This window comes from Lissotriton helveticus, chromosome 2_1, assembly GCF_964261635.1.
Source record: "Lissotriton helveticus chromosome 2_1, aLisHel1.1, whole genome shotgun sequence".
Taxonomy (NCBI): Eukaryota; Metazoa; Chordata; class Amphibia; order Caudata; family Salamandridae; genus Lissotriton; species Lissotriton helveticus.
The window spans coordinates 1,623,840,220-1,623,984,398 of NC_136059.1; positions in this window are offsets into that span (position 1 = coordinate 1,623,840,220).

A 144,179-nucleotide genomic window follows, 5' to 3' on the forward strand; every position below is an offset into this window, starting at 1 on the left:
ATAAGTAAGCGGCGCTGGTGTATTCGGCTGCCACTGTGTGGGGTGCCTTATGCTGATTGGCGCAGTAGACTGTTAGGCACTGTGGTTGTGCCCTTAAAGACCCGGGATTTCTTGAGGACTCACTGTACAGGCCATTGGAGGTACCCCCCGTGCGTTGGGGTGAAGGCAGATTCAGAACCAGTGAAACCGAAGGGAAGTGTTGTACCAGAGAGACACTATGGTTCCCTGCGTTATTGTTCTCTGGTAACTTTGGTGTCCAGCCGGCACAGGGGGAGACATCGGGCGGGTGGTAGAGGAACCCCTACGTGTGCCCTTAGTTGCCGTCCTTTTGCCCTGTGGAGGAGCCCCTCTGGGAGTGCCCCGGACTATAATCACTGGCTACTCGTGCTGCCCTGGGACAAGCAGGCCAGCAAGTGTGTGCGTTTGCCCGCCTGGACCTTCGCCTGTTCCTATTTGAACTCCTGAGTTGTGGGGGTGCCTCCCTAGAACAACTCTTTCCTCCACTACTGCTCGCTGCTCGTGCTAACCCAGGGCTAACTGGCCAGCTGGAATGTGACTCTTTCCTCAACAGTGTTCCTTTGTGATCAGTGATGGGTCGTGACAAGCACCCCATGTTGAAACCAGCCCAGACCAAAATGGACCAATACACCACTTCTGCGACAGATGTGGATGATGGCCATCTTTGAGAACTGGACGGAAGACATTGAAAACCAGTCCAAAAGAAACAATCTGCGCCTCGTTGGTTTCCCGGAGGGGGTGGAGGCCCTCAGGATGGACAGCTCTCTGGAGGACTAGTTCCCGACATGGGTCCGGCAGGGTAGGCTGTCCCATTCTTTTGTTGTGGAGAAGGTGCACCCTGTCATAGGCCGTATCCTCAACCATCGAGATGTTATTCTTCATGAGGCCTGGAGTGAGCAAGACTTGCAGTATCTCAGTTCTAAAATCTTCATCTTCTCATACTACACTTGGGCGGTCCAGCAGCGACGCCGCTCATTTGAGTAAGTTAAGCAAAAACTCTGAGCGCTTGGGGGGCGAAGATAGCTCACAACCAAGATGGCTGCCTGAGCCGAGAGCTCCCCCGTCTTGAACTCTATCCTGCAAATTATCCTTACCCAGTGTAGGAGAGTAGGGTCTGCTATCCTATGGTCACCCCAAATTTTTGCTTTTTGCTTCACTGGTTTATGACTTAATGTGGCTGTGGGCCTGCTAATCAGACCCACAGCCTGCTGTTCTCTCTCTAAATTGTTACCCATGTACTTTAGGTGCATAACGAAATTGGAACTGGTTCACCTTATTGGCCCCTGTAACAGTGTACCCAGGTACCCAGGGCATAGGTGCTTCCAAGGCCTACCAGGGGCTGCAGCATGTATTGTGCCACCCCTGGCCTGGCCTCCATATTTGACACAACTGGCTGATCACTCAGCTGGGGTAAGTCGGTGTAACCACCCCTTACTTAGGTGTAGTATGCCTATACCTAACATAAAATGGACACATATGTTCCTATCAGCCACTCCTATGGAAGGCCTCATCAATCCTGGAGGCAGAGTGCTTGGAAATATGTGAGATGGTTCTCTGGCATGAGCTGAGCCTGTCTGCAGCTTTCGGAACCATGTCCTTTAGCTGTTCCATGATATTGCCATACCATATACTCTTAAGTGCATTATAATCCTCGCGGTTAAATGCTATCTTAGGTTTGGCTTTATCAAAACATGTCGAGTAAGGTGTCATACGAATTGGAATACTACCCCCTCGCCAGTTCTGGCGACGGGGGTAGCATTCCACCCTTCTAGAGGGATACGACATGTACCTAGCCTGAACCCCGGTTAAAGTTAAACAGAGCCTTAGCATCACAAAATGGATGCTGCCACCACAGACACAAGTCTGACCTCCTGCTGCTGGGAGTCCTTCCAGCGAGGGCAGCTTGGACAAAGGGTTTCCTGCCTGGGGAGGTGCTAGCACCACCCCAGACAGGATTTTGTGTATTGGGTAGGACAGGGCTGAATAGAATCAGACATGCCTGGGGCACACAAGGTGTCCCTGTGCATAGGCCAGTTCAAACCGGTGCTGGGGCTTTCCAGCCCCAGTCCTGGCGCGAAACTGGACAAAGGAAAGGGGGTGTAACCACCCCCCTTCCTGGTCCCACCCAGAGGAGGGACCTAGTAGGTGATCCGGCCCCCCAGATTCGAATAAGAGTGGGAGCTGTGTCCTGAGACTTCAGATCATCCTGAATCAACTTGAAATACAGAAGAAGACTGGACTTCGACATTCTGCTGCTCAGAAGACGGAAGAGAATCTCCCTTGTGGCCAAGGAGTGACCACCCTGTTCACACAGGCACCATCCAGCAATTCGACGTCTGCTTTGCCGCCGCCTCCCGCCGGAGCCCGAGCCCAGAGCCTGACAAGACCCAGACTCCCAGACTTCTCACAGCCCGATCCACAGTCCCTGCAAAGAAGGGACCCGTGGAGTCACCAAGAGACGTGGGACCGGACCTCTTGGAAAACCCCTAAAACGCTGACTGCGCAGCATCAGAGGTACCCTCGATGCTGTGCTTTGGGGTTTGAGAAGCCCCAACCTCGAGCAGCCCTTGCACCGAAGATCAGCCCCCCAGCATCTCCACGATCTGCGTGGGGCCCTTTTGCATTGTGCCACTCGACGCGCCTTCCCGTCCACTTGCCACGCGGCCATCTTGGCGACGAAACCTACAACTTTCACTGCAGGTCTGGTTGCTCCAGACTTGCCCTTGCTCCTGTAAAAAGGAGCCCCTGCTCTGACCTTGCTGGTCCGAGTAACAAGCCTTTTTCGATTCCTGCATGGCTTGCATTAGCCAAGGCCTGTTTGCTTCAATCAAGTTGCCGACACCGCCAACAGCGAGAAGCCTGCGTGGGACAGCTCGTGATCGACTCCTGGACGTCTTCGACCCCTCGTGTCCACGTGGCTGCAGAGAGAAGCTACACCTCGATGCCTGTTTGCACCCGACATCGCCTGGTTCCAATCTGGTTCCACGGTAGTCACTGGCTAGTGACTTTGAACATTGTCCCCTCTGCTTTCAGGTCTTCACCTCTTCAGATCCACCCTTTGATCCACCGGAACTCTTCACATCGAGCCGCCTGCAGCATCTTCAGCTCCAAGCACCATCGACCTGCGTGACGAAACCCGACACTACTTCGACCCTATGCACCCGCTTCCTGTGGGTGAGGTAACTCAGCTCCGCCGGTGTTCCCACACTGGTACACACCTCTAGTGTCTGTGTCTGAAGTTTCATCCTTCTAGGTCACTCGGAAGGTTCCTTTCTAACTAACTTTGTACTTTTTACGCACCATAGACTTTGCATTGGTGAGTGCGTGCACTTTAAACACTGCACCCGAGTCCCGCTGGCCTTTCCTGACTTCTTCACTGTTAGTCCCGAACAGCTCCAGCGATTCCCCAGGCCCTAGGCCTATTTCCTGTCCAAGTGGTATCTCTTATACCACTTTCTTAGTATATGGTTTAGGTGGCCCCTAGGGCTCATCCATAATTGTGCAACTTTTGTGTATTTTAACTGTGTTTTGTTTTAACGCATTTGCTTCTGTGCTCATAAAGAGTATCAGGGATATTTGTAGTAATAAATCCATATATATTTTCAATATATATCTGTGTGGTGTCCTTTCATTTGGTATTCAAGGGATTGTGTATGGTAAAACAGCTTGCTTCACATGCCTTTACAGAGTTTAGCCTAAGACTGCTTAGTCCATGCTACCCCTAGGATAGCTTGTCTATAAGGTTGACTTTACAACCTGCACCATAAGGGTTGCTTGGCATGGTACAAGGTGATCACTAGAACTAGTGAGCATCATATACCAGGCCAACTTCTCACATTGGTGGCAGCGGTGGGATTTGAGCTTGCTGTTGTTTTACCATTACAATCTTTGAAAGTATCATTTGAAAGATCATACAGGTACCTGATAGGTACACTAAAACAAGACTAGATATACTTAAGTTCTACTGTACTTAGTTGTTGTAGAGGATAGGGAGTAGCACACCCTGACTACAACTACTAGATAGGTTCTGTAGGAAAACACCAGTGTAGGTAGATTGCAACACATCCACCACACTAGAGCAATGTCTGGAGCAGAGGGATCCACTGGACCCATCTCTGTTGAGAGTGACCCTCCAAGGGTACCATCCAAATTTGCTACCTTTCCATTTAAGGAACTGAGGCAACTGTGTTCCATGAGAGGAATCAAAACAGGTCCTTCTCCTACAGCAGGACACCTCAGAGAGCTGTTAGACCAGTCTGAAGCTCTAAGGAACTCCAAACCAGGCCCCTCAGGGATTGGAGATGGAGGATCTCCCACTGAAGATGATAACCCTGATGCCCCTGCCCCTGTCATCCAGTTAGATGAGGAAAACCAGACCACTGGGAATACTCAGCCTGAGGAAGAAGAAGAGGGGGAGGAGGTAGACGAAAGTGAGCCTGATGATGATAGAGATAGCCAGGTGTTAGTCAGCAGGCTTAACCAGGCTAACCTAAGCTTATTTGGGACTGAAGGTGGGTCCAACCCATTCAGACCCCCAAATGGACTTAACCAGGAGCATAGGAGGAAGAGGAATCACTCAGGTGAATCCAATACCTCCCATGTTTCTAAAGGTTCTCATGGCAACTCCAGAAGGGAGTTGACTAGCCCTCAGAGAAGGGAACATGAGGCCAAAATGAGAGAGGCTGAACTTAGGATCCAGAGACAAGAATTAGAAGTTGCCCTGGCCAAAGAGAAACTTGCTAGAGCAAGGCAGCCTAGAGAGAGTGGATCAGATTCCACTGGTGGCAGCACTATCCCTAAGGATAAAGACAGGTCCTATGACAATAGAAACCTGAGTAAGATTGTGCCCCCCTACAAAGTTGGGGATGATATCCACAAGTGGATGACTGCACTTGAGAGAGCTTGCAAAGTACAGCAGGTCCCTCAGGAGCAGTGGGCAGCAATCTTGTGGCTCTCCTTTGAAGGTAGAGGCCGAGACAGACTCCTCACAGTTATTGATGGGGATTCTAGAAACTACCTGGTCCTGAAGAGTGCTCTGATTGATGGGTTAGGCTTAACCACTGAACAGTACAGGTTAATGTTCAGAGATACCTAAAAGACACAGAGTCAGGACTGGTCTGAATTTGTTGAATGTGCCACTAAGGCTCTGGAGGGCTGGTTGCTGGGAAGTAAGGTTACAGACTATGAAGGATTGTACAATTTGCTTATGAGAGAACAGATTTTAAATAACTGTCAGAACCAGCAGTTGCATCAACATTTGGTTGACTCAGATCTAACCTCTCCCCAAGAATTGGGAAAGAGGGCAGACAAATGGGTTAGAACCAGAGTTAAGCAAAAGAACCAGAACCAGAACCAGGGTGGTGACCAAAAGAAAACAGACCAGAAGGGTGGGGAGCAGAAAGCTAAAGACCAGAAGTCTTCAACAGGGCCCCAAACTAATACTGAGGGTGGGTCCCAAACTTCCAAGAAGAAGAAGAAAGAAGGTCAAAGAAAACCCTGGTGTAGCTTTTGCAAAAACACCACTCACTGGACAAGTGATTGTAAAAAGGGTGGAGCCCCCAACACTGCAGCCCCTAAGGCACCTGCACCCACTAGTACAGTTAGCAGTGTTGGTCCACAGACTAAGGGGGTAGTGGGTATCACCTTGGGAACTGATGGAGATTCTGACCTAGTCAGAATCCCCACACAGGCTGTTCTGATTTGTGATGGGGAGATTGATTTTTCCCCTACTGTCAGTCCCAATAATTTGGGCAAGTACAGACAGACACCTTTAATTAATGAAAAAGTGGCTCAAGCATACAGGGACACATGTGCCAGTGTCACTATGGTGACGCCTAGCTTTGTGGACCCTGGACAATACATACCAGGTGATAATTACCTGGTGACCAATGCCAGCAATGTCACTACTACACATAGTGTGGCAATTGTTAACTTTTCCTGGGGAGGGGTAACTGGCCTAAAAAGAGTTGTGGTTAGTGCTGATCTCCCAGTAGAATGTTTGTTGGGCAATGACCTGCAGAGCTCTCTATGGTCAGAAGTTGAGTACAGGACTCATGCAGAGATGTTAGGGATATCATCACATGTCCTTGCTGTGACCAGGTCACAGGCCAAAAAGTGCCTCTCTGAACCTCAGGTCTTGGATCCTGGAACAATGGACCAAGTACCTTCCAAGACAAGGAACAGGAGGGTAAAGGCTGTGCCTTCCCAAATGCCTACAAGTGAGGATCAGCCTTCACAGGAAGATGATTCTGAGACCCCTGAAGGAACTGTCCCTATAGAGCTTGAACCTGATCAGGTTGAGTTTCTGGGGACAGGGGGACCTTCTAGGGCAGACTTGGGGCAGGCTCAGTTATCCTGTCCTTCTCTTGAACCCCTCAGACAGCAGGCTGCTGCTGAGGCTGCTGGGCATGCTCAAGGTACCCATAAGGTTTATTGGGATGATGGGCTCCTTTATTCAGAGGGTAGAGACCCCAAGCCTGGTACAACCAGGAGGTTGGTCATACCTCTGCAATTTAGGGGCTTCCTTCTTACCTTGGCACACGATATTCCCTTAGCAGGACACCTAGGCCAGAACAAAACATGGGACATACTTGTCTGTCACTTTCACTGGCCTCACATGTCAGAAGATACAAAGGAGTTTTGTCGCTCCTGTGTAACCTGCCAAGCAAGTGGCAAAGCAGGTGGTTCCACAAAGGCCACCCTTATACCATTACCTGTGGTGGGGGTGCCCTTTGAAAGAGTGGGGATTGACATTGTTGGACCAATGGATCCCCCTACAGCATCTGGGCACAGATTCATACTGGTGGTGGTGGACCATGCCACCAGGTACCCAGAGGCAATTCCACTTAGGACCACAACAGCTCCTGTTGTGGCCAGGGCCTTACTTGGAGTTTTCTCCAGAGTGGGGTTTCCTAAGGAGGTAGTATCCGATAGAGGTGCCAACTTCATGTCAGGATACTTGACAGCTATGTGGAAGGAATGTGGTGTTAACTATAAGTTCACCACTCCCTATCATCCACAATGCAATGGGCTTGTTGAGAGATTCAACAAGACCCTAAAGGGCATGATCAAAGGATTACCTGAGAAGCTCAGGCGAAGATGGGATATCCTTCTGCCCTGCCTTCTGTTTGCTTACAGAGAGGTCCCACAAAAAGGTGTTGGCTTCAGCCCCTTTGAATTGTTGTTTGGACATCCTGTAAGAGGACCCCTATGTCTGGTGAGGGAAGGATGGGAGTTACCTCTCAAAAAGCCCAAGCAAGACATAGTGGACTATGTACTTGGTCTCCACTCCAGGATGGCTGAGTATATGGAGAAGGCATCCAAAAACCTTGAGGCTAGCCAGGCATTACAGAAAGCCTGGCATGACCAAAAGGCTGTCCTGACTGAGTACCAGCCTGGACAGAATGTATGGGTGTTGGAGCCAGTGGCCCCAGCAGCACTCCAAGACAGATGGTCTGGACCCCATACAATCATTGAGAAAAAGGGAGAGGTTACCTACTTGGTGGACCTTGGAACTCCCAGGAGCCCCCACAGGGTGCTCCATGTTAACAGGCTGAAAGCATATGTTGACAGGAGAGACATGGGCTTGCTCATGGCTACAGATGAGGGGCAGGAGGAAGAGAGTGACCCTCTCCCAGACCTGCTGACTCAGAATCCTGAGGATGGCTCAGTTGATGGTGTGGCCTTAGATGGCAGCCTCACTGACCATCAGCAACATGACTGTAGACAGGTTTTACAGTCATATCGACATATGTTCTCCCTGACACCCAGTCAGACTAACTGGTGTACCCATGTGGTGGACACTGGTGATAGTCTTCCTGTAAAGAACAAAATTTACAGGCAGCCTGACCATGTCAGAGACTGTATCAAGGCTGAGGTGCAAAAGATGCTGGAGTTAGGTGTTATTGAGCCTTCAGAGAGCCCCTGGGCTAGCCCAGTGGTTCTGGTCCCCAAACCTCACACCAAAGATGGAAAGAGAGAGATGAGGTTCTGTGTGGATTACAGAGGACTCAATGCTGTCACCAGGACAGATGCACACCCAATTCCAAGGGCAGATGAGCTCATAGACAAATTGGCTTCTGCCAAGTATTTGAGCACATTTGACTTGACAACTGGCTACTGGCAAATCAGGTTAGCTGAGGAGTCTAAAGCCAAGACAGCATTGTCTACCCCCAGTGGGCATTACCAGTTTGTGGTGATGCCCTTTGGTTTGAAAAATGCACCTGCCACCTTCCAAAGGTTGGTGAATCAAGTCCTTACTGGGTTGGATGACTTTTGTGCAGCATATCTGGATGATATTGCTGTCTTTAGCTCCACCTGGGAGGATCACCTGGTCCACCTGAAGGAAGTGCTAGAGGCTCTGCAAAAGGCAGGCCTCACTATCAAGGCAACCAAGTGCCAGATAGGGCAGATAGGTTGTGTACTTGGGCCACCTTGTGGGTGGAGGCCAAGTTCAACCACTGGAGAGTAAGATTCAGACCATAAAGGACTGGACTCCTCCAACTACCCAGACTCAGGTCAGAGCTTTCTTGGGCCTGACTGGGTACTACAGGAAGTTTGTTAAGAACTATGGGTCCATTGTGACTCCTCTTAATGATCTGACATCCAAGAAGATGCCCAAAAAGGTTCAGTGGACAGAATACTGTCAAAAGGCATTTGATGACCTGAAGAAGGCCATGTGCTCTGCACCTATCCTGAAGAGTCCTGACTACTCAAGAGAGTTTATTGTCCAAACAGATGCTTCTGAGTTGGGAGTGGGAGCTGTGCTTTCACAACTTAATGTAGATGGTCAAGACCAGCCCATTGCTTTTATTAGCAGAAGGCTGACCCCAAGAGAGAAACGTTGGTCAGCCATTGAGAGGGAGGCCTTTGCTGTGGTGTGGGCCCTGAAGAAGTTGAGACCATACTTGTTTGGCACTCACTTCAAGATTCAGACCGACCATAAGCCCCTCTTATGGCTTAATCAGATGAGGGGTGAAAACCCCAAACTGCTCAGGTGGTCCATTTCCCTACAGGGGATGAACTTTACAGTGGAGCACCGCCCAGGGACTGACCATGGTAATGCAGATGGTCTCTCCAGGTACTTCCACTTAGAACATGAAGACACAACTGGTCAAGGTTAGTCTAATGTCCCTGCGTTTGGGGGGGGGGGGTTGTGTAGGAGAGTAGGGTCTGCTATCCTATGGTCACACCAACTTTTTGCTTTTTGCTTCACTAGTTTATGACTTAATGTGGCTGTGGGCCTGCTAATCAGACCCACAGCCTGCTGTTCTCTCTCTAAATTGTTACCCATGTACTTTAGGTGCATAACGAAATTGGAACTGGTTCACCTTATTGGCCCCTGTAACAGTGTACCCAGGTACCCAGGGCATAGGTGCTTCCAAGGCCTACCAGGGGCTGCAGCATGTATTGTGCCACCCCTGGCCTGGCCTCCATATTTGACACAACTGGCTGATCACTCAGCTGGGGTAAGTCGGTGTAACCACCCCTTACTTAGGTGTAGTATGCCTATACCTAACCTAAAATGGACACATATGTTCCTATCAGCCACTCCTATGGAAGGCCTCATCAATCCTGGAGGCAGAGTGCTTGGAAATATGTGAGATGGTGCTCTGGCATGAGCTGAGCCTGTCTGCAGCTTTCGGAACCATCCGCCTGATTCATCAAGCTAAATTGCACTCGCAAAGGGCAAGATTCTCAGAATCTTGCCTTTTGCGAGTGCAATTTTTGCATTTGGGATTCATCATCCCAAATGCAAAATTCGCTATTTAAGAATTCGCACATTTGCGAAGAATTGAATTTAAGGAATCTCTATTTGAGATTCCTTAAATGCAATTCATGAAGCATTTTAAAATTGCGAAATTGCAATTTTGGGCCGCTATTTACCGAGAGGTCAGACCTCTCGGTAAATAGCAAAAACTTAGAAAAATGCATTTAAATGCATTTTCCTAAGTTGCATGTTACACACACACATGTCCTTTGGACATGTGTGTGCGCAACACCAATGTTGATTACATTTCAGGGGTGCTACAGGGTGTCCTTTGGACACCCCTGCACCCTTGAAATCGCATCCTTATTTGCGATTAGCTAATTGCTAATCGCAAATAAGGAATAACTCCCCATGCATTCCTATGGGCCTGTAGGTCCATAGGAATGCATGGGGAGTTATTCCTTATTAGCGATTAGCAATTAGCTAATCGCAAATAAGGAACATGTAGGAATCGCAATATTTATTGCAATTCCTACATGAATCCCGTTTTGCAAGTCCTTAATAGCGATACCTTATGAATCGCTATTAGGGGCTCGCAAAACGGGAGAATGATGAATCAGGCTGCAAGTCCTTTAGCTGTTCCATGATATTGCCATACCATATACTCAAAGTCACTAGCCAGTGACTACCGTGGAACCAGATTGGAACCAGGCGATGTCGGGTGCAAACAGGCGTCGAGGTGTAGCTTCTCTCTGCAGCCACGTGGACACGAGGGGTCATCCATAATAGTGCAACTTTTGTGTATTTTAACTGTGTTTTGTTTTAACGCATTTGCTTCTGTGCTCATAAAGAGTATCAGGGATATTTGTAGTAATAAATCCATATATATTTTCAATATATATCTGTGTGGTGTCCTTTCATTTGGTATTCAAGAGATTGTGTATGGTAAAACAGCTTGCTTCACATGCCTTTACAGAGTTTAGCCTAAGACTGCTTAGTCCATGCTACCCCTAGGATAGCTTGTCTATAAGGTTGACTTTACAACCTGCACCATAAGGGTTGCTTGGCATGGTACAAGGTGATCACTAGAACTAGTGAGCATCATATACCAGGCCAACTTCTCACACCCAGTGTGGATCAAAAGCCTTCTATTTGGGCGGATGCTGGCATCGGAACCCGGGCGCAATGATCTGAAGCGGCCCTGACCCCACCGACTGGCTTGCGGGGCGAGGGAAAGTTGCGGAGGCCCGAGACATTGAGGCGTGCGCACAAGCCGCCCTCGTGAGTGAGGAGGACGTCCCGACTGAGACCCGCAGCTCGGTCAGCCCCACATGGCGCGAATTCCAACAGCCCTGGTGAGGGGATATCGCCCGCATTGACTGCGTGGGCCGAGGAGACCCTGCCGCGCCGCGAGGAGACGAGAGTGAAGAGGCCGGAGACAGCGGTGCTATGGGAGCGGCCCCCGCCCGGCGACATACATCGCGCACACCCGCAGCACCCCCAGGAGGGAAACGTGGCACATCCTGCGGGAGCAACGAGGCAAAAGTAAGAACTCCTGGACAGATATGGAGGGGCTCGCGGGGCGGGTCTGGGATCATTGTGGTGCTGGGGGCCTCATCCCTGCTTAGCCCCAGCGCGAGACTAGGAGGCTTCTGCCCCTGCCGATGGCTGCAAGACCCGGGACATAACTACACACGCCTCTACCAAGGCTGCCCCATAGCCCAAGGTGTGGGAAGGATTTAGAAGAGCGCTCCCCCCTTTGCACGGCCGGCACCCCAGCTTGCCCATGAGTACAGGAAGGAGGCGGAGGCCGCCATTTTGGGCATAGGACGAGAGGGCACGTACAGCGAGCCAGCCTGGAGAGGAAGATACCGCTGCTGGGATAGTTGGGGCGAAGGCTGGGCTGCTTCTAATCTCCGGTGACTGAGCACTTCGAGGGGCGTGAGTTGGCCTTGCCCCGCAACACCTTCCCCCCATATACACGAGTTGTCCTTTGCCTCTGGGAGAGGTTGCAGGAGACGGCTGGACACACGTGGATAGCGGAGGTGCGCTGGGCCTGCGGGGCTTGGCCTTCCCTATTGGCGTGGATTCAGCAGCTCTGTGGAGGGGACAGACAGGGTACCTACACAGGGCTTGGACCCACAGAGGGGAGGCGAGGCTACTCAACCGGAACATTCTTTGAAGAGGTGTACGAAGGACCGGCGCAGTGCGGGAAGCCCCCGAACGGTAGCCCATACACCAGGCGACACCTTGAGGATACATTGGATTGCGCTTGCCCTTCCCCTCAGCGTGGTAGCATCCAGGTCTGTTAATTTGGGATGCACGGACAGATCACAACCAAAGCTAACCTTTGATCCGAAAGGCTCCAAACCCAATGACGCTGCTGCGGGCAGGGATGCGGGGGAATGCACGCCGGTGGAGGACGCCATGCCGCAGGATATTAGGGGTCTGCTACTTGCCATGGAAAAGGGACTACAGGGTAGCATTGCTTTGTTGGGCACTAAGATCGATGCCCTTACTTATCGTATGGGTGGTATGGTCGGAGAGGATGGACAAGCAGGCGGAGCGTATGGACATGGCAGAACGCCGCCTTACAGAGGTGGAAGAGGTGCAGACCACACTGGATGCGGACAACAAACAGACGGCCAGAGCAATGCAGGCATTGATGGATAAAACGGAAGACCTGGAAGCCCGCTCCCGACGCTGCAACCTACGCGTCACAGGCCTTCCGGAGACTACGCAGACGGGCAACATGGAACTGTTCGCGGAAGGCCTGCTCAAGACCCTGCTGGGAGACTCTGCTTTCTTGGCCATGTTTGTCGTGGAAAGGGCACACCGCTCTCTGGACCCACGCCCCAAACCAGGGGCCCCACCGAGACCAATAATCGCCAAATTGCTCAATTATAGGGATCGGGATACAGCACTCCGGTTGGCACGGGAGAAGCAACCCTTGCAATACGAAGGCTCAACCATTTCATTATTCCCTGACTTTACTGCTCGAGTGCAGGAACCAAGACAGCAGTTTGTGCCGATGAAAAGGCAATTACGTGAAATGGGTGCTGACTATGCCATGCTGTACCCTGCGAAACCAAGGGTCAACCGGCAGGGGAAATCCTTGATTTTTTTCGGATCCCAAGGCCCTGCAACGAGCGATGAAGGAATGGAGGAAGGACACGAGACCCACCGTGAACGGAGGCTCAGAGGAGATGGGGAGCTCGCTCGAGGAACAGGAGTGACTCTCCACCATATAGATCGATATGAGGCGAGACACGACAGAGCAGCTACACCGATGTGATTCTCTTTAGAGATTTCTTCATTTTAGTGACCGCCCGACATCCTGTTGTCTGGTTATGCGGCTGTACCCATAGAGACCAGACAAGATTCCTGGAGTTGCCAAGATGCCTGGGGGACTGCCCACAGTACATGGTAGGATGTATATTGTTGTTTACAGGCTGCGATTACACACGAAATACTGATTATGGAGACGGGGGAGGCAGGGGGTGGCAATATGTCTACAAACTGTATAAAACTGGACTTCCACTTGCTACCTCGGCCCACGCGTGAACTCCACAAACTTCGATTGAGAAGGGTGTAACCCTTATGGGTTGGGGGGGGTTTGTTTGCATGTTGGGGTGACTGGGGGATGGGGGAGAGGGGAGCTCGCGGCCTAGTTGGGGATGGGCAGGCAAGGGAGGGACAGAGGGAGGGAGGAGTGGAGCCGAAGGGGATTGGGGGGACGGCCCATTGTCTGTTTTGGTTTTGTTGTGGTTGTTCATACATTTTTGCACAGGGCAGGCACAGATTATTTCAAATCACAACACATGCAGATTCCATTATTACAAGGCATCGCTCGCAGATGACACCTGAACCGACTCCGTCAGAGATGGTTTGAGACACACTGACTTTCACAACGTAGAATGTAAGAGGCCTTAATGACCACAGGAAGGTAAGGAAAGTCCTGCAGTACCTTGCCAGATACGAGGTGAATATAGCTCTCCTGCAGGAAGCACACCTACCTCTGGATAGCCGCATACTCCGATACAGGGTCCTCTCGGGCAATGTTCATGCTGCAGGTTTTACGTCACATGAAAGGGGGGTCCTCACATGGGTCAACCCGAAAACACGACTAACTATGATGCACTTGGTGACGGACGCTGACGGCAGGTACACTATCACTAGATGTTGCGGTAAGGGGTTAGAGATCTGTATAGTTAATATGTATGGACCCAATTATGACCACCCTGATTTTTACTCTGAAATAACAGTCAAGTTAGTGACATTCTCCGAGGGGGAGATTCTTTGGGGAGGGGACTTCAACATGACCAGGCACCCTCACATTGACAGATCAGATGGCCCTGATCGACGTCCCACAGCCTCAGCCAGAGCACTGGAGGCCCACATGGACCGATTGGGCATGAAAGATGTCTGGAGATACCGACATCCCACACAGGGAGGATATACGCATTACTCTGCACAATTTAATATATACACACTAATAGATTATTGGCTCGCTACACAGTACCGGACAGCCACAATGCAGAGATGTGAGGTGCTCCCACGCACGTATTCAGACCACTCACCGGTGCTGATATCGTTGTTCACGCCGGAGAGACGAATACCACCATTTGCTTGGCGATTCCCACCCTATTCCCTATTAGATCCCTTCTTCAAGGAGGAGCTGGCAACAGCCATTGAAACATACTTTGATATTTATGAGGGCTCAGTGCCGTCGCTGCAGAGTGTTTGGGACGCATTTAAACTATATGTTAGGGGTGTTACCATATCTAAGCACTCAGGAGTTCTCAAAGCAATTAGAGGCAGGCTACGGACTCTGGAATCCAAGCTCAGGGAGCTGGAGAGTAGTCAACTCACCAACCCTAGTGAAGCTCTCACCAGGGAATTGTCCGAAACACTGAACGAATACAATGGAGAGGCCGACTCTGAGGTTAAACACTTAGGGAAGTACGCGACTGCTAGGTCGTACGGGGAAAGCGAATGGCTGGGGGCGATGTTGGCGTGGCTAGCGAAACGGAATAGGAATAGGGATGGGGTGCCAGAGATGCGCAATAACTCGGAAGAGCTGCTCACAAATGTCCAAGTGGCTGAGAGATTCCGGGAGTATTATGCTGCTTTGTATGCCTCCAGAGGCCCCGCTCCTGATGAATGTATCCTAGATTACTTGACGCATATCAAGTTGCCGTGGCTCACGGATACTGACCAGAGATACCTGGTACGCCCCTTAGAACGGGAAGAGATTGTACTAGCGCTGTCGACCATGAAGTCTGGAAGAGCGCCTGGCAGCGATGGCCTTACGGTAGCTTTCTATAAAGCTTTCTTAGATCTACTGCTCCCTAAGCTACTTGCCCTGTTCGAGGACATGGCAGACTCGCTTGTGCTTCATATCGCCCGCTCTCGCTGCTGAACGTGGACGCGAACATTTTTGCCAAATTGATTGCTAACCGTCTTAGCCCCATGATCACCAAGTTAGTGGCCCCGGAACAAGCCGGTTTTGTCCCTGAGCGGAACCTCACCTACAATTTGCGTTCAGTTTTCGCAGCTTTTCAACACACACGTCCAGAGATACCGGCTGTGGCAGTCTTTCTTGATATGGAGAAGGCCTTTGACTCCGTCGAATGGCCTTTTCTACGACACGTGTTAGCTCGCATGGGAGTGGGATAGTTATTTCTACAACTGCTGCCTATACTATATACCTCCCCCAGTGCTCGGGTACGTATTGGGTCGCTAATTACAGGTACTATTCGGATAGAGAGGGGCACAAGGCAGGGATGCCCGCTGTCCCCTCTTCTATATGCCCTGGTGGCGGAGCCAATGGCTTGCGCCTTGCGTGAATACCATAGTCACAGGGGCATCAGATTCCCCACGTATAACCTGATAGTCTCTACATACGCAGACGATACGCTATTATATGTTAGGGAACCAGAAACCCATTTACCAGCGTTCCTACGTGAGGTGGTACTATTTGGATCGCTTTCGGAAATATGCGTCAATTGGAACAAGTCTCTTATGTTCCCACTGACCCCGCTACACAGCAGTTCGACCCAGAGTACCCCATCCAATGGACCACTGACTCAGTGAGATACTTGGGGATCAAGCTACACACAGATCTGGATGTGATCTTGAGGGAAAACTATGGGACTGTGGTCTCTAAATTGGAAGACGATATTGACAGATGGATAACGCTTCCGCTGTCACTATTAGGGAGGATTGCCCTCATGAAGATGGTGGTACTGCCACGCCATCTGTTCTTGTTTTGTAATATACCTATGGTACTCTCCATTAATTTTTTCACGCAGCTATGTGCTCTGATGGTACGACAAGCCTGGACCGGCAAGCAGCCGAGGGTCGCTTGGTCCATACTTACGAGGCCTTACGCTGAGGGGGGACTGAACGCTCCAGACTTGGAGCTATACTACAGAGCAGCACAGGCTGCGCCCGCCCATTACTGGATACATGGCCCGGCGGACATATCGCACGTACGCATGGAGGCGATAGTAGCGGACCCCACGCCGCTGCCGGCACTGCTGACTCTCCCTAGGGACCGACGAACTGGCATTCTCGACTCCCTGAATGCGGTTATACACGCCTGGCACCATATGATGCGGTACAAAAGGGGGTGGTGATGGACGGAGCATCCGAATCAATCAAGCACTCACACCCAGTCAAAAGATCTGGGTTTAATCCATCACCGTTCTTTAGCCCACTCTGCCACCCCAGTTCAGACATGGCTATATGCAAATCAGTCTGACCCTGTGCCTCATGGGAACAGTCCAGCCCGAACTGCCAAGCCATGTCTCCCCTGGACCGGAAACAAGCTTCCAAGGACCGGTTTCTGGCATTCCAGCTGTCTTCAGCCCGGCTTGCTTAAATCCAGTGGCAAAGTGAGCAAGGGACTCACGTCTGAGCATACCCTGCCACACTTATGGCGGCCAAAAGCGGTACAAAAGGGGGTGGTGATGGACGGAGCATCCAAATCAATCAAGCACTCACACCCAGTCAAAAGATCTGGGTTTAATCCATCACCGTTCTTTAGCCCACTCTGCCACCCCAGTTCAGACATGGCTATATGCAAATCAGTCTGACCCTGTGCCTCATGGGAACAGTCCAGCCCGAACTGCCAAGCCATGTCTCCCCTGGACCGGAAACAAGCTTCCAAGGACCGGTTGCTGGCATTCCAGCCGTCTTCAGCCCGGCTTGCTTAAATCCAGTGGCAAAGTGAGCAAGGGACTCACATCTGAGCATACCCTGCCACACTTATGGCGGCCAAAAGCGGTACAAAAGGGGGTGGTGATGGACGGAGCATCCGAATCAATCAAACACTCACACCCAGTCAAAAGATCTGAGTTTAATCCATCACCGTTCTTTAGCCCACTCTGCCACCCCAGTTCAGACATGGCTATATGCAAATCAGTCTGACCCTGTGCCTCATGAGAACAGTCCAGCCCGAACTGCCAAGCCATGTCTTCCCTGGACCGGAAACAAGCTTCGAGGACCGGTTTCTGGCATTCCAGCCGTCTTCAACCCGGCTTGCTTGAATCCAGTGGCAAAGTGAGCAAGGGACTCACGTCTGAGCGTAACCTGCCACGCTTATGGCGGCCAAAAGCAGTACAAAAGGGGGTGGTGATGGACGGAGCATCCGAATCAATCAAACACTCACACCCAGTCAAAAGATCTGGGTGTAATCCATCACAGTTCTTTAGCCCAATCTGCCACCCCAGTTCAGACATGGCTATATGCAAATCAGTCTGACCCTGTGCCTCATGAGAACAGTCCAGCCCGAACTGCCAAGCCATGTCTTCCCTGGACTGGAAACAAGCTTCGGAGGACCGGTTTCTGGCATTCCAGCCATCTTCAGCCCGGCTTGCTTGAATCCAGTGGCAAAGTGAGCAAGGGACTCACGTCTGAGCATACCCTGCCACACTTATGGCAGCCAAAAGCGGTACAAAAGGGGGTGGTGATGGACGGAGCATCCGAATCAATCAAACACTCACACCCAGTCAAAAGATCTGGGTTTAATCCATCACCGTTCTTTAGCCCACTCTGCCACCCCAGTTCAGACATGGCTATATGCAAATCAGTCTGACCCTGTGCCTCATGGGAAGAGTCCAGCCCGAACTGCCAAGCCATGTCTTCCCTGGACCAGAAACAAGCTTCCGAGGATCGGTTTCTGGCATTCCAGTCGTCTTCAGCCCGGCTTGCTTGAATCCAGTGGCAAAATGAGCAAGGGACTCACGTCTGAGCATACCCTGCCACACTTATGGCGGCCAAAAGCGGTACAAAAGGGAGTGGTGATGGACGGAGCATCCGAATCAATCAAACACTCACACCCAGTCAAAAGATCTGGGTTTAATCCATCACCGTTCTTTAGCCCACTCTGCCACCCCAGTTCAGACATGGCTATATGCAAATCAGTCTGGCCTGGACGCGCAGGCATGCAGCCTATTGTATGCTCCGACAGCTGCGATAGAATGGGCTTACTGGCTAACCCCATGTAGGGATGGGGTGGTGATACGGGCGTTAAAGGCCCTGAATATACATACGATGGGCGGCATGTTTGTGAATGGCGTGGCATGCTCTTGGGAACAGATTGAATTCGGTGACGAAGGGAGGCAGCTGCTGGGGCGATTCCAGTATCACCGGGTGAGACATGCACTAAAGGCACTACTTGGGGAGGAGATGGAAGAACCACAAACGGTCAAGGCTTTTGCCTCTGTGGTGACCGCTAAGTCCCCTGCTAGACTAATAGCAAGACAGTATTCTGTTGCCCTGGCAGAAAAGATGGCAGAAAATGCAAAGCCAAGACTGACGTGGCAGGCGGACCTGGGCAGGGATCTAAACGAGGAGGTCTGGCGGTATTGCTGCACCAGCACTAAGCGTAACTCTCTCAACGGCAGGCATTGGCTGGTATATTTTAAATACTTGAACAGAACATACTACATGCCGGAACGGCTCCACATGTACAGATTACGGGACAGCCCTTCCTGCGAGAGATGTGGGTCACTGGTTGCAGATTTCTTACACGTGGCCTGGCAATGTCCGGATGTCCAGGCTTTCTGGCAGGAAGTATATCGCGAGGTTAATGATACTGTGGGACTGACACTGACTCCAGACCCCCCACTTATGCTGCTGGACTACTCCAAGCCTCTACGCCCGTCACATAGAGGACTAGTGGACATGGCTTTCTTGCTAGCGAAAAGGTGTGTAGCGTTGAGATGGATAAAGGGTCCCCCCCTAGGCTTCCCAATGGTCCAGAGAAATGACGTACTGCTGCACCCAGACAGAACTTTACAGCAAACTGTTACCCCTAGAAACAGGCCCAAAAACTTTTGGTCTTGCTTTTTAGAACGTACACGGACGCGGGAGGACTCTGGGGACGACGAGGTGGACGCACAAACAGATGGAGAAGATGAGACTGCACAGGGTCATACGGCTGATACTGATACCCCTCCCCGAGCTCTGGACTGAAGACGTACACACACACACAGCCGCGCAGGAGCAGAACTATAGGGGATGCGGCAGAGCATGGAACTGATTGGAGGCTGACACACATCCATATCACTCCCGAGGGGTGGCTGGGAGGTCCACGTGGTAGACGTCACATTGCTGAAGCAGACGCTTAGACCAGAAGTAAGAAAGAAACTGTGCCTTATTGGGGAAATGTAGATCTGATGCTGCCTATGGCAATTGTTGTTTTGTTCTTGCTTTTTCCTTGCTTTGAAAAATATCAATAAAGAGATTAAAAAATAAATTTTTAAAAACTCTGAGCGCTTAAGCTCCAGTACATGCTTCTCTTCTCAGCTTGCCTCAAGGTGATCTTTAATTCATCTACTTATTTCTTTGACACTCCTGAGCAGGCTTGGGAATGGGTGACGGAACAGAGGCCGCTCTGGCTGAGAGAAACAATTATATGTTCTACTATGTTGGTTTCTTACATTTCTCAGATGTCACTTTTAGACATTAGCATCCTCTTTATGAGTGAGTGGGACCCTCGATCGAGTTTTCCACCCACTTTTTTTTGTTGAGTTTTACATAGCGCAAACTAGACCCAAGACATCGGTTATCAGAGTGCTTTACATGAGCACCATTTTCATTACAGATGGACACATTTAAAAAAATTAAAAAATTGGTAGGCATGGGGAGATTAAGTGATTTGCCCACAATCACAGGATGTGTGGGGCATCATTGCCGAGACTGGAACCTGTTCCCCCAGCTTTGAGGTCAATCGTTCTAGCCGTAAGGCTACACGGCTGCATCATCTCCACAGCTTAGTTGTGTTATGTTTACTTGTTGGGTGACAGATATTTCAGGGTTGGAAGTATGGGATGGGGGGTGGGGGAAGGATTGTTGTTTAGTTTTGGAATCTTGTTGTGGGTTTCTTTTTTAGGCACTCACCACAAGCGTCACTTACCAGAGATATTCACATGTACATGCTAGGCTCCACGGCATTGTTTACCATCCTAACCCAGCGACCTTGGGACACTGGACGATTCCACCATTTTCTAGCTCTGCCCCCTGATGATTAAGGTCATCTCCTGGAATGTAAACTGTCTTCTGGACCATATCAAGAGATCTGCTGTACTGCGATTTATCAAGCAGTATCCGCCAGACCTGGTCCCGCTCCAGGACATACACCTTCTGGGTTCCCATTGCCCTTTCCTCAGCTGGAGTGGGTACAGTAGAATTTTTTATGAAGGCTTCTCCAGAAGTTCAAAAGGGGTTGTGTTTCTTCTTCACAAATCATTGTCTTTGGCTGTGTCTGCTTCTCACATTGAACCTCTGTGGAAATATGTGGGATTGTGGGTCGAGAGGCCAAATATTATAATTTCATTTCATCCCACATCCCCCAGCAGCTGCTACACTCGACCTTGCAGGCGCTTCAATTTGTTGTTGTGGTCTTCCCCTGGGGACGACCCTAATAGGTGGGGATTTCATTGCAGTCCCTAAATTAGCACGAGACATCTCCGAAGCCCTCGACCGGGTCAAACAGCACGTTCTGCTCAATTAGCTTCCTGGGTGGACACCATGGGTCTCTGCGATGCATGGCATTCGTGGAAACCCTCACAACAGTCTTACTCACACGCATCTGTGGCTCACAAAACAGAATCTAGAAGTAATTTACTTTGGCTCCTGGCATGTGATCTACTAACCCTACAGTTCATACAGATTCTCCCACTTGGCATATCTGATCTGATCATGAGCCCCTCCTTTTGGACTGAGGACCCCAGCAGGGTTCCCTTCACTCGATGAACCACTGAGCACCAGCTGGCACAGGCGAAGTCTAAGCTTTGACACCTCTCTCTTGAACAGGAAAAGCAGTGCTGGAGAGCATCAACCCAACAGGTTTATGAAGATGGGGATAAGTCTAGTAAGCTACTCTATCAACTGGCGACCCGGGATGTCTCCTATAGGATAATGCCAGTCATTAGGGACTCCTTTGGGGCCCTCTGTTAGGGTTTCTGCCATACTATCAAAACCTCTTTATGGCACTCCCTGCACCTCCTCAAGAGGGTGCATCCCTTCTAATTCGGGATACACCTTTGTCTTCTGTTCCTTGTTCTTTGGCTCAGGAACTTGACCAACCATTCACGGCAGAAGAGATAGACCTGGCTCTCTATGATATCCAGTCGGGCAAGACCTCCGGCCCTGAGGGATCCCTCATGGAATTTGTTTAATGATATTGCACCCTTCTGATACCCCACCTGTTGGCCCTGTATACTGACATATCAGAACATGGGTCGTTACCCCCTGATCTAGATAGTGTCGCTATTATGTTTATACCTAAGGCGCTACGCCTCTTTCAGGCTGATTTCTCTCATCAATGTCAACATTAAGATATTTGCAAAGGTCCTTACGACAATATTGGTTAGGGCATTGAACTGTCTAATCCTTCCAGATCAATGTGGTTTCATGCCTGGCAGGAGCACCCGTCAAGGAAATCCTCTGTCTGTTATGATGAGACCACCGGTCTGAGGATTAACATGTGCAAGTCACTACTGGTACCAGTTGTGGGAGATGCTGCTGGGCCTGAGGTGCTGGCATGGTGTCTCTCTTTAAAATGTCTTCGGATATATGTCTCTCATCTCCCTGACCTGGCATGGACCTTTAATTTTCAGCCCCTCATGTTGGCCTTAAAATGGGATTCACGGAAATGGAATTGTTTGCCTTAACCCGATGGGGCGCATAGCCTTATTTAAAATGATGTGCCTACCCCACTGTCTCTATATTCTGGCAAACTTCCCTTACCCGATCCCCCAAAAACGGTTCCAATCAATTACCTTCAAGACGACAGCCTTTTTTTGGGTGGGGTGGCGACACTGAGTGGCCTTCACCTCTGTGAGAAAGTTCCCATATGATGGGGTCCCTTTATGACTGACAATTATGAGTGTTACCTTACAGCACACCTGGTACTAATTGAGTGGTTCACAAGAGGTTGGGCTGACCATGCTTACCGTGTTGAATTGCACCTCATGGGCCTTTACGGTCTACGTGGCCTACTCTATGAAAGCCCGATAACACATGGTCTTCCTTCCTGTACGCAAGTGGAATTGATTTGATGGAGAGGGTACCTGGCTTGTATTCATTGGGATCGTTGCCTTACAGTAATAACAATGCTATGGTAGGGTACATGGCTCCAGCAGGTGTTGGGTCTTCCGGGGTACACACCGTGGGACAGAATAAGGATTACTAGCTTGGAAGATGTTCGCCGAGGGGGACAATGATGTCAATTTAGGAGCTGCTGGAACTTTATCACCTTTCCCACACACTGCTCTTTTGTTACCTTCAATTACGCCATGCCCTGCTTGTGCACATTTTGGTAGATACCCACATCCTCGAATACAATCCTCTTGAAGTTAAACTACTGTTGGGAAGATTGGATTATTCCATGCTTTATCGTTCCCTAATTATCAATGTACCTGATCGCTTCCTACTCTTGAGACACAAGTTCAAATTGTATGATGATGACTGAAGGGAGGCTGCTTGGCCCAAAGAGAATTTGCAATTTCCTCACGCCTTCGGATGGTCCAAGTCACCTATCTCCATGCAACATATTTGACCCTTCAACGACTGCAGCTGATGAGCCTGTTGCCCAAGCCACATATGCGAGGTGCACCATCCCAGATTATGACCTCCTCCATATAGTTTGGTCTTGTCCAGCTTTCTCCAACTTCTGGGGAGGGGTGGAGCAAGAGATCTCTGGGGTACTGGGTCGCCATATTGATCTTGGTCCTCAGATGGCCCTATCAGGTCTTCTGGAGGTAGCTGAGTTACTGAGGTCAGTAAGGTAATTTAACGGAGTAACCACTTTGATGGGCGCATGTAGGCGGTCATAACCCCCTTCATTGGTGGTCTGGAGGAAGGAGGTGGACTTCTGTGCACGCTAGGAGAAGTCGAATTATTAAGCAAGGGTTGCCCCAAAAAACATAAGATATGGGGTGGGTGGTGGGCATATCATGGACTACTGATGTGATGCTGTTGTTACTTTCAGATGTTGGTACTCTGTTCCATGATCCTCTACAAGCTGTGATGATGTTTATTGATTGTTGGTGGATGCTGCTGATAAATGTTAAAACTAATAAAATGTGTTCATTAAAAAAAAAAGAATAGCCTTCTTCTATGGAGTGATGAATGAAATATGAATGAAAACGCATTTTACCAGTGGAAACCAGGCCTATGGTAGCCAGAAAGGAGGCATTTTCACCATTGAAAGGTGGTGTAAAAAAGAAGCAAGGCTTAGAATCAAGACAAGGCAGCATTGGTATCATGTAACCCTGGCATTTGACAGAGGGAAATGCCAGCCAAGAGCTTTGAACGTGGACCTTTTTATCAACCTCTTGGTATACACTTTTGAAGTTTTTATGCTGATTGAATATTACACCAGTTCTTTTCTACTATTCCTTTATGGTTTAGTTAGCTGTGTTATAGCATTATAGCTAAACCTTTCCTTTCTCCTCACCTTATTTAACTTCACTCCTGCCCAGTTTTCTGGGAAATTCCAAGTCTGTAAAAAAATAAAGATGTGTACTATATTGGTGTGCCTACTAAGGAAAATATGTGATTTAGAGGCTACTGATGTGGAAACCTGGGGATCTAGGGTCCAATTCCGGCATTGCCACTCGGCTCAATTTGTGATTCTAGACAAATTACTTACTCTACCCATGCCTAAAAATATGAAGTGCATCTGTGTATATCCCCACTTAATGTACACGATCTTGTTGATCATCATCGAACCTCTTATGTAATGTACAGTGCCACATTGCGTCGGAGCTAGATTTGTGCTATATGTATAGCAAAACATAATATGCTGACATTCCACTGAGTGTGAGGTTGCATTTAATAAATCAACTTTTATTACCTTAAATAGAAGACCATTTGTCTATAGTGCAGCTTGTTTGTGAGAATACAAAAGAACACTAGCACTGACAAGCAGGGAGTTTTCTCCCTTTGGATCAAGACTATTGTTGATATTTCCTGCCAGGTCCATTTTATAGTGGACATGGGCAGGGAAAATGTAAATTGTGTGGTCTGCCTTAAATAAGGCCGAATTCCGAATGCATGGAAGGTGATAGGACTGTGGTGGCTAGGCCACCGTCTTTGATTTACTGCTAGTAAAGTAACAAAGGCTCCATTGGCAATCAATCAGCAGTTTCTCCCGAGTTCCTTTTGACCTAAAGAACAGTGGGCCTGCTGGAACAGTAGATCCACCAAATTAGGGTGAGGCTCCTATTCCTCAAAATCATAAATGAGCCACATAGGAGGTAAAAACAAAACTCCAAACTACAGATTTTCAAAATCTGGGCCTTATGTCAATTTCTTCTTACAAAAATGTTGACCTGCATTTCATGCCAAAATCCAGTCAAACAAAATTTGCATATATTTTGTAGCTGGCTGAATTTACTATTCTAACTCCAGGCCTAGCATTTTTGGCAGTAAGTCTTTGATAATATGATTAGGTGTAGGTTAAAAGTTTTGTAGGGTAATATTTAGGTATGCTAGAGCGTTTGGTATTGTATGTATTTCAGTTTATGTTTTTGAGAAAGATGTTTCACATGCTGCCAACAAACCACCTCTTTGATATTGCCTGTATAAGTATGAGTTGATGTCTGTGGAAACTAGAAAAATGTATGAATACTAGCAGCGACTGTCAGGGCGGGGCGGGGCACTGTGGGGGGACGTCGACAGACAACAGAATAGGAGTTATTTATTTATTTAATTTGCCCTATTCTGTCGTCTGTCAACATCCCCTTCGCCCCACCCGACTGTGCTTACCTGCACCGGTCACTGCTGGACTCTACTTGATCCTGTCAGGGTGCCTGAAGAAGGAAATACAGGGGATGGGGATAAAAATGTGGTGCAGTACTTGAGTTGAATAGACAATCAAGCTTTTGTCAGGTGGTTTCAGCATGCACAAGTAGAGGGTAAATCCAGTGAGGGATGCCTTTGAAGTGTTCTATCATTTTTGGGAGGTAGAGTGTGCCAGTGAGAAAGGAGAATATCTGTTTGCTATGTGTGAAGAGTTGGAAGATGCATGTAGGAAAATGGCTCTTTATATAGAGGACCGAAAAGAGGTACACTGCGTAAAAAGTCGATACAAACCCCAAATGAATTACAGAGGCACAAATGACACCCCATATGCTCTCTGTTAGCCATGACATCTTTTGGAATAGTTTCCCCTGTCTTTTGTCCTTTGTACTCCTGTTTTCGACCCTGTGCTGAATTTTGTTTTTGCTAGTGTTAGGACTCTGGGCATTTTTCCACTGCTGACCACTGCTAAAGTGCAATTGCTCTATATCTAAAATGTAATGGTATTTGCTTTCTCCATGATTGGCTTATTTGATTTACTAGTAAGTCCCTAGTCTAGTGTACCAGATGTGCCCAGGGCCTGTAAGTCAAATGCTATTAGTGAGCCTGCACCACTGATTGTGCCACACACATGAGTAGCCCTGCAAGCATGTCTCAGGCCTGCCACTCCAGAGCCTGTGTGTGAAGTTTTAAACTGCCATTTCGACCTAGGCCCAAACCATCCCTTTTATTACATATAGGTCAGCCCTGAGGAAGGCCCAAGGAAACCCCATGGGCAGGTTGCAGTGTATGTAAAAGGTAGGACATGTACAGTTGTGTTTTACATGTCCTGGTAGAAGAAAAAACTGCAACATTTGTTTATTACTAGAGCAAGGCCAATCTCTCCCATATGTTAGCATTGGAGCTGCCTTATAACATCTTACTTAAAAGTGTATCTTCCATTTTGGAGCTGACAGAAAATTGGAGTTTGGTGTACATTTACTTACTTACTTTTCTGTGCCTCTGCCTGTCTCTGAATGCGCATATGGGTGACAGTTGGGCTCTTGTACATTCACTCTAGACGGTCACACAAAGGGAGCTGAGGTGTGCCCTGCATATCCTGATAGCACAACACCTGGATGATGGGCCTTCCTGATCTAGAGTGTTGGGAGGAGTTGACACTGATACCTGGATAGGGCTGTGCCTGTCCTCACACAAAGAAGTCTCCATCCCCTGTAGTGTGTCTGGAACCAGGGCAAGGAATGACAGGGTCTTGTGTACTGCAAATATTTTTCTCTGAAATTTACCTACTTCAAAGGCTGAAATGGGTATAAGTACTGGACCTGTGACATCGTATACGCAGGCCACTTCTGGATTGAGAGCATTCTGCCAGGAAGAAGAGCTGTGTTGCTGTGATGAGGGACTGCACTTTGCTGTTTGCTTTTCTGTGCTGGCCTTCCGCTTGCTGCTTGTCTCCTGTGAGTGAAATGACTGGACTTTGCTTTCTATATCCTGTTTTTAAGGTTTCTAAGAGCGTGAGTTGAGCTTGCCTCAGGGTCATAAAAGACTTCATCTGCCAGCACCTGGGCTCCTCTGCTGAGAGCCCTACTCAACAAGTGGTGCCAAATCCAGTTTCTGGACCCTTGGAAGTGAGTTTTGGTGCAACAAGAAGAAAAATCAATGCATCGACTCCAAGTGTCATTCGTAACCAGTGCATCAAACCAAAACTCTATGTATTGCCGCTGTCTGCACCGAGCAAAACAAAACTGGGTCTAAACTCATAACCAGCAAGGCTAAGTCAAATCAACTACCACAACAACACAATTGCCAATACTGAGCTAATTAACTTCTTGTTAACAAAAAAACTGTTTTGAACAAAACAAATCAGTCTGTTTATGAATAACATTCCTACTTTATTTTCATTATTTTTCCGTTAGTCAAAATATTTTTTTCATTTATGGAAAACATTACTTGTGCATATATACAATTTACAAAATATATACAAAATTAATACAACATTGAAATAACAAACAATTCTTATATGACTATACAACACATCCACCCAACAACTTTCTCACCACATTTATTCAACTTGCATTCTAGAAAAGAAAACAAACAACATATACCTCTGAGGTAAAGGCGTATGTCAACAAAAATAATTCATTCAACTGAGTAATCATATCCCCTGATTTTCTCAATTTATAAGATTGGAGACTTTTAAACCAGTTTCAGTTAGAATAGATCTTATGTCATCCTAATAACGTTTTTCTAATGTTGTTGACAATAGACAAAAATGGTCGACGCGTTTTGAACCCCCTATTCCAGGGTTCTCCTCAGGACCAAACCAAATTTCTACAAGAAAAAGAGGGAAACCTAATTAGACTTATTAATCTATCTGAAAGCGTATATGTTACATAAACACAGCCACCAGACGGCTTCATTCCGCCTACCTTAAACCTCCTGTTACGGATCTTGCGGGGGATTGGTGTGGGTTAGTAGAATTTATCTAAACAATAAAGACAGAGATACACATATAGCCTACTGGTCACAAGGAAGGACTGTACAAACAGTATTTACACCATAAGTGGTAGTGAGGACTCACCCATCGTCATTTGTCTTTAAATTCGGAGAGCCTGGTGGGGAAAACGGATAAAACATGAATTTGTTGGTGGCTGGGCCATGTGATCCGAGGTGGGTTCAAGGAACAGCCTAACTCAATGGGGCTTACTCGGACTTTGCGTTGAGCTCGCGAAGCCGGGCTGGTGGTTGTGTAACGGGCGTATATGCGTCCCTCGGCCGACAAGTTCCCGAATGTCGACTCTGCCCTGCCGTCACCTATAATATATAACGATGCATAGTTACGCTTCCATTATATGCCCGCAATGCTTAAACACCCGGCCGACCATATTTGTAACCAGCGCCTTACTTGCTTCCTGCAGCGTCTCCCGGTGAGAACAACTCCGTGGTTTCTCCGTCCTCCCAACAATCCAGCGGACTGCGTTGTTACGTGGTCATGTGATCCTGTTTATTTTTAAAGGGGAAGCACTGTAATGTTAGAAGCTTAGTCAATAATTACACAAAACCCTTCAGCTATAGATGGACCACGATGTCGGTTTGGTGAAATTAGCCTTATATTTACATTACTTAATGCATATTTTAAATGGGGTCAAAGATCCTTTTGCAAGCGTCCTTTCCCGCGTGATGCATTATGGTTGAATGAGTGCCAATTTTATTATAAGCTTAACAGGCGTAGTATGAAGCATAACGGGCCTATGAATGTCCAATTGTTGTATCCAACCACATATAGTCATGGTCATTTGAATATTGTAAAGTAGCCTAAGGACCTGCATTATTCTGTTAATCTCCAAGCTAAAAGCTCATGTACCATGTTTAGACCTGCCCCTAAAATCCGGAATCTGCTTCTCAACCATCCTATAAGACAGCACTCTTATAGATCTATGAAATCTCGTTAAGTCCTGTCATTGCAGTGTTGTATTTCATTTTTAGGAGGGCTTCCCGCTGTGCCAGTTTGAACTCGATATCTCCTCCTCGTGGGTCATGGTCAATCTTTGAAAAGATTGTCCACCGTAGGTCTTCTTCCTTATGTTTCTGCGAAATCCAATGTTGGACCAATGGTGCATTTGGTACCTCTCTTCGTATTCTCTATTTATGCTGGGTGATCCTCTGCCTTGCCTCTTGCGTTTTTTTGCCAATATACAGTTTTGGACATGTACACCAAATTCCATAAATTGTATTCCTTGTTTAGCAATTTGTGAAGGACGAATGTCTCCAGTGTATTCTGTTAAAGGTAAAGATAGATCCTTCCTCCGTTGATTCGCAACAAGTGCAATTGCCGCATTTATGGTGTCCCACCACTGGCGGTAGTCCCAACATGCTCCCTAATGTTGATTGTGGATCTCGGGGTAACGCTGCTCTTACGATGTGATTTGCCACACTTTTCTCCTTTTTGTATGCAAAGAGGGGCGGTTCCACTAAGTCGCTGTGTAGATTTTGTAACAGGTGCCAATTTTGCATGGTCATTTTACGCAGTTGGTGTGTGTTGGGGCCAAAGGTGGTAACAAAAACTATTCTTTTTTGTTCCTGTCGTGTTTGCTTTTGTAGTAATGTTTCCCTTGGCACCCACCATGCTCTTTTTAGCAAGTGTTTTAAGAGTTTCTTGGGGTAGCCCCTTTCAAGTAATCGTTCCTTCAGGCTGTTTGCATGTTTAAGATATTCCTCTTTGCTGGAACAATTTCTCCGTACTCTTAAAAACTGCCCAAAAGGAAAGTTCTGTTTAAGGCTCCTGGGATGGTGACTAGTGTAATGTAATGCTTTGTTTCTGTCTGTTGGTTTGCGGAAAAAAGTTGTACCTAAAGTGCCATCCGTTGCATAAACTTGAACATCCAAAAAGGTGATGCTCTGATTTGATACAGTATGGCTGAATTTGATGTCCTCTGTTCTCATATTGGGCCACGTCACAAATTCAGTTAGTTTGTCCTGTGGTCCCGACCAGATGAAGAACACGTCGTCGATATATCGCATGTATTTTGTGATATACCCAACGAAGGGGTTATTGTTGTATATGAACCTATTTTCATATAGGCCCATAAACAGGACGGCTAACTCTGGGGCAAAGGGGCAGCCCATTGCTACCCCCTTGGTTTGACAGAAAAACTCAGTATCAAATTCGAAATAATTTTTCTGAAGGGCAAATTTGGAGAGCCTCATGATAAAATCCGTGGGAACTCTCACCGGTTGCTCCCTTTGTTCAAGAAAGAACATCAAAGTCTCTAAAGCCTGCTCCTGTGGTATTTGCGTATACAAGGACACGACTTCCATTGTTACCATTAGTTGATTCAAGGCATCAAACTCAATAGATGTTATCCGGTTAATGAATGCCGTCGTGTCCTTTAGATGCGCTGGAACTTTATCAACGAATGGTTTTAAGAAAAAGTCGATATATTTAGATACCGGTTCTATCAGAGACTACAACCTGAAATAATTGGGCGTCCAGGGGGATCATTTGGGTCTTTATGCATTTTTGGTAAAACATAAAATACTGGTGTTCTAGGGTTTTTATTCTGAAGGAAAGCCAATTCTTTGGATCCAAGAATTCCTAAGTCATAACCCTCTTGAAGGATGTTGAAGAGTTCATTTTGTAGCTCCCTCACTGGGTTGCGGTTGATTTTTCTATAACAGGTTGGATCGTCAAGCTGTCGTTTGACCTCTTTCTTATATCTGTTAATGTCCCAGAGGACCACCGCGCCCCCCTTGCCCGCTTGTTTTACTATAAGCGACTTGTCGTTTTTTAAGGAAAAGATAGCATCTTTCTCATTTTTTGTTAAATTGTACTTCACAAACTGTTTCTTCTTTTCAAGTGCAGTTATTCCTGACAATATTGCCCTTTCAAAGGCTAACACCTCCTTAGGGGTCTTGCAAGCTGGTGGACAAAATGACGATTTCAACCGGAACCCTGTTACTTCAGAGCTTGTTTGCTCAGGCGAATCCTTAAAGAATGTTTTTAGGCGTACTTTCCTACAGAATTCTGTGGCTTCCAGTTTCATTTTGACATAGTCAGTTGGTCTGACAGGTACGAAGGAGAGACCTTTTTCAAGAACAGCTACTTCCGCCGAGGATAGAACCCTATCCGATAAATTGAACAGAGGTGATATCGTTAGCTCCTGTAATAATGGCGCCTGGTCCTCATTTCCCATGGTTGGTTCCCGGGCCGTGACCGTCCTCTTCCCCGCTGTTGGCCTCTGCCTAAAAAAGGTTGGGGATTTTGTTGTTGATTTTGTTGATTGTTCCTGGTAGCTGAATTACTTCTTGAGTCGCTATTATCCGTCTCTCCTCCAGATGAAGAGGAGGTGTCTGAGAAGGTTAGAAACTTATTCCTTGAGCGTCCCTGGTTGTCCTGAAAGAACCTTCTCTGTGTAGACCGAGTATAAAAATCTTGCTGTAAATATGGATAAACTGCCTCTAATGTAAAGTTCTTTTTATCCAGTTCGAATTTATTTCCTTTCTGGGTCACAGTATAGTCTTTAAACTCTTGGATCTCCTTTTCAATTTTTTCAAGGAGTCTTTTTGAATCCGTAATTAATTGGTTGTTTTGTATTTCAATCTCTAGATCAGCAATTTCCTGGAGTTGTTTAATTGAGATCCTATGTGCCGTCTCGACCGTTAGGACCATCAGATCTCTACTACACTTTGTCTCTATCCCGCTAAATCCCTTCTTGTAGTCTGGATCATCTATGAAGACCATAGGGGTATTCCGAATTTGTAGGCCCGATGGAATAGTACCTGCCTGTAAATGTAAGACTAGAAAATGACCGTGTAAATCGGTTCTGATCTGTTTCTTCCGTAGTCTAATTAATTTATCCGACTCATTTTGAGTTTTGGCGGTAGAGCTTAAGGTAGCCGAAGCGAAGACCGGCGGCGCTCTAATAAGATTTTGGATGTGTTCTTCACTGTACGCAAAGGTGTCTTTTTCAGACATACTATACAGGAAACACGCAAAACGATGAAATACGTACTTAGTGATAATTGACAAAGACAACACTTAAATAATATGCACTACGAACCAAAACAAAACAACGTGACAGTGTTTCACTAAATGTGAAAGGTACGTTTCAACCTTTAACGACCTCGTGAGCCAGCGCCCGCTCTAGAACAAGCAAAACAAAACTGGGTCTAGACTCATAACCAGCAAGGCTAAGTCAAATCAACTACCACAACAACACAATTGCCAATACTGAGCTAATTAACTTCTTGTTAACAAAAAAACTGTTTTGAACAAAACAAATCAGTCTGTTTATGAATAACATTCCTACTTTATTTTCATTATTTTTCCGTTAGTCAAAATATTTTTTTCATTTATGGAAAACATTACTTGTGCATATATACAATTTACAAAATATATACAAATTTAATACAACATTGAAATAACAAACAATTCTTATATGACTATACAACACATCCACCCTACAACTTTCTCACCACATTTATTCAACTTGCATTCTAGAAAAGTAAACAAACAACATACACCTCTGAGGTAAAGGCCTATGTCAACAAACATAATTCATTCAACTGAGTAATCATATCCCCCTATTTTCTCAATTTATAAGATTGGAGACTTTTAAACCAGTTTCAGTTAGAATAGATCTTATGTCATCCTAATAACGTTTTTCTAATGTTGTTGACAATAGACAAAAATGGTCGACGCGTTTCGAACCCCCTATTCCAGGGTTCTCCTCAGGACCAAGCCAAATTTCTACAAGAAAAAGAGGGAAACCTAATTAGACTTACTAATCTATCTGAAAGCGTATATGTTACATAAACACAGCCACCAGACGGCTTCATTCCGCCTACCTTAAACCTCCTGTTACGGATCTCGCGGGGGACTGGTGTGGGTTAGTAGAATTTATCTAAACAATAAAGACAGAGATACACATATAGCCTACTGGTCACAAGGAAGGGCTGTACAAACAGTATTTACACCATAAGTGGTAGTGAGGACTCACCCATCGTCATTTGTCTTTAAATTCGGAGAGCCTGGTGGGGAAAACGGATAAAACATGAATTTGTTGGTGGCTGGGCCATGTGATCCGAGGTGAGTTCAAGGAATAGCCTAACTCAATGGGGCTTACCCGGACTTTGCGTTGAGCTCGCAAAGCCGGGCTGGTGGTTGTGTAACGGGCGTATATGCGTCCCTCGGCCGAAAAGTTCCCGAATGTCGATTCTGCCCTGCCATCACCTATAATATATAACGAAGCATAGTTACGCTTCCATTATATGCCCGCAATGCTTAAACACCCGGCCGACCATATTTGTAACCAGCTCCTTACTTGCTTCCTGCAGCGTCTCCCGGTGAGAACAACTCCGTGGTTTCTCCATCCTCCCAACAATCCAGCGGACTGCGTTGTTACGTGGTCATGTGATCCCGTTTATTTTCAAAAAGGGGAAGCACTGTAATGTTAGAAGCTTAGTCAATAATTACACAAAACCCTTCAGCTATAAATGGACCACGATGTCAGTTTGGTGAAATTAGCCTTATATTTACATTACTTAATCCATATTTTAAACGGGGTCAAAGATCCTTTTGCAAGCGTCCTTTCCCGCGTGATGCATTATGGTTGAATGAGTGCCAATTTTATTATAAGCTTAACAGGCGTAGTATGAAGCATAACGGGCCTATGAATGTCCAATTGTTGTATCCAACCACATATAGTCATGGTCATTTGAATAATGTAAAGTAGCTTTAGGACCTGCATTATTCTGTTAATCTCCAAGCTAAAAGCTCATGTACCATGTTTAGACCTGCCCCTAAAATCCGGTATCTGCTTCTCAACCATCCTATAAGACAGCACTCTTATAGATCTCTGAAATCTCGTTAAGTCCTGTCATTGCAGTGTTGTATTTCATTATTAGGAGGGCTTCCCGCTGTGCCAGTTTGAACTCGATATCTCCTCCTCGTGGGCCATGGTCAATCTTTGAAATGATTGTCCACCGTAGGTCTTCTTACTTATGTTTATGCGAAATCCAATGTTGGACCAATGCTGCATTTGGTACCTCTCTTCGTATTCTGGATTTATGCTGGGTGATCCGCTGCCTTGCCTCTTGCGTTGTTTTGCCAATATACAGTTTTGGACATGTACACCAAATTCCATAAATTGTATTCCTTGTTTGGCAATTTGTGAAGGACGAATGTCTCCAGTGTATTCTGTTAAAGGTAAAGATAGATCCTTCCTCCGTTGATTCGCAACAAGTGCAATTCCCGCATTTGTGGTGTCCCACCACTGGCGGTAGTCCCAACATGCTCCTTAATGTTGATTGTGGTTCTCTGGGTAACGCTGCTCTTACGATGTGATTTGCCACACTTTTCTCCTTTTTGTATGCAAAGAGGGGCGGTTCCACTAAGTCGCTGTGTAGATTTTGTAACAGGTGCCAATTTTGCATGGTCATTTTACGCAGTTGGTGTGTGTTGGGGCCAAAGGTGGTAACAAAAACTATTCTTTTTTGTTCCTGTCGTGTTTGCTTTTGTAGTAATGTTTCCCTTGGCACCCACCATGCTCTTTTTAGCGAGTGTTTTAAGAGTTTCTTGGGGTAGCCCCTTTCGAATCATCGTTCCTTCAGGCTGTTTGCATGTTTAAGATATTCCTCTTTGCTGGAACAAATTCTCCGTACTCTTAAAAACTGCCCAAAAGGCAAGTTCTGTTTAAGGCTCCTGGGATGGTGACTAGTGTAATGTAATGCTTTGTTTCTGTCTGTTGGTTTGCGGAACAAAGTTGTACCTAAAGTGCCATCCGTTGCATAAACTTGAACATCCAAAAAGGTGATGCTCTGATTTGGTACAGTATGGCTGAATTTGATGTCCTCTGTTCTCATATTGAGCCACGTCACAAATTCAGTTAGTTTGTCCTGTGGTCCCGACCAGATGAAGAACACGTCGTCGATATATCGCATGTATTTTGTGATATACCCAACAAAGGGGTTATTGTTGTATATGAACCTATTTTCATATAGGCCCATAAACAGGACGGCTAACTCTGGGGCAAAGGGGCAGCCCATTGCTACCCCCTTGGTTTGATAGAAAAACTCAGTATCAAATTCGAAATAATTTTTCTGAAGGGCAAATTTGGAGAGCCTCATGATAAAATCCGTGGGAACTCTCACCGGTTGCTCCCTTTGTTCAAGAAAGAACATCAAAGTCTCTAAAGCCTGCTCCTGTGGTATTTGCGTATACAAGGACACGACGTCCATTGTTACCATTAGTTGATTCAAGGCATCAAACTCAATAGATGTTATCTGGTTAATGAATGCCGTCGTGTCCTTTAGATGCGCTGGAACTTTATCAACGAATGGTTTTAAATGACCATGACTATATGTGCTTGGATACAACAATTGGACATTCATAGCCCCGTTATGCTTCATACTACGCCTGTTAAGCTTATAATAAAATTGGCACTCATTCAACCATAATGCATCACGCGGGAAAGGACGCTTGCAAAAGGATCTTTGACCCCGTTTAAAATAAGGATTAGGTAATGTAAATATAAGGCTAATTTCACCAAACCGACATCGTGGTCCATTTATAGCTGAAGGGTTTTGTGTAATTATTGACTAAGCTTCTAACATTACAGTGCTTCCCCTTTAAAAATAAACGGGATCACATGACCACGTAACAACGCAGTCCGCTGGATTGTTGGGAGGACGGAGAAACCACGGAGTTGTTCTCACCGGGAAACGCTGCAGGAAGCAAGTAAGGAGCTGGTTACAAATATGGTCGGCCGGGTGTTTAAGCATTGCGGGCATATAATGGAAGCGTAACTATGCTTCGTTATATATTATAGGTGACGGCAGGGCAGAGTCGACATTCGGGAACTTGTCGGCCGAGGGACGCATATACGCCCGTTACACAACCACCAGCCCGGCTTCGCGAGCTCAACGCAAAGTCCGGGTAAGCCCCATTGAGTTAGGCTGTTCCTTGAACCCACCTCGGATCACATGGCCCAGCCACCAACAAATTCATGTTTTATCCGTTTTCCCCACCAGGCTCTCCGAATTTAAAGACAAATGACGATGGGTGAGTCCTCACTACCACTTATGGTGTAAATACTGTTTGTACAGCCCTTCCTTGTGACCAGTAGGCTATATGTGTATCTCTGTCTTTATTGTTTAGATAAATTCTACTAACCCACACCAGTCCCCCTCGAGATCCGTAACAGGAGGTTTAAGGTAGGCGGAATGAAGCCGTCTGGTGGCTGTGTTTATGTAACATCAATCAATCAATCAATCATGCCATTTGTATAGCGCAGTACTCACCCGGGAGGGTCTCAAGGCGCTTGGGGGGAGGGGTAGGCTACTGCTCGAACAGCCAGGTCTTGAGTTGTTTCCTGAAGGCGAGATGGTCCTGGGTCAGCCGAAGGTGGATGGGGAGGGAGTTCCAAGTCTTGGCAGCCAGGTAAGAGAAGGATCTTCCGCCGGCGGTGGCTCTTCGGATGCGTGGTACGGCTGCGAGGGCGAGGCTGGTGGACCGTAGCTGGCGGGTGGGCGTGTAGAAGGTCAGGCGGTCGTTGAGGTACTTGGGGCCCAGGTCGTGGAGAGACTTGTGTGCATGGGTGAGGAGCCAGAACGTGATCCTCTTGTCGACGGGGAGCCAGTGCAGGTTCCTCAGGTGGCTGGAGATGTGGCTGCGTCGGGGGACATCCAGGATGAGTCGGGCGGAGGATTTCTGGATGCGCTGGAGTCTTTTCTGTAGCTTGGCTGTGGTTCCGGCGTAGAGGGCGTTTCCGTAGTCCAGTCGGCTGGTGACGAGTGCCTGGGTGACAGTCTTCCTGGTCTCGGTCGGGATCCAGCGGAAGATCTTGCAAAGCATACGCAGGGTGTTGAAGCACGATGAGGAGACGGCGTTGACTTGTCTGGTCATCGAGAGGGAGGGGTCCAGGATGAAGCCCAGGTTGCGTGCGTGGTCGGTTGACTCACGCTTTCAGATAGATTAGTAAGTCTAATTAGGTTTCCCTCTTTTTCTTGTAGAAATTTGGTTTGGTCCTGAGGAGAACCCTGGAATAGAGGGTTCGAAACGCGTCGACCATTTTTGTCTATTGTCAACAACATTAGAAAAACGTTATTAGGATGACATAAGATCTATTCTAACTGAAACTGGTTTAAAAGTCTCCAATCTTATAAATTGAGAAAATCAGGGGATATGATTACTCAGTTGAATGAATTATTTTTGTTGACATAGGCCTTTACCTCAGAGGTATATGTTGTTTGTTTTCTTTTCTAGAATGCAAGTTGAATAAATGTGGTGAGAAAGTTGTTGGGTGGATGTGTTGAATAGTCATGTCAGAATTGTTTGTTATTTCAATGTTGTATTAATTTTGTATATATTTTGTAAATTGTATATATGCACAAGTAATGTTTTCCATAAATGAAAAAAATATTTTGACTAACGGAAAAATAATGAAAATAAAGTAGGAATGTTATTCATAAACAGACTGATATGTTTTGTTCAAAACAGTTTTTTTTGTTAACAAGAAGTTAATTAGCTCAGTATTGGCAATTGTGTTGTTGTGGTAGTTGATTTGACTTAGCCTTGCTGGTTATGAGTCTAGACCCAGTTTTGCTTTGCTTGTTCTAGAGCGGGCGCTGGCTCGCGAGGTCGTTAAAAGTTGAAACGTACCTTTCACATTTAGTGGAACACTGTCACGTTGTTTTGGTTTGGTTCGTAGTGCATATTATTTAAGTGTTGTCTTTGTCAATTGTCACTGTGTACGTATTTCATCGTTTTGCGTGTTTCCTGTATAGTATGTCTGAAAAAGACACCTTTGCGTACAGTGAAGAACACATCCAAAATCTTATTAGAGCGCCGCCGGTCTTCGCTTCGGCTACCTTAAGCTCTACAGCCAAAACTTAAAATGAGTCGGATAAATTAATTAGACTACGGAAGAAACAGATCACAACCGATTTACACGGTCATTTTCTAGTCTTACATTTACAGGCAGGTACTATTCCATCGGGCCTACAAATTCGGAATACCCCTATGGTCTTCATAGATGATCCAGACTACAAGAAGGGATTTAGCGGGATAGAGACAAAGTGTAGTAGAGATCTGATGGTCCTAACGGTCGAGACGGCACATAGGATCTCAATTAAACAACTCCAGGAAATTGCTGATCTAGATATTGAAATACAAAACAACCAATTAATTACGGATTCAAAAAGCTCCTTGAAAAAATTGAAAAGGAGATCCAAGAGTTTAAAGACTATACTGTGACCCAGAAAGGAAATAAATTCGAACTGGATAAAAAGAACTTTACATTAGAGGCAGTTTATCCATATTTACAGCAAGATTTTTATACTCGGCCTACACAGAGAAGGTTCTTTCAGGACAACCAGGGACGCTCAAGGAATACGTTTCTAACCTTCTCAGACACCTCCTCTTCATCTGGAGGAGAGACGGATAATAGCGACTCAAGAAGTAATTCAGCTACCAGGAACAATCAACAAAATCAACAACAAAATCCCCAACCTTTTTTAGGCAGAGGCCAACAGCGGGGAAGAGGACGGTCACGGCCCGGGAACCAACCATGGGAAATGAGGACCAGGCGCCAATATTACAGGAGCTAACGATATCACCTCTGTTCAATTTATCGGATAGGGTGCTATCCTCGGCGGAAGTAGCTGTTCTTGAAAAAGGTCTCTCCTTCATACCTGTCAGACCAACTGACTATGTCAAAATGAAACTGGAAGCCACAGAATTCTGTAGGAAAGTACGCCTAAAAACATTCTTTAAGGATTCGCCTGAGCAAACAAGCTCTGAAGTAACAGGGTTCCGGTTGAAATCGGCATTTTGTCCACCAGCTTGCAAAACCCCTAAGGAGGTGTTAGCCTTTGAAAGGGCAATATTGTCAGGAATAACTGCGCTTGAAAAGAAGAAACAGTTAGTGAAGTACAATTTAACAAAAAATGAGAAAGATGCTATCTTTTCCTTTAAAAACGACAAGTCGCTTATAGTAAAACAAGCGGACAAGGGGGGCGCGGTGGTCCTCTGGGACATTAACAGATATAAGAAAGAGGTCAAACGACAGCTTGACGATCCAACCTGTTATAGAAAAATCAACCGCAACCCAGTGAGGGAGCTACAAAATTAACTCTTCAACATCCTTCAAGCGGGTTATGACTTAGGAATTCTTGGATCCAAAGAATTGGCTTTCCTTCAGAATAAAAACCCTAGAACATCGGTATTTTATGTTTTACCAAAAATGCATAAAGACCCAAATGATCCCCCTGGACGCCCAATTATTTCAGGTTGTGGGTCTCTGATAGAACCGGTATCTAAATATATCGACTTTTTCTTAAAACCATTCGTTGATAAAGTTCCAGCGCATCTAAAGGACACGACGGCATTCATTAACCGGATAACATCTATTGAGTTTGATGCCTTGAATCAACTAATGGTAACAATGGACGTCGTGTCCTTGTATACGCAAATACCACAGGAGCAGGCTTTAGAGACTTTGATGTTCTTTCTTGAACAAAGGGAGCAACCGGTGAGAGTTCCCACGGATTTTATCATGAGGCTCTCCATATTTGCCCTTCAGAAAAATTATTTCGAATTTGATACTGAGTTTTTCTATCAAACCAAGGGGGTAGCAATGGGCTGCCCCTTTGCCCCAGAGTTAGCCGTCCTGTTTATGGGCCTATATGAAAATAGGTTCATATACAACAATAACCCCTTTGTTGGGTATATCACAAAATACATGCGATATATCGACGACGTGTTCTTCATCTGGTCGGGACCACAGGACAAACTAACTGAATTTGTGACGTGGCTCAATATGAGAACAGAGGACATCAAATTCAGCCATACTGTATCAAATCAGAGCATCACCTTTTTGGATGTTCAAGTTTAAGCAACGGATGGCACTTTAGGTACAACTTTGTTCCGCAAACCAACAGACAGAAACAAAGCATTACATTACACTAGTCACCATCCCAGGAGCCTTAAACAGAACTTGCCTTTTGGGCAGTTTTTAAGATTACGGAGAAATTGTTCCAGCAAAGAGGAATATCTTAAACATGCAAACAGCCTGAAGGAACGATTACTTGAAAGGGGCTACCCCAAGAAACTCTTAAAACGCTCGCTAAAAAGAGCATGGTGGGTGCCGAGGGAAACATTACTACAAAAGCAAACATGACAGGAACAAAAAAGAATAGTTTTTGTTACCACCTTTGGCCCCAACACACACCAACTGCGTAAAATGACCATGCAAAATTGGCACCTGACACAAAATCTACACAGCGACTTAGTGGAACCGCCCCTCTTTGCATACAAAAAGGAGAAAAGTGTGGCAAATCACATCGTAAGAGCAGCGTTATCCCGAGAACCACAATCAACATTAAGGAGCATGTTGGGACTACCGCCAGTGGTGGGACACCACAAATGCGGGAATTGCACTTGTTGCGAATCAACGGAGGAAGGCTCTATCTTTACCTTTAACAGAATACACTGGAGACATTCGTCCTTCACAAATTGCCAAACAAGGAATACAATTTATGGAATTTGGTGTACATGTCCAAAAATGTATATTGGCAAAACAACGCAAGAGGCAAGGCAGAGGATCACCCAGCATAAATCGAGAATACGAAGAGAGGTACCAAATGCACCATTGGTCCAACATTGGATTTCGCATAAACATAAGGAAGAAGACCTACGGTGGACAATCATTTCAAAGATTGACCATTACCCACGAGGAGGAGATATCGAGTTCAAACTGGCATAGCGGGAAGCCTTCCTAATAATGAAATACAACACTGTAATGAAAAGACTTAACGAGATTTCAGAGATCTATAAGAGTGCTGTCTTATAGGATGGTTGAGAAGCAGATACCGGATTTTAGGGGCAGGTCTAAACATGGTACATGAGCTTTTAGCTTGGAGATTAACAGAATAATGCAGGTCCTTAGGCTACTTTACATTATTCAAATTACCATGACTATATGTGGTTGGATACAACAATTGGACATTCATAGGCCCGTTATGCTTCATACTACGCCTGTTAAGCTTATAATAAAATTGGCACTCATTCAACCATAATGCATCACGCGGGAAAGGACGCTTGCAAAAGGATCTTTGACCCCGTTTAAAATATGGATTAAGTAATGTAAATATAAGGCTAATTTCACCAAACCGACATCGTGGTCCATTTATAGCTGAAGGGTTTTGTGTAATTATTGACTAAGCTTCTAACATTACAGTGCTTCCCCTTTAAAAATAAACGGGATCACATGACCACGTAACAACGCAGTCCGCTGGATTGTTGGGAGGATGGAGAAACCACAGAGTTGTTCTCACCGGGAGACGCTGCAGGAAGCAAGTAAGGAGCTCGTTACAAATATGGTCGGCCGGGTGTTTAAGCATTGCGGGCATATAATGGAAGCGTAACTATGCATCGTTATATATTATAGGTGACGGCAGGGCAGAGTCGACATTCGGGAACTTGTCGGCCGAGGGACGCATATACGCCCATTACACAACCACCAGCCCGGCTTCGCGAGCTCAACGCAAAGTCCGAGTAAGCCCCATTGAGTTAGGCTGTTCCTTGAACCCACCTCGGATCACATAGCCCAGCCACCAACAAATTCATGTTTTATCCGTTTTCCCCACCAGGCTCTCCGAATTTAAAGACAAATGACGATGGGTGAGTCCTCACTACCACTTATGGTGTAAATCCTGTTTGTACAGCCCTTCCTTGTGACCAGTAGGCTATATGTGTATCTCTGTCTTTATTGTTTAGATAAATTCTACTAACCCACACCAGTCCCCCGCGAGATCCGTAACAGGAGGTTTAAGGTAGGCGGAATGAAGCCGTCTGGTGGCTGTGTTTATGTAACATATACGCTTTCAGATAGATTAGTAAGTCTAATTAGGTTTCCCTCTTTTTCTTGCAGAAATTTGGTTTGGTCCTGAGGAGAACCCTGGAATAGGGGGTTCGAAACGCGTCGACCATTTTTGTCTATTTTCAACAACATAAGAAAAACGTTATTAGGATGACATAAGATCTATTCTAACTGAAACTGGTTTAAAAGTCTCCAATCTTATAAATTGAGAAAATCAGGGGATATGATTACTCAGTTGAATGAATTATTTTTGTTGACATAGGCCTTTACCTCAGAGGTATATGTTGTTTGTTTTCTTTTCTAGAATGCAAGTTGAATAAATGTGGTGAGAAAGTTGTTGTGTGGATGTGTTGCATAGTCATATAAGAATTGTTTGTTATTTCAATGTTGTAATAATTTTGTATATATTTTGTAAATTGTATATATGCACAAGTAATGTTTTCCATAAATGAAAAAAATATTTTGACTAACGGAAAAATAATGAAAATAAAGTAGGAATGTTATTCATAAACAGACTGATTTGTTTTGTTCAAAACTGTTTTTTTGTTAACAAGAAGTTAATTAGCTCAGTATTGGCAATTGTGTTGTTGTGGTAGCTGTCTGCACCAAAGCATGCTCCCCGCTCAACGCAATGACCATGACTTACAACCTAGGCCCTGACTTTTCACTGCAGCGCCTCCGAAGAATTGCAGCTGTGGGAGTCTCAACCACTGCATCACCAAAATCCGTGACGCACCGCTCTGATTCTGATGCGGGGCCTGACTGTGGAATCGATGCAGTGCAACCTGACTTTCGACACAGCACTGACACATCACCGCCGGATACTAATTTCATTATCAACACCGCAATAAGGAATCACGGTATTGTGCCTGCAAATGATGCATCACCTCCCCTGTACCACGCATCATCCCCAAACGTGTACAGCTCAACCAATCTGCACCGACATAGGGATCAGACGCCTTCCTTGCTAGATTGCTGAATTATGAGATGATCTTGCCAAAAAATGTGGCACAGAGGTAGACGAAAAAGAAATGTAAAGGGAAATTTGAGAGTCTCCGACAAGTGAATGTTGAACTATAAGTGTAACAGTGGCGTAGCATTGTGGTAGGTAGAAACAGACATGTTATAGCAGAGTCATTTATCCCCAAAGAAGAGAGCCTGCTAAGAAGTGTATTATGATAGACTGTGTTAAAGGCAAAAGACAACTGAAAGAGATTAACAGACAGATGGAAACATTCATTTGGAGGCCTTCCATTGACTGAAGACAGTGTGAATCAAATTGAGCGGGGGTTAAGAAAGTTGTGGTGGAGGGCTCGTGTATGAGCTATTTAAGTATCAGAGTTGCCTGAGTTCTGCTTTAGTAGGGTTAGGTTGACATAGGACAAGAGCTGGATGAAGTGAATGAGTATGTTGTGGGCTTCTTGAGTGGAGGGAAGACTGCAGCTGTTTTGAAAAATTGGGGTGCATACCTGATTAGTTGAAGGACCGAGTGAAGTGTGAAAGAATTCTATGGGACAGAGTGAAAGCTTTGATGAAATGTGGGGTATAGATGTAGCATAGGGCAAATGTGTTGTTGGAAACAATCAGGATACAAATGAGCTCAATTGTGCATGTGGTGGTGAGGGTGGACCGTCTGTGGTTAAGAAGGGGTGTGACTGGTATGTGAGAGTGGAAGATGATTGATTAGAAGGGTCTTGATGGTGGTGCAGCTCTGTGTGTCCATTGGTAAGAAAAAAGAAACAAAATCACTGGCATTTAAAGAAGGAAGGGAAAGAGTAGGGCCCTTGGGGCAAGGAGCAATGGGCCCTTTATATATTTTGGTCTTATGTATTTAGGAATATGATAATAGCTTGATGTTAAGTTGTTTTACTTTAGTATGTACTGCACTGAGGGTGGTAATTATGTGTAAGGAAATGGAAATGTGATGGTGCCCAACAATTTATCAATGTTTGAAAAACTATCTCTTGTAACTTCCAGCCTTTCTGGTTTTTGGCAACAAAAGCACATGTATATTTTCGGTTTATTTATAGCCTTTGATTTGACATAACTTTAAGAATGTTAATATACACCATCTCTGGAGCTTGGTTCCCATGTAGGACCAGATGTATGACCATTTGCTTTTGTGAGTCGGAAATTACGAAAAATTGTGAGTCACAATTTGCGAGTCGCAAATGTATAACACTGTCAGAGACACTGTTAGCGATTCCCAATGGAGTCCCAAAATGCGAGGCTCATGAATATTAATGAGCCATTCGCAATTTGCGACTACATTGTTAATGGCTGGCCCTCCCAGGGATGGCAGCCTGTTTTCCATAAAGGAAAACTGGATGCATTAAAAAAAAAGAGAAATGAAACGTTTTCATTTCATTTTTTAAGAGCAGGTAGTGGTCCCTGGGACCACTGCCTGCCCTTAAAAAAATATTTTTGGAGCCAGTCACAAAGGGGGAGGTGTCCCCTGGGAACCCCTTCCCATTTGCGAATCCATTACCAGCCTCTTGAAGAGGGTGGTAATTTGCGAGTATTTTGCGACCGCAAAACCTTCTTACATAGGGTAGAGACTCCCTACTAGGAAGGGCCCCCCTTGGCACGCCCCTTCCTAATAGCGACTCGCAATTCCTAATTAGCGACTCGCAAATAAATTGCCACTCGCTAATTAGGAATTGTACATGGCCCTGTAACGTTTTGCAAGCACAAGCGGGTCACAAACCTATTTGCGCATGCAATTTGGGGTCGTACATCTGGCCCGTAATGTTTTGCTTTGCAACATGCAAGGATGAGGGGACCAAAGGGGTACATCATAGAATATTGCAATGGTGTTCTACGGGTGTTGTAAGAATGGATGAGGGTGAGCTCGACCGTATTTGATATATATAGAAAGAGGTGATGGGGCCGAGTCCCCTCCTACCAATCTACTGTGGAACTCTTGGCCGATGGACCTTTGTTACCTGCTGAGAAGTGAAGAGGGGAGAAATAACTCACTTAAATAGACTATAATTTATACGAACCATGACTCTGAAGAATCACAGACTCAGAATTCCGAGTTAGTGGGTTTATTACAAAGCCAAAAATAACTGGATGTACAAGCACCTCATTACAAGGTTGTAGAAACTCATGGGAACTAATACAAATCCAAACCTACGGGCTAATTTTATGGGATGGATCATAAACAGAGTAACAATTTCCAGAAGCAGACCGCAGGCAATAATTGCCCCCACATCAAGATCCGATTTAATCTGTGGTGAATTATTAAAGCGCATTAGTCTATCCCTACATTACCATTACTGTGACATCTCTACTTAGCATTCCCCAGACAAGTTCAGGAAAAGGTGTCAGCACGTGAAGACTTCCTAAGAAGTACACTCACATTGTATCGGTCAAGTAGCCAAAGCTACAGAGCTCGTTCTAAGATGCTCCTTTTCTCTCCTTTGATCTCCTCACCTCCTCTCCTAACTCCACCCCAGGGCACTGTCCCTAATACAAAAACTCAAAACGTAGAACACGCCCACAAATCACCTCATCCCGCTACACACTTCTCATAGGCGATTTGCCATTTTGTTTCAGTGCTCCTAGCTCCTGGCTCGATGACCTTGATTCCCAGGCCTCCCTCAGTGAGAAAGAACACCGTCTCCCAGTTATCAGTGCTCCTTACACATTTATACTGCATCCTCCCAAGCCTTACTCTCCTAAACAAAAGCTGTTATTCTAACTAACAAAGACGACTTTCTCCACCTGCAACTGAAACGTGAGAACACAACAATTCAACATGCACATGAATTTCACTAGCAGGCCATATTCGAGAGTTTCAGGGAAAATAAATTTCAGGCCTACAAAAATCGGCTAATATAAGAGTGTAACACATAGGCCTTTCAAAAACACACATGTGAACATTTCCTGTAGGCCTTTCTACATCATTGCATTACAAAAGCACATTAAATCATATTTAATTGCAAGCAACTTATGAAATCCTACACGTTAAACATAATTAATGACATCTATGTGCAACCTTAACATGGTGCACGTGTAACTCAAATGCAGTACATCACAGGTGAACAACTTCATTAAGCAAATAACATCAAATACTATGAATTATGATACTAGAATACAAATGCCACGTTGTTTCCTTGCATGGAACGATACTTTTCTGCCATTACACTTTCACACGTTATTGCTAAATACAACCTAATGACCAGTTGTTATCACAACAAATGAATATATATGTGGATGCGGACTTTCCATGATTATAATGTTCTTCAACAAACGAAAGAGCACCATCACGCTCCATCAGTCCCCCCCCTCTGATGATAAGTGTCATCAAAACAAATCACAACTCCCTCGAGATAGAACCGACAGAAACAGAAGTTGTAGCCAGTCTTCCCTGGCGGAACTTCTCTAGGCTTTTGAAATTCTCACAGTGAATATCCTGCAGTCTTTCCATTCTCCTCTCATGCTCCCTAAGAGATCTCTCAGCCTGACCTGCCTTAAGCCATTTTTAGGCTTTCACCAATCCCAACAAGATGCTCACACAAATCACAACTATGATGATGGGCTTCAAGATGTAACCAAGTATTCCATTTCCAAAGTTGGCAAACCAATTTCTAACTTTTCTAAAGCCCTTTCCAACCTTGTCCCAAACACCCTCTGTGGCCAAATCATGCACTTCATGATGAATCTCAGTGATGTCGCTTATATACTTCTTCAGATCTTTGCTGTCGTCAGGTATGTAAGTACAGCACTGTTGAACCCTCAACATTTTACAGACTCTGCCCCCTTTTGCTAGCAAGACATCTAAAGCAAGACGGTTCTGCATCACCATAGCTCTTATCAACACTATCTATTCATCTACGATCAACAAAGACTGAGCTGTATTCACTGACAACTTATCTACGACAGTTGACAACATTCTAATCTTAATGTCATTCAGAATTACTCCCAGACTTGGTATCATCGCTCCAAATACATCTCCAACTATCTCACCTGCACTTGTAGCTCGTTTCTTTCTATGATGTACTCCACCTTCCAAGGGTCATAAATCCTCAACATGATAGATTTTGAGAAACACAACAGCCACATAACATGCACCATACAAATTCAGAGGCAATCGCACATAAGCATTTTTCCCTCACACAAAGTACACATTTGGTACAACTTGCTCCGTATCCTGCAAGACCTTCTTCGCAGTTGCTTCGATCATAAAAATGTGATCACACACACTCTCTCCTACAAAAATATTATCATAATATGTCTCTACCGGTCTAATGCAAAGCTTCCCTTTCTGTTCAAAATCTAAAGCTATTGGACCAGAGCTTTGTGTGTCAGTTCCTCATTGGTCCAAGCAATTTTCCCCTCTCTCCTATTAAGTTTTACTGACAACTGTCTTTGTCTATCTTCTACTTGTTCGACAAATTTCTTTTCTATGTCAGTTAACATACTTGTCGAATTGTGACTATGTGCATAAGCTGTATCTAAGGTGACGAAATTGGTATGAAATACTTTCCCACTATATCTTCCTGCTTGTAGTAATCATACTTATTCAGGTGCTTATAAGCTGGAATCTCTGAAAGCACCACATAATAGTTCGAGACAACACGTAATACCATATGTCAAAGGAAGATGATGATAACGAATACATTCCTCCACAGACGCAGGCAATTGCAAACACATAGCAATCTCTCACATCCATCGTGTTCACATATTCAAATAGCAGCTTGGCATAAGAGATTAGCGTGTAATCACCTTTAGACAAATCTACGTGTAACATATGACTAGTCTGATCTAGCATAGCCTTTTCAGCTCGTACGATACCCTCTTTAGTGTTAAAAGTAACAGGTGTGGTTGTCCCCTTCACTTCCACCCCTTCACTTCCACTCCCTCCACTTCTGCATCGTGTGAAATTTTTCAAACACAAAAATGACTACCGCTATTACTATTAGCTCTCCTACTATGAGCGTACCTATTACACGCTTAGACCTACGATTCGAATTTCCAGACTCCCTTTTCAATTGCCAGTTTGGCACAGCAAGAGGATTAGCACAACGTCTCTTTCCCTGCCTTTGATTGCTGTTATCCAATTCAAATACAGTTCATTGAAGTTCTGGAGATAAATTCACAGTTTGTTCCTCTTTTTATTTACACAGTTCAAATTGACTTACTTCCTTAGCCATCTTTCTTCTTCTACGGAAAGATCCCTAAATGTATTTTTCTTCCATTCAGGCCTAGGTTATCTTCTTTAAAGCAAGCTTATTTACAGTTCACAGTTCAATCAACAGTCCCTTATAAGCTCAGAACCAATTTCAATTATGACACGTTGCAAAATCTCAAGACGAATGGCTGCAACTTCCTGAGCTGGTGGCTTATATCTAAAAGTTGGAAAAGACAAATCTCGCAGCATCAAAACTCGCACTTTGCTCAAAATTGGAGGCCTTGGTATTGTCACCATCAGCACCCCCTCTATTTCCAAACCAGGAACTATCAGCTCAATATCAATCTTCAGTTCTGGGATCCTGCTGACCACTTGTGAAGACCTCAGCATCCCGGTCCCCACTGCTCCCAGCATTGGTAGCCAGATAAGCCTACTCTGGGGCAGCGTATCTCTGACAAGGCACCCTTGCCCTTCTAGACCTTCTCAGACCCTCTTGTCCTTGTTCTGTGTCACTTAACTCCGATTCAGACGTTTCAGACACAGGAGCAAGATCTCTTTCAGATGCCTATCTCAGATTTAACCTCCTTTGTCTCCCAGGCCATGATTCCTCTGCAAGCTGTGCCCTTCTTCTTTGCACCCGACCACCTTGCGTGCCAGTTCTTTTAGCTGAGTCTGACTCTATATCACTTGCAACATTACCGTCTCCCTCAGAGTCAACACCTGGGCCTTGTGTAGCTTGACCCCCTTCAGCTTGCCCTGGTGGGCAACCAGCCTCTTGAGTAACCCTCACAGCTTGGCTTATCCCCTCCTGTTGCCTCACAACTACAGCTGGATTTTCTTCTTGAAGAGGAGTTGTTTCTTCCGAGCGTCCCAAAACTCTGCGGGTGTGGGAGGCGTGTATCCAGTTTGTCAAGGCCCCGCACTTCACAGCTGTATTTGGCATCAGATCACTTGATATGGACCTTTCCAGCTGGCGTCAAGGCAACCTTTCCTCACATGCATGCGGCTGAGCAAGCAGTCACCCGGACACAAATCATGGCACAGGTCCTTCGAGGTCGGGGCAGTCTCAGCTTAAACCTGGTGAGACACAGAACCGACTATGTCAGCCAGTCATTTGGAATAATGAAATCATCTGTGATGTTTATCAAGGCTGTAGATGGCACTGCAGGCAAACGCATCACCCTCGCCATCAAGTTCTCATGAGGCGAGAGACCTGTCCTCCTATCAGAAATACTACGGATACTCATAAACACCAAAGGCAATGCATCAGGCCATTTCAGAGATGTAGATGAACACACTTTTGCCATTCTTATCTCGAGAGTTCCATTGATTTGCTCCACAATTCCAGATGCCTCGGGCCTGTAGCTATAATGCAGTCTCTGATCAACTTGTAAGGCAGCACAAAGCATCCTCATGATCTCACTATGGAAATGTGTTCCTCTATCCAACTCCAATGAGGTTGGAAATCTGAAACCTGGTATGAGCTCCCTAAGCAAGAACTTTGCTACTGTGAGACTATCACGCCTCCTTGTCGGATAAGCTTCCACCCACAGTGAAAAGACACACACACCACAACCAAGATGGACCTCAATCCATTGCATCCAGGCATTTCAATGAAATAAAGCAGAATACTATTAAAGGGTCCCCCTGATCTTCCAATGTGACTCAATGCAACCACAGTCTTTTTCCCAGAATTAATTTGCTGACACATAACACAGCTATGACACACTGCTTCAGCAAACCCACGAAACCGTGGATTAAACCACGTCTGCCTTAACACTCACACCATGGCATCCCTTCCAAAGTTAACCGCTCCATGAATCTGCTTTGCCATAGGGCTCAGTAAATCATCGGGCAACACCGCTCGCCCATCAGTTGAGGTCAAATAGCATCATCTCTTTTCTCAGAACCTGCTCCCTGCAGGCACTTGAGCTCGTACCAAGTGTCTGCTCTGGCTAACATCATGCTTAGTTCCGTTCTCTCTGTGCTCTCTCCATTATATTCTCCTGTGAAAATGCAACCTTTTTCGCCACAGAAATGTGCAACATCATCTGCTTACTTTTGGACGTTGCAAGGCTTCCAACAATGCCTTACGTACTCCCCATTTCTGATCGGAGATCGTGATGATGTTAAGAATCCCCTCTGTGACCATAGCTGTTCGAAGTCATGTACTACACCGAATCCGTACTGACTATCAGTGCAGATGGTGGCTCGGATTTGATAAGCAACCAAGCAGGCACGTGTCAAAGCAATGATTTCAGCCGGATGTATGACGTTACAACGCATACTTTTACAACGCCTACCTTTACAACGCGGTTTTTACCACGCATACCATTACAACGCATAGCGCTTTGGGGTGCTGGATAGTGAATAGTTTAATTTACTATTCCAACTCCAGTCCCCGTGGATAGTAGGGAAGGTTATTGGATAGTAAATTAACCTATTCCCTATCCTAGAGCGCCCCCCAGAGCAATGCGTTGTAATAGTTTGCGTTGTAAAAGTTGCGTTGTAATGGTAGGTCGTTGTAAAAGTTTCGTTGTAAACGTTGTTCACCATTTCAGCCACTTGTGCTGAGTTTACTCCCTGTAAACAAGCAGCTTCCACAACTCCAGAAATGGTGCACACAGCAAACGCTGCTCTCAGATTGCCCACATTGTCCCTTAAGCATGAACCATTTACAAAGAAGATCTTATCAGACTGGGGAAGAGGTTCATCGACAATGTCAGGTCTCGGTTTGATGAAAAGTTCAGTCACACCAAGACAGCCTTGGTCCTCACAATCTTCCTCATCAACATTTGGTAAAGGCATCAAAGTAGCAGCATTCAATACGGAAAATATTTTCAGAGTCAGATTCTCTGAGGCAAGTATGACCTGCTCATAGCATGAGAGTCGTTTTTTTGTCAAATGCTGCGTCTTAGTTTTCGTCATCAGAAGCTCAACTGTGTGTGGATCATAAACAGTAAGTGGGTGACACCTCCTCAGTTCCTTCATTCAGTACCTTGGCCCTTATAGCAGCCTTAATTGTTCCCTGACTCGATGTACAGTTTAGCTCTCCATTTTCACTGCTCTGGTCTTCTCAGTGACTCCCTTAAACTATAGAACATGGGACATTTTGACTCTCCGAAATTCCTTGATCCATTCCTTCTCCTGCTACTCTCCTCATGGTAACTCTAACTGGGTGTTCCCACATTCAAATAGGAACGTGAGTCTGCTAACAACACTGATTTTACCACCCTAGACTCAGTGTGCCCTCTAGAAGAGTCTGCAGTGTCTGGTGACGGAGTACTAGCCTCTATAGGTCGCAAAAGAGGGCCAATTCCGCTCACTGTACCATTTCCTCCACAACTGATACTTTCTCCTGCTGCTAGTAACTGTTTTTGACTGTTGTACTCTGCTTGACCAGGATTGTACACTGACACTATGAGGCCAATGGTAACCGGCACCGTACGAGCATCTGGTAACCATGTAACAGTATTAGCTCCACTCGTCTCCGCACTCCTCGATAATTGTATTCCTATTCCCTCCATTCCTGTTGACATCTTTCCCATCATTCTCACACTAGAACACATCTGCGATTCTCCTGGCCCTTCCGTAAGCACTTGTCTTCCCTCCTCCCATGTTGGATTATACGGAGGCAGGCGCTCTGCTAACAACCTATCCAGCAAACTATTATCTGTGTCACTATCATCTTCTTCTTCCTTCCTCTTCTGGGCATCTAACACACACATCCCTATTCATACTCAGTCCACTGTGAACTGCTGTTCCTGCCGCACTGTCACTCTCCGTCGGTCTCAGCCAAAGTTCGTCTTCCTCCGCCTTCAATCCTCTGAGTTTTCATCCTGTGGGCTGTTTGGGGCTCTAGGACTAAACTTTCCCTAATATTCCTAGCGTCTCCCCTCACAGCAGAGGTAACTGTCCTTCTGCTACCAACTGATGGGGCAGAGTGCCCTCCTACCAATTTAATGTGGAACTCTTGGCCGATGGACCTTTGTTACCTGCTGAGAAATGTAGAGGGGAAAAATAACTTAATTCAATTCAAATATTTATTAAGATTTGAAACTCATATGAGGTCCACATAAAATACATACAGAATAATACATGAAAATGTAAATATAGCCACATTTGTTCCACAGACAGAACACAGAATAAAATGGCAAGATGTATCCTGAAAAGTACAAAAAATGTACGAGGGACAATAACTGTCAACATGGTAAAATACAAAATAAAATGTAGAATTCCTCTTCAGCAGAGTATTTGTTTTTAGCAGCAAACGGAATTTTATAAAACATATCCTATCCTAACCAGAAAGCAATACAATAGAACCAGTGCATGTGCAAAAAAAAAACGCAATCCAGTATCTCACTTTAACTGAGACTTTAAGCTAGCAGCAGAGCGGAAGATGGAAAAAGAACACAGCAACTCCCTCTTGTGAAAACAGCAGCAAAAACAGGATTAAAATATACACAAGAACTCCTTAAAATAATTAGAAAGTTTTAAACACACTGCTTCATTTTTTGGGCAGAATAGAAAGTCGCGTGCAGAAGTAAAATTTTTGACATAATTTTGTAAGAACATTGGCCGTAGCCAACGTTGGCAGCTCGAAGTCAATGCGGGACATGCAAACAAGACATGATCCAAGGTCTGAACACTCAAATTGCAAAAATTACAGATTTTTCCATTACTCAGATTTGGGGACCAGTGTACAGTTAACTTGTTTAAGGGTAGAAGATCCATGCAACATAGTGTGAGAAGCCTTCGGGTTCCATGCTGTAAATTCCAGTATACATATTTTTTAGATGTTTTTGGTGTATGTGTCCTTGCAATTAACTCTAGTCTCTTTTTAGAATTGCAGAATTCATTGTCTCTAATAAAACTAATATTACCAATAGAGGTTTTTAAGAAATATTTAAATTCTTAAGGAAGAAGAGTATTCACTAAATATTCTTGTACAGAGAAGTTTTTTTGTGCAAATAAAAAATCACGATAAAAGGAATAATTACTTGCCCGAACACCAAAAACTTCTTCACACATGATCCCTCTTAATGAGTCTTGCTCGCTATTTTTCAACTGTTATCCGCAACGCAAAACCCTAGTGAAACCTTGAGAAATAACTCATTTAAACACACTACAATTTATACGAACCATGACTCTGAAGAATCACAGACTCCGAATTCAGAGTTAGTGGGTTTATTACAAAGCCAAAAACAACTGGATGCACAAGCAACTCATTACGAGGTTGTAGAAATACATGGGAACTAATACAAATCCAAACCTACGGGCTAATTTCTTGCAATGGATCATAAATGAATAACAATTTCCAGAAGCAGAAGGCAGGCAAAACTTGCACCCAGGTCAAGATCCGATTTCATCTGTGGTGAATGAATAAAGAGCATTAGTCTATTACTACACTACCACTACTGTGACATCCCTACTTTGCATTCCCCCAGCAAGATCAGGAAAAGGTGTCAGCACGTAAAGACTTCCTAAGAAGTACATGTTGTATGGGTCAAGCAGCCAAAGCTACTGAGCTCGTTCTAAGATGCTCCTGCTCTCTCCTTCGATCTCCCCTTCGATCTCCTCACCTCCTCTTCTAATTCCACCCCGGGGCACTGTCCCTAATACAAAAACAAACCCTAGAACATGCCCACAAATCACCTCATCTTGCTGGACACTTCTCATAGGTGATTTTCGATTTCGTTTCAGTGCTCCCCGTTCCTGGCTTTATGACCTTGATTCCCAGGCCTCCCTCAGTGAGAAAGAACACCGTCTCCCAATTATCAGCGCTCCTTACACATTTGTATTGCATCCTCCCAAGCCTAGCTCTCCTAAACAAAAGACGTTATTCTAACTAACAGAGATGACTTTCTCCACCTCCAACAGAAATGTGAGAACACAACAAATTCAACATGCACATGAATTTCACTAGCAGGCCATTATCTAGAGCTTCCAGGGAAAATACATTTCAGGCCTATAAAAATCGTCTAACATAAGAGTGTAACACATAGGCCTTTCAAAAACACACGTGTGAACCATTCATATAGGCCTTTCTACATCATTACATTACAAAAGCACATTAAATCATATTTCATTGCGAGCAACTTATGAAATCCTACACGGTAAATAAACATAATTAATGACATTTACGGGGAACTTTAATAATATGGTGCACGTGTAATTCCAATGCAGTACATCACATGTGAAGAACTTCATTAAGCAAATAACATCAAATACAATGAATTACAATACTAGAACACAAATGCCACAGTGTTTCCTTGCATGGCACAATACTTTTCTACCATTACACTTTCACACTTTTTAGCTAAATACAACGTAATGACCAATTGTTATCACGACAAATGAATATATATGTGGATGCGGACTATCCATGATTATAATGCACCCCTACAAACGAAAGAGCACCATTGCGATCCATCAGAGGATAGCAGGTCGAGTGAGAATTTGTGATCAGTCAATCAGGTAACAGAAGTACTGAAAAGCACAGAGAAGGGTTGTTGTGGGTACTGCAATCAGTTGGTCATCATAGGGCCGAACAGTAAAAGAAAGTTCTAAACATATATTCAGAATAAAGTGAAAGAGCCACTACGACATGCGCCTGCTGCAGTAAGAAAAGAGGAAATGCATAAGGTGCAAAGAAATAATATTGCACTAATTATAACTGCTTTAGTGCAACCCAGGCGAATTTATGGAACACAGAATTCCAACAATAGGTGTCTCACTCTACAAAATATTGTTGGCATATGGTCTTGCTGTTACATCACAATCCTTAATTAATTATTTAGAAGGCAGGTTCTTGGAACAGCATAATGAAATGCATTGTGAAACGAAAAAACTAATTCTGCAATGAGAGTTCAATATTTTAGAATGTGAGACCTGTGCCCGTCTCAAGGTTCGAGTAGATCACAATAAAGGATGCACTGTACCCTGTGTGATAAGTTTCTGGTACCATATTGTAACTTTTGGATAATAAATATTTTCATTCCATGGTATGCATTCTATAAGTTATATTATTGTTTAAAATTATACTTGGCTTCTTGCAACTTGTGTGAAGCGGGATCCTTTGGACCTGGCGAACAGATAAAGAGTTCATATTTCCTTGAATCCTGATATGTTTAAATGTAGGAGGCAGATTATATGGTTCAATCACAGTTAAAAAAGAAGGGATATGGAGCTGCCTGTGCCTTTAAAAATGTGACAGGAAGTACCTTGCGGAAGCGACAAGCAAAGGTGATGCAATTGTGAGCTTCTTGGTACTGCCATAATTTATGACAATTATCAGGATTTCCACAGAAATGCAAATATGTAGTTTGGCAGCCCCTGCTGCTGGAGGCATGCATGATATGCTAAAACCACATTAAATAACCCGGCGGTCATCAAGTCACTGTCCAAGTCCCTTACCAAAAAAAAGACTTAAAAGCCTTAAGCAAAGCCGAGGGAAAAAATGGCAGACCCAGTACGAACAATACATTAATACCACCTGGGTGTGTGCAAATAAAAATCAACCTCGAAGAAAGAGTTCTTCGCAACACTGTAAAATTAGAGTCATTTTTTACACAAGAGCCTTTAAACTGAAGAATCGAACCTGCTTGCTATAAACTGCACTATCAAATAAAATTGATATATACTTACAAACAAACTCAGCATAAAAGAAGTTGGGAGACCTTAGCGTATAATGTGCGTTTTTGACTACGGTGCAACATTACCGGACTCCAGACTCGTATAATGGTGGCTCTCCTTAGTTTTTTCACACAGAACTTATTACGTCTGTGCTTTTGTTTGTTGTTCTAACATAACACGATTTCTGCTGCCGGATCTCAGTAAAGACATTTGACTGTTTTGAAGGAAGCCTCCGTCGTGTGATAACTGATGCTGGCTACACAAACTTTAAGCCAGCCAGTCTCAACTCCTAGGAATCCCATATGTCTAGCATCTCACAGGTTGTAGAATTCTGGGGCATACTACTTCTGGATTGGCCAGTAGCTTTCATTGTTCTACAATTGCAATTATGATGTCACTAGTTATAGTTCAATGTTGTTAGAGGTTGTTTGCACATTCTTGGAAGCAGCCACTTTGTATAGGGGAAAACATCTGCCGACATTTAACATGGCTTACGAGATTCATAACAAGGTAAGCATGTATGTTGAACCCCTCTGTTGACTATGTTAGTTGCTTGAAAATTGATTACTTTCTTAACTGATCGTGAACATAATTCCTTAACCCATCCCTGGCCACATAATTCCAAATGCAAGCACAACAATAGAAAATAGAAAGTTTCAGTAAGAAGGACAGTTCCAATCAGTGGAGAAAGTACTGTAGTAACCAGCACTTACACTTACTTGATCCCTCCCCAATAAACCATACCTTTTCACTAGTCTCTGCTAACTATCATTTATAGACCAGCAGATGGAATTTGATGAAAGGTATAATAGATTCAGGTGTTGACCTGTCTAGGTGTCTTTGAAAATTGATGGCTCTATATTATACAAACACAGATATGGTGAAATATGGTAAGAAAGGGCCACGTGACAGATTATTTTGGCTTTCATAGAATGGCTCATTGGCATATTGTCCTAATCCTTCCTTATTCATATGAGATGAGGAGGTAATTTTCATGAGCGTACCAAAATAAATGCTGCATCTGGAAAGGCTTAAGAACTGTGTGGATCCCAAATTTGATTTGTGTGGCCAATGCCTCCTTGATAGTAAAGGATGATAATTTATTCCAGCAGCGTGTGACCTTAAATTGACTTTCTGTAATCAGCCATTAATGTTGGCATGACTATATCTACAATATTGTTGTTAGTCAAATTAACGTCTGAAAAAGTGGTCCTTATCTATTGATAACGTATTATTATTCCCTTAGAGTTAAATTTTGTCAGCTAACTTGGTGCTATCACATAATTAGAATGCATAAAGTGGTGCATTGCCCTTTTTTAATTAAGGATATGGACGGCTCTTCCATGCCCCGCCCTCCCCTCCCCCCCGCCCCCCCTCCCCCGCTTGCATTCAGAGACAATGTAATGTGAAGAATTTAACAAATATACTGCAGGCCTTCTGGTGGGGCTATTAATTTAGAACTATGCTGTTTCGCAAAATAGCAAAATACATGAGCAAGATCTTGGCAGTTTTGCGGGCCACCATGGTTGAGACAGTGCACTAGAAGTTAGGAACCAATTACATTAATGAGGTACTGTGTGTAACACCTGTTGACCAGTATGTGATACTCAGGTATGGGTAGTGGAGTCGACACCAAAGTACTTTCCTCTGCTGATGATTTATTTATTAAGAACAACGCATCTACTGGCCCTCAAAGACAGGATGATTGCTTACCTGGTTTTTGCATAGGTATTAATATGTCTATTAATATACGCAAAACAGAGGTGTCAAATATAGAAGGTTTGCCCGACTCCTAAAGATGATACCTCTAAAAATTGCATAACAGTATAGGTATTGGGTACACAGTTTAATCACATCTTTTCCTGGAAACCTTATGTGCAAGTGGTACAAGCATTTAGCACTCACCTCTAAGGGTGCTACTAAAAGTGTAACCAAGCTTACAGAAATTGTTCTGATGTTCCATGATGAAATGTGGCTACCAATGTATTATACAGATGTATCCTGTCCCTTATTGACTGTGTGTGGGACTGAAACAACTTAGAGGGCAAATACCAGAAGACTGCACATAGTGTAATAAGTGCCTTATGTGCTCATAAAATATTGAGGATGACGTGTGAAATGTAAAGCTAAGAAGAATTTCACACTTATCAATTGCAGGACTATGTCTGCATTAATTACTGGGTGATAAACCATAATGGACATGTACTACTGGTTTGAAAAGTAAGGTTCATTTAGGGTTAGTCACTATAAATCGATAGTTCTCCCGCCCTCCCAAATTTGTGGTTCCTCTGCTGTATTTAGAATATGGGGAATCACTGGGTCTTCACCAACAGAGTCCCAGATAACTTTGCCAGTGTAAGCCCTTGACCTGTGAACATGCTCTCCACAGGCTTGCCAGGTCACAGTGGTACTCACCCCGCTCTGTTTAGGGTGAGAGCGTCCGTCACTTGTTTCCCCTACCCGGCCACCAGTAGAGAAAGAGTACAGAAGTCACAATACACAAGGAGAAATCTCCATGAGAGCCAGGACCATTGTTTATTTTTCCTAAAAACAAACCCTCCATAACAGCCACTGGATTCAAGCAAGCCGGGCTGAAGACGGCTGGAATGCCAGAAACCGGTCCTCGGAAGCTTGTTTCCGATCCAGGGAAGGCATGGCTTGGCAGTTCGGGCTGGCCTGTTCCCATGAGGCACAGGGTCAGACTGATTTGCATATAGCCATGTCTGAACTTGGGTGGCAGAGTGGGCTAAAGAATGGTGATGGATCAAACCCAGATCTTTTGACTGGGTGTGAGTGTTTGATTGGTTCAGATGCTCCGTCCATCACCACCCCCTTTTGTACCGCTTTGGCCGCCATAAGTGTGGCAGGGTATGCTCAGACGTGAGTCCCTTGCTCACTTTGCCACTGGATTCAAGCAAGCCGGGCTGAAGACGGCTGGAATGCCAGAAACTGGTCCTCGGAAGCTTGTTTCCGGTCCAGGGAAGGCATGGCTTGGCCGTTCGGGCTGGACTGTTCGCATGAGACAGAGTCAGACTGATTTGCATATAGCCATGTCTGAACTGGGGTGGCAGAGTGGGCTAAAGAACGGTGATGGATCAAACCCAAATCTTATGACTGGGTGTGAGTGTTTGATTGGTTCAGATGCTCCGTCCATCACCACCCCCTTTTGTACCGCTTTGGCCGCCATAAGTGTGGCAGGGTATGCTCAGATGTGAGTCCCTTGCTCACTTTGCCACTGGATTCAAGCAAGCCGGGCTGAAGACGGCTGTAATGCCAGAAACCGGTCCTCGGAAGCTTGTTTCTGGTCCAGGGACGGCATGGCTTGGAAGTTCGGGCTTGACTGTTCCCATGAGGCACAGGGTCAGACTGATTTGCATATAGCCATGTCTGACCTCGGGTGGCAGAGTGGGCTAAAGAACGGTGATGGATCAAACCCAGATCTTTTGACTGGGTGTGAGTGTTTGATTGGTTCAGATGCTCCGTCCATCACCACCCCCTTTTGTACCGCTTTGGCCGCCATAAGTGTGGCAGGGTATGCTCAGACGTGAGTCCCTTGCTCACTTTGCCACTGGATTCAAGCAAGCCAGGCTGAAGACGGCTGGAATGCCAGAAACCGGTCCTCGGAAGATTGTTTCCGGTCCAAGGAAGGTATGGCCTGGCAGTTCGGGCTGGACTGTTCCCATGAGGCACAGGGTCAGACTGATTTGCATATAGCCATGTCTGAACTGGGGTGGCAGAGTGGGCAAAAGAACGGTGATGGATCAAACCCAGATCTTTTGACTGGGTGTGAGTGTTTGATTGGTTCAGATGCTCCGTCCATCTCCACCCCCTTTTGTACTGCTTTGGCCGCCATAAGTGTGTCAGGGTATGCTCAGACGTGAGTCCCTTGCTCATTTGGCCACTGGATTCAAGCAAGCCGGGCTGATTTGGCCACCATAAGTGTGTCAGGGTATGCTCAGACGTGTGTCCCTTGCTCACTTTGCCACTGGATTCAAGCAAGCCGGGCTGAAGACGGCTGGAATGCCAGAAACCAGTCCTCGGAAGCTTGTTTCCGGTCCAGGGAAGGCATGGCTTGGCAGTTCGGGCTGGACTGTTCCCATGAGGCACAGGGTCAGACTGATTTGCATATAGCCATGTCTGAACTGGGGTGGCAGAGTGGGCTAAAGAATGGTGATGGATCAAACCCAGATCTTTTGACTGGGTGTGAGTGTTTGATTGGTTCAGATGCTCCGTCCATCACCACCCCCTTTTGTACCGCTTTGGCCGCTATAAGTGTGGCAGGGTATGCTCAGACGTGAGTCCCTTGCTCACTTTGCCACTGGATTCAAGCAAGCCGGGCTGAAGACGGCTGGAATGCCAGAAAACAGTCCTCGGAAGCTTGTTTCCGGTCCAGGGAAGGCATGGCTTGGCAGTTCGGGCTGGACTGTTCCCATGAGGCACAGGGTCAGAATTATTTGCATATAGCCATGTCGGGACTGGGGTGGCAGAGTGGGCTAAAGAACGGTGATGGTTCAAACCCAGATATTTTGACTGGGTGTGAGTGTTTGATTGGTTCAGATGCTCCGTCCATCACCACCCCCTTTTGTACAGTTTCGAGATAGCAGCCTTTGTCAGTGGACACTGTCAGGAGTCAGGGATTACCACTATTTATGAGCTGAGGCAATGTGCAAAGTATTTATGCAGCACTCAAACAGTAATAAAGTCAAAACAGAACATCAGAAAAATCCCAAACCATTTTAAATAACTAGAGTAAATTATAATAAATAAAATAACACAAAAATCCCAAAATAGTAGAACTGGAGTTATGAATATTTTAAGTTCAAATGTGAAAATAGCACCAAAACGTGTTAAGTGCTAGCCTCAGTCATCTGGTTGCGTCTAACCAGATCCTAGGTGCAAGTTAAGGCGGATTGCGATGGAAGTTGGGTCAGATAAAGAATCCATGTTCAACCTGGTCAGAGGTTTTACCTTCTGACTTATTCCTCAGTGGGGCAAGGTAATAGACTGTGGCTGAAGAGGGCTCCACGTCAACCGATAGCCTCTGGGCGAGGTCTTATTAATGCCATTTACTTTTGAAGAGACATTTGTATTGAGCACCCAGAGACATCTTTCATCAGCTGAATACTTTTCACGTCTTTGTGCGTTGAAGATTTCTACCTTAGAAGTAATTCACTTTGGAACGAGAGCATAGTCAGGAGCAAGATGGAATCTGCGTGAGTCACCGTCTCCTAGCCGCTCACGCCGGAAGCGTTACGCTCTGCTAGCTGCCCTGCGCAGACCCGACTGATGACCGAACGGGAGAGATGCAGAGGCTGATTCCGGCGCGGTGAGGTCAGAAACCAAACGGGACACCGAAGCTTTCCCCTCCTCAAAAGTCACTCGGCGAAATAAAGACCTGGCTTGTAGCGCATGAGGCAATCTTTCCAGGATTACAGGCTTCGATCCTGTTCTGCACAGCGGCACTAAGCACCTTTCAAGCTGCTTTTATTTTCATTGTTTCACCGGCTGAAGGCGGACCGCACCACGGATCATACCGCGGATTGTACCACGGCCCGAGCTCATTAAAACGGAACAGGACCATTATGAGTTCCAGAGGCACAAGGAGAGGCCCAATACCAAAGACTCCGGCTGCCATGAATGACTCCAAGTGTTCCAAGGACTCTGCCATAGCAACGGTTGCTGCTATTACCTCGGGAGGAGCCTCAAGCGGTATTGCCAACCACAGATCAGAGGTTAGTGCTGGAGCGAGACAGCAAGGGAAGCCGGTGGCCAGAACAGGGGGGGGTGGGTGGTTCCTAGAGACCCTAAAGATGCCAAAAATACAGACGGGGCTCACCCACCCCCCGCAAAAATCTTCTTAGGAGCCAAAAAATCCCACCTTAACCCCTTAAATGCAAAACTCCGAGCGGTCTCTCAGACAGAGGACAATGTCATGAATAAAAGCCCTCAGACAGAATCTGCACCTGATCAGGCAGGAGCTGCTGATAGCACTGACACTGTTTCTCTAAACCCAATGTCAGCTCAATCCTGCAGCGACCACTCTACACTTCAGGCACTTGATACAGGTAGTAAACACCCGCAGACACCAACTCTTGCTCTTAACCCACAGGAGATTAATGAGTCTCAACTAGAAGGGATTGACAAGGTTATCCAAAATCTGGTGGTGCCCTCTAGCTCCCAAAACCCCTGGACGCCCGAGGCGTTCATGGAACACTTTTACTCAGTTTCAGATGGCACTCCATCTTCCTCTAATGATGATCTAACTGATGGCGCCAGTGAAGGAGATAGCGAGGTATCACTCAAGGACACTGACACTGTTCAAAGACCTAAAAGGCATGGCAACAAGAGCAAGCGGCGTAGTCAGCTAAAATGGGACTACTCTGACTCCCAAATGTCTTATCCTGCAGAGGAAGACGACCACAAGTCAACCCAGTGGGGAAGCTCCAAAAATTTGCTGGCGGATGCTAATGAACCCTCTCTTGCGTCCATACTGGCTTCAATCAAGGAATTCCATGAAGAGGTGCGGACGGATAATCGGGCAGCCAAAAATGCGGCCAAGAAACTGCAAGGTGGACTAAGGCGCCTGAATAAAACCTGCTCTGATATCAGTGAACGTGTGGCCATGGTCGAGGCACGTACTGAACATTTGGAAACAGAAAGCCCGGTAACTAAACAACGCGGGGAGTCCAACACAGCCTGCATGATCGACCTAATGACAAAGATGGAGGACCAGGAAAACCGCCAGCGTCGAAATTACCTACGCTTACTTGGTATTCCTGAAGGGAAGGAGGGGGAAGAAGATCCTAGACGCTTCATCGTCAAGCTGCTTCAAGATTCCTTCCCTGAGGAAACAGGCTGGGACTGGGATCGCGAGGTACAGAGGGCACACCGCTTCCCCTTCCACACAAAACGACAACACAATCCAGCTGGAGCACACATGAGAGTTTTTTTGGTATACTTTGGTAACTTTCTTCTTAGAGAAATGATTTACGATAAAGCCCGCTTCAATTCTAAAAAAGGCGCCAACGGAATAACTTTTTTTGCTAAACCGGACTTCTGTCATCAAACAGTTGAGCGCAGATGGCGCCTAAGACAATGGATTCTTCCTTTTCAGCAACAAGGAGCAGACGTATACCTCTTGAACCCCGCCAGACTCAAAGTTATACACAATAGAACAACCAACATTTTCCTTTCTGAAATAAAAGCTGGGGAGTATTTGGATGAGCTGAAGTCCAAGAAGAACAACAGATGAATACAAATTCTATATCTAGTTTCAGCCTTAGCCTACGCTGCCCACCCGGCAGGATGCACGCGATGCTCCAATATGTGAACCACTACTGACTACTTATTGTTGACTAACTCTGGCCTTTATGCCACACATAATGATGCCTTTATACCGCATGCCTCTACACAGTTACTTTCTCTTTTTCTTTTCTTTTCTAGCACTCTATCCTAGTTTTAGTCAATCTACACCTCGTAACTAAAATAAGGATATCTTAGAGTGGCCTATTTAACGGATGGAATCAATCCGGGTCTGGCTCTCTTTTCTCATTCTGGCGTGGTTGGCGGCCGGAGCTCATGTAGATTGCCATCATTCAGGGTTTACCTGATTGCTCAGAAAAGGGGGGGGTCACGGGGGAGGGGGGAGGCACTCGCATTTCTACTGGAAAAAGGGGCACCACATTTTGTTTTATTTCACCACTTAGGTATTTTTGCATATACAAGCAGATTGCATATTTCATGGCACTAAATGTCAAGCACAATTGTTTTTATTTCTTTTTTCTAAATGGCTAATCCTGATACTTTAAGAATTGTTTGTGTAAACATATGTGGGCTAAATGATCGTTCCAAAAGACAAAGTGTCTCACAGGGCCTCAGAACCTTGAGAGGAGACATCTATTGTCTTCAGGAGACACATGTTGAAGGTTCACAGAGATACCTACTCAGCTCTTTAGGAGTTAAAATTCTGGGGGCTACTTCCCAAGGGACTAAAACTAGGGGGGTGGGTATCCTGGCGGAAAAAGGATCCTTCTTACTACTCTTTGGACCAAAACAGACCCTCCTGGCAGATGGATCATAACGGAATGTCTTTCTCCTGGCACCCCCTTATTCACACTCTGCTCAATATATGGCAGCAATACTGATGATCCTGGGGTCCTCAACTTTATATCAGGGGAATTGGCACACTGGCCCACCCCCATAATTCTCTGTGGCGACCTCAATCTACACTTGCCTAGTAATTGGACCACTGAGAGCAATTGGAAATATAAGGGCAGAAAGCCACTGGTTTTTCAGGCCCTGACTAACCTGGTTGAGATGCATGGTCTGAAAGATGTTTGGGCTAGTGTGAAACCTTCCATCCCCTGCTACACTTTTTACTCTGCCCCTCACCACATTCTAGTTAGGCTAGACTACTTTTTCACATTATCCTCTCTTATTAACAACTGCACTATTGAGATAGTCCCGCGTTTTATGTCCGACCACAACCCCTTATTCTTAACATCAAGGGGTTGACAAAATCTAGAATTCCTTCCGCTTGGAGCTTTGAGAAAGCTCTACTTCAGGATTTAACATACCAGACGCATATGCAGGGCTGGATACAGGACTTTCTTGAAATAAATATAGGGTCTGCTCCCCTGGATGTGGTCTGGGATACCCTCAAAGCAGGTATCGGGGCGAGACTCTTGGTTTCTCAGTGGGGAAAAACAAAAAGGAGAGACTTGTGATCACTGATCTCCAGGAGAAGCTTAAGGATGCTGAAACCAAACTAACACAAGCTATCCAAACCGGGTTAAACACTGAGGCTACCCAAGACGAGGTTGTCCTAGCTAGAGCTAAAATCGGAGCAGTTTTTTCTGAGAAAATAGCTGCAAAGTGGGCTGCTACACGACAGGAAAATGATGAATGTAGCGATAGTATAGGGCACCACTTGGCAGTTAAGACCCGACAGCAGGTTTCGAGCAATGAAATAGACATAATCAGACTACAATCAGGAGAGGAGACCAAAGATTTTGATTTAATACGCAAGGGCTTTCAAGACTTTTATGCTAAACTGTATACCGAGGAGAATAAAGACCCGACCGACCTAATTGAGAATGACATATCCAGATATTTGAACGAGATCAATGTCCAAACACTTTCCACTAACTCTACTGACTTATTAGAATTAACCCCAACCTGGGAAGAGATACAGGAATCTCTTAAGTCCCTTCCTGACGGTAAAGCCGCAGGTCTGGATGGGATCCCGGTGGAATTTTATAAGGTTATTGCACCTCAAATTCAGAAAATACTGACGGAACTGATAACATCCATTTTCAACGGGGGTCCACCTCCAGCCTCACGGTCTAAAGCTAGGATAGCTATTTTCCCCAAAAAAGACAAGTCCCCGCCCGAAATGAGCTCATATAGGCCAATAACCCTCATTAACTGCGACTCTAAGATCTTTTCCAAAGTGTTGGCAAGTCGAATCTCTTCTGTTGTAGAATCCTTAGTATCAGAGTGGCAGCATGGGTTTATCCCGAAAAAGGGCACAACAGAGCATGTTAGACGAGCCATCACTTTGTTTGACGCCGCACAGGCAGCAGGAGACCCGATGTCATTAATACTACTTGACGCCGAAAAGGCCTTTGATCGGGTCTCCTGGAGATACTTGTGGGCAGTCATGAAGAGGATGGGATTTGGGCCAAAGCTAATACAGGCTGTACAAGCACTCTATCATAAACCCTTGGCCTGCGTCTCTATTAATGGTCAACTAACTGGACAATTGGAGATATCCCGATGCACCAGACAGGGCTACCCCTGCTCCCCTCTGTTGTTTGCCCTGTACCTGGACCCCTTTATTAAACAGATTGAAGGCAACCTCAACATTCCACCGATAAGGTTCCAAGGCTGCAGTACAAAAATCTTGGCATATGCAGACGACCTGGCCATTACATCACCAGACCCCCTAAAAGCCATAACAGGATTTGAACTTGAGGCAAAAAAGTTTGGAAAGATTTCTGGTTATATACTTAATAAAAACAAGACACAGATAATTACAAATAGCAAAATCTCTTGGGCTGACTACAGGGTTGTACCGAAAGCTAAATATTTAGGAGTGTTTATTTCTTCGAATCTGGACGAAGTTGTCTCTATTAATCTACTTCCGCTCGCTACACAAACTAGGAAAGCACTGAAGCAAATAAATAATCTTCACCTCACCCTAGTCGGCAGATGTAATGCCATAAAAATGACCTACTTTCCCAAACTTCTATACTATTTCCGGACAATACCTTTAGAATTTAGTAAAGCAAATCTTATGAAATTCCAGCAAATATACACACAATTTATTTGGGCATACTCGCAACCCAGGAGGGCACTCAAACAACTATGCTTGCCTAAAGATCGAGGAGGCTGGGCCTTTCCCAACATTACTTTATATTATTGGGCCGCAGTCATGCAATACAGCACCGAGCTTACTAAAGAACGTCCTGATAGGTACTAAACAGCGCTTCCCTCTCCCTTTCAACTATTGGTGGGAGAACACCACTGGGGGTGTTTGTTACGAGAAACAACCTTTGGATACTTTAAACGGGTTAGATTTAAGACTCTGCTCAACTCGTTTAAGGTCTTTCGAAGCATCCGTAGACAACTGGGTATAGGCAGATATAACCATTATTCTCCCATTTTAAATAACAGCAACCTCCCCGAAATCTTTGGAAGGGCTTACTTCTCTGACTGGCATAGGGCTGGTATTAAAAAGTTAGGCGATCTAATTAACAGCGAGGGAGTTATCCCCTTCCCTGATCTCGCAGTTAAATTCAGTCTCAAGAAAGAGGATGCTTTTAAATATATGTCTATTCACGACTTTCTCTCCAGGAAGGTTGGGGGTACCTCTGGATTTACAGAAGTGGAACTCCTCAACGTCCTACGAAAACCTTTAACCCCCCGAATTGGTCTTTTATACAGTATCCTAAATAGACAGACTCCTGATGATTTACAAACCATTGCAGGCAAATGGAATATCAAACTTGACTCCACTAGGAATGTTTTTTTCAATTCACTTACCCTCTCACAAAATATTTTACTGTCTGCTAAACTACAAGCTCAGCATTTTAAAACAATTTTTTTCTTATATATCACCCCTAGTAAAATAGCAAAATGGGGGACCGGTCAGGCACTCTTTGTCCTAGATGTGCTGAATTCGGGGCTAATTCCATACACATATTTGCCTCTTGCACGAAGCTATCACCCACTTTGAACAGAATACAGGGTTTTTTAAGAGAAGTCACCGCTCAGCCAATAACTCTGAACAACACTACCATTTTGCTTGGAACACAAGCAGAAACCCCACATTTGAAAAGGGAGGGCTTAACAGTTGTAGCAATGGCTGTTTGGAGGATTTGTGTTGCTACAGCCTGGCTAGATCCAGAGCCCCCTTCATATTCTCAATGGCTTGCCAGATTTATGGCTACTTATCACTTGGAAATAGCCGTATACGCAAAAAAGTGACGCAGGGGCCGAAGGAAAGGTAATTGAGGTTTGGGACAATCTCACAAATTGGCTGACTCTGTACAAATAGCTTGGGTAATAATTGATGCCCGCTTGTTGGGGTAGTTTTTTCTGCTACTTCTTTTGCTTGCATTGTCATTCATTGCTTCCTTCGACCTTTATTCCCCTTTCGGAGCTTTCCCTTAGTGCATGGGGTGCCCTTTTTTTTCTCTCAAAATCCCGATGTATTTTTCTTTTCTCTCTCTCTGTTATAAGATGGGTGGGGGGTGGGGGGGGGCGGGGGGCGAGGGGGTCTGACAGACCTTCGAAGCTAATCTGAATCTGTATTTACTATGCATTTTGAAAAAAAAAAAAAAGAAGTGATTCTCTTTTATGGAGATCAGATTCTTCCAGTGGGGCAAGGCTGTAGGAGAAGAGGACTACACAAGGCCACATACCATCTCCGTGGGGAAGCTCTGAATTGGATTTGCTGCTGCAGAGTAGAACATAGCAGGAGCTACCAGGGTCTTTATCCCAGGAAAAATGCACCTTTGCCTGATCAGCTTGGCAGTTTGTTCCCGGTCCCTTATTGGTTCTCAGAGCTAAAGTTTGGCAAAATGTTTCTAAATTCCAGGTTTCATGATGTATTAGGAGGTGTATACTTTGACACTAGCCAATGGTCCAGGACGTTGGAGACAGCACTTGAGTGTCAAGACTCACTTCAGCAGAGTTCATTGTCTCTTGAAACATGTTGTGTCCCTAGAGCCCAAACAGGAGGTCATCCTTTTGATCCTCGGAGTCAATTGTTGTGTGCTCAGTACAAGACGAAGGGCAGTTACATTCTTCTTAGCTGTTCTCAGGTCACAAACAGCAAGAACCTCCCTTTTTTGTTCTGCCAAGGGTCCAGAAAGTGTTCTGAGGAGGGTACTGTGGGTGCCACATTTATGCCTTGAACCAGCCTGTGGGTGGAGCTGGCTCCTGCCCCCTCCCTAACCAATGGGATAAAAGTTACCAGGGGCGACCATACCTACTTTTGCAGCACTTCCTGTTTGTTTTACTGTACAATGTGAGGATTAGGGGAACTGGTACCGCAACCCCACTAAACTGTCAACATGTTTCTGCCTAGTGGCTCTAAGTCCTTTGCATTCGTCAAGACAGACTTGGGATCCTCAGTAGGCAAATACACAATGTACAAGGCACTATGTTGGTGATCTAATCCTTGTTGTCACCATACATTCCCATGTCCCTAGGTACCTGAAAGACTAATAACAAATATGTGTTACCAACAGACATTTTATAGACTGATAATTCAGGACCAGGTGTCCTTCAATTGCATTGTGGGCATCAACTGCATGCAGTGTAGGTGTGACACTGCACTCCTGTATCACGTACATGTCAAAATTGTCATGCGGTGAGACCAGCCCACACACTCTTACCCTAATTAAGGGTCATGTGGGCCCCATGGAGTCTTGAAACTTATTGTGTCTCTGTAGCCCAAACAGTAGGTCAGCATTATGACCCTCATCGTCCATTTCTTTGTGCTGGGTACAAGAGGAAGAGCAGTTCCAGGCTTCTTGTCTATTCTCAGGTCACAAACAGCAGGACAAATGGTTTTCTGTTGTTCCATGGGACTAGGAAGTGTTTTGAGGAAGGTACTGTGGGTGCCACATTTATACCTAGCACCAGCATATGAGAGGAAGTGACTCCTGCCCCCTTACTAACCAGTGGGGTTAAAGTTCCAAGGGGTGACCTAACCTACTTTTACAACACTTCCTGTGTGTTTTACTGTAAGCTATCCCACAGTGCCCCTCCTTTCATAAATCCAACATAGCAGAACCTTTCATCCCTTGGTCAGAGCTTCCTGTGGCCACCCAGTGTTGTGGCTATGGATATGGAAACCCCTCCCTTTGAGTCATTCTAAACCACTTCGGGGACAGATCCCTCTCCCACTGAGATTGGTACCAGTCCAACTGGGAGGAAAACAAAGGGGGCAGTCCCAGGTGTAAGCTACATCTGTCTGAGACAGGGGCAGTCCCATTGAAGTTAATCATGGGGCTGGGCACAAGCCCCAGGTCACCGTGAATAGGAGAAACCACACCCAAAGACCATTGTCTCTGTCCAGAACACAGTTCATACCTCACCTTAGGGGAGGCATCAGCTTCCAGGTGATAGTTAGAAGGCACCGAAAGGCAGTAGAAGCTTTAGGAAGGTTATCAGGTAACTGTCTAAAACTACCTCCTCCAAAATATGTCTTACACATTCAACTTTAGCAATGACTTGAGTTAGTAATAGATATTTGACAAAGTCCAAGAATGAACTCTGTAGCTGTTTCTTAAGTGGAGATAGAAATATTAAATGTAATATTGTATCCCAATGCTTTCCTATGAAACAACTAAACCAGCAACAGTGGAAATAGCCTTTTGGTCCTTTTCACTGTAAAGACATGTTGAAAATAAACTTTTACATGTCCTAATTTTAAATATTATGTACCCTGCCTTTCTGGACTCTTAGACCCACTTAGGGGTAAGCTAATATTATTTAAAAGGAAGCTTTAGGCCTGTCAAAAGGCGTTATTTTGACAGGTGGAATTTGCAGTTTAAAACCTCCACCACTATGCTACACATAGGCTTGCAGTCATGTTTCTCCTCTCACGGCATTGGTTGGTACATTGTGTGCTGCAGCTAACTTGTGACATTTAACTTACAGTCCCTGGGTGCACTTTAAGTACTATACATACTAGGGACTTGTAGGTAAGTTAAATACACCAATTAGAGGTATGCTAATTTCTTCATGTTCAAAGGGGGAGCCCAGGCACTCTAAAACTGGTTAGCAGGAGTAAAGTGTAAAGCGTTCTACCGCCAGCAAAAACAGTCAAGGCAAAATCTGGGGGTAAACCAAGCAAAAAAAATGGTTGTTTTCTAAAAGAGGCATACTCTAACACGTTCATGGTCAGCTCATCGACCTACCAAACCACACTAGCCTACAGAAACTTGACATTTCCTTAGTGTTAAGTCTATGGGGAACACCATGGTATAGACATCTCTTATCCAGTGCTTCAGCATTGACTATCAGGTGAAGATTTCAGGAGATGGTCATTGATTATAAATGTTTACATGGTTTACCTATAATATCTACATCTGCACAAAAGACTTGATGTAAAGTTCTGATTGCATGGCATAGCCTGTGAACCTAAAATGGAAGAAGACTTGACCAGTCACTACATACATTTTCTTTAATTCAGGTGTAATGGCTTATCTTAATGAGGATATAAACATGTAGTGAGATTGCCAACTTAAATATAGACTTGGGCCTACGCGGACGATGCTGTCCTTATTTCAAGGACAGCAATCGGCCTCCAGAACAAAGCGATACAAAAGGGGATGATGGATGGAGCATTTGAACAAATCAAAGACTCACCCCCAGTCAACTGATCTGGGTTTAATCCATCACCATTCTTTAGTTCACTCAGCCACCCCAGTTCAGACAAAGCTATATGCAAATCAGTCTGACCCTGTGCCTTGTGGGAACAGTCCAGCCGAACTGCCAAGCCATGTCTTCCCTGGACCGGAAACAAGCATCCTGGGACCGGTTTCGGATTCATAATCCTCATCAGCCAGGCTATCTTGAATCCAGTGGCCAAGTGAACAAGGGACTCACGTCTGAGCATACCCTGCCACACTTAGGGCGAACAAAGCGATACAAAAGGGGATGATGCATGGAGCATTTGAACAAATCAAAGACTCACCCCCAGTCAACTGATCTGGGTTTAATCCATCACCATTCTTTAGTTCACTCAGCCACCCCAGTTCAGACAAAGCTATATGCAAATCAGTCTGACCCTGTGCCTTGTGGGAACAGTCCAGCCGAACTGCCAAGCCATGTCTTCCCTGGACCGGAAACAAGCATCCTGGGACCGGTTTTGGATTCATAATCCTCATCAGCCAGGCTATCTTGAATCCAGTGGCCAAGTGAACAAGGGACTCACGTCTGAGCATACCCTGCCACACTTAGGGCGAACAAAGCGATACAAAAGGGGATGATGGATGGAGCATTTGAACAAATCAAAGACTCACCCCCAGTCAACTGATCTGGGTTTAATCCATCACCATTCTTTAGTTCACTCAGCCACCCCAGTTCAGACAAAGCTATATGCAAATCAGTCTGACCCTGTGCCTTGTGGGAACAGTCCAGCCGAACTGCCAAGCCATGTCTTCCCTGGACCGGAAACAAGCATCCTGGGACCGGTTTCGGATTCATAATCCTCATCAGCCAGGCTATCTTGAATCCAGTGGCCAAGTGAACAAGGGACTCACGTCTGAGCATACCCTGCCACACTTAGGGCGAACAAAGCGATACAAAAGGGGATGATGCATGGAGCATTTGAACAAATCAAAGACTCACCCCCAGTCAACTGATCTGGGTTTAATCCATCACCATTCTTTAGTTCACTCAGCCACCCCAGTTCAGACAAAGCTATATGCAAATCAGTCTGACCCTGTGCCTTGTGGGAACAGTCCAGCCGAACTGCCAAGCCATGTCTTCCCTGGACCGGAAACAAGCATCCTGGGACCGGTTTTGGATTCATAATCCTCATCAGCCAGGCTATCTTGAATCCAGTGGCCAAGTGAACAAGGGACTCACGTCTGAGCATACCCTGCCACACTTAGGGCGAACAAAGCGATACAAAAGGGGATGATGGATGGAGCATTTGAACAAATCAAAGACTCACCCCCAGTCAACTGATCTGGGTTTAATCCATCACCATTCTTTAGTTCACTCAGCCACCCCAGTTCAGACAAAGCTATATGCAAATCAGTCTGACCCTGTGCCTTGTGGGAACAGTCCAGCCGAACTGCCAAGCCATGTCTTCCCTGGACCGGAAACAAGCATCCTGGGACCGGTTTCGGATTCATAATCCTCATCAGCCAGGCTATCTTGAATCCAGTGGCCAAGTGAACAAGGGACTCACGTCTGAGCATACCCTGCCACACTTAGGGCGAACAAAGCGATACAAAAGGGGATGATGGATGGAGCATTTGAACAAATCAAAGACTCACCCCCAGTCAACTGATCTGGGTTTAATCCATCACCATTCTTTAGTTCACTCAGCCACCCCAGTTCAGACAAAGCTATATGCAAATCAGTCTGACCCTGTGCCTTGTGGGAACAGTCCAGCCGAACTGCCAAGCCATGTCTTCCCTGGACCGGAAACAAGCATCCTGGGACCGGTTTCGGATTCATAATCCTCATCAGCCAGGCTATCTTGAATCCAGTGGCCAAGTGAACAAGGGACTCACGTCTGAGCATACCCTGCCACACTTAGGGCGAACAAAGCGATACAAAAGGGGATGATGGATGGAGCATTTGAACAAATCAAAGACTCACCCCCAGTCAACTGATCTGGGTTTAATCCATCACCATTCTTTAGTTCACTCAGCCACCCCAGTTCAGACAAAGCTATATGCAAATCAGTCTGACCCTGTGCCTTGTGGGAACAGTCCAGCCGAACTGCCAAGCCATGTCTTCCCTGGACCGGAAACAAGCATCCTGGGACCGGTTTCGGATTCATAATCCTCATCAGCCAGGCTATCTTGAATCCAGTGGCCAAGTGAACAAGGGACTCACGTCTGAGCATTCCCTGCCACACTTAGGGCGAACAAAGCGATACAAAAGGGGATGATGGATGGAGCATTTGAACAAATCAAAGACTCACCCCCAGTCAACTGATCTGGGTTTAATCCATCACCATTCTTTAGTTCACTCAGCCACCCCAGTTCAGACAAAGCTATATGCAAATCAGTCTGACCCTGTGCCTTGTGGGAACAGTCCAGCCGAACTGCCAAGCCATGTCTTCCCTGGACCGGAAACAAGCATCCTGGGACCGGTTTCGGATTCATAATCCTCATCAGCCAGGCTATCTTGAATCCAGTGGCCAAGTGAACAAGGGACTCACGTCTGAGCATACCCTGCCACACTTAGGGCGAACAAAGCGATCCCAGGATGCTTGTTTCCGGTCCATGGAAGACATGGCTTGGCAGTTCGGGCTGGACTGTTCCCATGAGGCACAGGGTCAGACTGATTTGCATACAGCCATGTCTGAAATGGGGTGGCTGAGTGGGCTAAAGAATGGTGATGGATTAAACCCAGATCAGTTGACTGGGGGTGAGTGTTTGATTTGCTCAAACGCTCCGTCCATCATCCCCTTTTGTATCGCTTTGTTCGCCCTAAGTGTGGCAGGGTATGCTCAGACGTGAGTCCCTTGCTCACTTGGCCACTGGATTCAAGATAGCCTGGCTGATGAGGATTATGATACTGAAACCGGTCCCAGGATGCTTGTTTCCGGTCCATGGAAGACATGGCTTGGCAGTTCGGGCTGGACTGTTCCCATGAGGCACAGGGTCAGACTGATTTGCATACAGCCATGTCTGAAATGGGGTGGCTGAGTGGGCTAAAGAATGGTGATGGATTAAACCCAGATCAGTTGACTGGGGGTGAGTGTTTGATTTGCTCAAACGCTCCGTCCATCATCCCCTTTTGTATCGCTTTGTTCGCCCTAAGTGTGGCAGGGTATGCTCAGACGTAAGTCCCTTGCTCACTTGGCCACTGGATTCAAGATAGCCTGGCTGATGAGGATTATGAATCTGAAACCGGTCCCAGGATGCTTGTTTCCGGTCCATGGAAGACATGGCTTGGCAGTTCGGGCTGGACTGTTCCCATGAGGCACAGGGTCAGACTGATTTGCATACAGCCATGTCTGAAATGGGGTGGCTGAGTGGGCTAAAGAATGGTGATGGATTAAACCCAGATCAGTTGACTGGGGGTGAGTGTTTGATTTGCTCAAACGCTCCGTCCATCATCCCCTTTTGTATCGCTTTGTTCGCCCTAAGTGTGGCAGGGTATGCTCAGACGTGAGTCCCTTGCTCACTTGGCCACTGGATTCAAGATAGCCTGGCTGATGAGGATTATGAATCTGAAACCGGTCCCAGGATGCTTGTTTCCGGTCCATGGACGACATGGCTTGGCAGTTCGGGCTGGACTGTTCCCATGAGGCACAGGGTCAGACTGATTTGCATACAGCCATGTCTGAAATGGGGTGGCTGAGTGGGCTAAAGAATGGTGATGGATTAAACCCAGATCAGTTGACTGGGGGTGAGTGTTTGATTTGCTCAAACGCTCCGTCCATCATCCCCTTTTGTATCGCTTTGTTCGCCCTAAGTGTGGCAGGGTATGCTCAGACGTGAGTCCCTTGCTCACTTGGCCACTGGATTCAAGATAGCCTGGCTGATGAGGATTATGAATCTGAAACCGGTCCCAGGATGCTTGTTTCCGGTCCATGGAAGACATGGCTTGGCAGTTCGGGCTGGACTGTTCCCATGAGGCACAGGGTCAGACTGATTTGCATACAGCCATGTCTGAAATGGGGTGGCTGAGTGGGCTAAAGAATGGTGATGGATTAAACCCAGATCAGTTGACTGGGGGTGAGTGTTTGATTTGCTCAAACGCTCCGTCCATCATCCCCTTTTGTATCGCTTTGTTCGCCCTAAGTGTGGCAGGGTATGCTCAGACGTGAGTCCCTTGCTCACTTGGCCACTGGATTCAAGATAGCCTGGCTGATGAGGATTATGAATCTGAAACCGGTCCCAGGATGCTTGTTTCCGGTCCATGGAAGACATGGCTTGGCAGTTCGGGCTGGACTGTTCCCATGAGGCACAGGGTCAGACTGATTTGCATACAGCCATGTCTGAAATGGGGTGGCTGAGTGGGCTAAAGAATGGTGATGGATTAAACCCAGATCAGTTGACTGGGGGTGAGTGTTTGATTTGCTCAAACGCTCCGTCCATCATCCCCTTTTGTATCGCTTTGTTCGCCCTAAGTGTGGCAGGGTATGCTCAGACGTGAGTCCCTTGCTCACTTGGCCACTGGATTCAAGATAGCCTGGCTGATGAGGATTATGAATCTGAAACCGGTCCCAGGATGCTTGTTTCCGGTCCATGGAAGACATGGCTTGGCAGTTCGGGCTGGACTGTTCCCATGAGGCACAGGGTCAGACTGATTTGCATACAGCCATGTCTGAAATGGGGTGGCTGAGTGGGCTAAAGAATGGTGATGGATTAAACCCAGATCAGTTGACTGGGGGTGAGTGTTTGATTTGCTCAAACGCTCCGTCCATCATCCCCTTTTGTATCGGAGTTGCAGTCGGAGCTGGGTTGCTACAGGGAGCAGCGGAGCCCACAAAGGAGGGCATGTTGAAGGCCGAGGCCAGGAGGACACCATAACCTCTGTAACCACTCCCCGCACGGCCCTGGTAACCCCAGTAAAGATCCAGCAATTTCAAACAGTCATAGAGAGGTGAAGGTTGAAGCAAGGTCCTTGGAGGAAGCCAAGGGGCTCGTGCCCTGATTGGTTATCACTTGATCACCTGTGCTTCACATCCTTCTCCCTAATTACCGGATTTCCCCACACTGGTGAGGTCCCTCAAAGGCATTCTCATCGGGTTGCGTTTGGCATCCAACAGTAGAGGACAGTGGTAAGCCCTGCAGCCGAGGGAAGAGGATGAGGAGCATCTGTGGGGTCACAAAATATGGGGGACAGGTGCATTCTGCTTAAACCCCTGAGGGAGTGTAAGTCTGATTGTCTGGCATCCCAGGAGTGCTTTGCAACTAAACACTTCAAGCCCAAGGTGTGAAGATTGACCTAAGACTTCAATTAAGACAACTAAACCCCTGCTGCTTTGCAAGGAACCACTTATAAAGTACAAAGTGTTCTAATGTAGGATCACTTTGCTCCCTTACATTACTCCAGTATTACCTTGCCCTCCATGCACTTCCTAAGGCCATAGCATCCACCTTCAGCTTTCTACTGAAGATTATAAAAAATATCCTTACATTTTTCCTTATCTTATTTTTTGCTTATAATAATCAACAAGGAGGGTAGCATAGTACTGTGAGGGATAATAAGTAGGTCAATAATGCAGACGTGTAGCTCCTTCCTACAGACCCAATGCACACTCAAACAAAAAAGTGCACACTTACACAGCAAGAAAAAGGAAAGCTGGAAAGTGACACCTAATTCCAGAGGAACCTCCCCCAAAGGTACGGTGCACATATGGTATTAACAAATTCTACAATACCACCGTAGTGCCAGCACAAGGAGCTGAGACAACTATTCCTGGGGTAGGAAGATGAAGAAGAGAGCCCAACTGAGCAAAGCACCAGTCCTGTTCTCCTCCCGGCCCACTGAGTTTGTCAGTGTTAATAGTGAAGCGCATCCTGGGTCCAGGGCCAAAGGAGTCACATTGGGCGATAATCCAGAGTCAAATGGCCAACAGGACTCATCTTCAGAGAACCAAAGCATGTCTGAAAGTGCATTTAGGTACCGAGGAAACTATAAAGGATCCCATTATTTCCAAAGAAAATAATCCAAAAAGGCCTTGTTAAACCCAATTGATTACCAACAACTTCCCAATGGCGTCCTCCTTGTACATGAAAGCCTTCACGTCAACAATCAACTACACATTAAGCCAGCACTCCCCACCACACATTGCAAATGGAACAAGAGAGCAAAGGTCTTTTTCGCCACCCATAGGAGATCTAGGAGATCAATGAAGCAATAAACTACAATGAAGTCAAGGCTACCAATATCATGATGCAACACAGCAGTGAGCTGCAGCATGATGATACTGGGAGCACACTTTCATTGGATCTGGACCCAGAAGAAGAGTGGTCCACCATTAAAACAGCTCTGAGAAACCCATTGACAGGAACCACATAATCAATGACAGCAGGCACAACAAGAACACCATCTCCATCTCCCCTTCCTTCAGCCTCAGTACGTTTCAGTGGCTCGCATCCACAGAAGAAAGAAGAAATGCAAGGCCATGGGTAACATGCAATGGAGAATGCAGTAACAGCTCTGGACTAAGACCTCTTATTACACACAGACAAATTAGACATTCATCTTAGTTCTGGAATCCATAGTGAATTACATGATTGCCATTGACTCGAAATTGGAAAAGCTTAATCAGCTAATCATCAAGGGCCAAAATTCCTTTAAATACTCAGATGAGAAATGTTTCTGCATTTCTCTAATGCAGAAGCTCTCATGCCTTCTGGAAATAATGTCAATGCTGATTCAAGACCCGAAGGGGAAATTCGCTAAGAATAACAACCCCCATTGATTCATGGGTCCACTTAGTGAAAACCTCTCCACTAGTAAGGCCATTCTTAATTCTGCTGGTTGCCAAGTTGACGTTATACTACCCTGTAAAAAAGGAACAAATAAAAAAATTAAGGCCCACACATGTAGAAGAGATGCACAATAAAGTTAACTCCAAAAAAGACCACAGGTAGTAAGTGATACGATACAGACTGCAATAGACACAGGAGAAATCAGACACCCTTATATGGCCCGACACTATCTGAGAAAAATAAGAAACAGCAAAAAGAATTACAAAAAAGAGGAATGCTGATCTATGTCCAACAAACAGGACACTCTTTCCCATTTTCGAGAACTGCTAACATACCCTGGTCCTGCTTGTCGACATAGATTCCAGTGTGTGGACGGCCATCATCTCTCAGGAGGCTACCTTATCAGATCTTAGCCAAGCCAACAAGCATCCCTTTCTCCTAGTGGTGATGAAGGATGATCAATTAAAAGTACCAGCTGGCCAACATTAGTAGTGAAGAGGACGAGCAGATAAGGTTTTGAAACCAGAGAGAAACACATGAACATTGAGGTATTTCATAAAGTTTAATAGCGCCTGATTTCAAACATATATTAAAAGTGTCCAAAGCAAAACAATTCGAAAGAATCTCGTATGAACATAAAGGATTGGAACCATAATTCCTGGGACCCCATAAATAAAATTCCCCTATGGGAGTTTAATAGGCACCATCCAATGGCAGTGCATAAATCAACATAAATAATATCGTCAATATCACAGTGCACTACTCTATGATCCTCAAGCATAGTCTATCAAGTGGTTTGGTGTTAAACCAAACCAAAAGCTGTCGGCCATAGCTTAGGTGCCAATGGGGAGCTGGTTCAAGAGGCGAATAGTACACAAGATGTAACCCAGGCCACTGCATTGGATTCAGTAATGATAAGTGTTAGGGACAAGACCATAGAACAACTGCAGATACCCATCCACAGATAAGCCATTAAAAGGAAACTTCAGCAAATATGCTGAAGTACGAGATATCCCATGCCCGCACAGTACTGAAAATAGAATATTATTATTCTATCCAGGATACAAAACCCATGGCAATGCAGATATTCTGAACCAACATAATATCACCAAGCTGTGCAATGCACTGCTAGATGCAAGGAAAATATCCTCCAAGGACTTTGTATCAATATTATTCAAGCCGAAAGTAGAGGGCGAACTAAATGAGGAGACAGAAGTCACCTTCACTAATATAATCAGCTATGTAGAATGATTGAAATGCATAAAGAAGAATGATCTAGGTGTGGCCTCAATAGAAATAAACACATACCCTTCCATTTTTGAACGGGAAGGCATATGCCAGCATTCTTTTAACTGCACTCACTAAGTGGGCGGAAACCAATAACTTAGTCCCGTTCACCCAAACCGGCTTTCAAAAAGGGTGCCACATTGAAGACAACCTGATCTGTATTGCCCAACTGATGGAAACCACCTTAGCTGCAAAAGGGAAATCGTTACACCTTGGATTCATCGACTTTCGCAAAGCTTTTGATAGCGTAAGTCGGACAAAACTTTGCGAAAAACTTGCAAGATGGGGTATCCCGCAGTCGTTACTGAAAGCATTAATTGCCTTACACACCGACACCTGGGTTAAAGTGAGAGTTACATCAAGATGGTCCACCTCTAATAAAATCTATACCACCAGAGGTTTAAAACAAGGGTGCACTCTTGCACCAATGCTTTTCAATCTGTATCTTGCCGACCTCCTCGAATGGCTGTCAAGTTCCCGCGCTTTCCCTCCAGGTATAGAATCAAGAAAGATTCAAACTCTGCAATACGCGGACGACACCATTCTGCTAGATCAAACCCAGGTGGGCCTCCAAAGACTGTTTAATTCCCTCGCCCAGTACTGCAACATGAACATGCTTGAAATAAATGTCACCAAAACTAAAGCAATGACAATATCCACTGGTAAAACCAAAAAGGTTTATTGAAGGGAGGAAATTGGAAACTGTCACTGCTTACAAGTACTTGGGCATGTGGATTGACTGCAAAGGTAGATCCTCCGTGCACATAACCGAAATGCAGGCTGTTGCACGAAGCCTAGAAGGGGCTTTCATAAGAACGAATAGTACTTTGCACTCCCAGGATTTAGTACCATTAACAAAACTGATAACTGCAAAACTACTCCCCACAATTTCCTTTGGCGCAATAATCTTTAAGGATAAAATGAACATTTGGTTGGACAGAGCGCAGTCGTCTCGTTATCGCAGGGTTTTCTGACTCCCTAATTCAACTGCTCATGCCCAAATTAGAAAAGAATTCTTGCTATCCTCCCAGCCATGGATCATGAGTGCACGTTTCATCAGCTACTGCTTAAAAACTAAACAGGCCAGCGCTCATATCTTAAAGAGCTGTTTATGGACAGCCTTCAGCAACCCAAAAACATTGTGGAATAAATACTTGATGTCACGCCTCGAATCCCTCCAAGCAAAAGACATATGGCTTTCTTCGCTGCCCATTGAGGCGAAAACAAAACTCTTAACCAGGCAAGCAAAAATTCTTTCAAATGACCTTGATGAGCAACGGGTCAACCAGCTTTTCCATGGCTCCTGGGCCTCCAAATTATACACCTCAAACATCCTTCCGCCATACCTTGCATCCTCTGTGAAAGTCCACATAAAACTTCAATTGATGAGATTCCGCTTCGGTTTAATACCACTGATGGCATACAAGTTCGGCCAAGGTTACAGGAAAGAAGCATCCTCACAATGAAGCTTCTGCAAACAGGATGAAGAAAACCTTATCCATATCCTGTGCATCTGCCGAGAACTCCGAGCCCAAAGAAACTTTTGGTTGCGCCCACTCTGTCTCCTACTAAATATTAGGACCTGCCAGGAAGCACTAGATGCATGTATGAGGGGAGACTCACCGCAGTTGGCAGCGCGTTTTGTTAAGTTTATTGCTGAAATTAATTCCCTGAAACTTCCTTCTGTCAAAACTTAAATTTCCCCCTGTGACATTCTTCCGCCCTTTTAATTTAATTAGCAACTTCTCTGTTTTTTAATTGATTTTATATTGCTTTCTCTTCTTAAACTTTCTAAACGTGTAATCCTTAAAGGTTACTCTCTGTTTGTACATCGTGCAACCATTTTAATTAATTGTACAAATAAAATTTACTTACTCCATTTTTGAACAATCCAACTTTGCTATCCAATCAAAAGGCCCCACGAGATGTACTAAGAATCAGGTCTTAATTCTAAAAAATCTGAAAGGAGCAGAGGAAGCTGTGAAAATGGATCAATGTCTTTTAACGGTAACAGAGATGATCGAAGATGCCATAGAATTACCTGACTTAATACTTTCTGTTTGGTCATTGCTTTCAAGTACACTTCATCACTGTTCCTCACAACATCTCACTTCAGATTATCATCCAGTCACCATCTTCTCCTGGAATATAAGGGGCTTCAACACACTCAACTCCAACACTGATCTGATAAAAGATTTAAAGAAATTACAACATAGAATTTTTCCAAGAGGCTTGGTTATTTACGTCCAATAGTTGACATGATTTTCACCGTCAGAGGGGTCTCCTCTCGGGAAGTTTAAGGCTCAGATCGGCCGAGATGATCCCATAAGACTTCTCTTTTATCGTAGGTTTTTGTGGAAGGGAGCGGAGCTCACGGGTGAGTCAGCCAACACGGACCCTCACTCCGCCATCTTGGATCCGCCGACGACGGTTCTTGCATCTCGACAAGCCGATGCTGATGCTCTCGCTCCCGGTCACCGCCTGGTTGCTGCAGCGGCTGCTACGAGGGCGGATCAGCAGTTCTGGGATCGGCTGGTTGGGTCCTGCGGTCAGCCGGCGAGTGAGTGCCGGCGTACTTTGGATGCGGAGGATGTCTCCGAAAAACCCAACTCCACTGCCGCCACGACAAACCCGAAATAGCAAACAGGCGGTGGTTACGGCAGCAGCTGCGATGACAGCGGTGGCGGTGTCGGCCCCCCCGGTAACTTTCTCCTCTGCTACCGCCCCTGCTGCCACTGCTATTGTATCTCAAGCCGCAGCATCGACGGCAGCGACGGCAGTGGCTACTTCTTCACAGACCTTGGAGGCACCCATCATTGATGCTCTGCCGGAGAATAATGAGGCTGTTGTGCCGCCTCCGCTCCTGTTCCAACGGGGGAAAGGAAAACTACCGGTGCAGCTAAACAGGTACTGAGACCATCTATTTTCCCAGCTGGGCTACAGACTAAGGCAGACAGAACGGGGGCCAAATCATTAGCAAATTCGGGGACGACCTGACCTGGCAGTTCGGGCTGGACTGTTCCCATTGGGCACAGGGTCAAGACTGATTTGCATATGGCTGGGTCCAAAGTGGAATGGCATGGTGAGCATAAAACAATGGATTTAGGCCCAGATCTCTGTACTTGGGTGAATGTATGACATTGTTCTGCATTCTGTCCATCAATTGTTCTTTTTGCATTTGTCACACTGAGTGGGACGGGTATGCCCACACATGGGTCCCGTGCTCTCCATGCCACTGGAGTCAAGCTATCCTGCTTATGAGGGAAGCCCAAAACCAGTCCTAGGATGCTTGTTTCCAGTCTAGGGAGGACCTGACCTGGTAGTTCAGGCTGGACTGTTCCCATTGGGTGCAGGGTCAAGACTGATTTGCATATGGCTGGGTCCAAACTGGAATGGCATGGTGAGCATCAAATCGATGGATTTAGGCCCAGATCTCAGTCCTGGGGTGAATGTTTGACATTGTTCTGCATTCTGTCCCTCAATTGTTCTTTTTGCATTTGTCACACCGAGTCGGATGGGTATGCCCAGACATGGTCCCATGCTCTCCATGCCACTGGAGTCGAGCTATCCTGGCTGATGAGGGCTGAAAGCCTAAAACCAGTCCTAGGATGCTTGTTTCCAGTCCAGGGCTGACCTGACATGGCAGTTCGAGCTGGACTGTACCCATTGGGTGCAGGGTCAAGACTGATTTGCATATGGCTGGGTCCAAACTGGAATGGTATGGTGAGCAAAAAAACAATGGGTTTAGGCCCAGATCTCTGTACTGGGGTGAATGTATGACATTGTTTGTCATTCTGTCCATCAGTTATTCTTTTTCCGTTTGTCACACCGAGTGGGACGGGTATGCCCAAACATGGGTCACGTGCTCTCCATGCCACTGGAGTCAAGCTATCCTGGCTGATGAGGGCTCAAAGCCCGAAACTGGTCCTAGGATGCTTTTTTCCAATCCAGGGCTGACCTGACCTGGCAGTTCAAGCTGGACTGTTCCCATTGTGCGCAGGGTCAAGACTGATTTGCATAAGGCTGGGTCCAAACTATAATTGCATGGTGAGTGGGACGGGTATGCCCAAACATGGGTCCCGTGCTCTCCATGCCACTGGAGTCAAGGTATCCTGGCTGATGAGGGCTGAAAGCCTAAAACCAGTCCTAGGATGCTTGTTTCCAGTCCAGGGAGGACCACCTGGTAGTTTGGGCTGGGCTGTTCCCACTGGGTGTAGGGTCAGACTGATTTGCATATGGCTGGGTCCAAACTGGAATGGCGTGGTGAGCAAAAAATCATTGGATTCAGGCCCAGATCTCTGTACTGGGGTGCATATATGACATTGTTCTGCATTCTCTCCATCAATTGTTCTTTTTGTAATATCAAAAAAGGTTGAAAAAGAGGAGTTTACAGTAGGCTATGCTTCGCGGTGTCTTTGGAAGACAGAGATACTCTATTCAGTTACAGGATGAGCTTTTGGGTTGTTTGTGGGCTATGGAAACATTTTGAGCTTACCTGAGGGGAAGGAAATTCACACTACTGACTGATCACAAGCCTATTGTTTGGCTTTACTTGTTGGTGGCCAGTCATGGATAAAGCTGTGAAGAAGTTGGTGAAGGATTGTGTGGTGTGCTGGATGTGAAAAAAATGTGGTGTATGCTTCTCTCCCCTTAACCCTGGGCGATGAACTCCGCTCCGCTTGCGGAGTTTTCTTCACTGCGTGTTACGCAGAGCTCACAGAGTTTTTTTCCTCGCTTCCATTCGTCAACGTCAAGTTTACAACCATGTAAAAGCCACTTCACACCAGTGATATAATCAGCCTTCACTGATTTTGAGTAAAGACTGATTATATCACTGGTGTGAAGTGGCTTTTACAGATGGCACTTTCTTTCTTTTATTCCATACCATCATAGGTTTGATGTGAACCTCCCATGAAGCATTAATTTGGAACCCCACTAGCCCTGAAGAAGTTGCTCGAATTGTTTTTTGGCAACGAAACATGTTGGCTTACAATGATTGATAATGGCTTTATGGTAACCATTTTTAATTTTGGATAGCTTACAGCACTGAATAAAGTTACTTTGAGCCAGTAAGTGTTACTAATTTTTAGCGGTGAGGATTATTTGTTCATATTCTCACAGGGTCCAAGGGGCATGCACCACAATAGCAAGCATAGATAGTACATTCCCATTTAGGTTTTTCTATCTTGTTTTGATTTCATTGGGTTGAGATTTCGTTATAATAGCACACACATTTCTTTTCTTCAGAGAGAAAGTAACCAATGATGATAAGTGGGCCTGCTGGTGAGTACCAGCCAGCGGGCCCCTTGGAGTTGCGACCATGAGGTGCTTTCTCTCTGTTCCACACCTTTTTTCTTGTGCATGGGTGGGTCTATGATGGTAGGTTATTTTAATTAATATACACCACAACAACCTGACTAAAATGTCTGCGAGGGAGTTATAGAAATTCATGAGACCCCTCCAGTGTTGGAATTACAGATTTGGGTGTAATCCTGGTGGGACAGGCCTTGTGTTGATTTACAGTGCGTTGAGTGGGGGGCGGCCTGTCCTCTTTATCCCCCTATATCTCCTAGTGTGTTGATCACATAGGGACACCCCTGGTCCACTTCTCCTCTGGCTGTGGGGCTCAGCTGCAGTGGTGTCAGATTCCATTGCAGGAGTCTCTCACGGTTGGAGGGGGCCTGCAGAAAGAGCCTGCAGGCGGCAACTGGAAGTCCAGTCTGGGCAAACCCAAGGATGGGCTTAGCTCTTGTAGATCTGGGGACACCATTGGCACCCTCACCTCCCTTCAGCTCGCGCTCTGGAGTGCAGGTGCATAGGTGCTTTGAGGTGTAGGGTGGCAGCAGTCGCAGACTCACTGTTTGTCTTGGTTTCTCCTGCAGAGGAGTAAATAGGACAGCTGGGCTATGCTCAATGTGGGTCTCACTGTCCCCGAGGTCCCTTGATGTGCAGGTCGATCTTCCTTGGTGTCTGGATGGGTAACAACAAGCCTTGGCTGCTGCAAGGGGTCCATTACCCCAGGGATTGGTACTGTGCAGCTCCAGTCGGTCATGGCGTCCCCACACTTGGAGGGAGGATGGATCTGAACTGTAGGAGCACTGCTACCTCTTTCTGGATGACTTCTCCTTTGGTAGTCCCCTGTAGGTGGCTTGTGGGTGTACCCGGTCTTGCTTCTTTGGTGACTACAGCTGCAGGGGAGTAACTCCTCTACTCCAAGGGAATTCCTTTGGAAATTTGTGAAGCTCTGGCAGTCCTCTGTGTTTCCTGAGATCTGCACTGCAGCAGGAGGAATCAGTTGCTCCACAGAGATGCAAACAACCCATTCCCCAGAATTCTTGATTTTGCCATCACTAATATAGCTACCTTTGAAAAGTTGTGTCCACTATAGGTTGCCCACCTTCGGGGTGGCACTAGCCTCTAGCCTGTGGGTGACCTCACCTATCTGACTAGATAATTTCCCCATCTGTCCAGGTGCCAAAGGGCTCTGGACATTGGGGGGTTGCCTTCTTCTTCTGTGAGAGAAATCAGATTCACATACCAAAGGCGATAGGCGCATTGAGGCTCCCCTGTCTTGGAATGTGTTTTTTGCAGGTCAGACCCTCGTCTCTGGTGTCCTTCAAAATACAGTCAGCCAGCACCACAGGGTGGTAGGTTTTCAGGGTGCACTTCCAAGGTGTCCTCTGTGTACAGGTTACACTAAATGTGCCACTGGCATCAGTGGGGGTTAATTAATATGAGATGTTTGATACCAAACATCCCTATTTTCAGTGAAGCCACAATAGAGCTGGGGAACCTTGTTTTTACAAGTGTCCAGCACGTGTTTTATAATGGCTTCCCTGTTCACTGGTATGGGTAGCAATGGAACTGACCAGCACTGGGGCATATCTGCTTATAACATAAAACACCCTGCCTTAGTGCTGTAAAATCTGCTGTAGGGGTGGCTTACAAATATTACATCCAGTGTTAGGTGTATGACACACAGGAATGTGTATCAGGTTGTGTTTTTACTTTTGTCTGCAGCATGACATGCAGCCTGTAGTGGTAGTCTGCATGAGGAGGGGTCCCTTAGGGTGGCTCAATTCATGCTGCAGCCCTTAAGGACCCTCTTTAGTGCCTTAGGTCCTAGTTACAAGGGGTTCCATTGACTAAGGACTTACACAGTGTGCTAAAGGTATTACCAATTGGAGTACCATTGCACACTTTTTGGGAAAGAGACCTGGCACTGGGCATCTGGTTAGCAGGAACCCAGTGCACTTTCAGTTGAAATCACATCAAATACTGGGCATAAAGTGGGGGTGACCATGTCCAAAAGGGCACTATCCCACAAGGCCCTTATGGAAAATGTCGGGATTGATTTGCTGGAGTCTCTTAATTTATTATGCTTACACCGTGATTATGCTCTTATTTTAATCCATTTCTAATTAAAGTTGCAGAGGTTACGGTTCTGTCAAAACCCAACAGCATAGAGATAGGCAATTTTCCTAAATATCTCTTTTTCTGTTCTCCAGAGAGGGTTTCCGAGAATACATAATATCTGATAATAGAGTACAGTTTTTTAGTGATGAGATAGAGGGGCATTTAAGGCAGAAGGAATCAAACATTTGAAAAGTTTGCTTTATCACCTTCAAGCCAATAGGTTAGTTGAGCAGATAAACTGTGTGGTAGGGGAGTGCATACTATGGGCCCTTTTAAACTGGTGTTGTGTACTGAGAGCAGTCAGGACCAGGCTGTTATATTGATGGTGTTTGAGTTAAGTCATTCAAGGTACGGGGAGAAACTTAATGAGCTGCTCTTCCAATATGACTTAGGTTTTACGAACGAACTTGGAGGCTGCCCGGTTGCAGTACCCTGTACGTTTGATGGCAGCAGGGGTAAGAGTGTCATTGATTTCCTTTTATTTCCCAAACGTTACTCGGCACTTGTTCTTAACTGTTCATTACACTATGTCGGAATGAGCGATCACTTTCCTCAGAGCTTTGAACTGGACATTAGTCTTCAGAGCAAGTCTGGTCAAGGGCATTCCACGCTTGCCGCGGAGAATATAGTACTGCCCCATTCAAGCGGCTTTACCCTGCGTTGGTCCATGGTTGACCCATCTCGATTTTTACAGCAAGTCATTATTAAACAGAGTAGGGCTTTTGAGGTCTGTTTGGATGAGACTGCTGACGCTAGTAGGGTCGTGGAGGCTTTTGGACACAGTAGTGAGGAGATTAGTGGTGGGTTGATTACCAAACAGATTAAAGGAGCAACGAAAAAGCTAGGATGGTTTGACAACGCTTGCACTTCTGCACACAATAAGTTAAAGAAGGTCGTGAAGGAGTCGCCTAGGAATAACACAGAAGTACAAAACTGTAGGCGGGCCTACAAGCTAGCAATAAAACATTGCAAGAAAGTTCTTAAAGAGGAGGCTTGGGACCGTCTGCTGGAAGCAAGCCAGAATAAAGATTCTAAGTCATTCTGCCGTATTGTAAACTCTCCCTTCTGCTGTGACGATGATAAACCCAGAGTAGAGGCAGCAATTACAGAACAAAAATGGGTGGGCCATTTTGCGAAATTATACATGGGTTCAGCTGGAAAGGACCAAGAAAACTCTGTGGCCTGCATGAGAGATATCTCCCCTGGGCCCACTCCAGGGTGGAAGTATTTTGATTTTAGCTTCACACTGGAGGAGGTGATCCGGGCAATTGGAGCAAGCAAGGGAGGGAAGGCTCCTGGCCTCGACGGGATCCAGATTGACATTTTTAAAGACAACATTGATCTCTGGGGGCCTCTTTTGACACTGGTCCTGAAGTCTTTTCGGGAAGTTGGTTTTCCAGCATCCTGGTCGAAATCACATATCATGCCTATATTTAAAAGGGGAGACCGCAACTGTCCCGCACACTATAGACCCATCTCCTTGCTGGACTCGTTGGTCAAGGTGGTGGGTCGTATTGTGCTGGACAGATTGCAGGAGTGGGCAGGTTGTAACAATATTCTGTCCGACTTCCAATATGGCTTTCGTTAGGGTGTTGGGACCACAGAGCAGGCCATCAACTTGAACTTGCTAGTGAGCAAGTACACACAAATAAAAGCGGGACACTTGTTCCTGGCATTTGTGGATTTATCCTCCACATTTGACTGTGTCTGCCATGATAAACTTTGGTCTATTATGGCCTCGATGGGCGTTGACTGTGCTATTGTCAACTTCCTCAGATACTTGTATTCGATTAGCTCTGCCAAGATCTGATATGGTATGAATGGTGGATGCACAAGCCCGGTTGACATTAAGAAGGGGGTCTGTCAGGGGTGTGTGCTCGCGCAGTTCTTATTTAACTTATATCTCAATGGTTTGGGCAGCACCCTTGTGGACTCCTGTATCGATCTGCCCCAAATTGGCAATAGGCCAGTACCAATATTATTATATGCGGATTACGCTGTACTTATGGCCCGCACCCCCAATACCCTTCAGCATCTTTTAGATAAATTTGTAAATTTTATGGAGAACCTAGGTCTTTTAATCAAAATAGGTAAAACATACGTTATGAAAGCTGGTCGAAAGCTAGCCAAGGGACACAAAATGTTAATAGGAAATTAGATTTTACCCCAATCATCAACTTTTTCGTATTTGGGAATCCAGTTCGATAGTAATGGTAACTAGAAAAGTGCAGAGAAATCGAGAAGAATGCAGGTCCTCAGATCAATTGAGGGTCTGAAGAATTTTTCCAGGAAAATGGGACGTAAATCTCCAAGGGCTATGATGAGCATTTATAAAGCCAAATGCCGATCAGTAGCAATGTACAGCTCTGAGTTGTGGGGACACGTAGATGTCGAATCCTTACAGCTGGTAGAAAATGGGTTTCTTAAAAATCTTTTGGGGCTCCCAACCAGTTGCTAAAACTTCATGTGTCATGCAGAATTGGGCGTAACTTATCTAGAAGATTTAATAAGGGTGCAGCCAGTGCTCCTATGGCACAAGCTTTGGACATCGGACCACACAGGCTTTAACAGAACCATCGTACAGGACTGTTGTGGTGCTGACCATGCATTGAAAATTCCATGGCTGAAGTACATAAAGAATTTTATGCAGGATATTCGCCATTCTGAATACTACGATAATCCTGAATCTTTGTTGCACTTATCAAGAGCATCCTTAAAGAAAATATGCCTGAACAACTTAGAGGAAAAGAGATTAACAACGGAACTTGTGAAGCCCACCGTACAATATAACCAAATGATACTGACCTGTTATACAATGCAACCATATTTAATTGGTGTTGTAAATGCTCAACATAGATTTGTATTGACACATTTTAGGTTAGATATTTTTCATCGTTTGACAACCTTTCCTACTACCAACAATTAGTCACGTCAATTAACATGCTGTCCTTGCGATCAGATCTCTAAACAATCAACTATTCATGTACTGTTTTTCTGCAAATTTTATACAGACCTAAGGACTATTTTCATAAAGCCTCTAATGAAATCGTTAAATTTTAGACAATGCAGACCAGCCTACTTATACCTACAATTGCTTCCGGACTTGTTTACATCTGTGGTAGTGACAAGATTCTTGAGGTCTGTCATCACTAAAAGGAAGTTTTTAACTGCTGTATTTTAAATTGGCAAGCATTTTTACTGTACCTGGTTTTTAATGAATTGATTAACTCTTCTCATTTTTAAACCTGTACTGAACTGTAAGCTTTTATTATTCTTTGTTTGAATCGAATAAAGTTGGTTTGAATGGAGTTAAGTCAGTTGAGGCTGATCCTTGCTAGCTGGCGGTCACAGGGTGGCCCATTTGATCTGCTTTATTTCTAATAAACTACTCACCTGCTCCTTTGGCTGTTGTTATTCCAGTGACCACCACAGACTCCTACAGTGGCCTGGTGCATGCCCCTACTCATGTGATACACTGTATGCAGCTTCAGAGTCACCTTAAGGATTTTGAAGGCCCGAGGCAAGAAATATTATGGGGTCACTGGTTGCAACAACTTAGAGTTTTATTAACCATTTTTGGCTAATCCAAGCCCTATCTTGGCCAACAATGTTAATTATATGTTAAATGTTAAAATAAAGAACATACACAGAAGTGAGCTAGAATAAAGGTCACTCTCCCAGGAGGGGTCCCTTTCAAAGGTGGGGGCCCTGGGCAATTGTCCACTTTGCCCATGCCATAAGATGTTTCTGGTCAGCTTTCGACCCATGTCATTATTGGAAACCCTTTTTGTGAACTCTAGGTGTAGGAAGGTGGAATCTGACTACATGGTTGCCCCCACTTTTTTCTGGTGTTTTGATGGTTTTTGACTTAGTTTGGCTGGGATCCTGCTATTCCAGGCCCCAGCCTATCTGTGTTCCTCTCTAAATTGATTGCATGTACATTAGGTACACTCCAGATTGGTTACTGCGTTATCCTTCTGAGTCGCTAGTATATGGTACCTTAGGTACTAAGGGCATAGGTACCCCTGAGGCCTACCAGGGGCTGAAGCATGTATTATGCCACCCCTGGGAAGCCTTCCAAAATGGCACCACAGGTCTGCTACTGCAGCCTGGGTAAGGTGGTGCATGCACCCCTTACTGAGATATAGGTTACCTATATCTACCTTTAATCACTGACACATATAAACCTATAAGTCACTCCTATGGTCGGCCTTATCAATCCTGAAGCCAGAGTGCTTGGTTTTGTGTGAGAGGGTGCCCATGCATGAGCAGGACCCCTCTGCAGCTTTAGGAATCAATTCACTGTAGATGTTCTGTGATGCAGCCTGACCATATACTCTTAGGTGCATTATAACCTCGTGATTAATGCTAACTTTGGAATGGCTGCATGGAAACATGCTGTGTTTGGTGTCAAACACTTTGGAATTCTACCCCCCACCCCGCCAGTCCTGGTGGCGGGGGTAGAATTCCACCCTTTTAGAGGGAGAGACAAGTACACACTGACTAACGGGTAATAGTTTAAAAGAGCCCCAGCATCACAAAATGGATGCTGCAGCCACAGACACAAGTTTGAACCCCTGCTTCTGGATGAAACTCCGGCAGGGGAGGCCTGGACAATAGGTTTCCTGTCCCAGTAAGGTGTAACCATCTCCCAGACAGGCGTTAGTGTATTGGGGCTGGGTGGGTGCATTCATACAATGCTTTTCAGACAGTGCTGGGGGCACACTTGGTGTCCCTGTGCATATGCCAGTTCAAACCGGTTGCAGGGGCACTCAGCCCCTGATCTGGTGTGAAACTGGACAACGTGAATGGGTGTAACCACCCCTCTTCCCAGACCCTCCCATAGGTGGGTCCCCAGAGTATGTCCAACCTCCTTTATTAGTATAAGTATGGGACCTCAGTCCTTAGGACTTCAGATTACACCTGGACGAAACTCTGCAACATATATCCTGGAACTTCGACATTCTACACGACTAGAAGATGGAAGAATCTCCCTTGGGGTCAAGGAGTGACTCCCCTGTTCAAACAGACAAAAAAGAAGCATCTTGTCGGTCTGCATTTGCAAGGCTTTAGCCGGACCCCAAAGTATTTGTGACTCAGGACATGGACTTCCAGACTTCTCAGAGGCCGACACGAGATCTCTGCAAAGCTGAGACCCGCAGCCCTCACGAGTGACGTGGGACCGGAACTCCTGAACAACATGCACATTTGCTAGTGCATCCACTTCCTGAGCTTTCCCGAAGTAGTGCATTGGGCTACTTGTAGTCCACGCCTGAGCACTGTCTGCACTGAAGATTGTGGACTAACACTCCACGAGTGTTCCGTGAGCCTGCTTCTAGCATTGCTCCAGAAGTGCCCTGACTCCCCACCAAGGGAGGAGTCCATCAGACCTTGCTGGTCTGCACCGAAGTAAATCTCTTCTTTCTGCATGAGTCGCTGTTGCCAAGGCTTGTTGGGTCTAATCCGGAAACCGACACCGCAGCACTCGACTTCCTTTATGGCACAGCTCAAATCCAGAACCTGGTTGTCGTCGACACCTCCTGGTCCTCGTGGTTGAAGAGTCAAGCTTCACCTTCTTCACCTGAAATCACCCGACATCGGTGGGCATCTGCTCATTGCCTTCCTGGTCACTGTCAAGAAACCCAGACTCTGTCCCCTCTGCTTTCAGCTTCTTCACATCTTCGATCCACCCTTGGATCCACCGGACACTTTCCACTTGGTTACCAGCAGCACTTTTGCAGCAACTCGCTATTGGAATCAACAACGATACCTGACATCAAAAGACACCTATGCACCCGGCTTCCCTGGGTGATGTAACTCGAATACTCCGGTGTTCCCGTGGGTGTTGACTCTAGAGCCTCCTAGTTCTAAAGGGGTTTGCTCCAAGTCCTCTTCTAAGTGTCCTTTTTCTTTAAAATTCCAAACGCGAATTTCCCCATGGAAGTTAATGGTTATTCGAGGCTGTGTTTAGACACTACATGCGTCCCCAGTGGGTCCCCTGTGTCACTACCTTGGGTGGTTCCTGTTGGCCCCAGCGGTTCTAAAGGCTCTAGGCCTTGTACCTATGTCAGTCGTGGAGCTTATACCACTTTCTTAATATATGGTTTGGTACGCCCCTAGGACTCAACGTATATTGTGCTAATTTACTGTGTGCTAAATAAGTTTACTGAATGTACTTTTGCCTCTATCCTCATAAAGATTCTAGAGGGATGTGTTTAGAATAAATACATATATTTTATCTATATATATATACCTGGTGTGGTTTTCCTTTCATTTGGTCATTCATGAGATAATAGACTGGTAAAACAAGCTGCTTTACATTCCTCTAAGACTTAGCCTGAAGGCTGCTCTCCACAGCTACCTCATTGGATAGCTTTCTATATAGGTTATCTTTAAACCTACCATCAATAAGGGTCGTTTAGACTGGTGCAAGGTGCCCACTAAAATAGTGGACAGCATATACCAGGCCAACTTCTCACACTAGGCTGCTGTAAGCACATGGTCATATGACTGCCTAGGTTGCCACCAGCAAAGCGGTAGCAGAATGCATCTAGACGTTATGGACCACTTGGCATGTGACACTAAAACTGTACCCCTTCACCTGCAATGCCAAATATTCGCGCACTAGCCCTATTTCCACTATTTTCCCAAAAAGAACATGCTGTTCATCTGTGCAGGAAACAGAGATAGCTTACTCTATGAACTCATTCATCACTGCTAGGGATAGGGATAGGTTGAGAGTAGAAGGGATGGTTGATGCTTTTTGATAGCAGGCAGCTGGCAGGTCACAAAGCTGAAAGTTACTTCAGGAACCCATTAGGTCGCAATCATTCGATTACCAGTTCTTATTTATTTATTAATTGATGGGCTTATTTGAAGCTGCGCACCACACACATAAGCCCCTTTAAACCTCTTTAAAAGGCAACACCAATGAGGAAGGGCAATCGAGAGTGGCAGACGTGCCTAGCAGAGCCAAGGGATACGCTATAGCCAGGAACAATTAGGCAATGCAAGGCAGAAGGAAGACGAAGAACAGAAAAACTATGTATGATATAAATAAAGATTGAAAAGTAGAGAAAGTGGGTGAATACAGAGTTAAATAGCATGCCTGGAAATCTGAGTTTCAAATTGTTCCTGACAGTGGCCTGGCTGCATATCAGTCTCTTAGCTGCCAGGATTGTTCATTGAGATGAAGGTTTGCTGCTGAAACATGCCACAATCAGACTTCCCTCCTACCAAAGTGGTTAAAACGAGTGCTATTAAATAGGTTATAGTAACATTTGTTATGTACAGCGTTTATGAAAAGAAGATTATGTGTTGGAAGCATTACAATAATAAAACTGACTCTCCACAATATATGTATTTCCCTAATGTTAGTAGGACTGGATAGAAGAGTAAATCTCAACCACACACCACATATACATACATTACCAATTTTGTTGGGCTGGTTAGAATAGTAATTCTAAATGCCCACATCCCACACCCTCCATATTTTTCCAAAATATCTGTAGGATTGTGTATATTATTTTTGTTTACAATTTTACGTCTTTGTGCTTTTTTTGTTGTAGTTTGAATTTGTAAATAATTACATTTATATTGTTCCTTAATTAATTGTTAAAAAAAACGAAAAATGGCTGCATACTTATGAACATGTGTAGATATATTTTTATATTTTATTTGATTATATTAATTTACAATAATGCATTTTCAATTTGGTGCATTTTTTATCGAGTAAAGGTTAATGTAATTTATATTTTAAATACGTAATCAAGTTTATTGTGTAAGATTAAAATAATTGGTATAAAAAAACTGATGCTTACTTTAAGTGGAGAAGTGTGGCTCACTGGTTAGAGGAGGCAGACCTGGAAGCAGAGGTCAGCCCGGGACCAGGGTTCAATTCTGGGCTCGGCGGGGTCTTGAGTCCTAAAATGTCCATGGACTCGACAATTCTCGCTCCGGTGCCTACTCGATTCACGGGTTCACACTCTGCGACTCTGGGCAATAACTTGCTTAATCTCCACAACGGCCCCTCGCGGCGGGATGCCTGGCTTTCACCTTGCAGATACCCTGCCGGGGTTATCTCACAGGGGAATACCAGGACGGGTTCCCTAAGCAAGCGGGTTCCCTAAGCAAGCGCTTAGAAACCGCTCGGTGATTTGTGCTATATAAATTCCTGTACATTTACATTTTTCCACGTCCTTGTCAAAGCATTTTTTTAAAGTATACATTTTTTTTAAATATTTCAGACGGAAGTATTTCTAATAAATATATTTTAGATATATTACTTTTGAAAAGTTTATTTAGTATTAAGATAAAAATATGTTTTTATTAATTATTCAATACATACATACAAAAAGGATGACTGTGTTTTTAAAGTCCATATTTTGGGTAAGTTGAATTGATCTCTAAATAATGTATTTTGTAGTCGCTATATTTTAGCAGATATTTTGCAACTTACTGTACTTTTAACACTCAATATTGTGTACTTCCTATTTTGATATGTCCCATAAGTATCTAAAGTCAATATTATGGTAGTCGATATTCTGATTTTTTAACTTCATAATATTTTTGTATTCGATGTTGTGACATACTACCCATACGGTATGAGTCAGTAGCCAATGAAATAAAGAATGATGCAACATTCAAGAAACCTTCAAGCAAATTGCGTAAATAAACTTTATTTTTGTTTTAGTTATTAAGCTGGTAAAGGAGAGGGTTTCGCTGCATAGTGAATTACCTGTATAATGTTCTCCCTCTATGAAATGCTTCCTCATCTGCTACAGAGTGTGTATTAGCTTAGAGTTTAGAGCCTTCAGTCAAATTTTCACTGTCTGAGTTTTGCCTGGTAGTTACACAGGGTCGGACTGGGACAGAAAGTAGGTCCAGGCACTAAAATAAAAGTGGTCCACACATAGCGACTTAGAATGCTAAAATAAATGACCCACAATTGAGTATAAGGTCATTTTGAAACTGTAAAAACACTTTGGGCCTCATTTATGAAAAGTGAAGCATCGCTGCCTGAAAACAGCGATGCTTCACTTTTCACTGCGCTCTCCCTGCGACACTAACGATGCGTCATATTTACAGTATGACGCATCATGTCGCAAGGAGTTACAGATACGTCAGTATTTCTGACTTATCTGTAGGCGCAAAAGTGACGCATTGCTGGAGTGTGTCACAAAAGTGATGCAACTCCAGCAATGTGTACTTTCACATGGGCGAGTCCCATGTTGTTAGTGCTTGTGTAAGCCTTACGCCTGCCATGAGGCAGGCGTAAGATTTTGACGCATTAGCGGCCAAGACATGGCGCAGTGGAATCTTATAGATTTCACTGTGTCACTTCTATGACTCTTTCTTGCATCAAAACGCCCCCCTAGCATACATTACACCTGGCGCAGGAATAATGTGGAGCAGGGATTTACAAAGTGACGCATCTACCTTGATGCGTCACTTTGTAAATATGGTGCAACAAGGCACATTTTTTACGCCACTGGTGCGTCACAAAAAGTGACGCACCGGTAGCGTAAAAGTGACGCACAGCCTCATAAATGAGGCCCACTGTATAGGTGAATTACAAGATATGGAAACTGCATGCAGGGTGCTTGCAACAGGCAGTGTTTGTGGTATTATCAGGGAAATCAACAGAAAAACCGGCCCTCCAAACCATAAAACAGGCCGCTAAACTTCCAAAAATGCTTACACACAGACCTGTCAGACCAGCCCTTCGGCCACTACATGACTGCCCCATAGGTCCAACTGACCTTGGAGTTACAGGTATGGCTGGAAGCTGCTAACACAAATTATCCTGTGACAAACCGGCCATATCTTTACCTGGCTCGAATATCGTTCTTTGAAACACCACAGTAGTTGTGGCTGAGCAGCCAAGTGACTGATGATTGGCAAATTCCCTTCTGTTCACATATGTTTTCCATAATCTCCAACAAGCAACCTTTTCTAAAGAGATCTTTGTGTTTCAGGGGGATATGCGTGCAGTCTTATCTTCTGCTGGTTCCCAACTCGTAGTTGTGCAATTCTACGCGAAATGGTGTGGGTCATGTAAAGCTATTTTTCCTGCTTTTCAGGTAAGACCAAAATGTAATTTTCAATGGCTAGAAACATTTACTCTGCATAGTGATTTTCTTGTAAATTATAAAAATTCCTTTACTTTGGTAAGAGCTTAGATTCCGTTTGAGTTTGTTTTTGGGTATTGATTGAACAGCATATTGTGTCAATTTCTGTTTTTATCTAAGCAACCACAATCAGGACAAATATTGGCCAAATTAAAGAATCCAAGACAAAGGAACTATTCCCTAGAAAGATGCAGTCAACCTACGTGAACTCTGTGCACTGTACCCTTAGGGGCAGGGCTTTAAGTGGGCCGGGTCTCACCGGTGCTCAGTACCAGCAGTTTTTTTAAAGAGGTCCTCAAAATGGGTCTCTATCGGGCTCTGTTTTGTGCCCAGGCACAGGCTGTCTGTTTTTTTCCAGACTGCAGTGACAGCAGGCACATGGTTGTGCGCGTTCTCACACTGCTCACTTCTTACTAGTGGAGAAGTTACGGCTTGACGTCATGCAAGGTGAGGGTTGTAGGGAAAGGGAAATACTTTAAAGAGAGTAATTTTCTCTCTGGTTTTCCCTTTTCTATTTGAAACTCAGGAGCAGCAACATTGTTGTGGTGTCACCACAGCTTTAGGTGGATGCTTTTTTAGGTCTCGGGCCTAGCGTCACACTGCGTAAGCAGTGTGGGCGGAGCCCGAGATTTAATGACTTCAATGTGGGGCTTTATTCCGCCTCTCTCTTCCATTGGCTAGTTTCGTAAATGGAGGCTAGCCATTGGAAGAGATGTGTGTCAATTACTATTTTCCCCGCCTTGATGCGATCCGTGGGTGTTTCTGTCTCTTTTTTTAAGTCCCGCCCCCCACACCCTCCCTCTCGCCGAGGTCCCAGTCTATTCCTCCTGTAATGCACCTTTTGCTACCTCTTGTATTTTGTTTGCTCACAATTATCACTTTTGCCTCATGTAACTTAACGTCTGCTTTTGTAACGTGTTCACTCATATCGTAATCTTCTCATAGATCATTTCAGTAACCTGAAGGGGCCGCCGCGCTGCCCGCGGCGACCCGGAAGTGCTTATGTGCTCTTTTTAGGACTTGTGCCCTGAGAGTAAGAGATGTCGGTGCACTGAGCGAGCAGCCACTTTAGGAGCGGTGGGACGAGGTTGTGTAAAGTATTCCTCTAGGATCTAATAACCTCTTGTTGCAGCTGAAGAACAGTTATGTGTCACTCCTGAGTCTCATCAAGGTAAAGGCCACAATGGCCGCGCATGCACAGAAGAGCGTGAGCCCCGCCATCGATCCGCCTCGCAGGCAGACTCAGAAGTGCTGGGTTGTGTTTTTCAAATGCTGCTCGCGACGACAACCCCGTTAATGGGTCCCTTTTGAGTGCTGACGTCACTGCAGTATGCGCGGCTCCTTCAGACCACCCGGTGTTTTAATGAGCCCGCAGCGCTCGAGCCGCGGCAGTAATTGGCTAGAGGCATGTTGACGATGCCGCAGTGGCACTTACAGCATTTAAAAGATTACAGGGTTATTTTAGCATTTTCGCAATTGTGCATTTCATCAAAGTACAAAACATCCCCGCTTCAAAGGGCATCGGGTACAGGACGAGCCCCCGCCGCCTGCAAAACCCCACGGAGGAAGGAAGCAGGTCTGCGGGAGGAGCTGGATTCACTACCGAGGCTTCCAAGCGCTAGCGCTTGGAGGAGATGTATTCATTTATAGCTCAAAGATGGAATCACCAGGGAATTGGATCAAAAATTACTGACTTCAACTCTGAGCAAAATGAGGAATGACCAGAGGCTATGACTGTATCGCAGCTTTATTCAGTAATATTTCATTTCTCTGGGTTCGAGCTGGAACCCTCAGGGAATGCAGAATTAACACCCAGCGTCCGCGCAGCGGTAACGAGGCTCCATGAAAGCGGAATGATGAAAAGCGCAAAGAGAGTGTAACAGCCAAATAGAGTGAGAATGGGAAAGCAGAGAGGAAAAAGAATGGAAAGAAGGAAATACAAAACAGGAGGGAAAGTAGGTTGGAGGGAACTAAAGAAAAACGGAAAAGGGAAGGACAGGAGCTTTTCTTTAAGTGAACATTCTCCGGGGAGCTTACTAAAAATACGGGAATCGATCGCCTCCCTCACTCAGTGGTAGATTTATAGATGAAAGTGGGGGTTAGAGGGTATTTTATTTTCTTGGTGCTCCCCTGCGGTCTGGGCACCGGAGCAAGCAAGGCTTTTAGATGCAAGTCTGCAAGTTGAGTGGGCGGTTCTGTCATATTGATTTATGCAATGTTAAATGGCGTGGCAACGCGTACCTCATTGTTAGTATGAGACCCCTGTGTTCGTGTTTTTGTTTGTACTAAATGTGAGCTAAAATATTTTCACAAACTTGTGATCTGGATATTGTTTTGGCGGGAGGGGGGCATTACCGCATTATTGTTAATCCCACCGCCTGCACGAAACGTTTCTTCTGCTGACAACATCAGCAGCTGATGGCGCCCGTCTTCGGATGTGTGTCCAAAAAAAGGGAAAGTGTAAAAAAGTAGGAGAAAGCTGCTCTCTTTAAGTCCAAGGGTGCCCTGGGAGGTGATAAACTCTGCTACAGCCTGACGGGTTCAGTGAAAACATCTGCTGGGATCACTTTGGAGACGACAGATGTTGCCTGGAAATGACACACGATCTCTTTAATTGCTTTCCCACGCATAGGGAAGAAGGAAGTGCGACTCGATTTCGGATTGAGGAAGAAGTTGTATTAGTGTATTTTTGGTCAACAGTTTCCCTGGTTTATTATAATAGTATATTCCCTTTCCCCTATCCCTCTGCTTTTTGGAACATTCCGAAGCTAGCAATGCATCTGCTATAGAATGTTGGTGGAGGATTCTCTGAACAGATGGGATCTGGGCTCCGCCATCTTTTAACAGGACTGTGGTTGGCTAATGTTTGAGGACGTGTTGGACCTTAAAGCGCCCATCCTTGAGGTCAGGTGACAGCACAGGCAGGGCTGCTCGGGCGGTTGCATGCTTCTGTTTTCCTCCCGGACTCATTTGCTCTGTACTGTACTTTCTACTGTTGCTCCTGCAGTGTTTGCTGTGTAACAACAACATGGGGCTAGACTTCTACTCTGCCGCCGCGATTCCACGCACCAAGAAGACGCGCTGCGGAGCCTAAACCATCTTTTATGGCGTAGACCCCCTCCTCCGGTGCGAACCTGGGCCAGAGCTACTAATTCCTTCTCCCTTCACCCCTCTGACGCCAAGAGCGGCCTCCGGTGTTGTCTCGGAGATAACTGGGTCCTGGAAACAAACAGGACGGCCAGAGAGCAGAGCAGTCTCTTCCGAGCTCTCTGCAAGACAAGGCGGCAACATGTGTGTAGTATTTGCCCCTGCGCAGACTGCTTGACAGGAGACATAATCCTCTATGCCATGGAGTGTGGAGGCATGACGCCCGAATGACAGTCTCGCCTTCACCTCTGTCGAAACACTCCAGTCAGACACACACGGGCTAACAGGCAGCCAAACACATTATGTCTTAGAGTCACGCATACCAACAACACACAGACTGGCCACCGCCAATGAGACACTCAGACTATCGTGCATACACACACAGGCAGACACACATAAAAAGAGTCACTGACAAGCAGACCGTAAACAAACACACACGAAGATGATACACAGATATGATTAGTACTCGCACACAGACACAAACAAGCAGCCTCAGCCAGTGAAACCCACAAAGAATGGCACACACACACTCAAGCACACAGGGATATAACCACAGACACACTAACACACCTTAGACAGTTATGGAGATATGCGCATGCATACAGGAACGCAAACCAAGCATACTTACAGACACACCAACACTCACAGGCACACATATACACACTGTCAGTCAGTCACTTCACAGACACACATATAAACACTGTCAGATACTAAGAGGAAACCACAGACACATGGTAGTCAAAGAGTAGCGCATACATGCGTGCACAACAGCAAGCAAACATACACACATCCAGCAGGATCTCCACAGTCACACTTAACCTCTCACCCCGCTCACACACCCACGTGCGCGCACACAATGTGGACCTCAAAGTGGTGGGAACAATAATCTTTGTTGGGCACAAAATATGAACTGCACCTCTTGCAATTTGATGGCACGTTTTAAAACAAAAAACGCAGTTGCCACTAGCATCTGCCAGGGTGCCATAAACATCTCTGCACTGCTTTCATTTCTGCCACAAACACGTAACTGCGAACGTTTGTTACAGGCTGCAGCCGAACTCCATACACACCATCGCACAGTTAAAGGCAACGAATCAGAGCGGAGTCAACGCCTCATCTCAGGTCACAGGGGCACAGGTATTGTAATAGAGGCGAGGTTGTACTTAACTTTAGAAATGGGTAGATAGACGGGTAAATGGCTCAGTGAGTAAACAGACAAATGGACAAGACAGACAAACCCCAAAGGAGGGACAGAAAGATGGTGTAAGTCAGACTAGAAGGCTGGGTAGACAGGTTGACTGACGAATGGGACACACCGGTATAGAGACAGTGTAAACAGAGAAACTGTTCTGTGAATGGCAGCCATTAAAACGTTTACCCCACTCACTTGTATCACTCCAGTAATATATTGCATTTGGAATATGAATGAATGGATACCTTGTTTGTGTATTGCCAATACTTGAAAGAGTCCGAATTCTCTGGGCAGCAATTTGCACACCATAGCGTGGGACATATTTGTTGCTAAGATTGGATGATATGTTATTATTTCTGTTTTTTTCTAAAGTACAAACATCTTGCAGGACGTCACAGTGCTTTACATAGTCTGAGAGACTGACATTTGATTCAAGATGTACATATTTTTACCTGTCGCCTGCCCAAGATCAGGAAGCAGGCACACCGAACCGGCACCTCCTCACCACTTCTTGTCAGCCAATCGCAACCCCCATGTCCAGCATACACAGAGAACTACACTGCTATGGCACAGCACTACCAACTGCCTGCCTTCCTGCCCCTACACTGTCACCCCGCGGTGCAGCCACAGGACAGTGGCTACATTGCCTGTGTCTGCCCCGCGACACGTCGTTCCTGCCATGGAGGTTTCCCACAGCCGGGTGCTGTTAATAGGTACAGGGACCCAAAGATATGTGGCATCGCAGAATAAGAATGGACGTGGTAAAGGTAGGCTTTTTAAAATTTATTTATTAGTTTTCACTTTTATATAGCGCAAACTTTACCCGCAGGTATCAGAGCGCTTTAAAGCAGCATGCTTATAACAAGCAAGACTAGCACTCTATATTACTTCCAACTTTGCTTAGCATAAGCAACAACTAACCATTCACAAACAATGCTTATATACCAATTGAAAATTAAAAAAAAAATTATGCAAAGCATTGCCATTTACAATGCCAGTAACTCAAACTTTAATGCTGCGAGACCTATTGCATTGTAAATGCTTGTTCAATATTATATACAACAAGCCAAAGTTGCTGCTTACTTATTTTATGAAACTAACAACCACTGACAAAGCCAAAAGTCCTGACTTGTTGTAGGTATGATGTTACTTGTTGTATCATATATCTGGATGCTATGACAAAAACAGCAAAATACAAGTCGGGCGGCACACTTGGCTAAGCACAGATTTTTAGCTCACCTGTTTATAAGCCATGCCCTTAATTACATTGGCCACGTCCCTTTGAGAGCCCCCAGGTTTTTTTTATCCCACTTAAAGCCCTGCTTAGGGGTCTGTTCGTGAACTACATTTGTAGCACTGGTAAGTTGTACTACTCATGTACTATATGCTATTCACAAGCCTACATGAGGAGACTCCCGTCTCTCATAGATTTTCTGTGCAAAGGTCTCTGTCTCGATTGCAGAGATCGAGACAGAGACCTTTGCACATTAAAGATTTTGATTTAGTAGTAAAAGTGGGAGGGATGGGGAGATTGGCCGGAAAATGGGACATACTAACTACTAAAAGAGAGTAGTCAAGGGAGGGATAAGGAGGGGTTTAGGGAACAACATGCACCAATCCACAAAATTGTAAGTCAATTCCTGGTCAGGAACTGGACTTTTAAAATTACTAAAGCCAAAAAAGTCCCAAAACAGTTGTAAATGTACTCTAGCTCAGACCTGGATAAGAACCACACATGACCAAGCACTGGTACGGCAATATCCTCCTACAGAAAAGAATTGAGACAGGAACTTAAAATTGAACCCCAAAGGCAATAATATAAAAATATATAGATTTATTTGTTTGAACATTTTAAAGATGTATATATATATATATATATATATATATATATATATATATATATATATATATATATATATATATATATATTCACTGAAAAAACCATAGGTTATAGACCATATATAGTTAGGAATTAGCATTTACAAAACCTTGAAAATTCACTGAAAAAACCATAGGTTATAGACCATATATAGTTAGGAATTAGCATTTAAAAAACCTTATTTTACTCACACAAAACCATTGAAATTCCATATATAGTTAGTTGCACTAACTATATATCGCGCACCTGCAATCCACTGCTGATGATGTCACATATTACATCATTCATGACATGGTCAGTGACATCACTGATGACATCACTGATGACATCTCAAATGACATCACTGATGACATCACTGATGACATCTCATTTGACATCATTCTTGTGCTAATACGATAAACCTCTTCAGACTCTAATATAACCTTAGATGCACTCAGTGTATACAGACACTCACACACTGTCACTCATCCATGGAGTTACTCACACACCTAGTCAGTCATGCAAAGAAACAATCTCACCTCCATTTCTTCAACTATACAGTTATACACACCTTACTTATTCAAACATATACTAACACATATTTACTCTCTTATACAATCCCTGATACAAGTTCACAATGATCCATACAACCACTCACACATTCAGTGGCTCTCATGCACAGTTATTTATATATGCCAACTCTCACATGTACTGTGTTTTACATATGTACTTACTATGACATGTAGCATTGAGATATCCATTCACTCATCAATACACTCATGCACACAGTCAACTGCCCATGTAGCTGTTTCCACATGCACTCTTGAACTCATACACCTAGTGAATCAACTGCTCACACATCTATGCACAGAGTCACACACCTCCCAGCCACCCCCACACAAACTCAATCTCCCATACAAATACTTGGGCAACCAATCAATAACACATATAGCCTCTCGTATAGCTAATGATCAACACATGCAGCAGTTTACATCACAACAGACATAATGATGCACAAATTAAGACAGTTTAGTCACTAACCCATGCATTCAGTGAGACACATTTAATCACTCACTCATACAGTCAGTCACGCACCTACTAAATCCTTCATCCAGACACTTATACATCCACTCATTCTTCAATATGTAAGACATATTTTAACTTTACAGAAACATACAGTCACTGGATGTTGTCATCAGTGATGTCATCAGTGATGTCATTTGAGATGTCATCAGTGATGTCATCAGTGATGTCACTGACCATGTCATGAATGATGTAATATGTGACATCATCAGCAGTGGATTGCAGGTGCGCGATATATAGTTAGTGCAACTAACTATATATGGAATTTCAATGGTTTTGTGTGAGTAAAATAAGGTTTTTTAAATGCTAATTCCTAACTATATATGGTCTATAACCTATGGTTTTTTCAGTGAATTTTCAAGGTTTTGTAAATGCTAATTCCTAACTATATATGGTCTATAACCTATGGTTTTTTCAGTGAATTTCAATGGTTTTTTAATAGCAAATATCATAAGCTGTCGAATGTCAAGTACGTGGTAAGTGAAAACATTTTCGTGTTTATGCACACTGATCTGCTTTGAATGGTGCCCCCCCCCCTCATTTCTATTAGGAGTACTCTCTCTTTGCAGATAGTGAAAGGTAGTTAACGCAGGTCTTTGCCCCCATTGTAATCCGTCGTGCCTGCTTCTCTCTCCATTTGATTCATTGTTATCCAAGTATTTACTGTTTTAGAATTAGTTCTCTTTGGTTCATTCTCTATTTACAAACAAACACAGAGTCGCAATACTCTGTTTAGTCTTTGCAGATAACGAAAAATCGTGTAAAAAAAAAGAAAAAGAATCGAGCAAAATCAGTAGGCCACTAATGGGATCTCTTTTTGACCTCGCAAAAATAGAAACATTAGGAACAACCCCTCATGACAAATACAAAACTAGTGAGATGAACTGAACTCCACACAATGATGGCTGCAAAACAGCTCGGCTCCGCCACCCACCCCGCCCAAAATAACGATAAAGAACGGCTGCCATGATTGGTTGCGGAATGACCACGACGGAGCTACGAAATGGTGCTGCTCTCATGCTAACCCCAGCTTCAGTCTGAAACATCCAGAAACACTGTAGACTACCAATTCGATCAGTTCCGGTAGCGCCCCAATGTAACCCGGTAGAGAAGAACTAGCCCTCCCCTCTTTGACTGATGGTTCTTGTTGCCTGTCCCTTCTGTTGTCATTTAACAGAACTATTTAGCCTGCTGAAAGGGGTTGTGTTCCGACCGCTGGTTGGTGGAGACATTTTGACTATATTCTGTACCTGCGTTGTCGCGTAATGCGTCATATGACGCGCCGCGTTAGCGCATCCGGAAGTCATCCGGGGCGCGCAGCGCGTAACGTAAGCATAACAAGTCATGTGACTTGTTAATAAAACTTTTCATTGGTTCATTTTACTTTTCTTATTGTAATGATGAAAGGCTTGATCATATGACCTAAAAATTACGCTTTTCATTACTTCCGAACATTATTTTTTCTTAAATATATGTTATAATGTTCCAGGCTAATGTACTTTCCCGGAAATTTTACAACTGTCCTGCAAGTAAAATATATTCTTTTTTCGAGAAAAAGAGCGTTTCTTCGTCCCATGACGGAGCCGTTGAGCAAAAGAGGGTCGACCTGCTGTCTTAGTCGCCGATACGCCTGAATATGAGATTCTTATCGATCACTTTATATTGCAGGAATAGAAAACACAACAGCCCTTGACCATTTATCTTTACTGCGTTCCTTCGTATTATACCTTTTACCCTTCATGTAATTGGTCTGCTTTATTTCACTTGCCTTTTAATGATTCTAAAACAGTGACTATTATTAAAAACTTTACCAATGTATATACTACTACCATGTTTTCTTTTAAAAACCTTTATTGTGAAAATTTCATTATACAAATACGAGCCTATAACCACGTGGGCCGGCCACGGAGCAAACTGTAATCGTATATGATGAATAGACATTTACACTGTAGAGGAACGTAACGGGCGGGCCATTAGGTTGCAAGAACTAAGGTGTCTAACAGTTACGGAATCGGTGGACGTACATTTTATAATTAAAATACGACAGGGCCAGTTACAATAAAATTATCTAGATATACATTTGCGGGCAAGTACCATGGGTGACGTTAATTCGAACTTTCAACAGTACAGTAATCAATAACACATCAGAACTTAATATCAATAGGGATGTCGAAATATTCAATCAATTCTCGTCCCCGCCCGCCATGTGCTTCAAAACTGCATACGTATCTCGTGATTTCAAGGTTCTGCAACCAGTACACAACAAGGAGTTACGAGTCCCATTTATTCTGGCGCCATTTTGGGCGAGGACGGGCAGGTCCAGGATATAGTCAAAATGTCTCTACCAACCATCGACTATGATGATGTTCATATGCTGTATTTATTAGAGTAACACTCAGATGTCCACATGAAATAAATTTGCCACAATCTAAACATGTCATTTTAATCTTTCCAAAGTTCTTCTAAATATTTGGGACCGTTTCCCTTGCCTCTGAAGCTCTCAGTGCCACTTCTTTGATGAATGTACTAGCAGGTCAGGGGTTCTCCTCCAAATCTCTCTTTTATGCAGCACTATAATTAATTGTTGCCACCTCTCCATATGACGATGCATGGTATAGTTACCACAACTATATTTTTTTTCGGTTCCTCTAGAGAGTTCATCGTGGCAGATGAAGCGTGTAACGTACCGGGCATTTACCTTTTTTTGCATGTACAGGAAAGGAAAAAAAAATCGAGCGTCCGAGTTCTAAGGTGTCCCAGGGCCATTTTAGTGGACCAGGCCCAAATCCAAAGAACAGGCCGCCATTTTGAGAGTCCTGTTGCAGCCGCCTGTCGCTGTAGCATCAAGAGCAGCCGAAACTCAGCTGAATGGCAACTGAAACGGTAAAGGGGCGCCCCACTACAGCAGACGAGCCAGGCCCAAATCCAAAGAACTGCTATCTCACAGGCTAATGGGGCGACCCACGCCGAGTTTCAGCATTGTAGGATGACCACACAAGTACAGCAACTTGCTAGACATCACCTCGGTGCCATCCGGATCTCGGCGCCCCACTGCAGATGAAGTGCCTCTCAACTATGAAACCACCACGGTGACATCCGGATCTTGGCGCGTTGTGCTGCCTTCGGCCTATTCGCACATCGGTCCGCTACTGACGCCATCTCACAGGCTAATGGGGTGACCCACGCCGAGTTTCAGCATTGTAGGATGACCACAGCAACTTGCTAGACATCACCTCAGTACCATCCGAATCTTGGCATCTCAACGCCTAGTGGTATCTTCCATACAAAAAATATTGTTACGCTGCCTTTGGCCCCATTCGCACACCAGTCCGCAACTTAGACATCACCTCGGTGCCATCCGGATCTTGGCATCTCAGCGCCTTGTGGTGTCAGTCAGAAAATATTGTTGTGCTGCCTTCGGCCTATTCGCAAATCCAAAGAACTGCTATCTCACAGGCTAATGGGGCGACCCACGCCGAGTTTCAGCATTGTAGGATGACCACACAAGTACAGCAACTTGCTAGACATCACCTCGGTGCCATCCGGATCTCGGCGCCCCACTGCAGATGAAGTGCCTCTCAACTATGAAACCACCACGGTGACATCCGGATCTTGGCGCGTTGTGCTGCCTTCGGCCTATTCGCACATCGGTCCGCTACTGACGCCATCTCACAGGCTAATGGGGTGACCCACGCCGAGTTTCAGCATTGTAGGATGACCACACCAACTTGCTAGACATCACCTCAGTGCCATCCGAATCTTGGCATCTCAACGCCTAGTGGTATCTTCCATACAAAAAATATTGTTACGCTGCCTTTGGCCCCATTCGCACACCAGTCCGCAACTTAGACATCACCTCGGTGCCATCCGGATCTTGGCATCTCAGCGCCTTGTGGTGTCAGTCAGAAAATATTGTTGTGCTGCCTTCGGCCTATTCGCAAATCCAAAGAACTGCTATCTCACAGGCTAATGGGGCGACCCACGCCGAGTTTCAGCATTGTAGGATGACCACACAAGTACAGCAACTTGCTAGACATCACCTCGGTGCCATCCGGATCTCGGCGCCCCACTGCAGATGAAGTGCCTCTCAACTATGAAACCACCACGGTGACATCCGGATCTTGGCGCGTTGTGCTGCCTTCGGCCTATTCGCACATCGGTCCGCTACTGACGCCATCTCACAGGCTAATGGGGTGACCCACGCCGAGTTTCAGCATTGTAGGATGACCACACCAACTTGCTAGACATCACCTCAGTGCCATCCGAATCTTGGCATCTCAACGCCTAGTGGTATCTTCCATACAAAAAATATTGTTACGCTGCCTTTGGCCCCATTCGCACACCAGTCCGCAACTTAGACATCACCTCGGTGCCATCCGGATCTTGGCATCTCAGCGCCTTGTGGTGTCAGTCAGAAAATATTGTTGTGCTGCCTTCGGCCTATTCGCACATCGGTCCGCTACTGACGCCATCTCACAGGCCAACGGGGCGCCCCACGCCGACTTTCAGCATTGTAGGATGGCCACACCAGTACCACAACTTGCAAGACACCACCTCGGTGCCATCCGGATCTTGGCATCTCAGCGCCTTGTGGTCTCTTCTACACCGGAAATATAGTAGAAAATATTGTTGCGCTGCCTTTAGCCCCATTCACACATCAGTCCGCTACTGACACCATCTCACAGGCCAACGGGGCGCCCCACGCCGACTTTCAACATTGTAGGATGGCCACAGAAGTGCGACAACTTACTAGACACCACCTCGGTGCCATCCGGATCTTGGCGCGTTGTGCTGCCTTCGGCCTATTCGCACATCGGTCCGCTACTGACGCAAACTCACAGGCCAACGGGGCGCCCCACGCCGACTTTCAGCATTGTAGGATGGCCACACCAGTGCGGCAACTTCCTACACACCACCTCGGTGCCATCCGGATCTTCGCGCGTAGTGAAGCTGCAGCAGCTGCAAATAAGCTTCAGACAGTGTTACAACCGCTGCTCAGAACTCTCAACTATGACACCACCTCGATGCCATCCGGATCTTGGCGCGTTGTGTTGCCTTCGGCCTATTCGCACATCGGTCCGCTACTGACACCGCCTCACGTGCCAACGTATTTTCTCCACATTTTATACCCTATGCCGCATAACAGGTCATGTGACTTCTTTATAAAACTTTTCATTGGTTCATTTTACTTTTGGTTTCCTAATGATGGAAGGCTTGATCATATGACCTAAAAACAACACTTTTCATTGGATGAAAACTTTTTTTTCCCCCCAAACGATGAAAGCCCCACCTTGTTTCTGGATGTTTCAGACTGAAGCTGGCGTCACCATGAGAGCACCACCATCTCGTAGCTCCGTCGTGGTCATTCCGCGAGCAATCATGGCAGCCGCTCCCCACCAGAAGCCTGCAGGAGTCGGGGCCCCCAAAACTTTTGATGAATTCTCAAGGCGGAGGGGACGCTTTCGAGAATGGGGTCCAAGACCTAGCAGACAAGCGTCCGATTTCCAAGGTGTCCCAGGGCCATTTCAGTGGACCAGGCCCAAAAAGGAAACAGCCTGCCGCCATTTTGAGAGTCCTGTGGCAGCCGCCTATCGCTGCACCGCAAGAGTGGGCGCAACTCAGCTGAATGGCGGATTTTGACACAGTGGACCAAAAGCGGACGGAATGGCAACTGAAACGGTAAAGGGGCGCCCCACTACAACAGATGACACTCCACCTGGAGAGGCCCGTTCACGCCGCCTCCCCCGGGGCGCCCCACGCCGTTATTCGGAGCAGCATTGTAGGATACCAAAACCAGTGCGGCAACTTACTGGACATCACCTTGGTGCCATCGTTCTGCTGCCTTGGAACTATTCGCACAACAGTTTGCTACTGATGACCCACCCCCCGCGACGCCCCACGCCGTTATTTGCTGGGTGGCAACTTACTAGACATCACTTTTGTGTCATCTAGATTTCGGCGCGTTCTGCTGCCTTGGAACTATTCGCACAACAGTTTGCTACTGATCACCCACCCCCCGCGACGCCCCACGCCGGAAATCTGGACGTTGTGCTGCGTTGGGACTATTCGCACAGCCGACCGCTACTTCGTTGTTTTTCTCTAAAAATGTTTATATGTTATTACTATTTTTGTTTTCTTGTATATATTTATAAATTATTAAAGTTTTATAATCTTACTACTTTGTCGGAGTGCTATATATTTTTAATGTGACACATAATTGTAAAAACTTTGATGTACAAAGAGTCATCCCTGGAATCTTCCGCTTCACGCTCGGTCCCCTCCCCAATCACAATACAGGATGGTTTTCAGATAATAGCAACGCTTCTGCTGTGACGGATCTCATCGAGTGTGGGCCTTGATCTACTATAACTCCTTTGAAGACGGGTGATTCTTTACAGCTGTGGCCATAAACTACATCTGCAGGGCTAGCTGATAGCCTAGGACCGGCCTGGACAATCGGACACAGAGGAAAAGGAGTGTCAGAGGGTGCGGTAGTGAATAGGGCGAAAGGGAGGTGTCGGGCGGGCACAGGGTGTGATTCTCAGGGAAGAACAGCGCAGATGGGGGGAGGTTTATTACCCATGCATAAAACAGAGAGCGGGGGTGACCACTGCCTGGGGGAGATGCTTGCGAGGGTGGGGAGCCATGGTAAGGATCGACAGCGTTCACAGAGTGGATCTGGTCAAGGCATCTAAAATGGCTGCCGTGCACGACAAAAGTGTGGCATTTGAAAAAAGACAAGATGGCGCACACAATGTTTTTCAACAATTCCTGATTTCCTTCGAATCGAACGTTAACAGACGTTGGGGCATATTACCAAAGTTAAGCGATATTTATCCCTAACGATGCATTGCAAAGATTTTTTTACCGTCAGAAATTATCGCAGATAAACCTTGCTATTATCAAGGTTTATCGCAAATACGATAAAAAACGAGCGCAATGCATTAATGTCGCTGAAAACTCCGCGATATTCATGCATTACCGAGCTAATGCTCTTAGCCATGTTATCCACCTCCCATTGGATAACATGGCTAAGAACTGCTCAGGGCAGCTGTTACTTTTTGGAGATATTCGCGCTTATCTCGAATATTTCCAAAAGTTGATAATAGGAGATAGCGATGTTAGCGACTGTTTCCAGTCGCTAACATCTTGGCATGCCCACTTTGCATGTCATTAGTGATAAATATCACTCACATGCAAAGTGGGACCCAAGATGGTCGCTATCTCCTACTAGCCGTCGCTAACTGGTGTTAGCAACAGCTAGGTAATACACATATAATTTTATCTCCGCGAAGCGGAGCGCTGTTACAGATATATATCTTGTTTTTGAACGTTAATTTCTCAAAATGCACTGAAGCACATATATTGAGACATAGCAAAGGCACATCGGGCTACCAGTCCCTAATATTTTACCAAGTTTCGTGCAAATCCATTCAGCCGTTCGATTATTATTATTATTATTTTTTTTTGCCCCGCGGGGCCCTTTTAAAACCTCCACATCAAACCTAGGGGGTCAGCGAGGATCTACTATGCCCCCTTATGGTCATCAGCCGTTCGATTATTATTATTATTTTTTTTTTTGCCCCGCGGGGCCCTTTTAAAACCTCCACATCAAACCTAGGGGGTCAGCGAGGATCTACTATGCCCCCTTATGGTCATTTGCCCCTTCGCTTTGGCCTTCTCTTGTCTCTCGATCCTACCGAGAGACAAGATGGCGGCCGCTACGTACTGTTTGGAATGTTTACAGACACCGGAGAGCCAATCAGCTTCGCTTCGCAAAGCTCCGTAACGCGAAAAGTACGCGAAGCGGTGCGCTGTTACAGATATAAATCTTTTTTTGAACGTTAATTTCTCAAAATCCACTGAAGCACATATATTGAGACCTAGCAAAGGCACATCGGGCTACCAGTCCCTACAATTTTGCCAAGTTTCGTGCAAATCCATTCAGCCGTTCGATTATTATTATTATTATTTTTTTTTGCCCCGCGGGGCCCTTTTAAAACCTCCACATCAAACCTAGGGGGTCAGCGAGGATCTACTATGCCCCCTTATAGTTATTTCCCCCTTTGTTTTGACCTCCTCTTGTCTCTCGATCCTACCGAGAGACAAGATGGCGGCCGCTACGGACTGTTTGGAATGTTGACAGACGCCGGAGAACCAATCAGCTTCGCTTCACAAAGCTCCGTTGCGCGAAAAGTACGCGTCCTGGGCCGCTGCCCAGTCCGCTGTTACAGATATATATCTTTTTTTAAACGTTAATTTCTCAAAATCCACTGGAGCACATATATTGAGACCTACAAAAGGCACATCGGGCTACCAGTCCCTACAATTTTGCCAAGTTTCGTGCAAATCCATTCAGCCGTTCGGGCTAAAAGTGAGGCCAACCGCCCTATGGAAAACTCAATGTTAAAAACACGTTTTGGGACCCCCCTTTTTTCTCGACCCCCCCTGGACGAAACCCCCCCCAATTTTCAGGGGCTGCTCAGAAACAAAATGTGCCATTTTCCTGAAAATTTCAGCCAATTCCGTCCACAAACGCCAAAGTTATTAGACATAGAATTTTCAAAAAACCCATAGAGAAAAAATCCTAACTATATATACCTACTGGCGACCGCCAGTAGGTAATACATATATATATATATATTGCATATTCGTTATCCTCCAGACGACGCCCGTAGTCCAGAGCCATCACACCAAAGGAAAAACGGAAGACCCAGATGCAGTGAGTTACTTTATTTCTTAGCACGCCACGGCAGCATAACGTTTCAGCCTACACAGAGGCCTTGGTCACATGAATATATATATATGTCCACAATCCTGGTGCCCCCAGCATCAGACGTATGGGAACACACTCACAGCAAGTTTCTCTTGCTTGAAATTTTTATTTTTAATACAAACCTCAATGCGTTTCGGTCTTCACACAGACCTTGATCACCGGATCAAGTTCTTTGTGGAGACCGAAACACGCTCTCATGTTTTTTTAGTATTGGTAGGGAATCCTGGAGCAGAATAGTCTTACTTTTGTGCAGATGAGGATACCAGGTCATTTTAGTGTCAAGTGTGATGCCTAAATAATTAAAATTCGGCACACATTCTAGTTTCTGTTTTTGGACAGTTATGTTCTTCTTGAAAGATCTGTGTGGATTAACTGCCATATATTGTGTTTTGCTAGAATTTATTTCTAGGCCCTTAGAGTCACATTAGACACCAAAGCTGTCTAGTAAGCATTGCCATCCCTTCGGCAGTTGGAACACTAGAATAGTATCATCTGCAAATAAAAGATCTGGTTCTGGCACCCCACCTAACTGGTGAATCGTTTGCACAACCCAAAAGATATTTCCAGGGCATCGTTTACATATATTGAGAATAGGGTGGGTACCAGTACACAACCCTGTCTTACGCCCCTGTTTAATGGGATAGCCTCAGTAAGCTCTCCCCTCGGACCTCACCTAACCTCTGCATAGTTGTCAAGTGCTGCGGGACCTTGCTGCACCTGGTGCTCGTGACATAAATATTTCTTGCATATGTCAGTGTGACCGTTTAGCAAGCGACACGATGGGCGCAGTGCATTGGCTGCAGGTTACAGTTTAATGCATATCAGGCTAACCTTTATACAAGCCGGGATTTTCTTGTTTTCATGTACCTGCTACCACGGTTGAGCGAGGTCGTCCCTCTGGAGGGCTTATGGCATGGATAAGGGTAGACCTTAACCTCAAGAATATTCACCACACTTGCTCATCATTGGATGTTATGAGACTTTCCATCAAGGGTATGAATGGTATTTCCACTTGGGAATTTTTTAATGTATATGCTAGAGGCACCCAAGGGGGGGGGGGCCAAATCCTCCACTATTTCTATTCTATCTGATTTGCTTAAAATGTGCTCTCCTGATTCCTTAGTTCTGGTTGCTGGGGACCTTAATTGTTCGTTTGAGCCTTTGGCAGCAGATGACATTCTTGGAGTTTATGAAGAAGATGCCCGATGGGGCATTCCGTCTCTCTTGCTTACGCCCGTGAGGAGATGGTCACCAGTTGTCATCCAATTGAACGCCCTAATGATTGAATCAGGACTAAGAGCTGTAAATGGGCGTACTATCTCCGATGCTCAGGGGGCAAATACATATAACAGGGTATCATGTGAAAGTAGAATTGACTACATAATGGTGGATAGGAGAGCATGGAAGTCAGTGGTGGATATGGTCATTATACCATCAGTAGAGAGCGACCTTAACCCCTTGTCCCTCACAATGGTGGATCTGTGGCAGAGGAAGGGGTATACTCCCTCAATTAGCGCAAGATTAATAACTAAGACAGTTGTACCATCCAATTGTAATAGATTCCTTAAGTGGCCTAAGTTTATTATGGATGAAAAAAGATTAAGTGCATTGGAAGGAATCCTTAGTGAGCAGTCCTTAAGGCTTTCTGCAGCATGTAAGGATGTGGCTGTGCCTGCGGCGGCAGAAACCATTTACACTGATACTATAGGCCAGATTGGTAAACTGTTCGTAGTTCCTGGTAAAAAGAGCCCAATAATTGTCAAGCCAGAGCAGAAGTGGTTTGATAGTAACTGCAGAATGATGAAAAATAGTTTGATTCTCGCTATTAAATCTAGTAATCCAGTTGCTGTTCGGCTGGCCAGATTACACTAGAGACAAGCCATTACAACAGCTAAAAGGGAGTGGGAAGAATCACATTGGGATAGTCTTAGAGCTGCAAGTAAAACCAAGAATGGTGAGCTATTCTGGGCCTTAGTTAGAAGATCCAACGGATGTGACCCGGATCAAATCCCCAACCATATAACAGATAGGGAATGGTTTCAGCATTTTAGGAAACTCTATGGGGGCGATGAGCCGCCCGGAGCTCCAGGGCCCTTGCGTGGTGCCATGGCTTTTGACTCTGGACAGGCTCCTCTCATTAAAGTAGACACGAAAGAGGTGCTGACGGCATTAACTAAGATTGTACCTGCTAAAGCCCTGGGGCAGGATGGTGTACCGGGCGACCTTTTTAAAGCCAACACCGAAGGTTGGGCCTCTTACTTTGTAATTCTCACGAATGCCTTGTTGGAAGGCTCACCTGTCCCGAACTCATGGAAGGCGGCCGAAGTGATCCCCATTTACAAGAAGGGCCCCAGGGGGGACCCTGCCAACTATCGCCCAATATGTCTTATAGATACGGGCAGAAACAGGTTGGCAGGGTACTCTTGGAGAGGATTCTTTCCTGGGCTGACGAGAACAGCATTATTTCACCCTTCCAGGCGGGCTTCAGGGCCTGCACAAGCACGATAGACCAGGCATTAGGTTGGTACTCTTACACTGGAAGGTGGTTACCATTGGCAAAGGCGGTCTTTATCTGGCATTCATTGACCTGAAGACCGCCTTTGACCTGGTCCCCCGAGACCGCCTATGGCTGGTCCTGGAGGAGATGGGGATTCCCTCACCCATTCTGAATCTCCTGGCTCGCATGCATGACGGAACTTATGCTCGCATTAGATGGGGATCACAGGAGCAAAAAACTGATAAAATCCCTGTGAATAGAGGGGTACGCCAGGGCTGCGTACTAGCCCCGACATTTTTCACACTATTTGTGAATGGCGTAGTTTCATTTTTGCTCGAAATTAACGCTGATGCCCCGGTCTTGGCGGGTGACAAAGTCCCCGCACTTCTCTTTGCGGATGATACGCTGTTGGTATCAAAAACTCCCGCAGGCTTGCAGAAGCTGTTGGATCGCTTCTGTTTGTTTTGTAAGCTCACGGGCCTTGCCATAAACAAATCGAAAACAAAGCTCCTTTATTTTAACCCGAGCAGATCGTCTAGATCCACCTTATCCCTTGATGGGGTGCCACTGGAACGCAAAAAAGAGTTTGACTACTTGGGAATTAGAATTTCGGATAAACTTAAATGGCAGCCACATATTGATAAAATGGCGCTAAGCCATAAAAGCGTAGTTGGAGTATTAGGGAGGGAACACCGTGCATCCATTTCCAAGCCCATTACTCCTGCTCTGGATATCTACGCTGCAAAAGCTGTAGGCTGTGCCCTTGATGGCGCAGAGCTATGGGGCTTTGATTTTTTTTGATGCCCTAGTTATCGCAGAGAACAAGTTCTTTAGGGATCTTGTATCGCTCCCGAGGGGTACTCCTACCAAACCACTCTTGAGTGATTTGGGTCGCTGTTCCATTAAGGACCTAGCTTCCCTACGCCCTCTTCTATATTGGGCCCGGCTATGGCGAACCCCGGAGCTCTCAAGGTATGCCGATGGTTTAAGAGAGGTTATGAACCTTCATGGAGCCCATAAAATTAGCTGGATAAGTAATATAAAGAAGCTTTTAATTGTAACGGGCCTTGCAACTGGTTGGGAGCCTGGGGTATCACTATCCAAGGCTGAAATTAAGCGAGCCTATTGGACATGGGTTGATGATCACGAGCAGATGGACCCAAACCTAGGTAGGCTGACTGAGGCATTCCGACAGCACAAGTTCAAGCCTCGCTTGGAGCCCTACTTAGATTTTATTAAGAAACCTAGAGATAGATCCCTTTTTATCCAGTTCAGGATGGGAACACTCCCCCTTCGCGATCATACTTGCAAGTGGAAGCCACCGTACCAAACTTCTCCTGATTGCCCAACCTGTGAAGGTGTCCCTGAAAACATTGCTCATGTCTTCTTTGTATGCCCAGCCTATGCAAAACCCAGACAGAAATGGCTCAAACCTGTGTGCCTGTTGCTTGAAACCAGGGACCACTCCGCTGCACTTAGAATACTTAAGGCTGATGCTAGCACAACCTTAGTGTGTGAGGTGGCCAAATTTCTTAGTTGGGCTTGGCTGATTAGGCTGAAGGCTATTAGATGATTTAGGTTTTAGCTGAATTTCTTTTTATATGTTTAAATATCCACAAAGCTGTCAAAGTTTAATATATTTTAAATTATTTATTATAATACAAAAGGTTTTTTATCAGCAATCCTTTTTAAATGTATTGTTAATGAATTGTGTTTTTATATTCTAATGTGCTTTTATGATATTTTACATATCGAAATAAAGCTTTGATGACGATGATGATGGTATCAGGCTATGCTTACACAAGAGAGCAAGTTAGGGTCCAATTTATGACTTCATATTATGGAATCAGGATGCAGTACGGTGATTGCAAAGTGTAGCATTTGTGTGTGGAGTTGGTACAGTCATGTTTACACATGGTCATAGAAGTGGCAGACAGAGTCCTACCTTCAAACATACCAGCAGATAGTAAAGACAGCGCTACTGGTATCACAACAACACAGTTGAAAGTGTTATTCAGACTCTCCAGGGGTGCAACGTCCACTCCATGAGCCCAGTTCTCTGCTGAGATCGCCAGCGGTGTACTCCCTCAGTGCCGGAGATCCGGGAGTTGGAGCAGAGGGGCTGTCGTGGGGCAGAAGTCACGAAATGCAACACTGACAGGTCTATGAGGTGTGATTAAGCACCACTAGTTTGTCTTCGATGCTAATGGAATGCTGTGCGGAGGAAGCAGGTACCGTTATTTGCCAGTCTTTCTTCTGTGTCTACACCCCCACATTCCATTACGCTATTTAGATATTTAGCAGCGATATGACACCATTCCAAAAAACAGGCACACTACAGCTTGTCCTCTGTACACCTGAAAGTGCGTCACTACCTGTAAATAAATATGTATGCTCCAACTCACTGTTTCATCGAACCTTTACCCAATCAGTCATGGTCTGATGTGATTATCGGAGGATGCATTGTATATAGCTGTTTCAAGGGGGTATGCAGTTGTTTGAGTGCTACTCAGCTCATGACTGTTTAGATCTTATTGTTTGCAGGCACACTTATTGGTACAAAAAGGATGAGGCATGCCAGGGTATTCTGCCCTCTAGCCGGGAGATGCCACCATACACAAAATGTAATTGCAGCCTTCTACTAGGGAACAAGGTGGACAGTAAACTCTGCCATGTGGCAGTTGCAGAGCCTTTGCTGGACTCCGTGTTCTAAATGGAGCGCAGAGCGTCAAAACTCCGGTAACTCTGCCAGTGGAGCGGAGTTTATCACCCACTCCTAATAAAAATATGTTTACTAATAAGTTTAATAAACAATTTTATTTTTCAGGATATTTTAGCATTGGGAGAGCTCCATCCGTGTGGTGGAGACTTCCACCTATGTGGGAAAAGTTACTAGTAGTAATTTTACACTCATAAATTTGGCTCCACCCTGTTTCAGTAGGTGGAGTCATGGAAATCTACACTTTGTAATAAATTTACACTTGAAGATGGTGAATAGAAAATAGTAGTAAATTTACTACAAAATGTAAGAGTAAATTCACACATGTTATGTTATATCTATTTATAGAGTGCAACGAATCACACCTGGAGGTGTATCTCAGGGCTAGGCCTGTTCAAGTAACACATCACCAATAACCAAGGGGCAGATTTACAAGCCCCGTACGGCACATTTGCGCCGCCGCTGCGTCACTTTTGTGATGCAGCGGCGGCGCAAAGCCAGCACCATGCTGCGGGGTATTTTCAGTGTGACGCATCTGGGAGACGCGTCACGTTCTAAAGCCCTGAGCCACTTGTGGGCGTTCCGGCACAGAGGGGGCATTCTGGCGCACGAACGCCTCGGAAAATTGGCTGAGTGAAATCTACAAGATTTCACTTAGTCACTTTTAAGGCCATGCTGCTTCAAAACCCTGGGCCTGCTTGAAGCAGGTGTAAGGATTGACGCAGCATGTTAGGCATAGGGGCACACCGAGCCTTGCTGGAGCAGCGTCGCGCTTGCAAAACAACTCCAGTAATACGTCGCCTTTCCGCCGGGGGATGCGGCATGCATCTGCCCATCCATGCGCCAGTGTGCACCGCATTGTAAATGCGGCGCATCAGTGGTGGCGCATGGTTGGTTTGGCGTGTCACAACTGTTCTGGCACATCCTTGCTGATTAGCAGAGATGCGCCAGCAGTTGTAAATCTGCCCCTAAGTTTTCAGTAGTCTCTCAAATTGGGTGAAATCCAAGCAGCTATGAAGATCATCAGGAAGTTGATTCTATTCTCTCGCAGCAGTATAAGAGAAAGCTCTGCCTCCATATCTTGAGACACGAACCTGAGGAATAACTAGAAGGGCCTTATCACAAGACAGAAGCATGCGTGCAGGACAGTTGTAGCATAATTTGTCCTTCAGATACTTCAGAGATCTTTCTTGCAGAGCTTTGTGGAAGAGACAACATGTCTTAAAAAAGATGAATTTTCGGACCAGTAGCAAGTGGATGGACCTGAGGATAGGGGCCGAAGATCCTGATTCATAGGACATTTTCTATAGATTGACTCCACGTATTCCTCAAAGAAACCTGCTAACAACTTGCAGAGATGTTGACAGGCAGGCATTTCAGACCCACACATAAGAGGGTGAATAAACTCATTAAGCACTTTGTACAATTCTTTGGAAGAGTTGCCTGAATTACTTATTTCACAGCAGAATAATCTGGACTTTCTGACGAGAGCATGATATTCAGTGAGAGCAGATTTAAAAGCTGTGTGTCATTTGAGGCCTTTTAACTTCGCCATCATGTTTCCAATTTCCTACACACTGCTTTCAGCAGGCGTTGGTCATTGGTAAACCAGGGGGAATGGGGCCTAGATGAAGTTTGTTTAGGAATTTTATAAGGTGCAAGTTTATCAAATGTTGTCACTTAGGCGCAATGATAATTGTCTAGAGCAACATTAATGTTAGATTCATGGGTCCCATTGTCCCCGGACACAGCCCTAGAAAATGTCTCTGGTGTGATATTAGTCCAAACTCTGTAAGGGTTGTTTTCTGCAGTTGCCACCTGCTTTGGCCTGTCAGTCCTGGTGATATGAAATTTGATTAAATAGTGGTCTGTCCAGGTACGGGGATCCTCACTGACCAAGAGAGGAGATTTCATAAAGAGAAGGTCAAGAGTATGGCATGCAATTTGTGTGGGGCCAGTAATGCCTTGAGTCATACTCAGAGACCCCTAATCTTCAAATAAGCCAGCAACCTCCGGCTTACAGACTTCCTCACCATGAAAGATAATTATTCCTAACAAATGGAAATTGTATGTGGGGGTCAATACGGTCAATCGACAAGTGGCTATAGTCTTTATTTTACCCATGAGGATGATAGACCCAAGCGCCCATCCAGTGAGGACCTGTTCCTTATTCAAGTTTGAAAACACACATTTTCATCTGTTCTACAATGAATGCCTTGATGATTTGCACTTTAGCGTGGTTGCAAAATGCAATTGCAACTCCGCCTACAGGTCTGGCTTCCCTGACTAGTTTGAGATGTAGATTTACTCATGTGTAAAGTTACCTTTATTGCCTCAATATATTAATCCATGCTTCACATGTAATTACTATTCAGGTCTGGATGGTTGCCCATATTTCCATCCAGGTCTTCCGCTGTCCGGTGCATGGGTGGCATCAAGGAGCTGCCAGCTTCTCAGAAGAAATAAGCCAAAGGTGTGAAAATCCTCCTTACTGGATAAAGAAGATTGAAAGAAAACAAAAATACAGAGTCTGTTAGTGGAATTCTTCAGGATCGAGGAGTCAGGATCAGCAAGAAGTGGGGTCAAGGAAACAAACGAAGGAAAATGGCTCTGTTGTCAAGCACATTCACCAGGCTGAAGCCTTTCAATAGAAAAAAAACAAGAAAAGGAAATTACATCAAACACCACCCACATGACAGGAAACATTATGGATTGCGAGTAAGGAAGAAACCAAGACAGGAACAGCCACAGTGGAAAGGGAAGAGAAAAGAGTCCACAAACCTGAAGTGAACTAGCTACAGAGCATTTTTAAAAAGGCAGCTGCAAATCCTCAGGCAAATGATTGACATTTTGGAGTTGAAGAGAAAAAGAGCAGCAGCCTGCAGCCCAGGGCACGGGAAGAAACAGGGCCAGGTGACAGATACCAGACTGTACCTGTGGGCTTCGTACAGTGTCTTCTAGGGACTGGACACCATAGGTCTCCACAAAGTGCAATGGTTCTTGGGCGCCTAGGTGGGCACCAATAACTATTTTTGTATTTTATATTTGGTATTTGTGATTGATATCTCTATTTGATAAATTGTTAATCAAGACACATCCAATAAATCCTGAGTCCAAATTCCCAACATTTTCATGCATGCCATGCCATTGGCTACAATGTATTTCGGACAACACAATCATCCTTCATCACTGGAAATCTTGTTATTGTATTCTGTGAAAGAAAATATAAAATGCTAAATTCCACGTATTTTTTTAAACCATTATCGAGACGTGGAGAATTTCAAAGTAAAACGACAAACTCAGTGTTTGGGTGATGTGTGTAATTTACATTCAGGATTTATTTCTAGTGTTGCTATTAACAATTTGTCAAATGGAGATATTTTTTAGCTATACAATAATCTATATATATATAAATGAATGTTTGTCTGTCTGTCTGTCTGTCTGTTTGTCTTTTATGCATTACTACACCATTCCTCTGATCTCCATGAAACTTTGGGAAGTTGTTGAGTACACTCCCGGGAAGGTTTCTGGCATATGCATTACTACACCATTTATCCGATCGCCATGAAACTTTGGGAAGTTGTTGAGTACACTCCCACGAAGGTTTCTGGCATAAAAATAATTAAAATATCGGACCCCCAGGGCCCTAATAATCTTTTGAATACTGATGTACGCACCAGACGGAAAAACAAAAAATTGTTTATCCACAAGCACTCGAATAAATAAATAGAATTAAAACACCATTCATCCGATCGCCATGAAACTTTGGGAAGTTGTTGAGTACACTCCCGCGAAGGTTTCTGCCATAAAAATGTTTTAAATATCGGCCCCCCCAGGGCCCTCATAATCTTTTGAATACTGATGTACGCACCAGACGGAAAAACAACAAATCCTGTATCCACAAGCACTCCAATGAAAAAATAGAATTAAAACACTTTTCATCCGATCTCCATGAAACTTTGGGAAGTTTTTGAGTACACTCCCGCGAAGGTTTCTGCCATAAAATGTTTTTAAATATCACCCCCCAGGGCCCTCATAATCTTTCGAATACTGATGTACGCACAAGACGGAAAAACAAAAAATCGTGTATCCACAAGCACTCGAATAAATAAATAGAATTAAAACACCATTCATCCGATCGCCAGGAAACTTTGGAAAGTTGTTGAGTACAATCCCGCGAAGGTTTCTGGCATACATTTTTTTTAAGTATCGGCCCCCCAGGGCCCTCATAATCTTTTGAATACTGATGTACGCACCAGATGGAGAAACAAAAAATCGTGTATCCACAAGCACTCGAATAAATAAATAGAATTAAAACGACACTTTGAAATGTTTTCCATATTAAAATGAATAGGTTTCAATAAAAATGACACAATGTAAATTGAATGTTATCATGACGAGTTTCCTTGAAGTTCATTTCTTCGGAGATTGCAGCAACGTGCGACGGGTAAGCTAGTACAATATAAAAAATAATAAAAATACGTGAAGCATAGATTAATATACTGAGACATTAAGCTTACAGTGTGTGGAACTTGCAGACAGTGGTGGTGCACAGGAAGATTAATGCTACTTGGGAATAACTTGTTACCATGGATCCAGATGTGTTCATGGACAGAGAACACACCTGTTGTATACCTGAAACCCATTAAATGTATGCGATAGATCTAATTCTAACTGTCAAACTAATAGGGTACAAATTATTGGATTTGTCTGCCAATTTTTAGAATAAAAGCTCTGGTAGTGTTACCACCATTCACATCTCGTTAGTCGACTGCCATGAAGAAATTACCATTTATCTCTAGATCATGAGCTGGATAGTGGAAACTGAAAACAATCTGCATATATTTTGCCTCTTTATGCTGTAGAACATGGCTCTTTTTCACATTATACCAACTTTGCTTAGTAATGGTACAGTGGGTATATACACAACAAAAATGCAATACCTCTGTAGCTGTATATCTGCCTCCTTGATGTCACAATGGATACAAGTAGATGTGCTGTCATAGCTGTTATAAGTAATTTCCTCCTTTAGGCACCTCTGTTGGGAAGTGCTATCCTTCTTTAAACTAATGACAATGTCTAGAAGAAAAGGTCTCCGGGGCAGCAGTGTAAATAGGAAACAACGGTTCCCAAAGTTTCATTTGATTCTAATTGTAGAATTTCTATCTACCAACTGTAGTCAGAGAATGTCTAAAAAGACTAATGATTGGAGCCAACACATTTGCAGGTATATGTTTTATTTCCAATTACATCATGGTGTACACATATACCAAATAATTAATGTAGTAAGGCAGATGGCACAGTGCTAAGTGAAATAAGGTGCTGAAGTGAGCAAATATAACAAACAGTGTCACAAGGAAAAGCTAAGCTGAAACTGATTAGTATGAAAGGGAGAGGCAAATGAGGTATTAGTGCTTTACACAAGAGTTTTGAGATCACTTCTATGTTGTAATAATTTGTCGATTCAACCTTATTTGCAAGTGTTAGCGGTTCTCATCAGGACAGAAAAAACAATTGGCAATACACTGTGTGAAATAAGACCTCAAAATATAAACAGAAAGGAAGTGAATCCATGGTGAAATAGAATGTGCTTTTTTGACACAAAAACACCATACCATCAAAAACATTATTATTAATGTGGTATCCCTGTTATAAGTACAGTTCAGGATACTATACTCAATACAAAAGTAGGTGACCGGTCATGAAAAATTGAAGTAACAAGGAGGGAAAGGTAAAAAAAAACAATAGCACATGCTAACTTATAATTAGCACATTGAAATGTTGAGAGCTTCATTGAAGACAATGGAGTGGCTCCGGTATTATAATGGCTTGTATAGCTTTCTGCTCCAACATTTCAATGTTTGTCATTCTGTTTTTCCCTTGAAAAGAATGTCTCTCAAGAAACGTATCAGAACAATATCTAGACCTGCAAATATGGAGAAAAGGGACTCCATGATGGGAGAGAAATGGTTGCCCCTGTGGGAGAAATGCACAGAAGCAAGTCTTACGTACAAAAGTGAATATCAACGGGTCAATGCCTTGCCAGAAGGGTGGTAAAATGTACATGAGTGTAACTGAGGCGAAACATAATGCAAAAATGATTTAATGCATTACTATAAAAGGAACATATCAAAGTACATAAAAGACAAGAATATCTGAATCAACTATGAAGGCTAATTATAGGTGCAATCATTAGTAGAAAACATTACAGATGAATACAAATCAAAAGCCAAAGTAATGCTATAGTAAAATAATGTAATGTAAATTGGTATTTATAAAAGCGCACAGCCACTCAGAAGAGTGTCCCGGTACTGAACGACCTCATGACAGAGTGCTGAACTATGCTAGTAAAGGGAGAGGCTAACCGCTATTGCTGAAATAACCAGGTTTTTAGCCTCTTCCGAAAAATGAGTAACTCATGCTCCTGTCTAAGTGACAATGGCAGGCGATTCCACAGATAGGAGGCCCGTACTTGAAAGGAACGGCCGCCCTTGCAGGCCAGGGAAAACGTGGGAATAATCGCCTGCTGCTGCGAAGACGATCCCAGAGTTCTGCCCGGGATGTAGTGCTGGACTCTCTTTTAGTCAGTTCATGAAGTCCAAATAGACATATTTATGAGATTGTATAGATCATTCTGTCCATCCATAACTGTATGGAGGTTTTTCCATCTATTTACATTCCTGCATAGATAGGAGATGTCGTATATTTATTTCCCCCTCTGGAAACCTGTCACACACCTCAGTGACTAGCTATGCAAGGTCAAGGCGAAGAGGAGATACCTGCCTATTATATTAAAAAAGGCCTCAATTAAGGTCCAAACATATTGATGCTAGCCTCAAACCACATAAGAAATTCTTGAACACATATTAACAAAAAAATACATAAAAAGTATTTTTTATTTTATTTTTTGTGACAATATTTTTCCAATTCATAAACATAATCCAAATAGATGTATTACATATAATTCATAACTATTCAATAGGAAAAGATGCACAAAAAGTATAAAAAACAGTTACATCCTCAACATAGCCCACACACCATACAGCACTCTCATACCAACATGCATACACCTTACATTAAAACAAATCAAACAGATTCTTATATCCCTCCACAGAGATGTTATAGTCAGCGATCGATTGGGAACAGTTAGAATAGTGTCCCAAATCAGTCAGATGATCCTCAGGTGGTACAAACACCAACGCACTTTTCGGTGTGAGGCCCCAGCCGGGGCTACACCTTCATCAGGGTGGGAGTAAGTGGGGGGGCACAGAGGAGAAGAATGTCTGAAAAAGAAGTATTTATACATTTTAAACTTCAAGAAATATCAGATGTGGTTTCAAAGAGGACTAGACTAATCGCTAAGTATTAAAAAGAGACTCCCAGGGGTTAATATAGCCAAGGCCAAGAAAGGAAATCTTTATACAAGGAAGAAACAGAGACGCCAATCAAAGTGGGGATGCTGAAGAGAGTTTAAGAACAATAAGTGCTACACCAAGAGAGGTCAGATACACCGGCAACCAAAAGAAGTCAGATGCACCCACAAACCATGGTGAGATGAGACCTAATAGAAGCCCAAGGTTCGGCAAATCGTGGGTGTAATAGTAAAGAAAGTGACACTGATAAAGAACCAATACATTTCTCTTATGGGCGGCCCGTGTAACAAATTGAAAGGCAGAGCAGGCCTTTATTTGAATTAATCACGCTCACAGAAGGGAAATTTGAATCACAACTACAAAAAGAGAAACGGTACTAATTATAGGCTCTAATTATTAACAAGGTGGGTTTAATGTAAAGAAACACGTGACAACAAATTCATACCAGGGCGGGCTCGACACGGGGATTCCTCTATAAATTCGACATCTTGTGATGATCCAACGGCCATATAATTTACCGAAATAGAAGGACTTTCTCCTAATGATAGCTCAATGCTTTTAACCTAGAAAGGGGGATTAAACAACAGAGGTTACAGACCTCGGAGGGATCGAGAAAATAAGTCAATATAAGGAGACTTGCGCCGTTAATGGCAAGTGCCACACCGATTTTTAGCTATGGCATGTTTCTATTCCTCTGATACGCTGCCGCAGAGTTATGGGAAAAGCTGCGTACACACGAGGGTTCACAATATCCTCGTAATTAAATAAAGTGGACACAGCTAAGGGGGAGTTACTCATAATACACCTTGCCCTCGTACCTCAAAAAGGATCACGAATAACGTGATTGTCCATGCAGTGGACCAAAAATCGCGCTCGAGTCAGGGAGAAAAGCGTCAAACCATTAGCTTCCCAAAATGGAAGGATAGTTATGTCCAAGTACGGAGGCCGGCATAACGGTAAAAGCCCCCACGGCATGGGTACGTCCTCCCTCTGTACTTAAGGGCAGGTCCTGTCGCAGAACATACCGAACCTCAGTCGGGATGTTCCAACATTTTCTCCAAACTTCCCACACAGGGAGTACGCTCTGGTTCCTGGGACGGCTGCCGGAAAGTGATGGTAACTCTCAAGGTTCGAGATTTAAAGGGACCCTGACCCGCGGAGGGTGCATGTGGGCGGACCCTGGGTTATCGCGAGTCAGCCGACTGATATGATCATAAAGGAAGGACTAAAGTTCCAATTTACAGGTTTGGCCATCTTTGAGATTTGGTTAAGATGTTATAGTATACAGGAGAAATGTTGCAACTCCAAAGTAGGGGTTGTCCCCCTGCGCACCGCATGTTAAATACCCGAGGGTATAATAAAGTTATTCGAAACAACTAATTGAATCTATCAAAGTTTTTACTTCATGAATAGCTTTTTCTTTGTCAAATTATATTATTCATTTGTACAAGAAAGATGCTTTCCAATGTTAATCCATAAATGTGTCAAACAGCTTCATCACATATCCCTATGCATTTCGGGCCTTCCTAGCCCTTCATCAGGGGCAGTGTCTGTGAAATGAAAATAATCAGGCTGATTATGGGGGACATCTCAATACATCCTAAATCATCGCAATATGTTAAAAATGACTAACGCTGGTTAATGTCCACTTCGTATACAAATGTGGTGAGAAAAGAAGAGAAACAGTGCACGTAGTAAAAATCAGGATACTCCTAAATCACTATTCTTTTAAACATTACATTCGCATTTTATCGGCGTTATGTGATACGATAGAGGCCAGGGTGATATGAGGTGCTTTAAAGCCTAGTGTTATACCAAATTCTGGTGGGTTACAAAGCATGATGTGTCTAACGCTCAGGTAGACGAAAGATATACCATCACCTAAAGATCGTAAAAGTAGGAAGCAAAAATTCCATGCGTGTATCATGCAAAATAGAGATACCACGTTGTCTAGTAGCGTTCAACCACGAAGTTAATAAAGCGCTATTTAATAAACAATCCTTCAGTTGGAATGGAATGTTAATACTTACTAGAAGCATGCCAAATACGAAGTCGTTCGTTGTTAGCACGGGTGATTATTCATGCATGGGTGCTGCGGGTTGAAGTTAAATAAAGTTTGCATCACGCGTTACACTGTTGAAGAGTGAAGGTAGACAAAGGACAAACCTGTTAGACATGGTGGGGGCCATCTTGAAACGGCGTACGGAAGTGGTGTATGATGTTTACTGCGTTAAGTGTTCAAAATTAGTAAAGCTCACAACACACATATCACTGTAGATCAGATGGGGTATATGGAGAACTGTCATGCTAATCACGCTAGGGGCCATCTTAAAGCGGAAACAAAGGTGATATATACATTAGGAGTGGTCAAACGTAATCAAAAAATAGTAAAGTCATTGGCACCATAACTAAAATGACTAGATCAAACCTGAAAAACGGGTGGTAAAACATTAAATAAGGTTCATTGATGATCAACAAAATAAAGTAACGAAAAATAGATAATAATGATTTTCAAAGCAAAATGAATCATAATGCGATATAGTAAGGTTCATAGATAGCAAAGAAATTCCATTCTGTCATTAAGGCCGGTGGGCTGCATCGTGCACAGGTATCTGATCCAATAATTCTCTCTCTGGAGCAATTTGTTCTTGGGATTCACGCCCTCTGTGTGGAGTACATTTTCAAGAACGGCAAATTGAAGTTGTGCAACATTGTGTCTATGTTCAACGAAGTGTTTGGCTACGGTAGACTTCATGTTGCTAGTCCTAATGTTACTCTTGTGTTCCAATATTCGTATCCTTATCTTGCGTTCCGTGTGGCCGACATAACAAAGACCACAAGGACACTTCAACAGATAAATCACATTGGCTGTATTGCACGTGGTGTAATAAATACACAGTGTTGGAGTCAGTTACTAACGATGGAGAACTAGGGGCAGCTGCACAGACCACCCCCAGCCCCGAGCACGAGCACGAGCATGAGTCAGGCTTAAGATCAGACGTAGGTTTAGCTGTCACAGACTCCTTAGTGGTCTCGACGAGTGAACTCCCTGCTCCATATACTGCTCCAATAATGAAAGCATTTAGTCCTGCGGTGATTTCCCCTCTTCCTGCCCTTCATATTGTCCATGCCGAGTCTTTCCCTCAACCCCAACCAATATCTGACACATATAGTATGACCTCTCAGCCTGATGGAGCCAATGGATCAGATGGAGCTGAGACTGAGAGGGACAGACTCGGCTTTCTGTTTAAATCACTTAGAGAGGATTTGTTGGGTAAATTTGAGATCTCTGAGAGAAATCAAAGAGGGCTACATGACAGATTTGATACCTTAGAGACTAAACTAGAGGAGATCACGGCTAGGACTACCACATTGGAGAGCAAAGTTATTACACTCTCAGAAACTTCAAAAGGTAATTCCAAAGATATAGAAGCCATCAAAGCTCATAACCGGACACTGATGATGGATCTGGAGAGACTGGAAACACAGACACGACGCAATAACCTTAGAATTCTCAAAATTCCAGAAGGGGCTGAGGTGGAAGACATTAAGGGTTTTGTCTGCAGATTACTTCGGGAAGATATACTGAAGGACCGGCTGGATATCGATCTAGAAGCCGAGATCCAGCGAGTACATAGAGACCCTTATAGACTACATCCAGATCGTAAGGCACCAAGGAAGATTTTAGTCTACTTCCAGACCTACAGTGTTAAAGAACTAATTCTCGGTAGGTGTTTGGCACGTGCCTCCCTCCATTATAGAGCAAACCCCTACCAAATCAGATCCGACATTGGGGGAAATACTGCTCAGAGGCAATGGGAGCTGGGCTCAAGGATGCCAGAGTTACGCTCATTAGGAGCCCAGGTCCAAATGAAATTTCCCGCATTATTAAAAATAATGTGGAATAATAAGATGTTCACCTGCCACTTCCCAGAAGAAGTGGATGATGTATTAGTAAAAATGAGAAAGTAGTTAATCCTCCTTTAAAATGGGAATTTACTTAATCACCTTTAAGCATCTGATTGTTATCTTGGGGGGAATTTTTTTTTAAAAAATCTATAAAGAAAGAAAATCTTCTGGCTTTATAAATTTTGGTGTGTTCAAGACTGTTTGGGGAAAAGCACTGCTGTTTAATTACACATAGAAGGTGTTTAAGGGTGCGGGGGCCCCTAATGGAGTGTCCACGCCAAACAGAAGGGTTGGGTTCCTCGGGGTGGGTAGGGTGGGGTCTCAGGGGGGAAGGTGAAAAACAAATAAAAATGTCCTCATCTGCCATAAGTTTCTATATTTTTAATTTCAAATATGACTACAGGTCACCACTGGCACTAGGCGCAGAATTAAGGCATCATGGTTTTAAATATGGCATTAAGTAGTAAAATCCTTTCCTGGAATTTAAATGGCATAGGGAGCCGTGAGAAACAACGAAGAGTCTGCAATTTCTTGAAAAATTCCGAAGCTTCCGTATATCTCCTACAAGAAACGCATCTGGAAGCAGAAGAGTGTAAGAAAGTATTCACAAAACTTAATTGGGTTCAGGAAATTCTTTGCTCTAAGCAAACTGGCTCTACTAGAGGGGTAGCTATAATGGTACGTGCTAACAAGGGGATCAGGATTCACGACTGGGGTACGGATCAGTCATCAGTCTGGTCGATGGTTAGCAGCAGTCCTTTCGATTGGCAGTTCTAATCTTCTGTGTGCGGTTTATTATGGTCCTAATGAGGACAATGCCTGTTACCTTTAAAAGTTGGAGCAGTACATGATACAATATACAGTCCCAGTCATATTGGGAGGTGACTTTAATCTTATATTGGATCTACAATTAGACCGCACCTCCAAAGCTAAATACAACACTCCGATTAAATCCATCCTAGCTTTAAAGAACATCATGAAAGACTTTTCATTACAAGACGTCTGGAGAGTTAAGTATGGCAATCTTAGAGAGTATTCTTTCTATAGCAAAAAGTATAGTCAGTTTTCCAGAAGAGATTTTTTTTTGTTAGATCAATCAATTCTGTCCAATATTGTTTCAATTTCACATATTCCAGTAGGAATGTCAGACCACTCAGTCATTGAACTAAAAATAACTTTTAAAACTAGTTACCTAGAGTATAGGTGGACATTGGACAGGACCATTTTGTTAGACAATGAGATTAAAAATAAAACCAAGGCGAGTTTGTTGGAGTTTCTTTTGTTTAATGAAGGAACAGCCTCATATCAAATTTTATGGGACACACTTAAGTCCTATCTAAGAGGGATCTATAGCTCTCAAATGGCTCTAAATAGAAAACTTAAGAAAGAAAAAGATACCCAGGATTTAGACTTAATCAAAACAAAGGAACTCCAATTGCAGCAAGCTGCGCTAAATGATAGGAGCAGTTTACAGGGTCTTGAGAGAGAAACTTTAGATTTACAGACAAGCTTCAAAGCTCGAGCTGACAAGATAATCAAAGACAGGTGGGAAGTAAGTAAGCTCCGTAATTTTGAGTACGGAGAGAAGTGTGGCTCACTGTTAGCTTGGAAGGCAAGGTCAGAGCGCAGCAGAAATAACATCAGCTTCCTAACACAGCGAGGTACTGGGCTGCCTTTAACAGAAGACATAGAGATAAAGGAAGAGGCTAGAGGCTTTATGGAGGAACTCTATCAGGAAAAGAATACACAAGGGTGGGATGAGTTGAAACTTGGTGGGCTTTGAGAGACCTTCCTCAGTTGAGTGATTTAGATAGAACTTTCTTAGCCACTCAGATTACCGAGGGAGAAGTAAGGTCTCAGTTGAAAAAAATGGCCAGAAACAAGGCCTCCGGTCCTGATGGATTGCCGACCGAAGTTTATAAAGATAACTTAGAAGAAGTGATAGCTACACTATTGAGACTCTTTAATAAAATATTCTTACAGGGGGAATGTACCCCAGCTTCGTGGTCAGAGGCCACAATTTCCCTTATAGTTAAACCAAATAAAGATCCAAAAAAAATAGAGTCTTACCGACCCATCTCCCTTTTAAATTCAGACTAAAAAATCTACTCCGGTATACTTGCATCTAGGTTGGCCAATATCATTAAGTCTATCATCCATCCTGACCAAAGGGGGTTCATTCCTGGCCGTCAACTGAATGAACTGACATTTCAAGTAATTGGAGCAATAGACATAGCAATTGAAATGAAGATGCCACTTACTATAGTGGCTATTGATGCCGCAAAGGCATTTGACCAAGTTAACTGGCAATTCCTATGGAAGACTATGTTAAAATTCGGATTCCCAGATATATTCATTAAAGGGATTGAAACATTATATAGGAGTCCTCGGGCCAACGTTCTAGTTAATGGTAGCTTGTCTGAATGGCGGAACATTTCCAGGGGAACGAGGCAGGGTTGCCCCCTGTCCCCTCTTCTCTTTGATATCTACATTGAGCCCTTTGTCTGTTCCCTGAGACAGGATCCAATGATTAAACCATTCATAATGGGAGATCTGACGCTTAAGACAGCCCTTTATGCAGATGACCTCCTTCTCTATACATCTAATCCCACGGAGGCTATCCCCAGGCTATTTTAATTGGCTGAAAGTTTTGGAACATTGTCGGGATATAGCATTAATAAAGACAAAACAGACATAATGAGTTGGAATAACCCTGTTCAGATCCCAGAAGCAAAACTAAAAATTTGATACTTAGAGATTTATTTTACACACAATCTGGAAGAAGTCCCCAAAACTAGCTGGTCAATGGTCATCAAGGAAGTTAGGAAGCTTTTGACTAGATGGAACACTTTGCCTCTTAACATCTACGGTAGAGTTAATCTAGTTAAAATGATAATATTGCCAAAGGTCTCCTTCCTTAATTCTATCCCCTTAAAATTTGACAAAAAGACATATCTAACTTGCAAGGGAGGATTGGCTCGTTCATATGGGCCACTAAATCTCCGAGAATAGCCTGGAGGAAGTTGAGGAGGGGGCTGAAACTTGGGGGCCTGGCTCTTCCGGATTTACTTTTTTATTGTTATGCCTTTCAGTTTAAAAATTTCAGAATCTTAGCTAACAAATTGGACTCTTCGTCGCATGGTAAACTTTTTCGGGCAATGACATCAGACCTAACACACGGCCCAGACTTTTCTCTTTATAAATTTGGAGATCAGAAGTTTTTTAAGAAAATTCGTTTGAAGCTTCTACGGACAGCCTTAGATAACTGGCAATCAATACGCAGAATTCTAGACATTCCATATTACCATTCCCAAGCCCCAATATGGGATTCCCCTGGTACTCCGGAATGCTTACAGGACCAACTTGCCCTTCCGTTGAAAACAGAAGGTCTCATGAAATGGGGGGAATTGAGTAATAACTCTACCTTACTAAGTTGGGAATCCCCTATCAAATTTAACAGGAGGCACTATGACTAGATTTAAATTTTATCAGTTATCTGCCTGGTGGGGAAATCAGAACTGGTCTAATGAGGAGGAGAGTCCCATTTTGAAATCAATTAGCAGAGAGAAGGGATGGAAAGGCGAGGTTGCTTTGTGGTATAGGACTCTAGTGGGAACCAGAGACAACCTAGAGGCGGAAATCATTAAGCTATGGGATAACTCCACAGTATAGATTGAAGGTGACCTGCTAAAAGTTTGCACGGACTCTTTTACTCTGTCTCAAAAAATCATAAAACCCTCAAATTTGAGAAGAAATCACTTGTTTACGTCATATAGGGCATATTGGACACCTGCGAAACTTTCTAAAATTGCAACGGAAGAATACCTATGCCCAAGATGCAAATTTCCAGCAGCAGACAATGGTCATATGTTTGTCGAATGCTCAGAAATAGCTAATTATTGGTGGCAGGTGTGTGGGTTTCTTGAAGAAGTGTTGTCAACACCAATAATTTATAGTCCTAGATTAGCTTTATTTGGTCTCCCACACGATTATGATATAAAAAGTTGCATTTCACAGTTTATTTTTTATGTAGTTGTCATTGCCAGGAGGGAGATTTGCAAGGAGTGGAAATCGGAAAACCCTCCAAAGTTTGCAGACTGTTTAAGAAATATTATGGCAGTAAGCCGCTTAGACTTGTTGGGTGGTGGGGTAAACTCTATTAAACTTTGGTCTGCACTAAATGTATGGTGTGAGAAATGATATCCATAAGTCCAATGATTATGCCAGAGGTTAAATGGTCCTATCCTCCCAAAGTGGCAAGTAACATTGGGAATGGGAGTTGGATTGGAATTGACCTACCTCTGGGCAATCTCCAACGGCTATCCACAAACATAAGGGCAGGAAAGGATGGTTTGTGTTAGAGGCCTGGAGCTAGCTTATCTAGAGCTAACATCTACTGGAGGCATGTATGAGGACGGAAAAAAAAAGCAAAAAAAAAAAAGCATTAGCCCAGGGACATTCCTCGTTGAGGCCCCTTTCCACACTTTTAAGATAAAATATCCAAAACACCTCTCTTTTTTTCCGAATGGATGTGGGGTCAGATCCAGGACAGACTTGGATTCTCTCAAGAACAGACCACTTCAAGTCCATTTCAGAATGACCATTCGATAACAAATGCCCCACAATAGGTGCACCCAATTTGCCCGTCCTGATATTTGATTTATGCTCTCCAATTCTGGTGCGAATTTCACGTCCAGTCTCACCAACATATGGGAGGTTACATGGACAGATGATAATGTAAATCAAATTGGAGGTGCGACAATTCGTCATCACAGTAAGAGAGATAGTACGCTCCGGGGTGGTAATGGTGGTTCCTGTCATAGCTTTGGGGCAAGCTTGGCAATTGCCGCATCGATGCTTACCCATAACAGGTTTCATACCTGCGCCCCAAAAATCTCCAATTTCAGATTTAATCAAATAGGCTGCGATATAAGTTATCTGGAAATTCAGAATAGTATAAAAGCCACAGCAGGAGCAAAGGCTTCAGGGATAGATGGATTCCCAATCGAATTTTATAAGGTTTTTTTGAAGGAATTGGAAGATCCCTTGAAACATTTATTTAATTATATTAGACTAGGTGGTACGGTCCCCCCAGAGTTTAAAGAGTCCACAATTATTAGTTTTGTCAAGAAAGGTAAGAACCCGGAGGACGTAAATTCCTATAGACCAATTAGTCTATTAAACTCTGATTACAAGGTTTTTATGAAAATATGGGCTCAAAGATTCGTGCTGGCAGCTCAGGAGGTAATTCACCAAGATCAAACGGGGTTTATAGCCGGTCGCTATATGGCTGCCAACACAGAATATTTATTACAGGCATTAGATTATTTTAATATTAATTCAATTTCTGCATGCATTCTTATGATTGATGCAGAAAAAGCATTTGATTTAGTTAACTGGTCAGCGTTATTTTTTTCCTTGGGTTATTTTGGATTCCCCGCCCCTATTATTAATATGCTAAAAAATGTTTATGAAGGGGCATCAGCCCAGGTGATAATAAATGCCAAGCAAGCAGGAAAGATTAAAATAAACCGGGGCACTAGACAAGGTTGCCCTTTATCACCCCTGCTTTTCACCTTTTTTATCGAACCCCTGGTAACAAAAATAAGAAATAATGATGCAATATCTTCTCCTATTGCTGGAATGTCGAAGTTAAAATTATTTGCCGACGACATTATCCTTTATATGGCTCCTGATAAAGAAAATATATTACATCTTATGAAAGAGCTTCACGAATACGAGAAGATAGGGGGCTAAACAAAATCAACGAAAAGAAAACGGAAGTTCTCATTTTAAATTCAAATTTAGAATTTCTTCCGTCAGATCTCCAGTTTCAAGCAGAAAAGAGGGACCCAATAAGATATTTAGGGATTTACGTGACCAGTGACTATCAAGAACTTTTTCAATTGAATTATATAAAAACAAAGAATAAAATCAGGAGCCTTTTAGAACAATGGGATATACTGCCCCTATCATTGATTGGCAGAGTGGCATTGATAAAGATGAACATATTACCTCTGCTTTTATTTTTGTTTAGCAATATCCCAATCAAAGTGAATATGGCCTTTTTTAATGAACTAGAATCAATGATGAGAAGATTTATTTGGAATAAAAAGGCCAATAGAGTCAAACTCCCGGTAATACAACTTCCTGTTAACCAAGGTGGGCTTGCTCTTCCCCATTTCCATACATATTATGAAGCAGCTTTTCTCGATATAATGGCAGGATTATTAAAGGCTAGACAGACAAGAGACAACTTTTTTTTTAATAGAATGCTTGAGGAATCAGGCTCTCAAATTTTCATCTTCTTAAAAAACGCAAAGCTTTCAAAGACAACACGATATAAGACACTGGTGGGGTACTCGTCGAGATTACGGCTTCTATTTAAAAAACATGGTTCAGATGGATCTATTTATTTGAAACTTTCAGAATGTGCTAAAATGGGTCTTAGGATTTCTTCAAGCCATCTAACAGAATGGGAATCGGCTGGATTCTGTGAAATAAGGCATCTTCTCACTCAAAATATGATAATTAGCTGGCAAATGGTTAGAGATAGAACGCATCCGAGGAGGCTCATGTTTTTTCAATATTTGCAATTGAGCTATTTTATTAGAAAAGTAGTAGGAAGTCTTGACACAACACCCAATGCTTTGTTAACAGCGTTATATGGGGAGAAACATAAGGGTATTGGATTTTGGTACAAAAAGTTACCCCCTTCTGGTTAATCTAATATAATAATCAACCATCTTGAGAAAATAAGTCTCACATTACATTGTGTATTGTCAGATAAAGACTGGGAGACAATATGTTATTTAGGAAACAGAGCACTTCGTGCAGCTAATTATAAGAGAATGTCTTTTCTTTCTCGCTGGCTGGCATATTACACCCCGGAAGCTCTACAAAGAATGTTCCCTGAATGTGAGAATAAATGTTTTAGATGTAAAACCAGGGGACAGGGTGGTTGGTATCATATTTTTTTTTCATGTCCAAAGTTAGAACCCTTCTGGAAGGAGATTTTCGCAGATTTGGAGTTGGCAACAGGGAAAATTCTTCTTCCAGAAGCAGAAATGGTACTTTTTGGTATTAGCAAAGACAGGAATGGGTTCAATGAATCAGAAGAAGTGTTTATTTTTGTTTCTACTGCCGTGGCACGGTCCCTGATTTTGCAAAATTGGAAATCTACGGTGAGTCCATGCCATGTTAAGTGGGTTAATAAAATGAGAAGAACATATAATTTTGAGAAAGCCTATGCAGGTAGAGTGGGTGCAATTACAAGATTTGAAAGGAATTGGAAATATTTTAATAAGCTTGAACTATTAAAAAGAATGTGATTGTTTTATATTATAGTTAACTGTAGGATGGTATTACATTTACATCGAAGGAAATATAAGTATCCATCTACTGTGCTATATCAAATTGCCAAGCACTTTTATCATATAAAATTGTTTGTATGTTATTTTATTTACACTTCATGAAATGTATTATTATTTGTGTTACTATACACTGGCACTTTATTGCATTAGTCACTTTATATAGGCCAAATTTTGCACATAATAACAATAGCACTTCCAACCGTCGGTCGGTCTTTCTACTTCTTACATTAGCACTTTATCAACGGCATAACAATATTATGGTGCTATGATACATCGGCACTTTATTGCATTAATCACTTTATTTAGGCCAAATTTTGCACATAATAATAATAGCACTATCAAGCGTCGGTCTTTCTTCTTTTTGCATTAGCACTTTATGAACGGTATAATAATATTATTCCTGATGCTGCTTATTACCAGTTGTTTATATATCAGGTAATCTAATATGTTTTGGAATTATTATTTTAAGTACGGTAATGACAATGATATTTCTCTTATTATATTATTATTGTATTATATTGAGAGGTTTAAATTTTGAAGTACAATATTGGTTATTTTTTCCATTATCACTGCAGCATTCTATTGTCTAGGGTTGTATCTTGGATTTTGTAAATTGTTTGTGAATATATGTCTAATTATGAAGAAACTAATGTACCAATGCATTTTTGTTTACCTACTGCTTGTAATAAAAAAAAATTAAAAATTATTTTAAAAAAAAGGTTTCATACCTGCGATGGAACTTTGCAACATGGGCGTGGGTTCAAGTAGTCTGCCTCTCACTAGGTGGTTTTTCAGATTTTTATTCCTCCAAAGATGGGTTTAGGTAGGTGGACCTGTTGCAAAGTTCCATCGCAGGTATGAAACCTCATGGATATATTAAGACCATAATTTGTGACGAAAATACCCTCCTGGTATACAAAAATCTGCAGACTGGAAAAATCCCTTCTGCTGAGAGCTATCAAAAAGTGCTCAAGACCTGAAATCATAAAGGCTAGAAGTAGGTAAAACCATATTACACAGAGCCAAAACAGAATGGGAAGAGGGGAGAGGGGTTGGCCTAACGGCTAAGGCGCTCGACCTCGGACCTGGGGATCTGGGTTCGAGTCTCGGTAACGAAACCAAAAACCCCCTGTGATTCTGGGCAAATCACTTAATGTCCCCGTGCCTAAAATGAAAGTGTGTTCTCATGTAACGTAACTGGTGCTATGTAAAGCGCTCTGATAACTGATTCGGTTCGGTTCTAGTTCGCGCTATATAAAACTCTACAAAAAGAAAAAAAAAACAATGGTCATTAATTGCCAAAGCCCTAGAAAATGGATATCATATGACTTTTTGGAAATTACTATCCATCAACCCTTCCAATTCCAACCATCTAGAATTAGTAATAAAACCTGAAACATGGGTCTCACACTATAGTGGCTTGTATAACATCAACCAGAAACGAAACAACCTAGCAAGTCCTTTATCTGCAGAAAATTGTGCCCATGCGGAAATCGTAACCCACGTAGAGAGCAGTGAATCCACTACAAGAAAAGTTCACCACTGTTTTGCCCTAAACGAAACCTACCAAGCAGTAAATCAAATGAAAAAAAAAGACACCCAGAATAAATGGCATCCAGGGTGACCTTGTTCTGGCCCAACCAGATATCTGAACACCATATCTGAACGCTCTATCTAACAGCATCCTAAAAGGTAACCCAATACCTCCAACATGGAATGGAGCGATTATCATACCAATTTACAAAAGAAAGAAAGAACTAATGCCTCTAATTATAGACCCATAAGTTTGCTAGATAACTCACAGAAAATCTTCTGCATGTAGGTGCTGTTCAAACTTAACAAATGGATAAATCAGAATAATATCATAGAAGAGGCGCAAGCAGGGTTCAGAACAAAGATTAGCATTCTGGACCAGGTTCTCCGCTTCAGTGCTGCGATAACCTGGAAATATGTCACTTTAAAACCTGATTATCTATATGTCGCTTTCATCAACCTGAGAGCGGATTTTGACATGGTCCCAAGGGAAACTCTATGAGACGTTTTGGATGGGTATGGTATCCCCCCTGATTTGCTAAGATTATTGAAAGTCCTACACGCAAACATGTATGCAGTGGTCAGGTTAAATAACACAGGGGACCTGACGAAAAGGATTGAGATCAAGCAAGGGGTAAGACAAGGCTTTGTCTTGCTCCCTCACTCTTTAGCCTATACATCAACGGAGCAGTAAGTAACTTGATGGAATGTACACAAGTTGCCCCTAAAATAGCGGGTGTGTCTACTCTCATCTTGATGTTTGTGGATAACACTCTCCTAATCTCGCAAACACCAATGGGGCTTCAAGCAGAACTGAATGCCGTCATTACATTCTGTGAGGAAAGAGGCTTAGAATTAAATCCCACCCCCTAAAGTCCAAAGCTATGATCATAAATACTCACAGAACGTATCAAGGAAATGTTACCATAGAGGGGGTCCCACTTGCAAAAGTTCTGTATTTCGATTACTTGGGCTCTCTTTAAACTCCCCTCAAGTTCCCCTATCACCCCATTGTGACATGATTGAGCTCTTAACCCAATACACTTAACAATCTTAGTCAAACCCTTGTTATATTGGTTCAGACTTTGGTCCACCAAAGAACTAGTAATTTACAGGGACTGTGTAAAAGACCTTCTGTCTTTTGACAGGCATCAGAGTACCCCATGGTTGAAGACTATATAAGATGCATCTCACAGAATAGGAATGGGTAAACTATGGACCTCCTCGGAACTGATCACCAAAAGTGACGCACAGAAACCAAACACCGGCTCTGGGAGGCATATTTGTTGCAAAAATGGAAAGTATATCAGGACAGTAGCCTAACCGGTCAGTTCCTGAACCACAAGTGCACACCTGGACATAGACCGAATGCACCCCTTTCACTCCAAATGTTTATATGTGTAATTTAGGTCTGGTGTATTTCCTGAGAATCTTCACCTCAAAATGGGATAAGGCACACTCAAAATCTAAATTTTGCCCAAATTGCCCCAATATTGTTGAATCAAAAGAGCACTTTATGCTCTTCTGCCCCTATTCCGAAAGGTGCGCAAGAAATGGTTGCTAGCAACAATAAATCTATGGGAGTGAGACACTGCCGGGAAGCAGTAAGGCTTCTAAAGAGCGATACTAGAGAACTGCTAGCCTTTGTGGTAATCTGCTACCTGTTCTTTGCCTAGAATCAAAAAAAGAAGGCCCTAGATAACTGCCAATCCTGATAGTCAACCTGCAGCAAAAGTCCTAGTAGGCCCACTCATTATCTTTTCTTCTTCCCATCTTTTATCCACTTTTAATATAGATATTGAGCCTTATGTATTCGGTATGGTTTTTACTGTTTGAATTAAACAACCACAAAGTATTTTATCCTTATATGAACTGTTTATGATGGTTTCTTGCACAAGAGGATAATCCAGTTTGTTTTAGGGAAAATATATACTGTATACAGTAGCAATAAGAACCGTAACTAATTAATTAACATAAATTTGAACCCATTATTGCTTTTAACACATTGCAAAATGGATGTTTGTATGATATTTATTGATAACAAATTATATGTCTGTAAGCTTTTTATGGCTTGATAGCCAAAATAAAAGATGTACTTCTACTAGTTTATTATCTAGTGTTTTGGCTTCTATGAAGAAGTAGGTTCTGGTCTTACAGTTCAATTTGATCCTGAAGAATTATTTATGATAAGGCAAGTTACCTATCTGGGACTATGAGTGGCGAATGGATATAATATCAGAGAAAAATTGCCTAAATATTATCTGACAAAAATGCAATGTCCTAAATATTATTTTCTTAAATATCAACCCATTGAATTTAATAACTGAAAGTTTATACCTAAAGGAGGAATAATTTTATATATGAGATGTTGGCCACAATATATACATCAGATGATATTTTTACTTTCCATATTGTCACATACAACTGGTAGCTGTTATATAAAAGTAAGGAATTCCTCTCTATAGACTACATTTGTTATACTGGGGCAAAACATGCACCCAATGCCACTCCCTTCTGTTGTATTTTAAAAATGAAATAGTTGTGTATTAACCTAACTCGACTAGCACTTCAACAAAGTAATTGTGAATATTGGTATGCATACTGCTTGTTGATGAATATTTGTACAGAATGACCTAATATGCAGATTCACCATGATGTCTTTGTTGGAATCAAAATTGTAATCCTCCAAACTCTTTATAAAGTCAACACTGTCACACACATGAGATAAAATTGGAGATACTAATGGTTTGATTGGAAAAAAAAAGATTCTAAAAGAGATTCGTACCTAGAAACAATGGATTTTCCAGGTGGGTTTGGTACAATCTTTCTGAATTGTAGGCAATGGGATTATGCCAAAAGATTATGTTAAGAAGTGCGTGCTGCTCTTCACTAATAATGTCTTGTCTTAATCTCGTAGAAGTCAGTGTCTCGATTTGTTTCTGTCGATCTTCCAACTGATTTTTAGATCATTTCACATAGGTGTTCTATGATAGATAATTGTCCGATTATCTGTTTATATTTGGTGGTGCCTTGAATGCCTATTGCATAACCTTTATGTACGGGTTACACAGAGTCTGCATTCTTTTACAGGCTTAATAGTCCTTGTCTTTCATCTTTGAAAATGCTAAAAAGAATGTATATATCTATTTGCTCAAAATCCCTCACCTGTAAAAATATTATGTTTTCAAAAACTATAATTTCTGATGCAATCAGTTGGATGATTGAATCTTGATGATAGGTGTAGACCTGTACTATCCATATTGCTTTCCATGTATGTGTGTGCAAAATATTGGTGCAATCAGATTTATTTAAATAAATGTAAATTTCCATATAGAGCTAAAAAATTGTTCATTGGTTATGGCAAATCCTGGACCTTTGTTTAAGAAAGTTGATTTAATTTGAAATTTATGGTGTAATGGGATTTATTAAATATGGGATATGATTCAGAGAAATTACAATTGTCATTTCAAACTGGAACATTGTTGTGTGTTTGATGCTCCCCAGATTGGCAGTGATCATTGTAAAAATCTCTGCTTCTTCCTGTTATTATTTTCTTACCACATCCAGGTTGTCCACCAGGCTTTAAAAATTGTGATGAGTGAGGGGGAATGGATTTGTGAATCCTGGGATGGCAATTGGTCTAGTAAATGTAGGTACTCTAGTGTTGGTTCTGGATCAGAAGATCTAATGGAAGATTCTGAAAAGGCCACTGTCTTCTTAGTTGGTTGAGTGCAATGCCCAAGACTGATCTTATCCTGGTGAGTGTTCTATGAAGAGCAGTAATCAGCTCTTAAATAAGGGTATGCCAATTATTTATTTTGTTGTATATCTTGCCAATTCTGTGCCTAGATTGATAGAGTGGAAGGTAAGTGATCTGCTTCAGGGCAGCAGATAACAGATCTCCAAGAGCTGCTGATCAGATTGATCAATATTAGTAAGTTGCTTTAATGTAGATGTCTGTAATGAGTTGTTCTAAGAAAGACAGCTTTCTATTCTCAATCCACACAGAGGCACCATATACCGACACAAACGAGTTCTGCATCTTGGTACACCCAGTATGACAACTATTGACTCAGAGATTTACACTGTTTTAACATTGCCTGGGTATATTTGTCGTTTAGGCTGATGCATGATACATTGCCCACAACAGCTTTCCTTCCAGGATGGCCACCAAATCCCCCTGTTTTTGTCCTTGCACGAAGGTTGATGACTATTAGACACATGTCCAAACTGCTTTTCTGATCAGTGAACTTCGTATGTACAGTACAACTTTTGAATGTACTTATTTGGTCTTGATATTATTTCCTCAAGTTGTATACAACATAGTGCTATATGTTTACTCTAATATGCAAGGACTATATGAACATTACAAGATGGCCACCGTATTTCATAGTTATTTTCTGTGACGATTGTGTTCTTTATTTATGTTGTGGGTTCTATGAGTATATGGTTTGGGCTGTACAAGGGATTCTTATGAGCCGGGTGATCTTCCGTGGCATTCACAACCTTTCCAGGGTCTCTGGTCTGGATTGGAGAGTTTGTGGTTATATATATATATATATATATATATATAATTCACTGAAAAAACCATAGGTTATAGACCATATATAGTTAGGAATTAGCATTTACAAAACCATGAAAATTCACTGAAAAAAACCATAGGTTATACACCATATATAGTTAGGAATTAGCATTTAAAAAACCTTATTTTACTCACACAAAACCAATGAAATTCCATATATAGTTAGTTGTACTAACTATATATCGCGCACCCGCAATCCACTGCTGATCATGTCACATATTACATCATTCATGACATGGTCAGTGACATCACTGATGACATCACTGATGACATCTCAAATGACATCACTGATGACATCACTGATGACAACATCCAGTGACTGTATGTTTCTGTAAAGTTAAAATATATCTTACATATTGAAGAATGAGTGGATGTATAAGTGTCTGGATGAAGGATTTAGTAGGTGCGTGACTGACTGTATGAGTGAGTGATTAAATGTGTCTCACTGAATGCATGGGTTAGTGACTAAACTGTCTTAATTTGTGCATCATTATGTCTGTTGTTCTGTAAACTGCTGCATGTGTTGATCATTAGCTATACGAGAGGCTATATGTGTTATTAATTGCTTGCCCAAGTATTTCTATGGGAGATTGAGTTTGTGTGGGGGTGGCTGGAAGGTGTGTGACTCTATGCATAGATGTGTGAACAGTTTATTCACTAGGTGTATGAGTTCAAGAGTGCATGTGGAAACAGCTACATGGGCAGTTGACTGTGTGCATGAGTGTATTGATGAGTGAATGGATATCTCAATGCTACATGTCATAGTAAGTACATATGTAAAACACAGTACATGTGAGAGTTGGCATATATAAATAACTGTGCATGAGAGCCACCGAATGAGTGAGTGGTTGTATCGATCATTGTGAACTTGTATCAGGGATTGTATAAGAGAGTAAATATGTGTTAGTATATGTTTCAATAAGTAAGGTGTGTTTAACTGTATAGTTGAAGAAATGGAGATGAGATTGTTTCTTTGCATGACTGACTGGGTGTGTGAGTAACTCCATGGATGAGTGGAAGTGTGTGAGTGTCTGTATACACTGAGTGTATCTAAGGTTATATTAGAGTCTGAAGAGGTTTATCGTATTAGCACAAGAATGATGTCAAATGAGATGTCATCAGTGATGTCATCAGTGATGTCATTTGAGATGTCATCAGTGATGTCATCAGTGATGTCACTGACCATGTCATGAATGATGTAATATGTGACATGATCAGCAGTGGATTGCGGGTGCGCGATATATAGTTAGTACAACTAACTATATATGGAATTTCATTGGTTTTGTGTGAGTAAAATAAGGTTTTTTAAATGCTAATTCCTAACTATATATGGTGTATAACCTATGGTTTTTTTCAGTGAATTTTCATGGTTTTGTAAATGCTAATTCCTAACTATATATGGTCTATAACCTATGGTTTTTTCAGTGAATTTCATTGGTTTTTTAAAAGCTAATATCTATAGCTGTAAAATGTATTCTTCTTTAAATCCAAAAATATATTTTATATGTTTATTAATAATTTTTTTTAAATATTTTTTTTTGTTTCGCTCCCGGTCCGCGAACCGGAAAGCTTCCCGTTAGCTCAAATTAATGCCGCGACCCGGTCCGCGAACCGGTAAGAAATCAACATCGTGACGGTATCGCGTTGCCGCGTAATGCGTCTTGTGACGTACCGCGTTAGCGCACCCGGAAGTGCCCCGGGGCGCGGACCGAGGCGCGAAACGCAGCTCCCCGGAAGCGATCCGCGGCGCGTCGCGAAAGCGCGACGTATCGCGTTGCCGCGGCGCGTCGCGAAAGCGCGACGTATCGCGTTGCCGCGTAATGCGTCTTGTGACGTACCGCGTTAGCGCACCCGGAAGTGCCCCGGGGCGCGGACCGAGGCGCGAAGCGCAGCGACCCGGAAGCTAACCGGGGCGCGTTCCGCAGCGCGTAACATGAGCGTGAGAGGTCATGTGACTTGTTAATAAAACTTTTCATTGGTTCATTTCACTTTTGGTTTCATAATGATGTAAGGCTAGGTCAGGTGACCTAAAAATAACACTTTTCATTGGTTTAGAACTATTTTTTTTCCCAAATGATGAAAGCCCCCACCTTTTTTCTCACTCTGACTTTCAACTTTGAGAAAGGAAGACCTGATCATTTGCTCTGATTAAAAAATGTCTTCAATAGTAGCTTCAGCTTCTGCACCCCCACCACCACCACCACCATCTCCTCATAGGAAGAGAGGACCATCTGCACAGTTTATTGGCGACACAGAGGAGGAAGAGGAAGAACAAGACGGAGAGGAAGAAGAGGGACCACGATTTGTCAAAGAGTTACCCCGGGTATCTCATCGCAAAGTTAGCTTTATCTGGCAATTTTTTTCCATTCCACCAGGAGAGAAAAAAGTCAATGCACGCTATGCTACGTGCCTTATCTGCCAAGAAAAGTTATCCCGGGGCACTAATAAAA